The 144,179-nt window shown below is 43.6% G+C and overlaps 1 protein-coding gene and 1 pseudogene across 3 annotated transcripts; one reads left to right on the top strand and one right to left on the bottom strand.

The window, feature by feature from the left end:
• The first annotated feature begins 34,085 nt into the window (after positions 1-34,085).
• On the top strand, positions 34,086-135,190 carry LOC129763192 (uncharacterized). 3 transcript variants are annotated; one of them, XR_008740826.1, is made up of 6 exons: positions 34,086-34,695; positions 96,528-96,815; positions 134,378-134,569; positions 134,624-134,808; positions 134,869-135,011; positions 135,091-135,190. XR_008740826.1 is itself a non-coding variant. In XM_055762022.1 (6 exons), exons 2-6 carry the CDS (start codon positions 34,542-34,544, stop codon positions 134,923-134,925), a joined length of 876 nt encoding a protein of 291 aa, XP_055617997.1. In that variant the 5' UTR covers positions 34,086-34,239; positions 34,306-34,541; the 3' UTR covers positions 134,926-135,039. The 3 variants fall into 3 exon arrangements, 2 of the variants coding, with proteins under 2 accessions (XP_055617997.1, XP_055617998.1); XM_055762022.1 differs by lacking the exon at positions 135,091-135,190 and having other exon boundaries at positions 34,086-34,239; positions 34,306-34,695; positions 134,869-135,039; XM_055762023.1 differs by lacking the exon at positions 135,091-135,190 and having other exon boundaries at positions 34,100-34,146; positions 34,306-34,695; positions 134,869-135,039.
• LOC129763804 (5.8S ribosomal RNA) lies at positions 56,831-56,983 on the bottom strand (annotated as a pseudogene).
• Positions 135,191-144,179: the final 8,989 nt, after the last annotated feature.

The raw sequence follows: 144,179 nt of genomic DNA, 5'->3' as shown, positions 1-144,179 counted from the left end.
GACACCCGTTCTCGGAGCCAAGACCAGGTGTGTGTTTCCAGTTCACGCCCGATCTAAAAATGTCGTCATATGATCTTCGTGGAGCGTGAGATTTTTTTTTTTTGGCAGACTTATCTCACTTCTTAACTAGGCGAACCTAGCCAGAATTTTCACCTGCCCCCGGGCTTCTGAATGCCAAAGGGGGACTAGGCTCTGCGGAATGCACGTATCTGCATGCTCGTGCTGTTTCAGTCCTGACCGAGAAATTGTCGGACAATCGCGCAGGTGCTAAGGATGACCGACTTTTGGATGCCGGCCAATTCCTTCTCCATGTTCAACACCTTTAGCGCTTCCAGAAGTGTCTTCGGGACAATTCCAGTTCCAGAGAGAACGACTGGAACAATTCTTGGGACCTCCCTTAGCCCCCACAGTTCCTTGAGCTCCACGGCCAATGGTCGGTACTTGCAGATTTTGCGACCGTGGGTCTCCTCCAGATTCTGGTTCAGTGGAATAGCGACATCGATGATGGTGACTTTGCGGTCGCTCTTGTCGTAAACCATTATATCTGGACGGTTGTGGTGGATCGAGAGGTCGGTCAGAACAGTGCGATCCCAGTACAGCTTGAAACGGTCATTTTCCAGGACAGGTGCAGGCAGGTACCGGTAGTTTGGTACGTTGTCTTCCAGTAGAGCACATTGGAGCGCCAGTTGTCGATGAACAATACGGGCCACGTTGTTGTGGCGCTCGGTGTAGGCTGCGTTGGCCAAAACGGGACAGCCTCCCATAATGTGCTCTATGTTTTCACCTGGTTGATGGCACATCCGGCAAATGTCATCAACGTCTTGATGGCAGACGTACCGCCTGCAGTTTCTCGTCGGCATTATCCTATCCTGGATGGCTATCATGTCGGCTTCTACTACTGAAGAGAGTTCACCACGCGTTAGCCACAGATTAGATGCGGCCTTGTCGACGTGTGGCCGGTCCAGTTGATGGGGGTGGGCACCATGCACTGCCTTCTGCTTCCAAGCTGCAATCTTCTCCTCCACTGTCTGCAGATTGCAGTTGAGTTGGTACTCCGCTTGCGCCAAGTGCAGAGCGCTGTATCCTCTGTCGGCGGCGCAGACAGCCCGGTATAGCGCGTTTTGGTTGGCGCGTTCTGCGAAGTACTCGCGCAGTTGTCGTACCTGGGCAACACACAGTGCAGATATGTCGACTATTCCAAGTCCCCCTTCTTTGCGTGGCAGTGAAACTCTCTCCAGTGCCGATTGAGGATGGTGCATTCCGGCCTCTTTAAATGCTTTCCTCATCCTCCTCTCAAGGTCCTCAAGGTCAGTTTTGCTCCATTTGACTACACCAAAACTGAAGGTCAGCAGGGGAACCGCGAATGTGTTGATCGCGCGTACCTTGTTCCCCGCGTTGAGGAAAGTCCTCAGGACACAGTTCACTCGACTCAAGAACTTGTCTCGCAGCTCCGTCTTGATGTCGGAGTGGCGAATCCCGGTGAGCTGTCGGAATCCAAGATATTTATAGGATTCGCCACGAACCATGTCTCTTATGAACTCGCCGTCATAGACCTCGTAACCTCCGGATTCGGTAAGCTGCCCTTTCAGCAGATGGACACAGCGGCACTTGTCAAGGCCGAACTCCATGCAGATGTCCCTGCTTATGTCTTCGACAACCCGGATAGCTACACCTAGACGCTGACGTGAATCAGCGTAGACCTTGAGATCATCCATGTAGAAGGTATGGGTCACTTCTTCGTGAGCGCCGTCGCCATACCTTATTTTATAGCCATGACCGTTTCTATTGAGCGTCCTACTGAGGGGGTTCAGTGCCAGACAAAACCAAAGCGGGCTGAAAGAGTCGCCTTGGAATATCCCCCTCTTTATCTGCAGCGTTCTAGACTGCAACACATTTTCCCCATCACTGAGGTGCAGAGACGTACTCCACTGCCTCATCGCATGCTGCAGGAACCTAACGACGACGGGATCAATTTTGTAGAGCTCCAATACCCGGACGAGAAACGAGTGAGGTATGGAGTCATAAGCCTTCCTGTAATCGATGTAGGCCATACTTAGGTTCCGCTGGTTATATACCGCCTGGCCGACTATGGCTGCGTCGATGATGGCCTGGTCTTTGCAGCCATGCGTATTTTTCCTGCATCCTTTCTGCTCTTCTGCGATGATGTGATGCTGTTCGCAGTGAGCAGAAACTTTGGCGGTAATTATGCTGCTCAGTATTTTGTACAGACTCGATAGGCACGTTATCGGTCTATACTTTGATGGGTTCAATGTGTTGCTGTCTTTCGGGAGGAGGAAGGTGACGCCACGGGTGGCGAATTCAGGAAGGTTGTGTGGGTCACGTAGCACCTTGTTGAAGCACTCAGCTATCTTTGGATGTGCGACGGTCAGCTTCCTGTGCCAAAAGTTCTGGACACCATCGGGGCCCGGTGCTGCCCAGTTCCTCAGGTACCGCGAGGCTTCGCGGACATCGTTCTCTCCGACGATGATAGCTGGCATCTCTCCAATTTCACCACAACTCTCCTCCTCCCGTCTTAACCACATTTGCCCGTCGCGATGTTCTACTGGGGTCTCCCAAATACCAGCCCAGAAGTTCGTCACATCGCTAATATCTGGCAAACCTTCGCGGTAGTCGGGCTTCTCGTCGCTAATGTGGTCGTAGAACGCTTTTTCGTTATCTCTGAACATCCGATTTTGTTCCTGGCGCTTTGCAGAGTCAGAGTAACGTTTCAGCCGTTTAGTTAGGACGCTCAATTGCTGTACCAGTGTGTCGAGTTTTTCCGTCAGCTGGTGAGCTCCCAGCTGGCGAAGTTCAGTAGGCCGCACGATCACAGCAACTTGGCGACATAATTTCGCCGATCTGCTGCCTCTTTTGTACGCCATCAGTCTTCCAATTGCGGCGCGCTTGTTTAGGATCCGTTGCTCCAATCTCCTTCGCCATGGAGGCTCACGCCTTTCACGGAGATGTTGGAGCAGTCCGCCTCTTGGCCTAATACGGTATCCTAAACTTTTGGCGGTCGCCACAGCAGCACAGTAAACTTTCAGTTGCAGCTCCTCCATGTTCTCAGCATCAACCAAGTGCAGCGGTAGAACGTGCTCGTTCATGAGCTTTACTGCACTTGTCAGCCTGCGGGAATGCTGCAACTTCGGGATCCTGGGGCGCGACAATGGGTCTGTGTCGCGGAACTGTGAGATCGCCTCGTCGTAGTGGAAGACCAGATCGCGTAGTAGTTGTTGATCTGGCTGTGGGTCTTCCGGCTCAGGGGGTTGTTGTACTGTGGCCTCCACTGGTGCTGATTCGCGTGCCCCACTCGCGAATGAATTGCTCAGCCGTACTGAACTTCGTCTCGACACATCGCTTGCTCTGTTGTTCCTGGAGCTTATTTCTCTCTGCACCTGCTGCTTGATCTCGTCGATTTGCGTTTGGGAGAGCATGTTGTTGCGTACTATCGCTCTACGCCTCGCGTTCATCGCGTTCTGATCAAGCCTCCCGACGAACTCTGGATACGCTTCCTCGAACATTGTTAGTATTCGAGGGCGACCGCTCATGTCCGTCTCCAAAGCAGTGCAGATGTAATAGGCGCGGATCACGAATTCATTCATTTCGTGTGTCCACATGATCCGGCGCCTAGTGGTACCCACAAGTGTGGACGACTGTCGTCTGGCAGTCGCAACACGTCTCGTAGGCGCAGCGTTTCTTGGGTGATGTCGATGGCTGCTGTTTCCGTGTGGCGGTAGCTCTTCGGGTTGAACCCGGCTGGTGGCCCGCTCTTGCACATCGCCCTCCAGCCGCTGGCCGCTCGCTCTTACGCCCGTTCCAGGACCAGCTCCAGTTCGGGGACCCTCCTCGGGTGATCGCATTCTAATTATTCTTCGTGATCGTAGCTCCATTTTATTGGGTGTATCTCCTTTGCCCGGGAGACAGCGGGTTGGCAAGGCCTCCATGACCCGGGAGGCCTTCCCCGGGAGAGATATAGCGCTCTGACTCGCTCGCACCCCCTCACTTAGCCACTTTCGACACCCGTTCTCGGAGCCAAGACCAGGTGTGTGTTTCCAGTTCACGCCCGATCTAAAAATGTCGTCATATGATCTTCGTGGAGGCGTGAGATAGGAACATTTGAGACCAACAGGCAGGCTCCTACCCTATGTTGATCCCCATTTGAGAACCTTTTTTGGCAGACTTATCTCACTTCTTAACTAGGCGAACCTAGCCAGAATTTTCACCTGCCCCCGGGCTTCTGAATGCCAAAGGGGGACTAGGCTCTGCGGAATGCACGTATCTGCATGCTCGTGCTGTTTCAGTCCTGACCGAGAAATTGTCGGACAATCGCGCAGGTGCTAAGGATGACCGACTTTTGGATGCCGGCCAATTCCTTCTCCATATTCAACACCTTTAGCGCTTCCAGAAGTGTCTTCGGGACAATTCCAGTTCCAGAGAGAACGACTGGAACAATTCTTGGGACCTCCCTTAGCCCCCACAGTTCCTTGAGCTCCACGGCCAATGGTCGGTACTTGCAGATTTTGCGACCGTGGGTCTCCTCCAGATTCTGGTTCAGTGGAATAGCGACATCGATGATGGTGACTTTGCGGTCGCTCTTGTCGTAAACCATTATATCTGGCCGGTTGTGGTGGATCGAGAGGTCGGTCAGAACAGTGCGATCCCAGTACAGCTTGAAACGGTCATTTTCCAGGACAGGTGCAGGCAGGTACCGGTAGTTTGGTACGTTGTCTTCCAGTAGAGCACATTGGAGCGCCAGTTGTCGATGAACAATACGGGCCACGTTGTTGTGGCGCTCGGTGTAGGCTGCGTTGGCCAAAATGGGACAGCCTCCCATAATGTGCTCTATGTTTTCACCTGGTTGATGGCACATCCGGCAAATGTCATCAACGTCTTGATGGCAGACGTACCGCCTGCAGTTTCTCGTCGGCATTATCCTATCCTGGATGGCTATCATGTCGGCTTCTACTACTGAAGAGAGTTCACCACGCGCTAGCCACAGATTAGATGCGGCCTTGTCGACGTGTGGCCGGTCCAGTTGATGGGGGTGGGCACCATGCACTGCCTTCTGCTTCCAAGCTGCAATCTTCTCCTCCACTGTCTGCAGATTGCAGTTGAGTTGGTACTCCGCTTGCGCCAAGTGCAGAGCGCTGTATCCTCTGTCGGCGGCGCAGACAGCCCGGTATAGCGCGTTTTGGTTGGCGCGTTCTGCGAAGTACTCGCGCAGTTGTCGTACCTGGGCAACACACAGTGCAGATATGTCGACTATTCCAAGTCCCCCTTCTTTGCGTGGCAGTGAAACTCTCTCCAGTGCCGATTGAGGATGGTGCATTCCGGCCTCTTTAAATGCTTTCCTCATCCTCCTCTCAAGGTCCTCAAGGTCAGTTTTGCTCCATTTGACTACACCAAAACTGAAGGTCAGCAGGGGAACCGCGAATGTGTTGATCGCGCGTACCTTGTTCCCCGCGTTGAGGAAAGTCCTCAGGACACAGTTCACTCGACTCAAGAACTTGTCTCGCAGCTCCGTCTTGATGTCGGAGTGGCGAATCCCGGTGAGCTGTCGGAATCCAAGATATTTATAGGATTCGCCACGAACCATGTCTCTTATGAACTCGCCGTCATAGACCTCGTAACCTCCGGATTCGGTAAGCTGCCCTTTCAGCAGATGGACACAGCGGCACTTGTCAAGGCCGAACTCCATGCAGATGTCCCTGCTTATGTCTTCGACAACCCGGATAGCTACACCTAGACGCTGACGTGAATCAGCGTAGACCTTGAGATCATCCATGTAGAAGGTATGGGTCACTTCTTCGTGAGCGCCGTCGCCATACCTTATTTTATAGCCATGACCGTTTCTATTGAGCGTCCTACTGAGGGGGTTCAGTGCCAGACAAAACCAAAGCGGGCTGAAAGAGTCGCCTTGGAATATCCCCCTCTTTATCTGCAGCGTTCTAGACTGCAACACATTTTCCCCATCACTGAGGTGCAGAGACGTACTCCACTGCCTCATCGCATGCTGCAGGAACCTAACGACGACGGGATCAATTTTGTAGAGCTCCAATACCCGGACGAGAAACGAGTGAGGTATGGAGTCATAAGCCTTCCTGTAATCGATGTAGGCCATACTTAGGTTCCGCTGGTTGTATACCGCCTGGCCGACTATGGCTGCGTCGATGATGGCCTGGTCTTTGCAGCCATGCGTATTTTTCCTGCATCCTTTCTGCTCTTCTGCGATGATGTGATGCTGTTCGCAGTGAGCAGAAACTTTGGCGGTAATTATGCTGCTCAGTATTTTGTACAGACTCGATAGGCACGTTATCGGTCTGTACTTTGATGGGTTCAATGTGTTGCTGTCTTTCGGGAGGAGGAAGGTGACGCCACGGGTGGCGAATTGAGGAAGGTTGTGTGGGTCACGTAGCACCTTGTTGAAGCACTCAGCTATCTTTGGATGTGCGACGGTCAGCTTCTTGTGCCAAAAGTTCTGGACACCATCGGGGCCCGGTGCTGCCCAGTTCCTCAGGTACCGCGAGGCTTCGCGGACATCGTTCTCTCCGACGATGATAGCTGGCATCTCTCCAATTTCACCACAACTCTCCTCCTCCCGTCTTAACCACATTTGCCCGTCGCGATGTTCTACTGGGGTCTCCCAAATACCAGCCCAGAAGTTCGTCACATCGCTAATATCTGGCAAACCTTCGCGGTAGTCGGGCTTCTCGTCGCTAATGTGGTCGTAGAACGCTTTCTCGTTATCTCTGAACATCCGATTTTGTTCCTGGCGCTTTGCAGAGTCAGAGTAACGTTTCAGCCGTTTTGTAAGGACGCTCAATTGCTGTACCAGTGTGTCGAGTTTTTCCGTCAGCTGGTGAGCTCCCAGCTGGCGAAGTTCAGTAGGCCGCACGATCACAGCAACTTGGCGACATAATTTCACCGATCTGCTGCCTCTTTTGTACGCCATCAGTCTTCCAATTGCGGCGCGCTTGTTTAGGATCCGTTGCTCCAATCTCCTTCGCCATGGAGGCTCACGCCTTTCACGGAGATGTTGGAGCAGTCCGCCTCTTGGCCTAATACGGTATCCTAAACTTTTGGCGGTCGCCACAGCAGCACAGTAAACTTTCAGTTGCAGCTCCTCCATGTTCTCAGCATCAACCAAATGCAGCGGAAGAACGTGCTCGTTCATGAGCTTTACTGCACTTGTCAGCCTGCGGGAATGCTGCAACTTCGGGATCCTGGGGCGCGACAAAGGGTCCGTGTCGCGGAACTGTGAGATCGCCTCGTCATAATGGAAGACCAGATCGCGTAGTAGTTGTTGATCTGGCTGTGGATCTTCCGGCTCAGAGGGTTGTTGTACTGTGGCCTCCACTGGTGCTGATTCGCGTGCCCCACTCGCGAATGAATTGCTCAGCCGTACTGAACTTCGTCTCGACACATCGCTTGCTCTGCTTGTTCTGGAGCTTAGTTCTCTCTGCACCTGCTGCTTGATCTCGTCGACTTGCGTTTGGGAGAGCATATTGTTGCGTACAATCGCTCTACGCCTCGCGTTCATCGCGTTTTGGTCAAGCCTCCCGACGAACTCTGGATACGCTTCCTCGAACATTGCGAGTATTCGAGGGCGACCGCTCATGTCCGTCTCCAAAGCAGTGCAGATGTAATAGGCGCGGATCACGAATTCGTTCATTTCGTGTGTCCACATGATCCGTCGCCTAGTGGTACCCACAAGTGTGGACGACTGTCGTCTGACAGTCGCAACACGCCTCGTAGGCGCAGCGTTTCGTTGGTGATGTCGATGGCTGCTGTTTCCGTGTGGCGGTAGCTCTTCGGGTTGAACCCGGCTGGTGGCCCGCTCTTGCACATCGCCCTTCAGCCGCTGGCCGCTCGCTCTTACGCCCGTTCCAGGACCAGCTCCAGTTCGGGGACCCTCCTCGGGCGATCGCATTCTGAGTATTCTTCGTGAACGTAGCTCCATTGTCTGGGTGTATCTCCTTTGCCCGGGAGACAGCGGGTTGGCAAGGCCTCCATGACCCGGGAGGCCTTCCCCGGGAGAGATATAGCGCTCTGACTCGCTCGCACCCCCTCACTTAGCCACTTTCGACACCCGTTCTCGGAGCCAAGACCAGGTGTGTGTTTCCAGTTCACGCCCGATCTAAAAATGTCGTCATATGATCTTCGTGGAGGCGTGAGATAGGAACATTTGAGACCAACAGGTAGGCTCCTACCCTAGCGTTGATCCCCATTTGAGAACTTTTTTTTTTTTTTTTTTTTTTATAGAGGTGAGGAACGCTCTTCCAGCCTTATCTGGGAAGGGATAACCCAGACGTCGAGTGGGGATCGCACCCACAAAAACCAAGCCCTCTACTCGTAGCCTCATTCCCCCCGGGACCACATCTAGGCGACTACTTCAGGGGGCGGCTGTGCTCATGCACTTCACGAGTTTTCAACGCTAACTAGCGTTGATCCTTCCCTTTTTCTCTATACATCTCATTTACGTTTCCGTTGTACTCCGCCACGCACATCCGCAGCACAGGCTTCCTTTTACCCGTCGAGACGTGTACCGATTAGGAATTGCCCTCCAACTTGACGCGCAACCCGTCACAGTCACCCTCGCGGGGTTTCTCACCTGTCGAGACGTGAACCGATTAGGAAGCGCCCTCCATCTTGACGCGCGCCCCGTCACAGCCACCCTCGCAGGATTTCTCTTCCCAACGGAGCGCCGATTAGGCAGTGCCCTCCAACATAACGCGCACTCCGTCACAGCAACTCTCGTGGGGGTACCCACCGATTTGATGATGCTCTCCTAGGCTCTCGCTCCGCCGAAACGACCCTCGCAATGTTCCTCTCTCAATCCACCAACAGGCATTGCCAGCATTTTCTTGACCCTGCTCTCCAGATTCCGCGTATCCGTCGAGACGTGTACCGATTAGGAATTGCCCTCCAGCTTGACGCGCAACCCGTCACAGTCACACTCGCGGGGTTTCTCACCTGTCGAGACGTGAACCGATTAGGAAGCGCCCTCCAACTTGACGCGCGCCCCGTCACAGCCACCCTCGCAGGATTTCTCTCCCAACGGAGCGCCGATTAGGCAGTGCCCTCCAACATAACGCGCACTCCGTCACAACGACTCTCGTGGGGTACTACACTTTGCAACAGCCCTCGCATTTGTTCCTCTTCTATGGTCAGGGGTTATTACTACGCTGGTCGGCCCTCCACTTCCGCTGTAGCTCGGACATGATGTGTATGATTACACTGTTCACAGCGTTCCAGGTGCCCTCGTCGCGACACATTTTCTCTACTATGTTCCCGGCATGAAGGGCAGGCAGCCCCTCGCGTCTTGCGGTGAACCTGGGACACACAAATACCACGTGTTCTGGTGTTTCCTCCACATCTTCACACTCCGGACAGAGTGGCGACGTTGCGTGCCCGAACCGGTGCAAATATTGCCTGAAGCAGCCATGTCCAGACAGGAACTGTGTCAGATGAAAATTCACCTCCCCGTGCTTCCTGTTCAGCCAGGTCGATAGTACCGGTATGAGCCCATACGTCCACCTGCCTTTCTCCGCCGTGTCCCATTCCTGCTGCCACTTCAAGAGTGATTCTACTCTCGCTGTTTTCCGGATACCCCTGATTTCCTTTCGTCTGTAGCACTCTCTGTCTTCCGCCAGAGTGATGCCAATAGGGATCATGCCGGCGATAACGCAGACTGCCTCCAACGAGATCGTCCTATACGCGCTCGCAACTCTCATCGCCATGAGCCGAAACGTACGGTCCAGTTTTCTACGATTCCGGTGGGTTTCGAGAGCCGCCGACCAGGCTGGTGCTCCGTACCGCAGTATGGACGAGGATACAGCAGCCAGGAGACGCCTTTTGCTACTGCAAGGTCCTGCGTTATTCGGCATTATTCTCGCTATCGCGCTAATGGACTTCTCTGCTTTCTCGCAGACGTAGTCGACGTGGTTGTTGAAATTCAGCCGGTCGTCGATCATAACTCCCAAGTATTTCAACCTACGCTTAGAAGTTATCACGTGTTCCCCGACTGTGATTTCCGCTCGCTGCACGGCTTTGCAGTTACTCACCAACAATACTTCCGTTTTATTATGAGCAATCTGCAGTTTCGCTGCTTGCATCCAGTTCTCTACTGAGACGATGGACTCGATTGCAAGCATCTTCACCTCTTCGAGTGTCTCGCCTGCCACTGTGAGAGCGATATCATCCGCGAAGCCCACGATCTCCACGCCTTTGGGAAGCTTCAGATTCAGTACTCCGTTATACATTACGTTCCAGAGCGTTGGGCCCAGGATAGAGCCTTGTGGTACTCCGGCCGTTATATTCAACGTTGTCTGCCCCGTGCTCGTCTCGTAGACTAGGACGCGGTTCTGGAAGTAGCTTCCTAGAATTCTGCACAGGTACCCAGGAACCTTCATACGGTGTAGGGACTCGGCAATGGCTTCCCAGCTAGCGCTGTTGAAAGCATTCCTCACGTCGATCGTTACTATAGCACAATGTCGGTCGCCCCTCCGCTTTTGCTGTGACGCCTTCTCTGCCTTTTCAACCACTGTCCGGATAGCATCAACGGTGGACCTACCTTTCCGGAATCCAAACTGCATCTTTGACAGACCATGGTCACTCTCCGTACATTTCGTCAGTCTGTTGAGGATAATCCTTTCCAAGAGTTTCCCAAGAGTATCCAGCAGGCATATAGGCCTATAGGATGTTGGTACCCCCGGGGGCTTTCCTGGTTTTGGCAGCAACACTAACTTTTGGATCTTCCATTTCTTAGGAAAGTGACCATCATCCAAGCATTTCTGTAGCACTATCCTGAAAATGTCCGGGAACGCCTGAATCGCCGTTTTCAAGGCCGCGTTGGGGATTCCGTCGGGGCCGGGCGCTTTGTTTACCTGCAGTCTCTTCGCCACTGCTACCAGTTCTTCACTGGAAACTTGAGAACGTTCGGTAGCTATTTCGGCGTACGGTGTCGGTGGCCATATCGTAGGATCATGCATCGGAAATAAACCCTCCACAATGACCTTCAGCTTCTCGGGACACGATTCGACGGGCGTCACAGGTCCTCTGATCTTCGCCATCACGACTCGATACGCGTTGCCCCATGGGTTGGCATCTGCATCTCGGCACAGCTCCTTGAAACAGTTCGCTTTGCTCAGTGTAATTCCCCGTTTCAAGGCGGCTCTAGCTGCTCGGTACACCGTATTTCGTTCCTCTCTATCAGCGCTATTTCGTGCTCTCTGAACGCGTCTTCTGGCTTGAAGACAGCTAGCGCGAAGGTTGCGAAGAGAGTCGTTCCACCAGTAAGCTGGGCGTCTTCCATTTTTTGGTACAACTTTCCTCGGCATGGTAGTGTCGCATGCTCTCACCAGTAGATCTGTCAACTTTTCTGCGTTCCAATCTGAAGCTCCGCCAGCTAGACGAAGTGCTTCGACGAAAAGGTCATTGTCGAAAGCATTCGTCTTCCACTTCCGCTCACCGCTTGTTGTCCTCCGAACTAGCACGTGGTTTCGTTGACCGATTCTGTACCGGATCGCCTGGTGATCACTGTGCGTATACGACTCGCACACTTTCCACTCCGTACTCGCCAACAGCGACGGACTGCAAAAAGTAACGTCGATGATGGATTCGCGCCCATCTTTCCGGAAAGTGCTAGTGGTACCTTCGTTTAGTAACGTTACTTCCAGCTTTGCTAGAGCTTCCAGTAGACTGTACCCTCTGATGTTGGTGCATCTACTTCCCCACTCCACCGCCCACGCGTTGAAGTCGCCTCCAATGACGATCGGTGTTCTACCGATTAGTTCCTCGGTCATTGCGTCTAGCATCTGGTGGAATTGCTCAGTTGTCCATCTCGGGGGTGCGTAGCAACTACACATGAAGATTCCATTAATTTTGGCGATTACGAAACCTTCATGTGAACCTCCAACCACTTCCTGGATAGGATATCTGCCCATCACCTGTATTGCAGCAATCCCTAAGCTATCCGTCGCCCAGCTGCCATTATCACGGGGTACTCGGTACGGCTCCGCTATGATTGCAACATCGCATTTTGTCTCTGTTGTCGACTGCCACAACAGTTGCTGAGCTGTGTTGCAATGGTTCAGATTGATCTGAATTATCTCCGTTACTGCGATTCTGCTAACGCCTTCTTATACGAGGGACACTTGAAGCTTCCTGTCGCATGGTCGCTGCCGTTCTCTGGTTTGCAGAGCAAGCATTTCGGTTGCTTCGTGCAGTCTCTCGCAACATGCCCTTTCTCACCGCATCTCCTGCACAGTTCAGACCTGTCGGGGCCTGTGCAGCTTCTTGCCTGATGTCCAAAGCCCATGCACTGGAAGCATCTCTCCATCCGCTTGGCCACCCGGGGCACCATCTTCAGCGAGCAAACCGACCAGCCAACTTTTATTTTGGTCGTTTCTACCATCTTATTGGCTGCGACTGTTGAGAGCCGTATCGACGCCGTCTGCGTGCCACCATACGCCTTCCTCATACGGATCGTCATTGGTGTATTGTCCAGCTTACACTGTTCTATTAACTCGCGCCTTAACTCCTCGTCTGTCGTGATTTCGTCGAGATTTCTGCATTCGACCACTGATTCCTGGGATAGAGCCCTCACCTTCGCCTCCTCACCGAGCGACTTCGCAACCAGTTCCTTGAAGGCTGAACTTTTGACCGCCGGATCCCTCTTGAGCTCGAAGAGCATCTCTCCTTTCTGGGTGCGCCTGGTTTTCACCACATTCTCTCCCAGTTCTTTCAACTCCGGATCGTCTCTCACTTTCCGCAGGAGTGATGCGTAAGTCACTCCTTCCTTCACCTCGACGATCAGAGCATCTCCCTTACTTCGCTCTCGTCTGGGCCTGGTTTTTTTTGTCTCCTGCACACCTTTCTTCTTTTCTTCTTTCTTCTTCCGTTTCTCCGTCTGTTTTTCGACAGTTCGCCATCCACTGCCTTCACCTTCCTTTTTGTTTTCCAGGTTGTCATTTTTAACCTTCTTCAGGTCTTCTTCATCCCCTGGGGTATCCCTCTTCCTTTTGTCCGATCGTGGGTTTCGTGGCGTCTTAGGCGTCTCCTGTATCTCGACGGACATCTTCTCCCTTGCTTCAGCGAGTGCTTTTTCAACAACCTCTGCTCGCGTGATCATCTCCTTCTGTTCGCGGTCAGCAGCCGTAACGGCGGATTTGATGCTTGTGACTAAATGTTTGATATTAGTATGGACATTGTTTTTGTCCTTAATGAACTCGTAGAGCTCGTTCACTTTTTTCTTGACCTCCATCAAGCTTGACCTCCCGACCTGCAGCCCTTCTAAAGAAGTGGTGGTGTTGGCTTTATGCGTTAGCACTTGTATCAGGCTAGTCTCTCCTTGTTGTGGATGCTGTTGGTGTCCTATAGGATTCGCTATGGCTGTCTGGTTGCGAATTGGTGATCTCTGGAGCTTACCGCTCCTTGCGAACACGCTCGCCTCTCCCGTTGGTGTGTCTTCATTACCGTCGTTTCGTCTGTTGAATTGTTCGATGATATTCATGTCTGTTGGGTCCCAACTTCGGGCCGCTATCTCCGCTCGTTGTACATAGTCGCTATCAGTGATCCCATGGTTGTCTATGCAAGCAGTGAGGCCATGCAGGGGTTGACACGGTCCTTCATAGGGACCGTGTTCAGAGCCAGATCAGCGCAAGTCAGGAATATGACATCTGACGCCTAGTACCTAGTGCCTGAGCCTAGACGAGCATCGAACGTACCCGAAGACTTGCCAAGTTATTACCGGGACGGGGGCAATCGCACTATTAGCCTACACGCCGTTTCAGGAAGGTGTCACCCTTCCTTACTCAGGGAACAGGATAGCACGACTGTCAGCCTTATCGTGTCCGTTTTCTATGTCGTAACCAGTATGTCGTAATCAGGATCTTACTGGCGTCAATCCTGATGTGCTTGGCACTCCTTTCGTGGCTCCTGTACACGGTATTTCCCCCGTGCAATCTCCAATAGGCTTTACCGCGCCCTTACTCGCGTTGTCACCCGATTAGTCGCCTCATACGACAGGGACAGGGACCAAGACCCGAAGTGCTATTCTAGGCCGGCAACTCCACGGCTAAGCATAATTGGATCGTCTGCTGTGTATCAAACGACTCTATGTCTACAGAAGGGGACTGGGGTAGTTGCTCTAGCATCACTCTGGATGACGATGCTAGTGGTTCCCATGATACTGATAAGGGTGGCGTTGCTAAGGGGTGGTCAGACCATTGCTGTTCACTATTCGATTCCACGTGTAGTGGGTCTTGTGTCATTTCGGATGACGATGGCGATGCTAATGGGTGGTCAGACCATTGCTGCTCGCTCTTCGATTCTTCGTACAGTGGGTCTTGTGTCATTTCGGATGGCGATGACGGTGCTAATGGGTGGTCAGACCACTGCTGCTCGCTCTTCGATTCTTCATCCGGATTTATATCTATAACCGGAGAAGGGGATAGCGATGAGGACGAGGACGAGGACGAGGACGAGGACGATGATGATGAGGACGATGATGACGATGAGGACGACGATGCCACTGAGTTCACACAACAAGGACACTTCTTAGGGTGATGAATACGCTTCGATCTTCGCATTGGGTTGGTTTTGCTTTTCATGTGGTTCCCACGAGTCGCTAGGGAAAATATATGGTCGACTGTGGACTACCCTGCCATACCACAGCAAGGGCAACATTACTGTGAGGTTTGCCCCGGTACCCCACAGGGTCCGTTCGCGGCTTCATATTTGTACCGCCCCTTCCACCATTCATCTATCGGCACGGATCGTATACACACCTTAAGCTTTGGGGCCCGAGTGCCCCCTTCTCTGTCTGCATACGACCTAAGGTCCCACCGAGGTTGGTTACTCGATCTTTCCGAAGGTTGCTCGTATCCCAGTCGGTACCACGGGGAGGTAGAGATAGGAGTTGCTGAATCATAGGCTACCATCATAAATGGATCATCATAATGAGTTATATGTTCGCTGTATTCAGCCATTTACCGACCACTGTTTAATATATACATGTGGCCCCGAAAGCAGTGCATAAGTATTGATCCATCCTTTCCAAAACTTTTGCAACACACCAATACAAGGTTCAGAAGGCTCCTAACCGCGACGAAAGGCAAAACATGGTGGGGAAGACGCGAGCCCGGAAGCTGTACACCGAAATGCTGACGAAGCCGCATTGCCTGGTAATGGACGACAAAACCTACGTCAAAGCAGACTTTCGTCAGCTGCCGGGCCTGTTGTTCTTCTCCGCAGAGGACAAATTCAGCGTTCCGGAGGAGATTCGCAAGCAGAAACTATCCAAGTTTGCCAAAAAGTACATGGTGTGGCAAGCGATCTGCTCTTGCGGAAAGCGGAGCGCCCCCTTCGCGATGACCGGCAGGGTAAACGGGCAGGTTTACCTTAAGGAGTGCCTACAGAAGCGCTTACTACCACTATTGAAGCAGCACGAGGGCCCGACCATCTTCTGGCCGGATCTCGCTTCGTGCCACTATTCAAAGGACGCGTTGGAGTGGTACGAAGCCTATCGGGGTCACCTTCGTGCCAAAGGAAATGAACCCGCCCAACGCGCCGGAGCTTCGCCCAATAGAGAAATATTGGGCGATTATGAAGCAGGCCCTCCGGAAGAACCCAAAAGTTGTCAAATCGGAGGCGGACTTCAAGAGAAAATGGATTTCTGTTCAAAAAAAACTACAACCTGACGTTGTACAAAACCTTATGGACGGGGTAAAGAGGAAGGTGCGAGCATACGGGCTTGGACTCGAAGTATGAATAAAAAGAAAATGCCAAAAGTTGTTTAATAGTTTTTATTTTACTCTCTAAAATTTTCAAAAGGATCGGTCTACTGGGCGAATTTCTACAGCGTTTTTTTCCGTGATGCAATTTGATGTGACACACCCTTTATTTCGGTACGGCTCATAGTTTTTGAGATATACACCCTTATTCTCATTTACGGCCGTATCCGTATATTCATTCGTCGGATGCGATACGTCGTCATAGAAAAAGCTATCCTCATTTACGGCCGTATTTCTGTGTACTAGATTTACCTGAGCAAACTACATTATCGACATCGATGACAGATGTTTTTTTATTTTTGCACTTTTGTTTTCGATTAGGAGCATTGTGTACTAGAGATGGGCAAATCAGCTCATCATGGTGAGCGGCTCAGAGCCGTTCAGCTCATACAAGTGAGCTGCTCATTTGGAACAGCTCTTCAGCTCAATTGATTTTGCAGTTGTCCACACAATTGCATTACTACCATAGGACATTTTATAGTGTGCATTTTATGAATAGACGGAAAACAGAAAAATAAACGAATTTAATTTGTAATTGTACACAAACTAAAACTAATATTAATTCTAATAATATAATATACAACAAATATTGAATGCTGGAATCCAACATAGAAGATGCTTAGAATATGCTGAACTTAAAAAACAGAAGAGCCAGCAGTAGCCAAATAAAATGCCTTCAGAATAATTGGCCGAGACAACGTTTTTAGATAAAACTACCGAGATATTATTTTTGCATCCAAGGATATAAAAATAAATCCACTAATAGGTGCAATGAGAAATAATTCTTCGGGATGACAAAGGTAACAAAAGGACCATTATCAATCATCAGAATTTATGCCGGGTGGTTTTCTGATTTTTTTTTATTCAGCACGCGGAAATAAATTTATGTGTTTCCACAATCATGTTTAAATAACAATATAATATAGTAATTTCATTTGCAAGCATATAATAATTTTATTATTTTGTTCGGCGAGGCAAAAAAAAAATTAATGAAGTAACGAACGATTGAATATCTTCAAAACAAAAACCTTTTTCCTATCTGGCATCTCTGCTAAAGCTAAAGAACGAAGAGGGACACACGAAAACAAACTGACGTCATATCATAAAGCGCGAGAGACGAAAAATTCTTGCGCGTCTCACAATTCACACTCTCTGCAGCTTTTGCGCTCCACAGCTATGCAGCTCTTCAATTCAACAGCTCAGCAGCTCAGCAGCTCATCAGCTCAACAGCTCAGCAGCTCAGCAGCTCATCAGCTCAACAGCTCATCAGCTCAACAGCTCAGCAGTTCAGCAGCTCATCAGCTCAGCTGCTCATCAGCTCAACAGCTCAGCAGCTCAGCAGCTCATCAGCTCAACAGCTCAGCAGCTCATCAGCTCAACAGCTCAGCAGCACATCAGCTCAACAGCTCAGCAGCTCATCAGCTCAACAGCTCTCCAGCTCTGTAATGAGCTGATGAGCTGCGTTGTTTTGATTGTGAGCCGATCCGAATCCGCTCACTATGATGAAGCGATTCGAATGAACAGTTCATGAGCGGATGGCACATCTCTATTGTGTACAGTCTTTATGAGAGGAAGAAACAGAAATAAAACCGAAGTTTCCGATTTCCTACAGACATTTTGTTGTGCGAATGTCGATTATAGGCAAATTTGTCGTGTTACTCCAATGACAGCACGATTGATCTAATGTGATAACAAATCAATAGTATGTGAATGGAATCCGCCGGATGATAAGCGCATTGGCGTAGTCGCGTCAAATTCATGCCAGCTTGTGTGGAACTGCCTACGACATTACATCGCAATTAAAGCAGACAAGTTGGTGCAAAAGAGGCTAATTGCACATGTTCACAATAATAACGTTCTTTTCCATCAGCACTATCACACTCACCCATGAATGAAAGCTCCAGCCGTTCGAAACTGGTTGCAGTAGGTTTTTGGACCGATATCTATGTTTGCATCCTTCGCATACCTAATCTTGAATTTGTTCACACTGAGAAACTCGGAGGAGGTATGATTATGAGAAACATCTCGGAAAAAATGGATTTATTGTTGGTTTTTTATTTTAGAACCAATTCTTCGCTCTATTTTGATGGATTACTTTGAGGGTATCTCTTATTTATTGTGCGCACTCGAAGATGGTTCAATGTTCTACTTCGTCATGGAGAAAAATACCAACAGAGTAATAGACCAAAGAAAGTTACGCTTGGAATCCAGCTGACTTCTGAAAATTTTCCGGCCACTTTCGAAAACAAACGTGTTCGCCTGTTCTGATTGCCTAACCGATATTTACAGTTTTAACAACAAGTTGGTTTTCTCGAATGTCAACGTGAAAGAAGTAAATCATATGTGCTCACTAAATGCCGATCAGGCTCTTGCAATCAAAAATTCGGTTATTTTTGGTATAATTGATGAGGTTCAAAAGTTGCACATTCGAACGGTACCAATGGGTGAGTCGGTACGTCGTTTCGGTGTTATAACGGTGTGAATGGATCTTCAGGACTCGAGTGGACTGACTCCTTAGAGACAGAGCGCGCCAACTCTGACGACAAATGTAACTTCCTCAAACAACATGGGTCTGCTTAATCCAGGAGCCAGCAATGCCAAGTTCGGCTAAGAAGCTGAAATTCAAATCTACATATCAACGAGCAGAATACGCTCGAGGTGCTACATGCACCTCAATTCATGCAAACGGAGTAGACTATGTCACTGATTTCGGTGTAGTTGTGCAACGATTCGAATACTTTTACATTGTCGGCACAGCATTGGTCAATCCAGAGGAACTAGAACCCGAAGTAAGAAGGATTATCATCTATCACTAGCGAGAAGGACATCAAGGGTGCGTGCTATTCCCTCGTTGAGTTCAACGGCCGAGTATTGGCTAGCCTCAATTAAAAAGTACGATATGCATGAATGGACTGATGATAAGGATTTGCGACTTTTTTTTGACGTAGGACTACGTCTTTCATTTCTATACCGGGGTGTAAAATCAAAGTTTCGAAAACGAAAGCGTTACGCCGGAGACCGAGATTTTGAGCGTTAATAGCTCCTAAACAACTGAACGAAATGGTATGATAAACACTTCATTCGAAAGATAAAATGTCTACGCGTTATATACTTGTTACTTTTTGATCCAAAAACTTGTTTCAATAGTCTTAAAATTGCTTTCAAAACAGGCTATTGAAATCACCAATCGGTATATAAGCGAGCGGCGCTCGGAAATCCACTCAGTTCTAATTGAACAGCGATTGGAGCATGTTGTCGCTGTTGCGGTGAAGCTCTTTATTTATCATGAAAGCGCGGATGAACGGTGTCACCAAGAGCCTGTTTGTGCACCCTAGGCCAGAAGGGAATCTATCAGGAGGAGAGTGATGCCACAAACGGTTCCCTGGGAAGACATCGCTACACACACATACACGCGCAGCTATTAACAGGTGGTTATCGAGTTGGCATTAACCACTGGTGGGCTTCCAGTATCGAGGAAAATGTGGAAATATCTAATCGTTACTGAAAATAATTTGCCAGTTCCTTTGGGAATTTTCAAAATATATTCATGTGAAAGAGTTTAATTGAATGTTTTCTATCCATGTAACACTGTGACCAAATATGTTTCAATCAAGTGCTATTAACAGGTGGTTATCGAGTTGGCATTAACCACTGGTGGGCTTCCAGTATCGAGGAAAATATGGAAATATCTAATCGTTACTGAAAATAATCTGCCAGTTCCTTTGGGAATTTTCAAAATATATTCATGTGAAAGAGTTTAATTGAATGTTTTCTATCCATGTAACACTGTGACCAAATACATTTGGTTTTGTGGTTTTTCAATCAATCGCAATTAACAGGATAGCTTCAGAAGATTATTCTTCCCCATCAGTAGGATATTTCCGTATCCAATATTGTATGCGCCCGCAATCGATTATTGCTCAGTCGCCGAAAGTTCCAAGCTCAGAGAGTTCATTCCCCTCTAGTTTGCCTTCCAAATTGCCATCGTAAACCACACCTTCTCTCGATTCAATCACACACAAAAAGCATACTTAAGCGATATTCTGGTGGTGAGACACATTCATTTTTCGTGAGGACATCGACAAGACAACATCGTTGCATAACGTGCTGGAGGAGGTGGACGGCGAAGGATCGACACATACACGCGCAGAACTCTTTCCGTTAGGATGCCATTCAGCATCGAGAAAGTTCCGGAAAGATCTAATCATTGCTGGAAAATAATCTGGCAGTTCCTTTGGGAATTTTCAAAATATATTCATGTGAAAGAGTTTAATTGAAGTTTTCTATCCATGTTACACTGTGACCAAATATGTTTCAATCAAGTGCTATTAACAGGTGGTTATCGAGTTGGCATTAACCACTGGTGGGCTTCCAGTATCGAGGAAAATGTGGAAATATCTAATCGTTACTGAATATAATCTGCCAGTTCCTTTGGGAATTTTCAAAATATATTCATGTGAAAGAGTTTAATTGAATGTTTTCTATCCATGTTACACTGTGACCAAATATGTTTCAATCAAGTGCTATTAACAGGTGGTTATCGAGTTAGCATTAACCACTGGTGGGCTTCCAGTATCGAGGAAAATGTGGAAATAACTAATCGTTACTGAAAATAATCTGCCAGTTCCTTTGGGAATTTTCAAAATATATTCATGTGAAAGAGTTTAATTGAATGTTTTCTATCCATGTAACACTGTGACCAAATACATTTGGTTTTGTGGTTTTTCAATCAATCGCAATTAACAGGATAGCTTCAGAAGATTATTCTTCCCCATCAGTAGGATATTTCCGTATCCAATATTGTATGCGCCCGCAAGCGATTATTGCTCAGTCGCCGAAAGTTCCGAGCTCAGAGAGTTCATTCCCCTCTAGTTTGCCTTCCAAATTGCCATCGTAAACCACACCTTCTCTCGATTCAATCACACACAAAAAGCATACTTAAGCGATATTCTGGTGGTGAGACACATTCATTTTTCGTGAGGACATCGACAAGACAACATCGTTGCCTAACGTGCTGGAGGAGGTGGACGGCAAAGGATCGACACATACACGCGAAGAACTCTTTCCGTTAGGATGCCATTCAGCATCGGGAAAGTTCCGGAAAGATCTAATCATTGCTGGAAAATAATCTGCCAGTTCCTCTGGGAATTTTCAAAATATATTCATGTGAAAGAGTTTAGTTGAATGTTTTCTATCCATGTTACACTGTGACCAAATATGTTTCAATCAAGTGCTATTAACAGGTGGTTATCGAGTTGGCATTAACCACTGGTGGGCTTCCAGTATCGAGGAAAATGTGGAAATAACTAATCGTTACTGAAAATAATCTGCCAGTTCCTCTGGGAATTTTCAAAATATATTCATGTGAAAGAGTTTAATTGAATGTTTTCTATCCATGTAACACTGTGACCAAATATGTTTCAATCAAGTGCTATTAACAGATGGTTATCGAGTTAGCATTAACCACTGGTGGGCTTCCAGTATCGAGGAAAATGTGGAAATATCTAATCGTTACTGAAAATAATCTGCCAGTTCCTCTGGGAATTTAAAATTACATTCATGTGAAAGAGTTTATTTTAATGTTTTCTATCCAAGAAACACTGTGACCAAATACATTTGGTTTTGTGATTTTTCAATCAATCGCAATTAACAGGATAGCTTCTGAAGATTATTCTTTCCCATCAGTAGGATATTTCCGTATCCAATATTGGATGCATAAAACCTTGTGGCTCCAACGTAACGCTCTCGTTTTCGAAGTTCTCCAAATATTCATTCATTCAGAATGAATTCAGATTCAACTTCAAACAAATGATCTCTAAATCAACGATAGTCCTACGTCACTCTTGCGGTTATACCATAGATATAACCCACTTCCTGTTTTTTGACGTGGGACTACGTCTAACCGGAATATATGGAGGGTAAAATGAAAACCTAAACACAGAACATGCAGGAAAAAATGAAAGATTTCGAATGCTTATAGCTCGAACATTTCGTACTGAATAGGAGAGATGTTTGCATCACTTGATAGGGAATATTTATACGCATCTATCGCAACTAACAAAATGTTGTTTTTCATTAGATAAACAATTGAATAACTGTAAAATATTAGGCGTTATCTAAACGCCCTAACTGCATCGTTTTGATTGGCCCGATTTACGGTTTCCCTAACACAGCCATCAAAACCAAGCAGCCTTGGGGAAATCGGCATTGCAAATACTTGAAAGTAGGGGGACTTTGTTCTCATCGAAAAATGTTCCCTAACACAGACTTTAAAATCAAGCAGTGAAATCGGCATTGCAAACACACGAAAGAGCCTAGAGGCGAGTGAACTGAAAAGTTTAAACCCTCTTGAAGCCAAAAAGAAGAAAAAGAACACACGAAAGTAGGGGGAGCTTTTGTTCCTACCGAAATGTGTTCCCTAATAGAGATTTCTAAACCAAGGTGCCTAGAGAAATCGGTATTTCAAATTCATGCAAGTCGGGGGTATTTTTGTTCCGACTGGAATGTGTTTCCCTAACACAGACTTCAAATCCATGAAGCGTGGGGAAATCGGCATTGCGAATTCATACAAATCGGGGGTATTTTTGTTCCGATTGAAATGTGTTTCCCTAACACAGACTTCAAAACCGAGGTTTCTGGGGAAATCGGCTCTGCAAATAAATGCAAACTGCGAGTACTTTTGTCCTCGCTTGCCTTTGTGCAGAGTGGAATATGTCTGTCCTAACATGATCTTCTAAACTTAGGAACCTGGGAAAATCGTGCAGCCACTAGAAGCGAATGAACTTCCCAGTTTCAAGCAAATTCGAGATTCGAGAAGTATGTACACTTTTGGGATGTAAACTTCAGAGGGAAATGTAAAATAAAATAATCGTTTGATAATTTTTTTTGTCTTTATTGGAAAGATTTTCAGCCTTAGGCTGGTTCATCAAACGTTTGATAATTCTTCCGTACATATATTTTGTTCTAGTCATCATACCAAACGTAAAAGGTCCGTCATTAAATTTACTTGTAACGAAGAACAATCAATCGCAATAAATGAATTGACTTTACACGGCATTTGTTCATTTTTTTCACTCACAGAGCAAATATATTGAACTCAATTGAATTTGGAAACTGTTTCATTCAATCAAGAATTTAATCAATACAAACGAATGATTGCTAAGCTAAGGTAGTTCCACGTGAACCTTGCGGTTATATCATAGATATAACCCACTCATTTTTTTTACGTAGGACTACGTCTAACCGGAAGATATAGGGGGTGAAATGGAAATCTAGGCACTGAACAAGTAGGAAAAAATGCAAGATTTGGAACGCTTATAACTCGAGCATTTCTCAATAGATCGCAAAGGTTTTTGCATCAATTGATAGGAAATATATCTACGCATCTATCATAACGAATAACATTTCATTTTTCTTGAGATAAATAATTGAATAATTGTGAAATATCAAGCATTGTCAAAATGCACTATGTGCCCATTTTTGATTGGTCCATTTTGTGCTCTTCAAATCGAACCGACCAAAACGGGCAACCAGAGCAGCAGCGAAATAGAATGAACCACGATTGGAAAGGAAAAAGAAAAAAATTAACGAAACATTGGTGGCAGTCTCACACATGCGTAATTCTCGAGCCAGCCAGTCAGCTTAAAATCCCCGCTCCGCTGCCGTAACGATCATTCTCATTCAAACCGTACACCACATCGGTTCGCATCACAACACATCAACAAACCAACCCAAGCAGCCATGTCTGGACATGGTAAAGGAGGAAAAGTGAAGGGAAAGGCAAAATCCCGCTCGAACCGTGTTGATCTGGAGTTCCCCGCAAGGGTAGCTAGGTCGAGCGCGTTAGTACCAGTGCACCAGTCCACCTAGCCGGCGTTATATAGTTTCGGCCGCCGAAGTGATCGAGTTAGCTGGTAAAGCTGCTTGCGACGATAAGAAAACCCGCATTCGGAACAGAACACATTCGGTTCGGTGGACATCAAGACAACAGGCAGTTGCAGCGAGTGGCGAGTGGCAAACGCAATCGCAAAACGGCATTAGGTATAGAAGAAAAAAGTTTGTTCTTTATACACACTGCTTTGGTCAAATCCAGAACAAGGCGGCATCGAGGGCGTTCGAAATGATTTTTTTCAAAACCACGAGTACTAAGTTTTCTAAATTGGAACCATTCATATGGGCAGCCCTTATCCTCTCGACACAGTCGAGCCACATCATATCAGTTCCTGCTGCAGTCGTCCCGGCTCTGTGCTCGATGGTGGAGATAGGGCAGCCCAGCCTGCTCTGTCAGGCAAGTATTCTTCCGATAAAGAATCGTTGCTTTTTCATCAAAGTTCAGGTTTCAGCAATTCTTCACAAAACGTCTGCTATCAACAAGCTTCACTGCACATTGAGACCACCGGAGGTGTTAAGCAGTTACCGGGACGCACGTCAATAAGCACGATGGAAGCCTCTTCTATGCGCAGCACAGTCGTGACCGATCAATCAAGCAGTTCATCTCTGCAATCAAATCGACTCAGTTCCAGTCTACGCAGTCGTCCCGGTCCTGTGTCTGCTGCTACGGAAGAGGTCTTGCAGCCTGCTTTTCAAGGCAAGAACATATCCACTTCGAACAATACGCTTCCTGATTCATTCGTCGTTCACAGATTTCCAACAGTATCTGACCAGAATACACGAAACGCGCAACATAATGACGATTTCTACAACAGGAGAAGCATAACGGTTTTCTATCAGAATGTGAGAGGACTTCGTACCAAAATTGATGACCTGTTTCTGGCTGCATCGAATACGGAGTATGATGTTATTGTTCTCACCGAAACATGGTTGAATGATGATATCCACTCCGCCCAACTATTTGGTGACTACTATACGGTGTTTCGAAACGATCGTGACTCAATTATGACAGGGAAAAAAAGAGGAGGCGGCGTACTCATTGCGGTATTGAAGAAGTTTAGCTCCTCAAAAACAGTGGCGCAAGTTAGCGATTTAGTGGAGCATCTTTGGGTGAATATATATGGACCAGACAGTATTATTATTGTTGGAGCGGTATATTTGGCGCCAGAGCTTGCGGGTAATGCTGACATCCTCGAAAAACATCCTGAGTCCGTTTCCAGTATCACTGAATCTTTGAAACCGAGTGATTCTCATATTCTTCTTGGAGATTACAATCAACCTCACCTTGTCTGGTCGAGTTCCACTACTGGATTTCTGTATGCTGATCCTTTAGAGTCCAGATTTTCAACATCTAGCGCGTATCTCGTCGATGGAATGTCTACTATGAACCTGAAACAAATGAATGGCGTCAAAAATAACAGAGGCCGTACATTGGATCTGATATTCATAAACGCAGAGACTGTCTCCAAATGCACTGTGACAGAGGCTCCCGAACCTCTCATTGAAGATGACGTGTTTCATCCTGCTGTTGTCGCTAGAATGCATTTCCCAGAGCCTGTGAGTTACGATGATTCCATAGATGATGTGAGATTGGACTTTCACAAAGCCAATTTCGATGAAATTAGTCGAGCTATTGCTAGCTGCGATTGGATCCAGCTTCTTGATAACAATATTGACGTGGCTGTCTCCATATTCACCAACACGCTTGTACAATTATTTCGCCGCTTTGTGCCCCCTAGGCGTCACCGAAGTAAACCCCCATGGTCGAATCACCAGCTGCGCGAACTGAAACGCCAGAGAGCGGCTGCTCTGAGAAGATATACTATTCACCGGAATCCAATAGAAAAACAACAGTTTAATGCTGCCAGTCGAAGATACCGCACTCAAAACCGGCTACTCTACTCAAGGTACGTAAAACGCAAAGAGAATGATCTCAAACGTAACCCTAAAAGTTTTTGGGCTTTTATGAATGAAAAACGCAAAACGAGCGGTCTTCCAAAATCTATGTTTCTTGATGATAGAGTAGCTGAGTCTCGTATGGGAATTTGCGATCTGTTCGCTAAGCATTTCTCCAGCGTGTTTAAAGCGAATTTCATCACGGATCAAGCCATGGGCCTGGCACTAGAAAATGTACCCAGAAACGTAATTGAGATGGGAAATTTCACATTTACTGACCAAAGCGTTCTTGACGCGATTCGCAGATTGAAGTCTTCCTCGGCCGTTGGACCTGATGGAATTCCACCGATCGTTTTTAAAAAGTGTGCTGAGGCTATTGCTGCTCCGTTGTCAATCATCATCAACAAGTCACTATCAGAGGGGAAGTTTCCGGAGAAATGGAAAGCATCAGTGATGTTTCCTATCCATAAAAAAGGTGATAAACGTGACGTGTCTACGTATCGTGGCATAACCTCTCTATGCGCTGGGTCTAAGCTATTCGAGATACTTGTTGGTGACGTGCTTTTCAATGCCGTCAAATCATACATCTCGCCTGATCAACATGGTTTCTTCAAAGGAAGGTCGATTAACACGAATCTGGTGGATTTTTCATCGTATTGCGTCAGGGCAATTGAGAATGGTGCACAAATCGACACTGTTTACACTGACCTGAAGGCTGCCTTTGACCGTGTGGATCATCAATTGCTGATTGCTAAGCTGAAGCGATTAGGTGCTTGTTCACACTTCAGTGGATGGCTGAGTTCCTACTTAGTCAACAGGCCACTCACCGTGAAGCTCGGATCATCGCAGTCCTATACATTTACGAATTGTTCAGGAGTTCCACAAGGAAGCAACCTGGGACCGTTATTGTTTTCGATATTTTTCAATGATGTGTGCTTGCTCATCCCACCAGGTTGTCGAATTCTGTATGCGGATGATCTCAAGCTCTACTTAACAGTTAGATCCACCGAGGATTGTAAGGAACTGCAGCGACTTATTAATCAATTTGAAAGCTGGTGTTGTTGTAATCGTCCGACCATCAGCGTCCAGAAATGTTTTGTCATCACCTTCACACGAAAAAAATCTCCAATTCACTGGGTTTACGACATTGGTTAATGCCAGATCGAGAGAGCCAGCGTTGTAAAGGACCTTGGAGTTCATCTCGATTCACAGCTCACATTCAGAGATCATTACTCTAACATAATTAATAAGGCGAACAGGAACTTAGGTTTCAAAATGAGAGCTGCAAACAGCTTTCGAGATCCTTACTGTCTCCGATCGCTTTACTACGCCCTTGTTCGATCTGTCCTGGAGTCGGCTTCAGTGGTATGGAGTCCATATGCGCACGTGTGGATAAAAAGAATTGAAGCTGTTCAATCTCGATTCATTAAATTTGCATTGAGATTTCTACCATGGACTAACTCGGCTGACCTACCACCGTATAAGGACCGTTGCCGTCTGCTTGGGATAGAAACTCTGCATCAAAGACGTAGCTCGGCAAAAGCTTTATTTGTCGCCAAAGTACTACTGGGACATACGGACTCCTCCCACATTCTCGAACAGTTTAATTTAAACGCACCGACTGTGGTCCTACGATCAAGGGAATTTCTGCGACTAGAATTCAGACGAACCGAGTACGGAAGAAATGAACCGATTGTATCGATGTGTCGTGAATTTAATTATGTGTTTCATTTGTTTGATTTCTGTTGTTCCGTGGATGAATTTAAGTACCGTTTGAAACGTTTCAACTTGACAACTTGATGTTTTATGTTTTCGACTATTTATTTACATTTAATTATAATTTCATATTCATGTAGACTGTAAGTCAGATGGATCAAATAAAATAATAATAATAATAATAATAAGGTTAGTTAAGCCTGGTGCACGTGTCTCGTAGTTCCCATTGCGACCTTCAGCCTCTGCCCAGGAACTCCGATCCCTACCTTCACGAGGTACTAGCTGAGATGCGAGCAACCCTTGGAAAGATCGGGTAACCAACCCCGGTGGGGTTGAGCAAGAGCGGACCCCTAGTCATCGGGCTCAGCCCGTAAACCGAACGCTAAACAGAACCCGCAGCACAAGAAATCACAATGGCAATGCTGCACCTGCAAATGATGCTGCGATTGGACGACGTCAGTCGCTCACATTGACAGGCCGCCAACGGCAACGAATCATGTGGACGAGAGAGATGAATGAATTCGTGATTCGTTGCTATTATGTCTGCACAAGATTGGAGACGGACATGTCCGGCAGACCAAGAATGCTGGAAATGTTCAACGAGCAGTTCCCACGATTTGCCGGCCAACTAGATCGGAATAAGCTCTATACACGGAGACGAGCGATTTTGTCACACAACATGCTGTCCCCGGCTGAAATAGAGGCCATCAAGTTGGAAGTGCAACGAGAACTGCGTAGAGAGAGTGGAAGATCGAGCGATATGTCGAGAAGGAGCTCTGCTAGGCTGAGTGCATCGTTCGCTAGTGAAAGGCGCGAATCTATTGCACCACCACCGGATCCAGTGGATGAGCCTAGAGGACAAGAGCCGGCAGAGGATCAACAACGAGGTCAATTAAAGAACGAATTGGCTTTCCACATGGATGCAGCAGTGACCCAGTTTTACGGAACGGACCCCTTAACCCGACACAAGATTCCGAAGTTGCAGTATTCCCACCGACTAACGAGTGCCGTCCAAGTACTCGACCAGGAAGTACTACCTGTGTACCTGGAAGTGGTAGAGAATCTAGAGGAGCTGCAATTTATCGTTTATTGTGGAACTGTAGCTGTTGTACGGACGTTAGGAATGCGCACCTTTCACCAAGACGATAGACAGAACCGCGTACTCTCCAAAAAACCGAAACCTGCTTGGATGAGACGCCTGGAAGGTCGTATCCAAACGCTCCGAGTAAAAATCGGTCGACTAACGCAGTACAAGAGGGGAAGTCGATCGCGAAAGCTGATTCGTGGAGTTGTTGAAATTGTGAAGCCGGCAGAGCTCTCTGATCTTAATGAAAACCGCATCATTGAGATCCTCGACACCCATGTACAACGGTTGAGTGCTCTATCAAAAAGGTTAAGACGTTATACGGAATGTACGAAAAGGCATGCGGATAATCGTATGTTCAGTATGAACGAAAGGGAGTTCTACAGCCGCATCAAAAAGAAACGCAATAATTACGATGGTGGTCTTCCTGAGATTGACGAAGTTACCCAGTTTTGGTCAGGCTTATGGGAGAACCCTATTCAACACCGAAGTAACAGGATGTGGCTGGCAGAAGAAGAGGAATATGGAAACGGACTTGAAGCAATGCCTGCCGTTATGGTAACCGCCCATGATATCAACGAAGCCATTCGATATTCCAGGAATTGGGCTGCGCCAGGACCAGATTTCGTGCACAATTTCTGGTACAAAAAGTTTTCTTCAACTCATGGGCGAATGGCAGAGTGCTTCAATAAGGTATTAGAAAATCCCCAAACAACACCGGAGTTCGTGACCAGGGGAATTACTCATCTGATGCCAAAGGATCAAGACACAGCGAATGCGGCGAAGTACAGGCCAATAACATGTCTAACGAGCCTGTACAAGCTACTTACGTCGGTGATTAATAAAAAGATACAAAACCATTGCGAAGTTAACGAAATATTAACAGAAGAACAGAAAGGCTGTAAACAGAACACGCGGGGCTGCAAAGATCAAGTCGTTATCGATGCAGTCATCGTCGGACAAGCAAGCCGAAACAGAAGGAACCTGAGTATGGCGTACATTGACTATAAAAAAGCATACGACTCAGTACCGCATACGTACCTGATAAAGGTACTAAAAATGTACAAGATACATGATGGCGTCATCAGGTTTATGGAACACGCAATGGTAAACTGGAGCACCTCGCTTAGTATCACCGACGGAACAACTATGTTGAGATCCAGAACTCTCAATATTCGCAGGGGAATATTCCAAGGTGACACATTCAGTCCTTTGTGGTTTTGCCTTGCGAGAACCCCTTGAGCAGAGCACTCAACCGAAGCAGCCATGGCTACCATATCAACAGAACAACGACAATAAACCATACCTTCTATATGGACGACTTGAAACTGTTTGCGGAATCAACAGAAGCGCTACATAGTCTTCTACAGTGTGTTAGCGACTTTAGTTCCGATGTGCGGATGGAACTCGGAATCGAAAAGTGTAAGGCAGTACAGCTCCACCGTGGACGATTGGTGGAGACTGAAGGATTCCGCATTAACGAGAGTGAAGTGATTCAAGATTTGGTGGAAGGCGAATCCTATAAGTACCTGGGATTTCTGCAATTGAAAGGGATTTGTCACACAAAAATCAAGAAGGAACTCCAGGAACAATTCTTGATCAGAATCAACCAGGTTTTGAAAACAAACCTCTGCGGCGGCAAAAAAATCAAAGCCGTCAATACGTTTGCCGTTCCTTTACTCACGTACAGTTTCGGGGTGCTGAAGTGGACGAAAACCGATTTAGAAACAATAGAAAGAGCAATGAGAGTGACGTTCACAAAGCACCGTATGCACCATCCAAAGTCGTCCATAGAAAGATTCACCTTGCCACGTGTTGAAGGAGGAAGAGGTGTCACTGACATTAGAGCGCTTTGCAGTTCCCAGATCCAGCAGTTGCGGAGTTACTTCGTGGAAAGTCAGACCCGTCACGATATCTATCGCGCTGTCTGTGAAGCGGACCGTGGATTCAGTGCCCTGCATCTGGCGCAGGAGCAGTACGAACTTAGCTGCAATTTGCAGACCATAGAAGAAAAAACAACATTATGGAAGCAAAAGGAACTTCATGGGACACACCCCCATCGTTTAGAGCAAGCGCATATCGACAAAGTATTATCGAACACGTGGCTGGTGCGAGGTGAACTCTTTTCTGAAACAGAAGGGTTTATGGTAGCCATCCAGGACCGGATAATAGCGACCAAAAACTACCGGAAGTACATCTTGCACGAAAACGTTGTTGACTGTTGCAGAAAGTGCAATAAAGTAGGAGAGACGATAGAACACGTCATAGCCGGCTGTGGAGCGCTAGCCGAATCAGCTTATCTCAATCGTCACAACTCGGTTGCCAAGATTGTTCATCAACAGCTAGCATCAAAACGCAACTTGGTAAATCAGTTGGTACCCTACTACAAGTATATTCCGGATCCGGTTTTGGAAAATAGCTGCTACAAGTTGTACTGGGATCGCGAGATTATTACGGATGTCCGAATACCAGCTAATCGCCCTGATATTGTGGTCTACGATAAAAATAAGAAAGAAGTGCTGATAATAGACATTGCAGTACCGTTAGACCACAATCTACAATCTACGTTTGCTGCCAAGATAACCAAGTATCACGACTTGGCAGAAGAACTAAAACAAATGTGGCATTTGAAAGGCATCCGTATTATACCAGTAGTGATCTCTGCTACTGGTTTAGTTCCACACTCTCTCACGCAGTCATTGGAGGAGCTGCAAGTAACAGAGCAGCTTGCGGTTATGCAGAAAGCGGTGATTCTTGGAACGTGTAACATAGTGCGACGGTTCCTGAATCACCATAATTAGAACACGATGATTGTGCAGACACTATTATAAAGAGAAAAAAAGAAAAAAAAAAAGATACCACAGAGCCTAATCCCCCTTTGGCATTTAAGAAGCCCGGGGGTAGGTGAATATTCCAGCTCAATGCTGATAAGTGCCATAACTCTATATAATAATAATAAAACAAGGCGCTTTTCAGGGCCATTAAACCTTCCAAAAAAGAGTTCAGGAAATACAGTTCAATGCTTTCTAAAACAATATCCAAAATAATAATAAAACACAAATTGATTTTTTCATAATTTGTTTGCCAGGATATGATGAGTATGTGAATTTGGCAGTTGTTCTGGCTTATTGATTTTCACCAATTCTTAAATTGCTTCTAGATTGAAAGTACATTAATTTACACTTATCTCGACATTTAGCTAATTGGACGGACCAGTAAAGCGACATATTTAGTTGCACATTTTTGTAAACATAGAGTTCGGGGTCCAAATTATGACCCCACATTGAAGGTCGACACTGTACCACTGTCATCGCAAATGTTCAATTACAGGTTAAAATTACCTCCAATCCGATACTGAGTAGTGGTAATGCGACGTGCCATTGAATGTAATATACTGTAAAATATGTTACAAGCTGGATGGGAAGAAATTTTCCAACTGTGAAAGCTGTGGCGAGTGGCAAATGCAATCGCTAAACAGGAAGGTTTAGCTGAACAAGATGGGGATATCGAGTGATAACAAAACAATAAACTCTTTACATTGAAGATAATTTTGTGATCCTGAAAAGGACCCTTTTTAGCCTGCATGTGAATCCAACGAGCGAACAAATCGTAATGAATGTATTTTTTGCCATTGCTCCCTTTTAACGCTCATTCGTTCGTCTCGTTGGACTCGCCCCTCTGGCTGAGTCTGCCGATTTGTCTCTATCCTGTGAGTGTGTACCGCTAGAGTATAAAACACGCGGACCCCAAAAAAATATCTTATTTTCTTTCAAACCGTAAACCCGTGTGGTTGTACGGCATCGGCATCGTGGACGTAACAAAGGAGGACAAGTTAAGGGAAAGGCAAAGTCTCACTCGAACCGTGCAAGTCTCCAGTTCCCTGTTGGTCGCATTCACTGATTGCTCCGCAAGGGTAACTAGGCCGAACGGATTGGTGCCGGAGCACCAGTATACCTAACAGCGATTATAGAGTTTCGGCCGTCGGAGTGCTCGAGTTGGCTTGCAAAGCTGCTCACGACAATCAGAAAACCCGCATCAAGAACAGAGCAGCTTCGGTTCGGCGCTCATCAAGGCAACAATTAGTTTCAGTGAGTGGCAAAGTGTTTCTCCGGCACGTCGCATCAAATGTAATTTACTGAACAACATGTCACAAGCTGGATGGGAAGAAATTTTCCAACTGTGAAAGCTGTGGCGAGTGGCAAACGCAATAGCAAAACAGGAAGGTTTAACCGAACAAGATGGGAATATCGAGTGATAACAAAAACACAACACCAAAGGTTCTTTTCAGAACCATCAACATATTCATGAAGAGTAAACAGTAAACTAATCCATTTTTAAGGTAGATAGGTAGGTATTCACGTAGGAGAAGAAAATAAAACAATATATTTAAAATATATATTTAACAAAAGCTGTCCCCTTTGTATAGTCCTACGTCACTCCGGTTATGTCCCCGACATTACCCACCCGTCTTTTTTTTCCCAAAATATATTTTTTATTAAGGCACATGTGGCGTTAGCCTGACGGGGCCGGGAGTCCAATATTTTGACAATTTTTGTCTTACAACTATGTTAGTAATATGTAACCGATTACTCGCGGTTGGCTCGAGGTTAGTATTACAAGTGTTCTCATAATTGGTATGTTGCAGTCTTCGATGCTCTGTACGTGTGCCCGACACGGGATACTTCCTATTGGGATGCAGCTGACCATTAATCAGCAACGCCCCCCTAGTCTGTACCTCATATCTAGCATGGTGCGTCTTTCTCGACTTGAGGAATCCAGGATAGAATGGTCACTAGCCGGCGCAATCATCAGTTCGTGTAGAGTTGTCATGAGCGGTACAACCTTTGGCTCTTGTTGAATGATCAGTGGACTGCACAACCTTTGGCCCGTGTATCTGTAAAGAGTGTGTGTATGTATAAGTAAAATATGACTAAGTAAAAGTTTATAGATCGGATAGGAGGGATATGAAACGGGGACACAATGATGGAAACATCATTAAACGTTGACATCGGCGTTTCTGAGGAACAGGTCTAGATGAAGCAGAAGATCAGGATCACGGCTACCTAAGATATCCCGGACGGGGATATGCGATTGTCTGCCTTGTGCTCTCAGTGCTCTAGAGAGCTGAGAGCGAGCAGCATGGAACCGGATACACGACCAGACAACATTCTCGATGTCGTGTTAAAAAAATCTGATTTTTTCTAGGCTAGAATACTGCCTTGATATAATCTGTAAGATACTAAAAGATAAGGTTTTGCGCCCATTTGTGTGGGCTTTTCCCTTCAAATAATAATAATAATAAACGAGACCTAGGGTGAGATATCATGTCCTTCAACAAGATCGAAATGTATCGAAAACATCATTTGAGGTTGATCGAATAGTTCAAATAAGAAGAACAAATTATAACTATAAATAAGCCTTCTTCCTGTTTTCAGCAATTAATTGCAGCTGCATCTGAACGAAACAGCTCGGTATACTCTAGCTCTAGCAAATTGCTGGACCATGAAAGCACAGAAAATAATGAAATATCGCCATATGGAGGTCAATGAATTAGCTTTGAAGAACTAATTTCACGCTCTTTCCTTTAGCACGCTTATATTTCTAGCACATATGTTCCGATCACGGAGAGGCCAAACCCATGTGCTGCACCATAATAGTGCAATGCAGAAGAATTAGCATTCAATCTGCCCTCGTCATTCGTCGTAACAAGTACATTGTATCATTCCGCCTAAATAATTCTTACAGAAGTTTTCGCCAACCGACAGTGTAAATTTGTAATAGTGTATACTAAACCAGTTTGGTAACAGATTCGTCAGCAGGAACTCTCGCGAGATGCAAAAAACGGCATAAAAATTACACGTGCGTTAGTTTGTGATGTAGTTATATACCATTCTCTTAACATCACTTCGTCTTTATACATCTCAGCTACCGGAGAGAGAACTACTCTGTATTGAGGTTCAGTGCTAACAGCTTTCGTGAAACAGATCAAGGATATTGTGCTTAAGTGAACGGTTGAAAATCGATATAAACATAGTCAATCAAAAGATGATTTTTAGTGACATTAGAAGAACTTAACTAAGCAACAATTGTTGTTTCTGTTTCTGACAAACATTGAGGATTTATCAGCTAAAAACCCAAACAAAAATTGGAATTATTTAGCAATGAAAATTGGATATACAGTGGTAACGATATTTCTTCTGTTGGTTATGCATGTTGTGTGGTGTACCAACGGTTTAAACGAAACCAAAAGCGAGAAACTTCGCAACTCAAATAAACCAAGAAAATCTGGTGCTTCGGTCATAGAAAGGAACATAAGTAAGTGATTACCTAATTGAAAATAATCATTTCATTGTTTTGGCTCAAGTTGACAATCATTTTTTATGAATTTGTGCATATAATGCTAGAAGACGTGATATTCTTGCTTCAAAAAGAAAAGGTTTTTTATCTTCATCAGTATCGTTTCTTTGTGATGGGTTTATTTACAAATGGCCCAGCAATGCTAAGGATTATTGAGCCGTCTTTCGGGACAGTGTGTAGAGTGCTAATATTCTTCAATTGTAGTAAAGTAGTTATGAATAAAGGAATTCTCAGTTATGAAAATCTACTATAACGAGTTGGCAGCATTTCAAAGCTTCAGGTTTGATTTCCGTTCTAGCCAATAGACATTTCGATTGAAATTCTTATAACTTGCACTGGTGCACGTGTATCTTCAAATTTGCCACTCAGAACATAAATAAGGCGTGTTATTTGGCATAGAGATAGAAAACAAGTGAAAGAGATATTTACCGATATTTTTTATAATAAATAAAAAAAATTACAATTACTTTATAAGAAAGTGAACGCAGAATTCGAATGTACAACATACTACCCAATCAAGAAAAACAATGACAAGCCGGCGAATATTCCGTATTTTGAAAGAGTGTTTGGAACGAGCTTAAACATTTTTGGATCGAAATATAATCAATGGGGATGAGAATGACGAAGTTATAACGGATAGAGTATGCTGTTATTTGTTTTTATTTTTTTAAGCTGTAGATTTAAACTTTTAACCGTGCATGCAAAATCTACAAAAGCATGAGAACTGCGCGATTGTAGGAATATCGAAGAGTTTGAACATTGGTATTTTTAATGAAATAAATGCATTCCAATGGGTTTAATGTGGAACCTGGGATGAACCAGAATACAGTAGGACCTTTATATTTCAAATTTTCAATGCAAACTGTCTTCAGAGCACTTTTAGAGCTTACTAAGACAAACATTTTGCGATGCAGAACTTGCCAATATCGCAATTCTACTCAGTCGTTGAAATACAATTTTGATGTAGGATATAATCGTAGGATATAAAAGTTAGAGAAAAAAACCGTTTTTTAATGAAACTTAGAATAAAAAGCGCTTTATTGGATATTTCAAGAGATAGAATAAAACTTTGTTCTACAAAGTTGATTGGAATAACCGACGCTTCAACATTATCAAACTTTATTTACCTCCAACTATAAAGATAAGAAAACTTTCTTCCAGTTTTTTATTTCATCGAAAATTTTGGTCACCCTTTTTTATGACATGAAAATAAGCATCCTATCATATGTAACAACTTTGTCGAAAACAGTTTTTGTCCAGAGAATGAAGCTCTTCCATAAAGTTGATTTCAGCGCTTTGTAATTATCTAAGTTGCGTTAGGGTCACTATGAAAAAACGGGTTTTGACGTAGGACTACGTCTTTCATTTCTATACTGGGGTGTAAAATCAAAGTTTCGAAAACGAAAGCGTTACGCCGAAGACCGAGATTTTGAGTGTTAATAGCTCCTAAACAACTGAACGAAATGGTATGATAAACACTTCATTCGAAAGATAAAATGTCTACGCGTTCTATACTTGTTACTTTCTGATCCAAAAACTTGTTTCAATAGTCTTAGATTTGCTTTCAAAATAGGCTATTGAAATCACCAATCGGTATATAAGCGAGCGCCGCTCGGAAATCCACTCAGTTCTAATTGAACAGCGATTGGAGCATGTTGTCGCTGTTGTGGTGAAGCTCTTCATTTATCATGAAAGCGCGGATGAACGGTGTCACCAAGAGCCTGTTTGTGCACCTTAGGCCAGAAGGGAATCCATCAGGAGGAGAGTGATGCTACAAACGGTTCCCCGGGAAGATCTCGAAGCAGCCGCTACACACACACACATACACGCACGGAATTCTTTCCGTTTGGATCGAGAAAGATCCGGAAAATAATCTGCCAGTTCCTCTAGGAATTTAGAAATACATTCATGTGAAAGAGTTTATTTGAATGTTTTCTATCCATGTAACACTGTGACCAAATACATTAGGTTTTGTGATTTTTCAATCAATCGCAATCAACAGGATAGCTTCTGAAGATTATTCTTCCCCATCAGTAGGATATTTCCGTATCCAATATTGGATGCATAAAACCTTGTGCCTCCAACGTAACGCTCTCGTTTTCGAAGTTCTCCAAATATTCATTCATTCAGAATGAATTCAGATTCAACTTCATACAAATGATCTCTAAATCAACGATAGTCCTACGTCACCCTTGCGGTTATACCATAGATATAACCCACTTCCTGTTTTTTGCTCACTTTTATATTTATAATTTTAAATGCAAACAGTCGTCAGAACACTTTCAGAGCTTACTAAGACAAATATGGTTGCGATGCAGAACTTGTCAATATCTGCAGGACGTTCTGCAGAATGGAGTAGGGATTGTCCTGAGTCGTTGGAACGGGACTCTTAAGCATTTCTGCATAAGTCCGCTTGGAACGTTCTTTTAAGGAACGCTTGATTTTTTCCCCTCGTTGTATGTACACCGGGCATTGAGTAAGATCATGAGGAGTCCCGCCGCAATGAAGACACTTGCGCTCTTTCGGGCAAGGATTCTCATCATGGCTCTCTCCACAATCTGCGCAACGTTTTTTATTGCAACAATAGGCGGCCGTGTGACCGAGTTGCATACATTTGTTGCATTTCATTACCCGGGGTACAAACAACCGAACAGGTAAACGAAGTGCACCTATTGCAACGTAGTTAGGAAGGGCGGAACCCTCAAATGTCACACGAAAAGAGTTTGTCCGATTGAGGACTCTTTTGTCATTTTTAAGTGACACAGATTTCAGTTGATCGCATGCAAGAATCTTCACACTTTTAAGTGAAGAGTTCTTGAAGCGACCGACACCATCGAGTATCTCTTTTCGAGTCAAACCCTTTTCGTTTATTACACCGTCTATTTCAACGTTGCCACAGGGTACGTATACGCGATACTCGATCGCAAAGAGATCACAGCGCGTTATTTCATTCGCTTGGGTTCTGCTGGAGACGACAACTCGTAATTTGTCTGGCCCCATCCGAGTAATCTCGGTAACTTCGGAAAATTTCTGTGTCAACTCTTTTGAGATGCGAATGACGTTAAGAGGTTTGGATTTTCGTCTAAAGTGTACGATAAATGGGCCTTTGGCGCCATCAGGGTATTCTTTTAGACGAAAATCCTGCTTCTCGTCTTTTTCCTCATCTTCAGAGCTTTCTATCTCGTAAACAGAATTTTCCTCCTCATCTTCTGTTTCATCCTCCTGCTCTTCAGGAGGAGGTTCATTATCTGATATATTCTTTGGCGTGGATGGGGGATCCTCCCCGCCCTCTGCCATATTAATAAAAACGAAAAAGTAGACAACTGTTCCATATGAACAGAATATAATAATTTGGAAAATATAAATTAGTAAAAGAAATTATATTTCTATATTAGTTATTGTTGAAAATTTTATTTATTTAAATTTTTGTTATTATGTGTAATTTGAAAATGAAAAAAGTTCCAATAATAGTTCAACGGTGATGTATCAAAATGGACACCCCTGATGCCAACGCTTGCCGATTTGGTAAACACAAAGATTAAACAATGGTGTAAATTGTGCACAGAAGCTATACAGAATGATGGAAGAAGAAAGAGGAAAATAAACTTCTACTTGCCGCCGCTGTGTAGCGTGTGTGATGATGTGTCTTGCTGCCGGATTGTCTCGATAGCGCACCACTTTTTAAGAGCTTTACTTCGCTCGCAGCGCACCAGATGAAAAAATACACACTAGAAACGGATGTAAAAAAAGACGGGTGGGTAATGTCGGGGACATAACCGGAGTGACGTAGGACTATACAAAGGGGACAGCTTTTGTTAAAGATATATTTTAAATATGTTGTTTTATTTTCTTCTCCTACGTGAATACCTACCTATCTACCTGAAAAATGGATTAGTTTACTGTTTACTCTTTATGAATATCTTGATGGTTCTGAAAAGAACCTTTGGTGTTGTGTTTTTGTTATCACTCGATATTCCCATCTTGTTCGGTTAAACCTTCCTGTTTTGCTATTGCGTTTGCCACTCGCCACAGCTTTCACAGTTGGAAAATTTCTTCCCATCCAGCTTGTGACATGTTGTTCAGTAAATTACATTTAATGCGACGTGCCGGAGAAACACTTTGCCACTCACTGAAACTAATTGTTGCCTTGATGAGCGCCGAACCGAAGCTGCTCTGTTCTTGATGCGGGTTTTCTGATTGTCGTGAGCAGCTTTGCAAGCCAACTCGAACACTCCGACGGCCGAAACTCTATAATCGCTGTTAGGTATACTGGTGCTCCGGCACCAATCCGTTCGGCCTAGTTACCCTTGCGGAGCAATCAGTGAATGCGACCAACAGGGAACTGGAGACCTGCACGGTTCGAGTGAGACTTTGCCTTTCCCTTAACTTGTCCTCCTTTGTTACGTCCACGATGCCGATGCCGTACAACCACACGGGTTTACGGTTCGAAAGAAAATAAGATATTTTTTTGGGGTCCGCGTGTTTTATACTATAGCGGTACATACTCACAGGATAGAGACAAATCAACAGACTCAGCCAGAGGGGCGAGTCCAACGAGACGAACGAATGAGCGTTAAAAGGGAGCGATGGCAAAAAAATACATTCATTACGATTTGTTCGCTCGTTGGATTCACATGCAGGCTAAAAAGGGTCCTTTTCAGGTTCCAAAAATTATCTTCAATCTAAAGAGTTTATTGTTTTGTTATCACTCGATATCCCCATCTTGTTCGGCTAAACCTTTTTGTTTAGCGATTGCATTTGCCACTCGCCACAGCTTTCACAGTTGGAAAATTTATTTCCATCCAGCTTTGTGACATGTTGTACTATAAATTACATTCAATGCGACGTGCCGAAGCACCACTCAGTGTCGCATTGGCGGCGATTTTAACCTGTAATTGAACATTTGCGATGACAGTGGTACAGTGTCGACTTTCAATGTGGGGTCATAATTTGGACCCCGAACTTACAAAAATGTCCAACTAAATATGTCGCATTACATGTCCGTCCAATTAGCTAAATGTCGAGATAAGTGTAAATTAATGTAATTTCAATCTAGAAGCAATTTAAGAATTGGTGAAAATCAATAAGCTCAGAACAACTGCCAAATTCACATACTCATCATATCCTGGTAAACAAATTATGAAAAAATCAATTTGTGTTTTATTATTATTTTGGATATTGTTTTAGAAAGCATTGAACTGTATTTCCTAAACTCTTTTTTGGAAGTTTTAATGGCCCTGAAAAGCGCCTTGTTTTATGGAATGGTTCCAATTTAGAAAACTTGGTACTCGTGGTTTTGAAAAAAACCCATTTCGAACGCCCTAGATGCCGCCTTGTTCTGGATTTGCCACTAAAGCAGATTGTAAAAAGAACAAACTTTTTTCTTCTGCTACCTGATGCCGCTTTGCGATTGCGTTTGCCACTCGCCACTCGCTGCAACTGCCTATTGTCTTGATGTCCACCGAACCGAATGTGTTCTGTTCCGAATGCGGGTTTTCTTATCGTCACGAGCAGCTTTGCTAACTCGATCACTTCGGCGGCCGAAACTATATAACGCCGGCTAGGTGGACCGGTGCACTGGTACTAACACGCTCGGCCTAGCTACCCTTGCGGGGAACTCCAGATCAACACGGTTCGAGCGGGATTTTGCCTTTCCCTTCACTTTTCCTCCTTTACCATGTCCAGACATGGCTGCTTAGGTTGGTTAGCTGATGTGTTGTGATGCAAACCGATGTGGTGTACGGTTTGGATGAGAATGATCGTTACGGCAGCGGAGCGGGGATTTTTAAGCTGACTGGCTGGCTCGAGAATTACGCATGTGTGAGACTGCGACCAATGTTTCGTTCATTTTTTTTCTTTTTCCTTTCCAATCGTGCTTCATTCTATTTCGCTGCTGCCGCTGGTTGCCCGTTTTGGTCGGTACGATTTGTGCTTGATATTTCACAATTATTCAATTATTTATCTCAAGAAAAATGAAATGTTATTTGTTATGATAGATGCGTAGATATATTTCCTATCAATTGATGCAAAAACCTTTGCGATCTATTGAGAAATGCTCGAGTTATAAGCGTTCCAAATCTTGCATTTTTTCCTACTTGTTCAGTGCCTAGATTTCCATTTCACCCCCTATATCTTCCGGTTAGACGTAGTCCTACGTCAAAAAAAAAACAACAGTTACGATGACAGATTTTAATATTTTTATTTCTCAACATTTATCTATACAGTAAAACCAGTTTTTGTGCGGTTTTTTATGCGATTTTTTTTGTGTGGTATGTGAAAAAAAAGAAGTCATCGGTAATTTTTGACGTAGGACTACGTCTTTCATTTCTATACCGGGGTGTAAAATCAAAGTTTCGAAAACGAAAGCGTTACGCCGGAGACCGAGATTTTGAGCGTTAATAGCTCCTAAACAACTGAACGAAATGGTATGATAAACACTTCATTCGAAAGATAAAATGTCTACGCGTTATATACTTATTACTTTTTGATCCAAAAACTTGTTTCAATAGTCTTAAAATTGCTTTCAAAACAGGCTATTGAAATCACCAATCGGTATATAAGCGAGCGGCGCTCGGAAATCCACTCAGTTCTAATTGAACAGCGATTGGAGCATGTTGTCGCTGTTGCGGTGAAGCTCTTTATTTATCATGAAAGCGCGGATGAACGGTGTCACCAAGAGCCTGTTTGTGCACCCTAGGCCAGAAGGGAATCTATCAGGAGGAGAGTGATGCCACAAACGGTTCCCTGGGAAGACATCGCTACACACACATACACGCGCGGCTATTAACAGGTGGTTATCGAGTTGGCATTAACCACTGGTGGGCTTCCAGTATCGAGGAAAATGTGGAAATATCTAATCGTTACTGAAAATAATCTGCCAGTTCCTTTGGGAATTTTCAAAATATATTCATGTGAAAGAGTTTAATTGAATGTTTTCTATCCATGTTACACTGTGACCAAATATGTTTCAATCAAGTGCTATTAACAGGTGGTTATCGAGTTGGCATTAACCACTGGTGGGCTTCCAGTATCGAGGAAAATGTGGAAATATCTAATCGTTACTGAAAATAATCTGCCAGTTCCTTTGGGAATTTTCAAAATATATTCATGTGAAAGAGTTTAATTGAATGTTTTCTATCCATGTAACACTGTGACCAAATACATTTGGTTTTGTGGTTTTTCAATCAATCGCAATTAACAGGATAGCTTCAGAAGATTATTCTTCCCCATCAGTAGGATATTTCCGTATCCAATATTGTATGCGCCCGCAATCGATTATTGCTCAGTCGCCGAAAGTTCCGAGCTCAGAGAGTTCATTCCCCTCTAGTTTGCCTTCCAAATTGCCATCGTAAACCACACCTTCTCTCGATTCAATCACACACAAAAAGCATACCTCAGCGATATTCTGGTGGTGAGACACATTCATTTTTCGTGAGGACATCGACAAGACAACATCGTTGCCTAACGTGCTGGAGGAGGTGGACGGCGAAGGATCGACACATACACGCGCAGAACTCTTTCCGTTAGGATGCCATTCAGCATCGAGAAAGTTCCGGAAAGATCTAATCATTGCTGGAAAATAATCTGCCAGTTCCTCTGGGAATTTTCAAAATATATTCATGTGAAAGAGTTTAATTGAATGTTTTCTATCCATGTTACACTGTGACCAAATATGTTTCAATCAAGTGCTATTAACAGGTGGTTATCGAGTTGGCATTAACCACTGGTGGGCTTCCAGTATCGAGGAAAATGTGGAAATATCTAATCGTTACTGAAAATAATCTGCCAGTTCCTTTGGGAATTTTCAAAATATATTCATGTGAAAGAGTTTAATTGAATGTTTTCTATCCATGTAACACTGTGACCAAATACATTTGGTTTTGTGGTTTTTCAATCAATCGCAATTAACAGGATAGCTTCAGAAGATTATTCTTCTCCATCAGTAGGATATTTCCGTATCCAATATTGTATGCGCCCGCAATCGATTATTGCTCAGTCGCCGAAAGTTCCGAGCTCAGAGAGTTCATTCCCCTCTAGTTTGCCTTCCAAATTGCCATCGTAAACCACACCTTCTCTCGATTCAATCACACACAAAAAGCATACTTAAGCGATATTCTGGTGGTGAGACACATTCATCACTTTCAAAACAAACACCAGGTCTACACAGACGGTTCTGTTAACTCCGATGGAGTTGGGTGTGGAATTTTCGAGAACAGATACACCGGTAGCTTTTCTCTTCCACCGCAATGCTCCATCTTCAGTGCGGAAGCTTTTGCTCTATTAATAGCTACACAAGAGTGTACCCATGATCACCTTCCTACGGTAATTTTCTCCGATTCAGCCAGCTGTCTTCAAGACCTGCTCAGTGGAAACAGTAAACACCCATGGATAATACAGACAGAAGAGGCTGCTTCAGAAAAAAACATCTCCTACTGTTGGGTTCCTGGTCATTCCGGAATCCTCGGAAACACAGCCGCAGACAAACTGGCCGGTAAGGGTAGCAAAATGGAACCACCAGTTATACCCTGTCCTCGAACTGATATAGTTCGCTGGGTCAAACAGCAAATTCGCGAAAGCTGGAACATAGGCTGGCTAAATAGCCCTCCCACCCATCTCCATCAAATCAAAAATACCACACTTCCTTGGTTTGATCAAAACAACAGCAAAGAAAGACGGGTGCTAACCCGTCTTCGAATTGGACACACTTTTTTCACACACTCACACCTAATGAAGAAAACCGAAAGACCACTTTGCGCATGTAACTCAGCCCAAGTTTCAGTTAGGCATCTTCTACTAGAATGCCAACACACCAAAGATGCTCGTGTCCGACACAATATAGGTCAGAGTCTCCGAGACATTCTCAGTAGAGACGAGACACAGGAAACCAATTTGATTGCGTTTCTGAAAGAAACCGGCTTCTTTGGTAAAATCTAAAATACACTCTTATTTCAGTTAGTCACTTCACCGCCGCGTATGCATATACATGTAGATATAAGTAAATAAAATGTATATATATGTATGCATGTACATGCGCATGCATGCACAGGTTTATGTACAAAATTACAAATCTAACAAAAATGGCGTATGTATGTGTATGCATCTATAAACATATAACATACAAAAATATTAAAACAAATAAAAATATATAAACACAAACATCTTCCATATATAACTCACAAATTAACTTTTTCCAGCATATGCAGCAGTACTATATAATCAAACAGCATACCTTTTAAACATATTATTATTTTATTTACTCAATTCTAACCACACTAATTCATACTTATCCAGCATTTTACTAACACCATTAAACTAACTACATTTATAAATCACCCAACATCACATCATTCCTTCCCACTCCATCCCACCCCTTCTCCTTACCTTTCCTTTCCTTTTCACCCACCCCCCACCCCATTCCCTCCCTTTCCCTTTGTTCTAGAGCTTGGTTCTACGATGCTTCGTCGCCGCTTTGGTACTAATTAATAACAATACAATTACGTTACAGCTCATATTAAACATCTTATATGGCATAGGATCCTTTCCTGCCTTCGCCCGGTTTTACATCTGAGCAGACAGGTCCGCTGAATATGGTTTTTTCTTCTTTTTCACCAGCCTCCTCAAGACTGGTGCTCAATGGCTCTTCTCAGAGCTAGAGGCGAATGAACTGAAAAGTTTAAACCCTCTTAAAGCCAAAAATAAGAAGAAGAAGAAGAGACACATTCATTTTTCGTGAGGACATCGACAAGACAACATCGTTGCCTAACGTGCTGGAGGAGGTGGACGGCGAAGGATCGACACATACACGCGCAGAACTCTTTCCGTTAGGATGCCACTCAGCATCGGGAAAGTTCCGGAAAGATCTAATCATTGCTGGAAAATAATCTGCCAATTCCTCTGGGAATTTTCAAAATATATTCATGTGAAAGAGTTTAATTGAATGTTTTCTATCCATGTTACACTGCGACCAAATATGTTTCAATCAAGTGCTATTAACAGGTGGTTATCGAGTTGGCATTAACCACTGGTGGGTTTCCAGTATCGAGGAAAATGTGGAAATATCTAATCGTTACTGAAAATAATCTGCCAGTTCCTTTGGGAATTTTCAAAATATATTCATGTGAAAGAGTTTAATTGAATGTTTTCTATCCATGTAACACTGTGACCAAATACATTTGGTTTTGTGGTTTTTTAATCAATCGCAATTAACAGGATAGCTTCAGAAGATTATTCTTCCCCATCAGTAGGATATTTCCGTATCCAATATTGTATGCGCCCGCAATGGATTATTGCTCAGTCGCCGAAAGTTCCGAGCTCAGAGAGTTCATTCCCCTCTAGTTTGCCTTCCAAATTGCCATCGTAAACCACACCTTCTCTCGATTCAATCACACACAAAAAGCATACTTAAGCGATATTCTGGTGGTGAGACACATTCATTTTTCGTGAGGACATCGACAAGACAACATCGTTGCCTAACGTGCTGGAGGAGGTGGACGGCGAAGGATCGACACATACACGCGCAGAACTCTTTCCGTTAGGATGCCATTTAGCATCGGGAAAGTTCCGGAAAGATCTAATCATTGCTGGAAAATAATCTGCCAGTTCCTCTGGGAATTTTCAAAATATATTCATGTGAAAGAGTTTAATTGAATGTTTTCTATCCATGTAACACTGTGACCAAATATGTTTCAATCAAGTGCTATTAACAGATGGTTATCGAGTTAGCATTAACCACTGGTGGGCTTCCAGTATCGAGGAAAATGTGGAAATATCTAATCGTTACTGAAAATAATCTGCCAGTTCCTCTGGGAATTTAAAATTACATTCATGTGAAAGAGTTTATTTTAATGTTTTCTATCCATGAAACACTGTGACCAAATACATTTGGTTTTGTGATTTTTCAATCAATCGCAATCAACAGGATAGCTTCTGAAGATTATTCTTCCCCATCAGTAGGATATTTCCGTATCCAATATTGGATGCATAAAACCTTGTGGCTCCAACGTAACGCTCTCGTTTTCGAAGTTCTCCAAATATTCATTCATTCAGAATGAATTCAGATTCAACTTCAAACAAATGATCTCTAAATCAACGATAGTCCTACGTCACCCTTGCGGTTATACCATAGATATAACCCACTTCCTGTTTTTTTCTATCTTTGATATGTATTTTATATATGTATCTTTTTCAGACAGTCTCAGCTCAATAGAGGCAATCCGCTCAATGAAGGTTGATAAACGCTCATCTTATTTCCTAACTAGAATAAGACAACTATTGAGTGTTTTGGTCGAAAAATTATTCCAGATTACCTTAGTATGGGTTCCCTCTCATTGCTCGATTCCGGGGAATGAGAAAGCGGACTCGCTAGCTAAGGTGGGCGCTTTAGAAGGCACACTTTTTGAAAGGCAAATTGCTTATAATGAATTTTTCCACATTCCTCGTCAGTATACGCTCGTAAGTTGGCAGCGCATGTGGAGTGGTGATGAGTTCGGTCGTTGGTTACACACGATTATCCCTAAGGTCTCGACGAGTGCATGGTTCAAGGGATTGAATGTAGGTCGTGATTTCATTCGCGTGATATCTCGGCTTATGTGCAATCACTACAACCTAAACGCGCATCTCTATCGCATTGGGCTCGCAGCAAACAATCTTTGTGATTGTGGCGATGGCTACCACGACATCGAGAATGTTGTCTGGTCGTGTATCCGGTTCCATGCTGCTCGCTCTCAGCTCTCTAGAGCACTGAGAGCACAAGGCAGACAATCGGATATCCCCGTCCGGGATATCTTAGGTAGCCGGGATCCTGATCTTCTGCTTCATCTATACCTGTTCCTCAGAAACGCCGATGTCAACGTATAATGATGTTTCCTTCGTTGTGTCCCCGTTTCATATCCCTCCTATCCGATCGATAAACTTTTACTTAGTCGCGGCAATACATACACACACTCTTTACAGATGCAAGGGCCGGAGGTTGTGCAGTCCACTGATTATTCAACAAGAGCCAAAGGTTGTACCGCTCATGACAACTCTACACGAGCTGACGATTGCGCCGCCATTCTATCCTGGATTCCTCGAGTCGAGAAAGACGCACCACGCTAGATATGGGGTACAGACTAGGGGGGCGTTGCTGATTAATGGTCAGCTGCATCCCAATAGGAAGTATCCCGTGTCGGGCACACGTACAGAGCATCGAAGACTGCGACATACCAATTATGAGAACACTTGTAATACTAACCTCGAGTCAACCGCGAGTAATCGGTTACATATTACTAACATAGTCTAAGCAAACATTGTCAAAATATTGAACTCCCGGCCCCGTTAGGCTGACGCCATATGAGCCTTAATAAAATATATATTTTGGATAAAAAAAAATGTATTTTATCGCTCTACATAGGGACTGTGTCAGCTAATTCCCATTCTCATATTTTGTTTTGTTTGTTTTAAGGTGTCAATAGGAGCTTATTGAAAGGATCAAAGAGTTGATTTTATGATCTGCGCAAGTGAGTAGGCCGCTTATGAAAGTGAAAAAAGGAAATCGAATGTTGATCACGAATGGAATCATTAGGATTTGGGTTAATTCCTTAAGGAAACTTTTTTATGCGGTCCCTATCACCCGCAAAAAAACAGTTTTGCCTGTATAACATTGATAGGTGCATAATTTAAATCAACTATTTTTGCAAACATTTGGAATTTTGGTCTCAATAAATTGCTTCAATGTCTCGCTACATTTTGACGACTGCGAGAAAAATGCCGCAAGAGTTGATATCTTATTGAAAAACCTCGACATTTTCTTGTTGTTTATGCACGAGTGAAGCAAAACCATGTTCAATATGTGTGCGCGACAGTAAATATATCCAGTGAATAACCGTTGTTTCACCAATGTTTGCACATTAGATTTATCACCGGACATTACAGCAGCGCCATCATAGCTCTGGGCCACAATTTTGTCAGCATTAAGACCAAAGTACGCGGCTATTTCATCCACTTGTCCGGCCAATGCAGCGAAGGTTTTGAAACGTAAGCAGACAAACGTGTACTATATGTACCGGGTTCAAGTTGTCGAATGAACAAAATCGATAAAAACGCTCGAATTAAAACCACACATCGACATACCATCCATCCACAGAAACCATGAATGAATTTGTTCGTTTTTTGTTTATTTGCATCACGCTCGCTCGTGGTGTTTGATACTGTGTATCTCGTGCCATCTCTCAAATTTTAATGACGTCAGGAGTAGGAAGAGAAACAGAAAAGGAAACGATGACAACCATGAACAAACACTGATGAGTGGTGGTGTGTATTTTCCATCGTTTTCATCAGTTTCGTTCAGCAGAAATATTGAACCTAAAACGTAATTTTTACGCAGAGCGGCGCATTAGTAGTAGTAATCGTTTCATACGTAGTTGACTGTGTTTGCCCTGTGTTTGGATGACGGCGAGTTCAGATGAATGGTTTGAACCCGGTAGTCATTACTGCTTATTTCGTAGCGTTGAGGCTGTGTTGCGTGCAGATTGGGGTGTAATCAAATGTAACTATCATATTATATTCTTCACGGTGGGTTTGAGTTCCACCAAAATAGAAAATAAAATAAGGATATTCGGGATAATATGGAAATCACAAAAAATTACCTTCGATAATTCTTCATCCATGTTACAAATATGAAATAATATACATTTTATTCTGAGATTGAAATGGAAGTCAGCTAACTGAAACCCGGCCGGGATTGGCCAAGACGAATGATCAATTTGAGCAGATGGTACAATGCCAGTTATCTTCGGTACTACCAAACAATCGACATCTGTGGTAAAATCGGAGTATCTCGATAAAATTGTTACATTCAATTTTTCTCTCACATAAACTTTTGCTCCGCCAATCCCAGTAATAGGCACATGAACTGACTTACGAGGGATCGACAAACGATTGGCAAGCATCTCAGATACGAAGCTCACTTGAGAGCCACTATCAAGCATTGCACGACAAGGAACCAACTGACCATTTGCATTCTCAACATTTATCACGGCAGTCAATAGCATCACAGTTTTAGCGGTTTGCAAATGATTGCAAGAACAAGTGGAATGGCGCTTGTTGACGGAAGTGGTTCGAGAACTGCATTAACATCAGTTGCACTCCTTGACTCTCTCATGGCGGGAATTCCAGTTTCAGATGAATACTCTGGTCACTCTTTATGGAGTAGGGTATGGGTATTTTTGAACTTTCTTTCACTTTCTATCACGATTATTAGTTCTTTCACTATTACGCTTTTTCAAATGTCACTAAGTCTCCACGGTTCGCACAATTGTCTCGGTTTCAAAATTCACTTCATTTACTTTCTTTCACTTTCTATCACGATTATTAGTTCTTTCACTATTACGCTTTTTCAAATGTCACTAAGTCTTTCACGGTTCGCACAATTGTCTCGGTTCCAAAATTCACTTCACTAGTCTTCTTTCAGCAAACACATCAAACTGCGCTAGTATTTTTCCTTCTATCCGGCTCGAAGGACCAATGTTAAGCACCGCTTAAGCACTTGTGGAAGGACACTAGCACACTTTTATGTCCTTTGAAAGAACGGATTGGTTCCACAAGCACGTTAACAGAACCACCTCGATCACAAGTGGACTTTATCACTTTTTGGCACTTCCTTCTGGATGGTTGCTGGTTCTCCGGTGGAATCAGGATGATGATTAAAAACTAGCTAATGGTTTTGGCTTTTCACAACTTTTATTTAACACGACTAAATTACACGGATTTGGATCTTTACTCAATGGTGGTTGCAAGAATGGAATTAAACTTAAGGCTAATATGTACTCACTTTCTCTATATACAAGGAGTTTTCTTCTCTTTATATCCCGTTGCATTGGCTGGTGGTGATGTCGAGCGGGCGGGGCATACTTGTGTGAAGAAAAATATCTCAACAGAGAGAGCAATCCAGTTTCAAGCGCGCAGTATGTGTGCACAAGGAGTGGGAGCTCAACTGGGTACAAAAATCTTGTTGCGCATCAGCACCGAGTTGCATTCTGAAGATTGGTCATGCCCTTCTGAATACCGTACCTTTTGACTACGTCTTTCATTAAGGGTGCCAAATCAGAAAAAAGGTCACGTTTTTATGAAATAAAGTTAACGTTAATAACTATTTTTGCCGCAAACGGATTTTAGCGATTTACATACTAAACGAATCAGAAATTCCCTCAGATTTGTTTAATATGCTATATATTAGAATCCCCTGGTTTGTAAATGGTTGAAATTCATGAAAACTTTAGGCGTTTCCATTTTCCTATACATTTGTTTTGTCCATTTGTGTGCTTTCCCGAACAGAGTTGTCAATAACGAGCAACTCATTGACGACCAACGAAGGGGAAATCGTAGGATTTTAAGTCTCCGTGAACAAAGGAAAAGTAGAAGAATGAAGGGGAATACTTGCCTAGAGTATAAACAGTGGATCTCGCTGAGGCAAACTCTCATTCGACATCGGACTGTTGAGCAATCCAGTTCACTTTGCTTTCGCTGCGCTTCGATCTAAGATTGGACCCCACCAGTGGTAATCCAACTTGAATATCGTCGTTTGTTTTTTCTGTTCGTTATTCGTTATTCATATCGTGTGTTTTTCTTCCCGCGTCATAAATTGAACGCTTCGCGTAGTGTGTGATGAGCAAGAAGAGGGAGGCAGGCTCTAGCCCTGCAAAAAACGAACGCATTGCCAGGGGAAATTTCGAGGCAAGCGTCATCTAATGATGCACGCGATGTTGGTGCAGTGAAAAGCGCTCACACTGAACCGAGCCCTCGCGAATGGGACACCGCATCGCATAACAGCGAAGTAGGCGATTTCGGCGCGTCGATCGAAAATGTGAACGCCGTTACCCAGGCAGCAACCAAAATCAAGTTTCCCCCGTTGGTGGTGAAGAGGCGGTCGCTCTTGACAAACTCATCAGCGAATTCGCATCGATGGGTGTTACAGCAGAGTACAAGCTGTATGGCATAATTCAGCCTTTTTCCAAGTAGTTAACATTGTTTGTTTTCCGTCATCATAAGGGCTTCTTTGGTGCCTTTGAGAATGCATCAATGCATTAAACTGACGTTATGGCGAAGCAGGCGTTAAGGTTGTGCTCCAAAAAATATTTGGGGAATACCAAGCATCTTGAATGTCTTACTGGAATGTTATAAGTTATTTAGGTAAGCGTGCCAGTCGCAAATCTGCCTTCAACTAGGATTGTATTTGCGCTAATATTGATCATGATGAAGCATTGCTACTGTTTTCGACGTTGTTGATATTAACAAGAAGAGTTTATTTCGCTTGTTTAGTCACCAAGAAAGTAAATGTCGTTCTGGAATTTTGTATGTGATTAGGTTTCGCTCACCAGTAGCAAAAATTCCTCCACTAAGGGTGACAGCTGCGCTTCTCTCGAGCATGAGAAAGTAATGCAACTTTTTTTGAGGCCAGTAATATTAACAGAAGCGTTTCTTTTGAGAGTAGCGCAAAATGATGAGAAGTGTTTATATTCAAGCCACCAAAGTATGGCTCTGTATGCATGCTATGGCGAACGCTTGTTTGGCCGGAATAGCGTTCGTGGTAAATTTTCAATGCATTGACATGAAATAGATTGCGACATACGATCAGTTAGTGTATTGTTTTGCGAGGGCAAGAATGAAACATCAATCACTTATCGTCAACTGATTCTACAATGAAAAAATCATTTCAGAGATTATTCTACTAAGCAGTTGTTTCGAAAATTTCACAGCATTATAGAATAATATCAATATAATATCAATAAGTATAAACAAGCGACTTATATAAAATAACACCGTAGTTCTACGTCAACATTTCGGTCGTATCTTGGACACAACCTCCTATAATTTTTTGTTATTTTTTTACGTAGGACTATGTCTTTCATTTCTTTACCGGGGTGTAAAATCAAAGTTTCGAAAACGAAAGCGTTACGCCGGAGACCGAGATTTGGAGCGTTAATAGCTCTTAAACGACTGAACGAAATGGTATGATAAACACTTCATTCGAAAGATAAAATGTCTACGCGTTATATACTTGTTACTTTTTCATCCAAAAACTTGTTTCAATAGCTTTAAAATTGCTTTCAAAATAGGCTATGGAAATCACCAATCGGTATATAAGCGAGCGCCGCTCGTAAACCCACTCAGTTATAATTGAACAGCGATTGGAGCATGTTGTCGCTGTTGTGGTGAAGCTAATTTCGTTTATCATAGAAAGCGCTGATGAACGGTGTCACCAAGAGCCTGTTTGTGCACCTAAGGCCAGAAGGGAATCCATCAAGAGGAGGCTGATGCCACGGTTCCGCTTGAAACATCGGAGCAGCCGCCACACACACGTACACGCGCGTTGCTGAGAAATAATCTGGGAATTGAAAAATAAATTCATGCGAAATAGTTTATTTTAATGTTTTCGATTCATATAACACTGCACCAAATACATTTGGTTTTGTGATTTTTCAATCAATCGCAATTAACAAGAAAGCTTCTGAATATTATTTTCCCCATCAGTAGAAAATTTCCGTATCCAATATTGAGTGCATAACATGAAAAACGGAAAATGTTTCACATCGCGAAAATCAAGTCATTTTCGAGCGATTATTTGCTTTCTACTCATAGAATTCTGCGACCAAATACATTTCGTTTTGGATTTTTCAATCAAGTGCGATCAACGTAAGACCACGCCTTTCGGCAATTTATTAGAGGTACAATGAATCTTCAGGAATTCCCGCTCTACGCGCACTGGCAAACGATGTTTACTCAACATTTTCTCGTGGAATTGCTCAGGACTCCAAAACCGACTTGCGCTTCCAAAGTTCCGCGGTTATGACGCTGCAGGAGGCCTATTCGACGATATCAATTTGTGTGCTATCTATGCAAAACGCGTCACATCATGCCCGAGAACATCCAGCTGGCTCATCGTATCCGAGGAGAGCGTGCTATATTAGCTTAGCATATAATCAACGGCCCTTTTCAGGGCTCCAATGTGATGGATTAGAGTTCAGAAAAGTTTTTTACAGGCCGAACTGAAAGGAGCATTTAGCGAAAATCGAGGTGCCGATGATAATTCGATACCGATAGGTGCCATGGAGCCAACCCACTGATCATTCAGGTGCCATGGATATGGATCTCATAATGAAGAATATGAAATATATGATTCGTCGTTATCAGAAGTCGACCGAATTGCTGATCCGCAAGCTACCTTTGCAGCATTTGGTTCGTGGAATTACTCAGGACTTCAAAATCGACTTGCGCTTCAAAGATACCAATTTGTGTGCTATCCACGCAAAACGCGTCACATCATGCCCAAGGACATTCAGCTAGCCTGTCGAATCCAAGAAGAGCGTGCTATATTAGCTTAGCATATAATCAACGGCGCTTTTCAGGGCTCCATTAGAGTTCAGAAAAGTTTTTTACAGGCCAAACTGAAAGGAGTATTTTCGTTTGGATGCCATACAGCATCGAGAAAATTTCGGAAAGATCTAGTCGTTGCTGAAAAATAATCTACCAGTTCCCTGGGGATCGAAAAATACATTCATGCGAAAGTGTTTATTTTAATGTTTTCTAACCATATAACACAGCGACCAAATATGTTTCAATCAAGTGCTATTAACAGGTGGTTATCGAGTTAGCATTAACCACTGAAGGGCTTCGAGTATCGAGGAAAATCCGGAAAAATCTAATCGTTGCTGAAAATTAATCTGCCATTTCCCTGGGAATTGAAAAATACATTCATGCGAAAGAGTTTATTTTAATGTTTTCTAACCATATAACACAGCGACCAAATACATTTGATTTTGTAATTTTTCAATCAAGTGTAACACAGCGACCAAATACATTTGATTTTGTAATTTTTCAATCAAGTGTAATTAGCTGGAAAGCTTCTGAAGATTATTCTTCCCCATCAGTAGGATACTTTCGTATCCAATATTGTATGCGCGCGCAACAGAAAATGTTTCATATCGCGAAAATTATATAATTTTCAATCGATTATTGCTCAGTTGTCGAAATTTTCATACTCAGAAAGTCCATTCCCCTCTAGTTTGCCTTTCAAATTGCCATCGTAAACCACACCTTCTCGCGATTCAATCACGCACGACGCATACTTAAGCGATATTCTGGTGATGAAACCCATTCACTCAGGGACGAATGACCTTTGGGTTAAAGTCCCTTCAAAAACAAGAACGAACGATGAAACCCATTCATTTTTCGTGAGGACATCGACAAGACAACATCGTTACTGAACGAGCTGGACGAGCTGGACGGCGAGGGATGGAGGTATTCATTATCTGGCCTGACCTGCCCTGAAATGCAATCAGTTTGTTTCAACTGTGAGGGAGCGTAGAAAAGCCGATCGATCAGAAGGAGAAGAGAAGGTGACTAAGAGAGTATCAACATCGAAAAACGGTTCCCCGGGAAGATATCGAAGCAGCCGCCACACACACACATACACGCGCGCAACTTTTTCGTTTGCTGGTTATCGAGAAGAACCCTGGAAAGAAGTGATCGTTGCTGGAAAATAATCTGCCAGTTCCCCTTGGAATTGAAAATTACATTCAAGCGAGTTTTTTTTTATGTTTTCTATCCATATAATACTGCGACCACATACATTTGATTTTGTGATTTGTCAATCAAGTGCAGTTAGCAGGAAAGCTTCTGAAGATTATTCTTCAGAACAAGTTTTTTTGTATCCAATATTAGATGCATAAAACCTTGAGCCTCAACGTAACGCTCTCGTTTTCGAAGTTCCCCAAATATTCATTTATTCATTTATTCAGAATGGATTTATATTCAAATTCAAACAAATGATCTCTAATTCAACGATAGTCCTACGTCACCCTTGCGGTTATACCATAGATATAACCCACTTCCTGTTTTTCGTATTTTACACGTCGGGCGTTAGCTTACATGGTAGGGTTTCTTTTTCTGATGACTGACTGATGATATTCGTTCGAAAACTATAATAAGGGAGTATATCTCGTCGACCTCGGAAATGACTATCGGTTCCCAGTCGTACACGTCATCTCCAGTATCCTCGATGTCATCATGGAACAATCTATGTCACCCTTCTAATCTCGAGTCGACCGCGAGTAATCGGTTTCCTATTGGGCTGTTTCAAAAGTTTATGATTTGCTCAGCATCTACTATCCTACACGCGAATGATATGTCCACCCATACCTATCATCGCTCACGCACCGTGTTACAGTCGAATACGACCCATCCACATGCCTATCTTATGTCTAGCATAAGGCATCTCAAGTGTTGAGAAAGTTCGTGCACCTCGAGGAAGGTTCTTTTGAAACAAATCAATAGAAGCCATCCTATGCGCGATCAGTGTGACTACCCGCACATATCATCGCTCACGCACCGTGTTACAGTCGAATACGACCCATCCACATGCCTATCTTATGTCTAGCATAAGGCATCTCAAGTGTTGAGAAAGTTCGTGCACCTCGAGGAAGGTTCTTTTGAAACAAATCAATAGAAGCCATCCTATGCGCGATCAGTGTGACTACCCGCACATATCATCGCTCACGCACCGTGTTACAGTCGAATACGACCCATCCACATGCCTATCTTATGTCTAGCATAAGGCATCTCAAGTGTTGAGAAAGTTCGTGAACCTCGAGGAAGGTTCTTTTGAAAGAAATCAATAGAAGCCATCCTATGCGCGATCAGTGTGACTACCCGCACATATCATCGCTCACGCACCGTGTTACAGTCGAATACGACCCATCCACATGCCTATCTTATGTCTAGCATAAGGCATCTCAAGTGTTGAGAAAGTTCGTGCACCTCGAGGAAGGTTCTTTTGAAACAAATCAATAGAAGCCATCCTATGCGCGATCAGTGTGACTACCCGCACATATCATCGCTCACGCACCGTGTTACAGTCGAATACGACCCATCCACATGCCTATCTTATGTCTAGCATAAGGCATCTCAAGTGTTGAGAAAGTTCGTGCACCTCGAGGAAGGTTCTTTTGAAACAAATCAATAGAAGCCATCCTATGCGCGATCAGTGTGACTACCCGCACATATCATCGCTCACGCACCACGTTGCAGTCGAATGTGACCCATCCACATGCCTATCTTATGTCTAGCATAAGGCATCTCAAGTGTTGAGAAAGTTCGTGCACCTCGAGGAAGGTTCTTTTGAAACAAATCAATAGAAGCCATCCTATGCGCGATCAGTGTGACTACCCGCACATATCATCGCTCACGCACCACGTTGCAGTCGAATGTGACCCATCCACATGCCTATCTTATGTCTAGCATAAGGTATCTCAAGTGTTGAGAAAGTTCGTGCACCTCGAGGAAGGTTCTTTTGAAACAAATCAATAGAAGCCATCCTATGCGCGATCAGTGTGACTACCCGCACATATCATCGCTCACGCACCACGTTGCAGTCGAATGTGACCCATCCACATGCCTTCAGGCATCCGAAAATTTTTTAATAAAAAAAAGAGAAGTCACCACATGCAGCACTAAGCTGCAGTAGGACTTCTCTTCTAACCACAACAACCGTACACGTACCCCATCCACATGCCTATCTCCGACACTCGGCATGGACCTTCAAGTGCCCGAAAATGTTTAAATAAAAAAAAGAGAAGTCACCACATGCAGCACTAAGCTACAGTAGGACTTCTCTTTTAAACACAACAACCGTACACGTACAAGGCCAACCTCCAAGCATGGGTAGTCTGAGAGGATCGAAGTGTACACCTCTCTGCAACTCGCAACTCCCAGCCTGTAAACCTATCGTTTGTAGGAGGTCTCAGGTGTCCAGATGCCACGCAACACGGTGGACACGCAAACGCGCACCACCTCTACGTGCTGGGCTCATCCCTTTTCGCTCGCAGCTACTCAGGGAATCCAGTCACACATCATTTGAGGCCTATAAGAACTATCTCATGTATGGAGAAGATGGAACACACAAAGACTTTCATCTTGGGACGTGTGTTCATCAAGCCGTGCGCCGGGGCCTTCGCACGTTTGACTATCTTCAATGTTTTTCCACCACCGAAGGCCGAAAAACACCATTACGCATATGCGCTACCTAAGCAGCGCATATAGTTAAATTGGTAAATATAGGCGGCACTCAAAAATGTGTACATCGCACAATGATTGTACGATGTGCAATATGCGTTCAACTTGTCGGTGTTCATGTGTCCTGCAGTTCACATTCTGACGCGCAATTTGCTGCGGTCTTCATCGATCCACGAGCCGAGTGTAGTCACACATCATTTGAGGCCTATAAGAACAATCTCATGTATGGAGAAGATGGAACACACAAAGACTTTCATCTTGGGACGTGTGTTCATCAAGCCGTGCGCCGGGGCCTTCGCACGTTTGACTATCTTCAATGTTTTTCCACCACTGAAGGTCGAAAAACACCATTACGCATATGCGCTACCTAAGCAGCGCATATAGTTAAATTGGTATATATAGGCACTCAAAAATGTGTACATCGCACAATGATTGTACGATGTGCAATATGCGTTCAACTTGTCGGTGTTCATGTGTCCTGCAGTTCACATTCTGAAATTGAAACACGGGTTGAAATTTGAAACACACACTTGGAGAGTACGTTCGCATGTAAACATACGATGTACAGGCCACTCCTGGGTTCTTAGAACCCATCGCACTTGCAGAATGAACATCACGCCGGTTTCATCACTTGGGACGTATTTTTGTCATCATTCGTCCAAAGACCGTGTGATCGGCTTAACCTTTAGCTCACTAGTATGGGGACTCGCCAGGGGGCATCTGTACGTTCATATGCGCACATGCGAAGTACGAGACACCGCACCTAGTCCAACAGATGAGATCTATAACGCCGGGTCTAGTAGTTTCGAGCCGCGCACACACTGCAAGGTATGGCCCCTACAATAGGATGAAAGTTCGAAGGCCCCGGCCCTTCATCCAAGTAGTAATACCTTTAGTGCAGTAAGGAATGGGAATCCCATCATCGATCCAAAGACCGAGACGATCAACCCTTTCCTTCCATTTCCACCTCACTAGTATGGGGACTCGCCAGGGGGCATCTGTACGTTCATATGCGCACATGCGAAGTACGAGACACCGCACCTAGTCCAACAGATGAGATCTATAACGCCAGGTCTAGTAGTTTCGAGCCGCGCACACACTGCAAGGTATGGCCCCTACAATAGGATGAAAGTTCGAAGGCCCCGGCCCTTCATCCAAGTAGTAATACCTTTAGTGCAGTAAGGAATGGGAATCCCATCATCGATCCAAAGACCGAGACGATCAACCCTTTCCTTCCATTTCCACCTCACTAGTATGGGGACTCGCCAGGGGGCATCTGTACGTTCATATGCGCACATGCGAAGTACGAGACACCGCACCTAGTCCAACAGATGAGATCTATAACGCCGGGTCTAGTAGTTTCGAGCCGCGCACACACTGCAAGGTATGGCCCCTACAATAGGATGAAAGTTCGAAGGCCCCGGCCCTTCATCCAAGCAGTAATACCTTTAGTGCAGTAAGGGAGTGTAAATCCTTTTATCGATCTGAAGACCGAGATGAAAGGGTTTGTTGTATGAATTGAAACATAACGGACTCGCCAGGAGAGCATATTAAACGTACGTTCGTACAACACCACACACACAGATGGGGGTACGAGTACGGCGCAACTCCTAGTCCTCGCAAAACAACCACTGGGTAACGCATGTTTATTTTTGTTCAGCAAGACCCCAATGCGTTCGGTCTCCTCCAAATCAGATCACCATGGGGATACGATAATGATCCTTCCGCAGGTTCACCTACGGAAACCTTGTTACGACTTTTACTTCCTCTAAATCATCAAGTTCGGTCAACTTCAGCGAGTCAAATGTAGCCCCAGCGAGGGGGCCAGCAAATGTTCACCTTCAAAGACCTCACTAAATAATCCATCGGTAGTAGCGACGGGCGGTGTGTACAAAGGGCAGGGACGTAATCAACGCTGGCTAGTGACCAGCACTTACTGGGAATTCCAAGTTCATATGGACCGTTTCAGTCCATAATCCCGACTACGTGGGCATTTCAGTGATTTCCCGTTCCTCTCGGAATAGGGTACACGCTGCTGCCCACATTGTAGCGCGCGTGCAGTCCAGAACATCTTAGGGCATCACGGACCTGTTATCGCTCAATCTCACCTTGCTTAACACAAGTTGTTCCATTAAGCAGAAGTCAACCTCGATGAGTTGACGTGTCATCAGGTCATACTAGACTGCGCCAGCAAGCGCGCGCGGAAGCCGACCCGAAAGCCAACCCCACACGCACACATCACAACCGGACGACAGCTTCTACGTCTGACTGCTGATAGCGTTCTAGTTAATTTGATTGAGTCACGTTCGTTATCGGAATTAACCAGACAAATCAATCCACGAACTAAGAACGGCCATGCACCACTACCCTTAGTTTTGAGAAAGAGCTATTAATCTGTCTTACCTCAATAAGTTCGGACCTGGTAAGTTTTCCCGTGTTGAGTCAAATTAAGCCGCAGGCTCCACTCCTGGTGGTGCCCTTCCGTCAATTCCTTTAAGTTTCAACTTTGCAACCATACTTCCCCCGGAACCTGATTTTGGTTTCCCGGAAGCCACTGAGAGCACCATACAGTAGCGTCTCCCAATTGCTAATTGGCATAGTTTACGGTTAGAACTAGGGCGGTATCTAATCGCCTTCGATCCTCTAACTTTCGTTCTTGATTAATGTAAGCATCCATGGCAAATGCTTTCGCTTTAGTTAGTCTTACGACGGTCTACGAATTTCACCTCTCGCGCCGTAATACTAATGCCCCCAACTACTTCTGTTAATCATTACCTCCGGATCCGGTTACAAACCAATGAATATTAGGACCGAGGTGTGTGTGTATATCTTGTTTATTAGGCTTTAACATTTGTTCTACAGTAACTAGCTGCTCTGTCATTCGCCTAAGTTTATCTCTTTTACATTATTCCCTATATTCCCTATACTCCTGTTCACCATCACTTTGAGCGGGCGTTTTTTGCTCTGTTCACTCTTTTTCATTTTTTGAGTATTCGTGATATGGTGGGCCTATCTCTAGTCCCTAACTTAGATCATATTAGTCAAATTACAGTCTCTTATGAAATCACACGTTCTTTTTATGTTCTCAGTGCTATTTTTCAGAATTATTTGGATGTTGTCTCCTAGTCCATGTTTCCGTCTTTCAGTGTCGTACTTTCTACACTCCACAAGGATATGTTCTACTGTTAAAGCTGTTCCACAAGTTTCGCACGTGGGTCCATCTTGGTGTCTCTGGCTCATGATTGAGCTGTGCGTCATCCAGGTGTGGCCTATCCTGAGCCTAGTAAGCAACTTCTGGTCCCTAGGGTTGTCTGCTTCGGTCCATTTTTCTACGCTGCATTTAATTTTCCTGAGTTTCTGTTCTCTGCAGTGGAACCAGGTTTTGTTCCATTCGTCCTTTATTGCTTCTTTGATCCACCTGATGGCATCTTCCTTAGGTATGGTTCTGTCTTCAAGTGGCTTGGATCGACCTTCGTTGGCCAAAACGTCAGCTTTCTCGTTGCCTTCAATCCCAGTATGGCCGGGAATCCATGTAAACCTTATACCTTTTTCCCAAGCTGTTGCTTTGGCCTGCTTCAGCCATGGGTGGTCGCAGTTTCCGCTTTCTAGCCCAGCCAGACAGCTTGCCGAGTCCGTGAATATTATTGAACCTTCTCTGGCAGCCTGGGTTGCCTTATGGAGAGCATATGCCTCAGCGGAGAATATGCTACACTGTTTTGGTAGTCTACCGTTTATGCACACGTTTGTGTTGGGGATCGTTATACCATACCCCACATCATTTTTTGTTTTCGAACCATCAGTGTATATTAGGCTTCTTCCTGGGTAATTGTATGTGTACATTCTGAAATTCGTTTTTGCGACGTTATTTGGGCATCCTGCCTTAGTATTGGCTTTTATTATCCAATCAATAATTGGACATTGGTGTACCCATGTTCTTTGTTTGGTTGGTACACTTGTTACGGTTTGAGGCAGATCTTGATTTGTAAGCTGTTTAAAGCTGAAGTTTGCTCTTTCCAATAGAGGGAGGGTTTCCCATTGGTCTGATGTAAGCCTGTCTTTCAGTTGATATGCTTTTGTACAAATGTTTCTAGTGATTTGGTATTTGAGAGGGAGCTCTCCACATTCGGCATAAATTGATAGTACTGGGCTGGTGCAAAAAGCACCTGATGCTATTCTGATTCCTTCGTTGTATACAGATTCTAGAGCTTTAGTAGCTTTATCGCCTACTCTTGAGTACAGCTCAGCTCCATGTAATATTTTGGCTAATATTGTAGCGTTTACTACCTTTATTAGGGTACATCTGTTGCTAGGTTTGAACCTTCCTGCTATTATTTTCATTACTCTTATATAACCTTGTGTTGTTCTCTTAACGTCTTCGAAGTGTTGTCTGAAGGTTAATTTTGAATCTATTGTTACTCCCAGTACTTTCATTTTTCTATCTTGGGAGATTATGCATTCTCCCAGATGGAGCGAGGGGGCCTTTCTATGGTGTCGTCTTCTGCATATATGTACTAGTTTTGATTTCTGGGGATTAATCTTGAATCCCCTTTCATCGGCCCAACATTGTATGTGGTTGATCGCTCTTTGAGTTTTCCTTCTATTCCAGCCTGGCGTTTCATCGTAGTTAATAAGTGTAATGTCATCTGCGTATACCACCAGAGACACGTTATTTGGTACCCTTTCGAAGAGGGACTCCATAGCTATTAAAAATAGCGTGGTTGACATGACTGAACCTTGCGGTATGCCGTTTTGTAGGGTTCTAGATGAGCTCAATGCTCCTTTGCAAAACACTTTAATTTTCCTATCGGTCAGGAAGTCTTTAACGAAGCTCAGAATGCGACCGTCAAAACCCCATACTTTCATTTGCTTTAAGATTGGTAGTCTCCACGTCCTATCGAAAGCTTTGGACAGGTCCAGCGAGACCATGTCTAGGTGGGCATTTTGCCTTGTGGCTGTATTAATTTTACTCTCGACGTGTGCTAGGTAGGTGGTTGTACTTTTGCCTCTTCTAAAAGCATGTTGTCTTTCGTTTAACAGGTTTCTGTACTCTAGCTCATCAATGAGTCTTCTGTTGACCATTCTTTCTAATGTTTTGCCCACACAACTAAGGAGGGTTATAGGTCTATATCCATCTGGGTTCATGGTGTTGCTGCCTACTTTGGGAATGGGTATGATAATACCTTCTTTCCATTTTCTTGGTATTTTGCCGGTATGCCATACTTCGTTAAGTGTTTCTAGTAGTATAGCTTTACCCTTAATTGGAAGATTTTGTAGTAGTGGATAGGTTATATTATCTTCACCTGGGGATTTTCCTGTGGCACTGTTCAGTGCCCATAGGAGTTCTTTCATGTCGAAGCTTCTGTTGTAAATTTCATTATTTTCACTTATTTTTATATCCACTGTTTTCTCCTCGTTCTCTTTGAAGTTTCTGAAGGAGGTCTCGTAGACCTCATCTGACGATACTTTAGTGAAGTGCTTGGCAAGTTCTTCTGTTATGATGTTATTGTCATCTGTTATTTTTTGGTCAATATTCATTATTATTCTCTCACATTTGTATTCTCCTTTACATGCTCTAACTTTAGCCCACATGCTGGAGCTGCTTGTGTTTGGGGAGATCCCTGCTAGGTATTCCTCCCAGCTCTTTTTTCTTGCCGCCTTTATTATGGTTCTTGCTTTTGCTCTCTCTATTCTGAACTTTTTCGCGTTTTCCTGGTATTCAGGTGAGGAAGGGTTGGAGTTCTTCAACTTCCTGAGTGCCTTTTTACGGCTTTTTATGGCTTGGTGTACTTCGCTGGTCCACCATGGGACCTCTCTCTTTGGCTTGTAGCCAGTTGTTTTCCTCATGCTTTTGCTAGCCGCAGTTGTTATGATATCTGTTAGTCCCATGGGGTCTATACTTTCTATACCTGTTAAGGCACGTTCGATTTCACTCTCATATTTGTTCCAGTTAGCTGCTTCTGTTACCCACCTTTTCCTTCTTGTGGGAAGTACTGTTGTTTGGCCATGTTTTTGTAGTAAAATAGGGAAGTGGTCGCTTCCTCTTGTGTCTTCGTCAGTTCTCCATAAATAGCTGTTGGGCAAATTATGCGAGGCTATCATCAGGTCTATTGCCGATGGTTTACCAGAGGTTGGGTGTATCCTAGTCGGATTACCTTCGTTTAGTATTTTCCATCGATGTTTATCTGTCTCCTCAAGGAGGAGATTGCCTCTTGTATCGTTTTTGTATGATCCCCAATTTTCGTTGTGGGCATTGAAATCGCCCACTAGTATGTACGGTTGTGGGAGTTGTCTCGCAATGTGTGTTATTTCTGCAATTATGGCCCTTTCATATTCGATGTTTGTATAGTGTGGCGATATGTATATGTTTGCGATCGTAAGTTTTAGTGGGAGGTGTATAGTTACTGCTACGACTTGCACCTTATCGATCCCACTTACATCTATCCACTTATGAGGTGCGTCGTGGAGTACTCCCAATGCAACCCCGTTTTTGTTTGGGTGACTGTGATCATTGTATATTTTCCAGTCATATTGACCACCTAGTACCATATTGACCACCTAGTACCGCAAAATGGTATTTTGGGTACCATTGTTTCTTGAAGTGCAATGATGGATGGATAGTGTTCGTTTACTAGTAGCTGTAGCTCGTGTAGTCTGCCTCGGAAGCCAAAGATGTTCCATTGTAGTATTAGTGTTTCGTTTGTGAATTTGTGATAGCTCATTATGGAATATTAAAAGTTTCACTATAGCTCCGTTGTGTCACTTTGTGACATTTCGGAATCGGAAAAGTTTCCGCTTTTCTTGTTTTTCCTTGACGGAGGCGAGGAGTCAGAGGATCTTTTCTCTTTCCTCTTTTTTTGTTTTTTGTTCACTTTGTTATTAGGTTCGCTCGTTCTCATGCCCTCAGGAGCGCTATGGCTGGTTGAAGGTTTTATCAGATCGGCTTCGTTTTGAACAATTTTGTTTATCATGTTGTTCTTCTGCATCTCTGTAATGATTGATTTCAATTCTTCTATCTGTTGCTTCAGTTCTTGGATCTGGGCCTTAAGAGCGTTATTCTCGTTTATGACCTCATTGTTTACCACCAATCTTTGCTGAACTTGGCTTTTGGCTACATCAGCGTAACTTTTTGTTTGTCTTTGTGTGTTTACGTACGTTCTTTTTGCTTCCCCATATGGTATGTTTCTTGATACTTTAATTTTTAGTATATCGTTCTCTCGTTTGTAAAATGGGCAGTTTCTGTCGCCAGGCCCATGATTCCCTTTACAATTGATACAATATGTTGGTTCTTCACAAGATGCGTTTATATGGTCTTTCGAGCATTTTTTGCACCTTGCTTCTTCTCTTTGGCATTTCTTCTGTGTATGCCCATATTTGTAGCATTTAAAGCATTGCATTGGTTTCGGGAAATAGTGTCTAGTTTTAAGTCTTAGTAGACCACATTTCAGATGCTCCGGAGGCTCTGATCTATTGATCGTAATGATAAGAAGAGGCGTGTTAACCGTTTCTCTCTTTTCGTTTTTCCTAGTGATTCTGTGTACGTTTAGCACACCTTGGTCTGCTAGCTCAACTTGTATCTCTTTCGTTTCCATTTCCATCATTTCTTCGCTGTAGACCACACATTTTGAAATGTTCAGGTTCTTGTGGTATTCTACTTTTATCTTTTCTCCGTTTACTAAGTTTTTAAGCATTAGTAGCTTTTCCGCGTTTCTGTTGTTCTCTAGAACAATCAGAAAGCTTGTGTCTCTTTTTATGTACTTTATTTCTATGATGTCTTTCGTTAGTTTGGATAGCGTTTTTGATATCAAGAAGGGGTTTCTTGTTATCTTTCCAGCCCCTTCCTTGTCTGCGTACGACCAAAGGTCCCACCGGGGTTGGTTACCCGATCTTTCCTAAGGTTGCTCATACCCCAGCCGGTACCTCGGGGAGGTAAGGATAGGAGTTCCAGGGCGGAAGCTGAAGGGCCAATAATTGGCACTGGATTGCGCTGTACCCTGGCTTTACCAGCCCCTAGGACCGAGGTGTGTGTATATCTTGTTTATTAGGCTTTAACATTTGTTCTACAGTAACTAGCTGCTCTGTCATTCGCCTAAGTTTATCTCTTTTACATTATTCCCTATATTCCCTATACTCCTGTTCACCATCACTTTGAGCGGGCGTTTTTTGCTCTGTTCACTCTTTTTCATTTTTTGAGTATTCGTGATATGGTGGGCCTATCTCTAGTCCCTAACTTAGATCATATTAGTCAAATTACAGTCTCTTATGAAATCACACGTTCTTTTTATGTTCTCAGTGCTATTTTTCAGAATTATTTGGATGTTGTCTCCTAGTCCATGTTTCCGTCTTTCAGTGTCGTACTTTCTACACTCCACAAGGATATGTTCTACTGTTAAAGCTGTTCCACAAGTTTCGCACGTGGGTCCATCTTGGTGTCTCTGGCTCATGATTGAGCTGTGCGTCATCCAGGTGTGGCCTATCCTGAGCCTAGTAAGCAACTTCTGGTCCCTAGGGTTGTCTGCTTCGGTCCATTTTTCTACGCTGCATTTAATTTTCCTGAGTTTCTGTTCTCTGCAGTGGAACCAGGTTTTGTTCCATTCGTCCTTTATTGCTTCTTTGATCCACCTGATGGCATCTTCCTTAGGTATGGTTCTGTCTTCAAGTGGCTTGGATCGACCTTCGTTGGCCAAAACGTCAGCTTTCTCGTTGCCTTCAATCCCAGTATGGCCGGGAATCCATGTAAACCTTATACCTTTTTCCCAAGCTGTTGCTTTGGCCTGCTTCAGCCATGGGTGGTCGCAGTTTCCGCTTTCTAGCCCAGCCAGACAGCTTGCCGAGTCCGTGAATATTATTGAACCTTCTCTGGCAGCCTGGGTTGCCTTATGGAGAGCATATGCCTCAGCGGAGAATATGCTACACTGTTTTGGTAGTCTACCGTTTATGCACACGTTTGTGTTGGGAATCGTTATACCATACCCCACATCATTTTTTGTTTTCGAACCATCAGTGTATATTAGGCTTCTTCCTGGGTAATTGTATGTGTACATTCTGAAATTTGTTTTTGCGACGTTATTTGGGCATCCTGCCTTAGTATTGGCTTTTATTGTCCAATCAATAATTGGACATTGGTGTACCCATGTTCTTTGTTTGGTTGGTACACTTGTTACGGTTTGAGGTAGATCTTGATTTGTAAGCTGTTTAAAGCTGAAGTTTGCTCTTTCCAATAGAGGGAGGGTTTCCCATTGGTCTGATGTAAGCCTGTCTTTCAGTTGATATGCTTTTGTACAAATGTTTCTAGTGATTTGGTATTTGAGAGGGAGCTCTCCACATTCGGCATAAATTGATAGTACTGGGCTGGTGCAAAAAGCACCTGATGCTATTCTGATTCCTTCGTTGTATACAGATTCTAGAGCTTTAGTAGCTTTATCGCCTACTCTTGAGTACAGCTCAGCTCCATGTAATATTTTGGCTAATATTGTAGCGTTTACTACCTTTATTAGGGTACATCTGTTGCTAGGTTTGAACCTTCCTGCTATTATTTTCATTACTCTTATATAACCTTGTGTTGTTCTCTTAACGTCTTCGAAGTGTTGTCTGAAGGTTAATTTTGAATCTATTGTTACTCCCAGTACTTTCATTTTTCTATCTTGGGGGATTATGCATTCTCCCAGATGGAGCGAGGGGGCCTTTCTATGGTGTCGTCTTCTGCATATATGTACTAGTTTTGATTTCTGGGGATTAATCTTGAATCCCCTTTCATCGGCCCAACATTGTATGTGGTTGATCGCTCTTTGAGTTTTCCTTCTATTCCAGCCTGGCGTTTCACCGTAGTTAATAAGTGTAATGTCATCTGCGTATACCACCAGAGACACGTTATTTGGTACCCTTTCGAAGAGGGACTCCATAGCTATTAAAAATAGCGTTGTTGACATGACTGAACCTTGCGGTATGCCGTTTTGTAGGGTTCTAGATGAGCTCAATGCTCCTTTGCAAAACACTTTAATTTTCCTATCGGTCAGGAAGTCTTTAACGAAGCTCAGAATGCGACCGTCAAAACCCCATACTTTCATTTGCTTTAAGATTGGTAGTCTCCACGTCCTATCGAAAGCTTTGGACAGGTCCAGCGAGACCATGTCTAGGTGGGCATTTTGCCTTGTGGCTGTATTAATTATACTCTCGACGTGTGCTAGGTAGGTGGTTGTACTTTTGCCTCTTCTAAAAGCATGTTGTCTTTCGTCTAACAGGTTTCTGTACTCTAGCTCATCAATGAGTCTTCTGTTGACCATTCTTTCTAATGTTTTTCCCACACAACTAAGGAGGGTTATAGGTCTATATCCATCTGGGTTCATGGTGTTGCTACCTACTTTGGGAATGGGTATGATAATACCTTCTTTCCATTTTCTTGGTATTTTGCCGGTATGCCATACTTCGTTAAGTGTTTTTAGTAGTATAGCTTTACCCTTAATTGGAAGATTTTGTAGTAGTGGATAGGTTATATTATCTTCACCTGGAGATTTTCCTGTGGCACTGTTCAGTGCCCATAGGAGTTCTTTCATGTCGAAGCTTCTGTTGTAAATTTCATTATTTTCACTTATTTTTATATCCACTGTTTTCTCCTCGTTCTCTTTGAAGTTTCTGAAGGAGGTCTCGTAGACCTCATCTGACGATACTTTAGTGAAGTGCTTGGCAAGTTCTTCTGTTATGATGTTATTGTCATCTGTTATTTTTTGGTCAATATTCATTATTATTCTCTCACATTTGTATTCTCCTTTACATGCTCTAACTTTAGCCCACATGCTGGAGCTGCTTGTGTTTGGGGAGATCCCTGCTAGGTATTCCTCCCAGCTCTTTTTTCTTGCCGCCTTTATTATGGTTCTTGCTTTTGCTCTCTCTATTCTGAACTTTTTCGCGTTTTCCTGGTATTCAGGTGAGGAAGGGTTGGAGTTCTTCAACTTCCTGAGTGCCTTTTTACGGCTTTTTATGGCTTGGTGTACTTCGCTGGTCCACCATGGGACCTCTCTCTTTGGCTTGTAGCCGGTTGTTTTCCTCATGCTTTTGCTAGCCGCAGTTGTTATGATATCTGTTAGTCCCATGGGGTCTATACTTTCTATACCTGTTAAGGCACGTTCGATTTCACTCTCATATTTGTTCCAGTTAGCTGCTTCTGTTACCCATCTTTTCCTTCTTGTAGGAAGTACTATTGTTTGGCCATGTTTTTGTAGTAAAATAGGGAAGTGGTCGCTTCCTCTTGTGTCTTCATCAGTTCTCCATAAATAGCTGTTGGGCAAATTATGCGAGGCTATCATCAGGTCTATTGCCGATGGTTTACCAGAGGTTGGGTGCATCCTAGTCGGATTACCTTCGTTTAGTATTTTCCATCGATGTTTATCTGTCTCCTCAAGGAGGAGATTGCCTCTTGTATCGTTTTTGTATGATCCCCAATTTTCGTTGTGGGCATTGAAATCGCCCACTAGTATGTACGGTTGTGGGAGTTGTCTCGCAATGTGTGTTATTTCTGCAATTATGGCCCTTTCATATTCGATGTTTGTATAGTGTGGCGATATGTATATGTTTGCGATCGTAAGTTTTAGTGGGAGGTGTATAGTTACTGCTACGACTTGCACCTTATCGATCCCACTTACATCTATCCACTTATGGGGTGCGTCGTGGAGTACTCCCAATGCAACCCCGTTTTTGTTTGGGTGACTGTGATCGTTGTATATTTTCCAGTCATATTGACCACCTAGTACATTTTGCGGTATTTTGGGTACCATTGTTTCTTGAAGTGCAATGATGGATGGATAGTGTTCGTTTACTAGTAGCTGTAGCTCGTGTAGTCTGCCTCGGAAGCCAAAGATGTTCCATTGTAGTATTAGTGTTTCGTTTGTGAATTTGTGATAGCTCATTATGGAATATTAAAAGTTTCACTATAGCTCCGTTGTGTCACTTTGTGACATTTCGGAATCGGAAAAGTTTCCGCTTTTCTTGTTTTTCCTTGACGGAGGCGAAGAGTCAGAGGATCTTTTCTCTTTCCTCTTTTTTTGTTTTTTGTTTGCTTTGTTATTAGGTTCGCTCGTTCTCATGCCCTCATGAGCGCTATGGCTGGTTGAAGGTTTTATCAGATCGGCTTCGTTTTGAACAATTTTGTTTATCATGTTGTTCTTCTGCATCTCTGTAATGATTGATTTCAATTCTTCTATCTGTTGCTTCAGTTCTTGGATCTGGGCCTTAAGAGCGTTATTCTCGTTTATGACCTCATTGTTTACCACCAATCTTTGCTGAACTTGGCTTTTGACTACATCAGCGTAACTTTTTGTTTGTCTTTGTGTGTTTACGTACGTTCTTTTTGCTTCCCCATATGGTATGTTTCTTGATACTTTAATTTTTAGTATATCGTTCTCTCGTTTGTAAAATGGGCAGTTTCTGTCGCCAGGCCCATGATTCCCTTTGCAATTGATGCAATATGGTGGTTCTTCACAAGATGCGTTGATATGGTCTTTCGAGCATTTTTTGCACCTTGCTTCTTCTCTTTGGCATTTCTTCTGTGTATGCCCATATTTGTAGCATTTAAAGCATTGCATTGGTTTCGGGAAATAGTGTCTAGTTTTAAGTCTTAGTAGACCACATTTCAGATGCTCCGGAGGCTCTGATCTATTGATCGTAATGATAAGAAGAGGCGTGTTAACCGTTTCTCTCTTTTCGTTTTTCCTAGTGATTCTGTGTACGTTTAGCACACCTTGGTCTGCTAGCTCAACTTGTATCTCTTTCGTTTCCATTTCCATCATTTCTTCGCTGTAGACCACACATTTTGAGATGTTCAGGTTCTTGTGGTATTCTACTTTTATCTTTTCTCCGTTTACTAAGCTTTTAAGCATTAGTAGCTTTTCCGCGTTTCTGTTGTTCTCTAGAACAATCAGAAAGCTTGTGTCTCTTTTTATGTACTTTATTTCTAATATGTCTTTCGTTAGTTTGGATAGCGTTTTTGATATCAAGAAGGGGTTTCTTGTTATCTTTCCATCGGTTTTTTCTGCCGTAAGGCTGAGGTAAGTTTTACCTCCTACTCCGCTCATCGTCGATACAGTTTTTTGTTTTGGTTGGTTTTGTTTATTGTTCTCCATGTGATTCCCACGAGTCGCTAGGGAAAGGTGGGGTCCTCCGCGTCAGTGCCCTGCTGTAACACGGTAAGGGCTGCATACTGTGGGGTGCGCCCCGGTGCCCCACAGGCTCCGTTAACGGCTTCTCATTTCTATCGCCCCTTCCACCACTCAGCTCTCGGCACGGGTCGCATCACACCTTAACTTTTGGGGCCCGTTTTCCCCCTTCCTTGTCTGCGTACGACCAAAGGTCCCACCGGGGTTGGTTACCCGATCTTTCCTAAGGTTGCTCATACCCCAGCCGGTACCTCGGGGAGGTAAGGATAGGAGTTCCAGGGCGGAAGCTGAAGGGCCAATAATTGGCACTGGATTGCGCTGTACCCTGGCTTTACCAGCCCCTAGGACCGAGGTGTGTGTATATCTTGTTTATTAGGCTTTAACATTTGTTCTACAGTAACTAGCTGCTCTGTCATTCGCCTAAGTTTATCTCTTTTACATTATTCCCTATATTCCCTATACTCCTGTTCACCATCACTTTGAGCGGGCGTTTTTTGCTCTGTTCACTCTTTTTCATTTTTTGAGTATTCGTGATATGGTGGGCCTATCTCTAGTCCCTAACTTAGATCATATTAGTCAAATTACAGTCTCTTATGAAATCACACGTTCTTTTTATGTTCTCAGTGCTATTTTTCAGAATTATTTGGATGTTGTCTCCTAGTCCATGTTTCCGTCTTTCAGTGTCGTACTTTCTACACTCCACAAGGATATGTTCTACTGTTAAAGCTGTTCCACAAGTTTCGCACGTGGGTCCATCTTGGTGTCTCTGGCTCATGATTGAGCTGTGCGTCATCCAGGTGTGGCCTATCCTGAGCCTAGTAAGCAACTTCTGGTCCCTAGGGTTGTCTGCTTCGGTCCATTTTTCTACGCTGCATTTAATTTTCCTGAGTTTCTGTTCTCTGCAGTGGAACCAGGTTTTGTTCCATTCGTCCTTTATTGCTTCTTTGATCCACCTGATGGCATCTTCCTTAGGTATGGTTCTGTCTTCAAGTGGCTTGGATCGACCTTCGTTGGCTAAAAAGTCCGCTTTCTCGTTGCCTTCAATCCCAGTATGGCCGGGAATCCATGTAAATCTTATACCTTTTTCCCAAGCTGTTGCTTTGGCCTGCTTCAGCCATGGGTGGTCGCAGTTTCCGCTTTCCAGCCCAGCCAGACAGCTTGCAGAGTCCGTGAATATTATTGAACCTTCTCTGGCAGCCTGGGTTGCCTTATGGAGAGCATATGCCTCAGCAGAGAATATGCTACACTGTTTTGGTAGTCTACCGTTTATGCACACGTTTGTGTTGGGGATCGTTATACCATACCCCACATCATTTTTTGTTTTCGAACCATCAGTGTATATTAGGCTTCTTCCTGGGTATTTGTATGTGTACATTCTGAAATTCGTTTTTGCGACGTTATTTGGGCATCCTGCCTTAGTTTTGGCTTTTATTGTCCAATCAATAATTGGACATTGGTGTACCCATGTTCTTTGTTTGGTTGGTACACTTGTTACGGTTTGAGGTAGATCTTGATTTGTAAGCTGTTTAAAGCTGAAGTTTGCTCTTTCCAATAGAGGGAGGGTTTCCCATTGGTCTGATGTAAGCCTGTCTTTCAGTTGATATGCTTTTGTACAAATGTTTCTAGTGATTTGGTATTTGAGAGGGAGCTCTCCACATTCGGCATAAATTGATAGTACTGGGCTGGTGCAAAAAGCACCTGATGCTATTCTGATTCCTTCGTTGTATACAGATTCTAGAGCTTTAGTAGCTTTATCGCCTGCTCTTGAGTACAGCTCAGCTCCATGTAATATTTTGGCTAATATTGTAGCGTTTACTACCTTTATTAGGGTACATCTGTTGCTAGGTTTGAACCTTCCTGCTATTATTTTCATTACTCTTATATAACCTTGTGTTGTTCTCTTAACGTCTTCGAAGTGTTGTCTGAAGGTTAATTTTGAATCTATTGTTACTCCCAGTACTTTCATTTTTCTATCTTGGGGGATTATGCATTCTCCCAGATGGAGCGAGGGGGCCTTTCTATGGTGTCGTCTTCTGCATATATGTACTAGTTTTGATTTCTGGGGATTAATCTTGAATCCCCTTTCATCGGCCCAACATTGTATGTGGTTGATCGCTCTTTGAGTTTTCCTTCTATTCCAGCCTGGCGTTTCACCGTAGTTAATAAGTGTAATGTCATCTGCGTATACCACCAGAGACACGTTATTTGGTACCCTTTCGAAGAGGGACTCCATAGCTATTAAAAATAGCGTTGTTGACATGACTGAACCTTGCGGTATGCCGTTTTGTAGGGTTCTAGATGAGCTCAATGCTCCTTTGCAAAACACTTTAATTTTCCTATCGGTCAGGAAGTCTTTAACGAAGCTCAGAATGCGACCGTCAAAACCCCATACTTTCATTTGCTTTAAGATTGGTAGTCTCCACGTCCTATCGAAAGCTTTGGACAGGTCCAGCGAGACCATGTCTAGGTGGGCATTTTGCCTTGTGGCTGTATTAATTATACTCTCGACGTGTGCTAGGTAGGTGGTTGTACTTTTGCCTCTTCTAAAAGCATGTTGTCTTTCGTTTAACAGGTTTCTGTACTCTAGCTCATCAATGAGTCTTCTGTTGACCATTCTTTCTAATGTTTTGCCCACACAACTAAGGAGGGTTATAGGTCTATATCCATCTGGGTTCATGGTGTTGCTGCCTACTTTGGGAATGGGTATGATAATACCTTCTTTCCATTTTCTTGGTATTTTGCCGGTATGCCATACTTCGTTAAGTGTTTTTAGTAGTATAGCTTTACCCTTAATTGGAAGATTTTGTAGTAGTGGATAGGTTATATTATCTTCACCTGGGGATTTTCCTGTGGCACTGTTCAGTGCCCATAGGAGTTCTTTCATGTCGAAGCTTCTGTTGTAAATTTCATTATTTTCACTTATTTTTATATCCACTGTTTTCTCCTCGTTCTCTTTGAAGTTTCTGAAGGAGGTCTCGTAGACCTCATCTGACGATACTTTAGTGAAGTGCTTGGCAAGTTCTTCTGTTATGATGTTATTGTCATCTGTTATTTTTTGGTCAATATTCATTATTATTCTCTCACATTTGTATTCTCCTTTACATGCTCTAACTTTAGCCCACATGCTGGAGCTGCTTGTGTTTGGGGAGATCCCTGCTAGGTATTCCTCCCAGCTCTTTTTTCTTGCCGCCTTTATTATGGTTCTTGCTTTTGCTCTCTCTATTCTGAACTTTTTCGCGTTTTCCTGGTATTCAGGTGAGGAAGGGTTGGAGTTCTTCAACTTCCTGAGTGCCTTTTTACGGCTTTTTATGGCTTGGTGTACTTCGCTGGTCCACCATGGGACCTCTCTCTTTGGCTTGTAGCCAGTTGTTTTCCTCATGCTTTTGCTAGCCGCAGTTGTTATGATATCTGTTAGTCCCAGGGGGTCTATACTTTCTATACCTGTTAAGGCACGTTCGATTTCACTCTCATATTTGTTCCAGTTAGCTGCTTCTGTTACCCATCTTTTCCTTCTTGTGGGAAGTACTGTTGTTTGGCCATGTTTTTGTAGTAAAATAGGGAAGTGGTCGCTTCCTCTTGTGTCTTCGTCAGTTCTCCATAAATAGCTGTTGGGCAAATTATGCGAGGCTATCATCAGGTCTATTGCCGATGGTTTACCAGAGGTTGGGTGCATCCTAGTCGGATTACCTTCGTTTAGTATTTTCCATCGATGTTTATCTGTCTCCTCAAGGAGGAGATTGCCTCTTGTATCGTTTTTGTATGATCCCCAATTTTCGTTGTGGGCATTGAAATCGCCCACTAGTATGTACGGTTGTGGGAGTTGTCTCGCAATGTGTGTTATTTCTGCAATTATGGCCCTTTCATATTCGATGTTTGTATAGTGTGGCGATATATATATGTTTGCGATCGTAAGTTTTAGTGGGAGGTGTATAGTTACTGCTACGACTTGCACCTTATCGATCCCACTTACATCTATCCACTTATGGGGTGCGTCGTGGAGTACTCCCAATGCAACCCCGTTTTTGTTTGGGTGACTGTGATCGTTGTATATTTTCCAGTCATATTGACCACCTAGTACATTTTGCGGTATTTTGGGTACCATTGTTTCTTGAAGTGCAATGATGGATGGATAGTGTTCGTTTACTAGTAGCTGTAGCTCGTGTAGTCTGCCTCGGAAGCCAAAGATGTTCCATTGTAGTATTAGTGTTTCGTTTGTGAATTTGTGATAGCTCATTATGGAATATTAAAGGTTTCACTATAGCTCCGTTGTGTCACTTTGTGACATTTCGGAATCGGAAAAGTTTCCGCTTTTCTTGTTTTTCCTTGACGGAGGCGAGGAGTCAGAGGATCTTTTCTCTTTCCTCTTTTTTTGTTTTTTGTTTGCTTTGTTATTAGGTTCGCTCGTTCTCATGCCCTCATGAGCGCTATGGCTGGTTGAAGGTTTTATCAGATCGGCTTCGTTTTGAACAATTTTGTTTATCATGTTGTTCTTCTGCATCTCTGTAATGATTGATTTCAATTCTTCTATCTGTTGCTTCAGTTCTTGGATCTGGGCCTTAAGAGCGTTATTCTCGTTTATGACCTCATTGTTTACCACCAATCTTTGCTGAACTTGGCTTTTGGCTACATCAGCGTAACTTTTTGTTTGTCTTTGTGTGTTTACGTACGTTCTTTTTGCTTCCCCATATGGTATGTTTCTTGATACTTTAATTTTTAGTATATCGTTCTCTCGTTTGTAAAATGGGCAGTTTCTGTCGCCAGGCCCATGATTCCCTTTGCAATTGATGCAATATGGTGGTTCTTCACAAGATGCGTTGATATGGTCTTTCGAGCATTTTTTGCACCTTGCTTCTTCTCTTTGGCATTTCTTCTGTGTATGCCCATATTTGTAGCATTTAAAGCATTGCATTGGTTTCGGGAAATAGTGTCTAGTTTTAAGTCTTAGTAGACCACATTTCAGATGCTCCGGAGGCTCTGATCTATTGATCGTAATGATAAGAAGAGGCGTGTTAACCGTTTCTCTCTTTTCGTTTTTCCTAGTGATTCTGTGTACGTTTAGCACACCTTGGTCTGCTAGCTCAACTTGTATCTCTTTCGTTTCCATTTCCATCATTTCTTCGCTGTAGACCACACATTTTGAGATGTTCAGGTTCTTGTGGTATTCTACTTTTATCTTTTCTCCGTTTACTAAGCTTTTAAGCATTAGTAGCTTTTCCGCGTTTCTGTTGTTCTCTAGAACAATCAGAAAGCTTGTGTCTCTTTTTATGTACTTTATTTCTAATATGTCTTTCGTTAGTTTGGATAGCGTTTTTGATATCAAGAAAGGGTTTCTTGTTATCTTTCCATCGGTTTTTTCTGCCGTAAGGCTGAGGTAAGTTTTACCTCCTACTCCGCTCATCGTCGATACAGTTTTTTGTTTTGGTTGGTTTTGTTTATTGTTCTCCATGTGATTCCCACGAGTCGCTAGGGAAAGGTGGGGTCCTCCGCGTCAGTGCCCTGCTGTAACACGGTAAGGGCTGCATACTGTGGGGTGCGCCCCGGTGCCCCACAGGCTCCGTTAACGGCTTCTCATTTATATCGCCCCTTCCACCACTCAGCTCTCGGCACGGGTCGCATCACACCTTAACTTTTGGGGCCCGTTTTCCCCCTTCCTTGTCTGCGTACGACCAAAGGTCCCACCGGGGTTGGTTACCCGATCTTTCCTAAGGTTGCTCATACCCCAGCCGGTACCTCGGGGAGGTAAGGATAGGAGTTCCAGGGCGGAAGCTGAAGGGCCAATAATTGGCACTGGATTGCGCTGTACCCTGGCTTTACCAGCCCCTAGGACCGAGGTCATATTCCATTATTCCATGCAAGATTATTCTCGGCCGTTGTGTGGCCTGCTTAGAGCACTCTAATTTGTTCAAGGTAATCGCAGCTGGGCAGGTGGAAACACCGCACCCGATAAAGGGCACAAAGTGCCACCGTGTATGTGCACCCAGTCTTATAGTCGCAGCAATACCAGTGACCTACTGTCAACATTAGGAGTAGCACCCGTGCTGGACAAGAATGAACTTCGAACGTTTTAACCGCAACAATTTTAATATACGCTAGTGGAGCTGGAATTACCGCGGCTGCTGGCACCAGACTTGCCCTCCACTGGATCCTTGTTGAAGGATTTATGCTCAACTCATTCCAATTATGAGACATCATTCAAGAGTCTCATATTGTTATTTCTCGTCACTACCTCCCCGTGCCGGGATTGGGTAATTTACGCGCCTGCTGCCTTCCTTGGATGTGGTAGCCATTTCTCAGGCTCCCTCTCCGGAATCGAACCCTGATTCCCCGTTACCCGTTGCAACCATGGTAGTCCTCTATACTACCATCAATAGTTGATAGGGCAGATATTTGAAAGATCCGTCGTCGGTGCGAGACCGTCCGATCAGCGGAATTATCCAGATTTCAACTCAAGCGTCACGGCCCTGTGAAGGGGGACGATTGGTTTGCCTAATAATTGCACAGGTTCCGCGAGGTCCCTGCATTTTGCATGTATTAGCTCTAGATTTTCCACAGTTATCCAAGTAACTAGTTGTATGATCTTGTAAATTATAGCTGTTATACTGAGCCTTATGCGGTTTCACATTAAATCTGTTCGTACTTAGACATGCATGGCTTAACCTTTGAGACAAGCGTATATTACTGGTAGGATCAACCAGAATTCACTATCACTATCTACTGATGGATGCGCGGCACGCCGGCCCGCAAACAATTCGATAGGGGTGTATATTAACTTCGCACAACATCACCACAACGTTCATCCTCGGTAAATTCGTTCCTCGTTCGCATACACGATAGCCATACACTAGCCAAAAGATTCCCATACACAATTACTAGCACGCATAAAAGCGTGAGAGGGGGTATTGTTCACATGTCCACGCTCGCTTATCACGAGGTAGCTGCACCACATTGATGTAAACGACCCAACACACACAGACGAGCGAGCGAGCGCACGCTTTTTTTTCCCCTACTGCATACCTACAGCATACGCTGAGGAGGCATAACAAGGGAGAAAAAGACGGGTGGGTAATGTCGGGGACATAACCGGAGTGACGTAGGACTATACAAAGGGGACAGCTTTTGTTAAATATATATTTTAAATATATTGTTTTATTTTTTTCTCCTACGTGAATACCTACCTATCTACTTGAAAAATGGATTAGTTTACTGTTTACTCTTTATGAATATGTTGATGGTTCTGAAAAGAACCCTTGGTGTTTTTGTGTTTTTGTTATCACTCGATATTCCCATCTTGTTCGGTTAAACCTTCCTGTTTAGCTATTGCGTTTGCCACTCGCCACAGCTTTCACAGTTGGAAAATTTCTTCCCATCCAGCTTGTGACATGTTGTTCAGTAAATTATATTTAATGCGACGTGCCGGAGAAACACTTTGCCACTCACTGAAACTAATTGTTGCCTTGATGAGCGCCGAACCGAAGCTGCTCTGTTCTTGATGCGGGTTTTCTGATTGTCGTGAGCAGCTTTGCAAGTCAACTCGAGCACTCCGACGGCCGAAACTCTATAATCGCTGTTAGGTATACTGGTGCTCCGGCACCAATCCGTTCGGCCTAGTTACCCTTGCGGAGCAATCAGTGAATGCGACCAACAGGGAACTGGAGACCTGCACGGTTCGAGTGAGATTTTGCCTTTCCCTTAACTTGTCCTCCTTTGTTACGTCCACGATGCCGATGCCGTACAACCACACGGGTTTACGGTTTGAAAGAAAATAAGATATTTTTTTAGGGTCCGCGTGTTTTATACTCTTATACTCTAGCGGTACACACTCACAGGATAGAGACAAATCGGCAGACTCAGCCAGAGGGTCGAGTCCAACGTGACGAACGAATGAGCGTTAAAAGGGAGCGATGGCAAAAAATACATTCATTACGATTTGTTCGCTCGTTGGATTCACATGCAGACTAAAAAGGGTCCTTTTCAGGATCACAAAATTATCTTTAATCTAAAGAGTTTATTGTTTTGCTATCACTCGATATCCCCATCTTGTTCGACAAAACCTTCCTGTTTAGCGATTTGTTGCCACTCGCCACAGCTTTCACAGTTGGAAAATTTCTTCCCATCCAGCTTTGTGACATGTTGTACAGTAAATTACATTCAATGCGACGTGCCGAAGCGCCACTCAGTGTCGCATTGGAGGCGATTTTAACCTGTAATTGAACATTTGCGATGACAGTGGTACAGTGTCGACTTTCAATGTGGGGTCATAATTTGGATCACTATGTTTACAAAAATGTCCAACTAAATAAGTCGCATCACATGTCCGTCCAATTAGCTAAATGTCGAACTAATTGTAAATTACTGTACTTTCAATCTGGAAACAATTTAAGAATTGGTGAAAATTGAATAATCAGGAAAGTCCCCAACTATCAATAAGCTCAGAACAACTGCCAAATTCACATACTCATCAGATCGTGGCAAACAAATGATGAAAAAATCAATTTGTGTTTTATTATTATTTTGGATAATGTTTTAGAAAGCATTGAACTGTATTTCCTAAACTCTTTTTTGGAAGGTTTAATGGCCCTGAAAAGCGCCCTGTTTTATGGAATGTTTCCAATTTAGAAAACTTAGTACTCGTGGTTTTGAAAAAAACCATTTCGAACGCCCTTGAAGTCGCCTTGTTCTGGATTTGCCACCAAAGCAGTTTGTATAAAGAACAAACTTTTTTTTTCTGCTACCTGATGCCGTTTTGCGATTGCTTTTGCCACTCGCCACTCGCTGCAACTGCCTGTTGTCTTGATGTCCACCGAACCGAATGTGTTCTGTTCCGAATGCGGGTTTTCTTATCGTCGCGAGCAGCTTTGCCAGCTAACTCGATCACTTCGGCGGCAGAAACTATATAACGCCGGTTATGTAGACTGGTGCACTGGTACTAACGTGCTCGGCCTAGCTACCCTTGCGGGGAACTCCAGATCAACACGGTTCGAGCGGGATTTTGCCTTTCCCTTCATTTTCCTCCTTTACCATGTCCAGACATGGCTGCTTGGGTTCGTTTGTTGATGTGTTCTGATGCGACGATGTGGTGTACGGCTTGAATGAGAATGATCGTTACGGAAGGAAGGAAGGTATTGTATTATAGAGACTTTAAACTTTTGCAGTTCATTCGTCTCTAGCCTTGAGAAAGGCCCTTCGAAAACTCTACTCTATTCTACTCCAGCGCTACCACCTCCGCCCTCTTGCCTTGAGAAAGGCACTCGATCCCTCGCCGTCCAGCTCGTCCAGCAACGATGTTGTCCAGTCGGTGTCCACACAAAGAATGATCGTTACGGCAGCGGAGCGGGGATTTTTAAGCTGACTGGCTGGCTCGAGAATTACGCATGTGTGAGACTGCGACCAATGTTTCGTTCATTTTTTTCTTTTTCCTTTCCAATCGTGCTTCATTCTATTTCGCTGCTGCTTTGGTTGCCCGTTTTGGTCGGTACGATTTGAGGAGCACAAAATGGACCAATCAAAAATGGGCACATAGTGCATTTTGACAATGCTTGATATTTCACAATTATTCAATTATTTATCTCAAGAAAAATGAAATGTTATTCGTTATGATAGTTGCGTAGATATATTTCCTATCAATTGATGAAAAAGCCTTTGCGATCTATTGAGAAATGCTCGAGTTATAAGCGTTCCAAATCTTGCATTTTTTCCTACTTGTTCAGTGCCTAGATTTCCATTTCACCCCCTATATCTTCCGGTTAGACGTAGTCCTACGTCAAAAAAACTCGGAGCGAGAGAGCGGTAACTACCCGTGTGGTGCTACTAGCTGCACTGATGCGATGCGTCTTACATGGGAGGTATTTCAATGTTCGACACACCGTACTGCACAGGGTTCGCATGGCACACGAGAAAGCCACAATCGCCTTATGCCCCTTCGACGTTCAACGCACGACACGACACCACACACTGGAGTACGTACGTCTCACCACGTAGTGAGGGTAGGGGTTCGACACACGAAACTCACTGAATTCGATACAAGCTCAAAAGGTTTACCCTCCCGGGTGCCGACCAGACTCACTGGATTCGATACAAGCTCAAAAGGTTTACCCTCCCGGGTGCCGACCAGACTCACTGGATTCGATAGACGTTCGACCCTACCGACAGTAACTTGACCCCACCCGTACGGCATCGTACTACCGAACATCCATACAAGCTTCGCAAGTTATGCCTCAAACTTTTCACTCACCAACTTTCCCCACAATAGTGTAAACATGGTCATACCAACGTTGCCTCGGTATGGGTATATACCACACTGGGGGCATCGTTATAGGAGTGCTTTGGATAGACTTGTACCGCTAGCCGAGACACCATGCTGGGTCGGGAAATGTTCACGCACCGCAATCGGTACCAGTGCCGGGTGTCGGTCATATTCCGATGGGGGGTAACCCTACTATTGAACTCGTACTTGTACTTGGGCCGTGCCTAAGGTGTTGGTTGTTTCAATAGTTGGTTACTTGTTTCAATAGTTGACATTTTTTCAATAGTTGAACTTTTTTCCAACAGTTTCAGTTTTCCCGTAGGTAAAGATGATGATGTGTGACCAATGTGTGAATGTGTTGTTTTTTTTTCAATAGTCATGTACGCGCCGTTGTCGATGTAATACTGCGGGTGAGAAATAAAACAAACTGTTGTGCTGTGCTGTGCTTGATGTTGGCTTGGTGTTATTGTATTATCGAATTGGACTTAATACCAGTGCCGGGCCGATGCACACACTGCGTACTGCGAGTGCTGGCTCGCGCAGTGAGAAATTAAACAAACTGTTGCGCTGTTGTGTTGTGTGCGCTGTGTGGGGGAGACTTTTCATCACACTTGACACGCGCATTCTTACCCTCGATGTTGCCTTGGTGTTATTGTGTTATCGAATTGGGCTTAATACCAGTGCCGGACCGATGCACATACTGCGTACTGCGAGTGCTGGCTTGCGCAGTGACAAATTAAACAAACTGTTGCGCTGTTGTGTTGTGTGCGCTGTGCGGGGGACTTTTCCAACACTTGACACTTTGCATTCCGGGACGTGGACGCTTTCTGGGACTTAGTGTTATTGTCGGCGGGGCAGTGTTTTACACATTGCGTACTGCGGGGGTTGGCTCGCGCAGCGCTGTTGTGTGCTGTATGCTGGGGGGACTTGGACGCTTTCTGGGACTTAGTGTTATTGTCGGCGGGGCAGTGTTTTACACATTGCGTACTGCGGGGGTTGGCTCGCGCAGCGCTGTTGTGTGCTGTATGCTGGGGGGACTTGGACGCTTTCTGGGACTTAGTGTTATTGTCGGCGGGGCAGTGTTTTACACATTGCGTACTGCGGGGGTTGGCTCGCGCAGCGCTGTTGTGTGCTGTATGCTGGGGGGACTTGGACGCTTTCTGGGACTTAGTGTTATTGTCGGCGGGGCAGTGTTTTACACATTGCGTACTGCGGGGGTTGGCTCGCGCAGCGCTGTTGTGTGCTGTATGCTGGGGGGACTTGGACGCTTTCTGGGACTTAGTGTTATTGTCGGCGGGGCAGTGTTTTACACATTGCGTACTGCGGGGGTTGGCTCGCGCAGCGCTGTTGTGTGCTGTATGCTGGGGGGACTTGGACGCTTTCTGGGACTTAGTGTTATTGTCGGTGGGGCAGTGTTTTACACATTGCGTACTGCGGGTGCTGGTGTGCGGGTGTTGTGCACTTGAGACTTGTCATTCCAGGACATGGAATGGTTTCACACACACACGCGGTTGCATACTACCAGGCGCAGGATGAAATAAAAAAAAAGTAAAGTAATATCCAGCGAGGGGAATGGCTTCACACACGCACTTGGTGCTATAGCATTATCGTACTTATCGCCGATGCTGCGTACTGCGGGCGTTGGCTCGCGCAGACTGTTGTGTGCTGTGTTGTGCTGGGGGACAACACTTGACAGTTGTTATTCCCGGCCATGGGATGATTTCACACACACGCACGATTGCATACTACCAGGCGCAATGCGATTTAATGAAAAAAGAGAGAAGCCGCCAGCGCGGGCAGCACTAAGCTACCACGGTGGGACTTCTCTCTTACGGGACACGACGCACCCGCCCATCACATAGCGCATCGCAAGGGCAATACTGCACAAGCTACTGTGCCGCGCCGATGCTGATGGGGCATTGTTACACGTACTGCGTGCTGGGTCGCGCAGTGAGAAATTGAACAAACTGTTGTGCTGTGCTGTGCTGGGGGGGGGGGACTTTTCCAAAACATGCTACTTTGCATTCCAGGACATGGTGCACAGCTTATACCGCTAGCAGAGACACCTCGTTCGATCGGGGCAACTTGGGACACCGTAATCAGTACCAGTGCCGGGTGTGGGTCGGATTCCGATGGGGGGTGATCCGGGAACATATTTCTTGGACTTAGAATATTGTTCGGACTTAGAATTTTTTCGACTTATGACCTCGTTTCTGGGACTTAGTCGTAGAACCAGATGTAATGCGTGTTGCATAGATTAAGGCGCAGGGGAATTTAATAAAAAAGAGAGAAGCCCCACACATTTAGGGGGGCTTCTCTCTTTTTTATTGGACGATACACAACACATAACATACATGACATACTGACCTAGAAGCAGTATTTACCACCGTATTTTATGACCCGCTTCCACCTCGCAGGTAGGGAATCTATGCCTCTGGCATAGAACGTAGGAGGCTTGCTATCGAAGAACTCTTTTAGGAATGCGCTCATCTCATCCTTAGTCCTGAAGAGTTTATTCCTAAGCTTATTACTCAATGACCTGAATAAATGGTAGTCCGATGGACTGATGTCTGGTGAGTAAGGAGGATGGTTCAATATGTTAAATCCCAGGCTCCTCGCCTTATCTATCGTTTCATGTGCCCTATGGCACGGAGCGTTATCGTGTAGTAGGGGTACCGGCCTATGTTTACTCACTCCCAGTATACCAGCCACCTTTTCCAGCTGCTTCTGATATCGTTTACGGTTAACAGATACACCCTTGTCTAGCAATTCCCAGTGTATAATGCCTCGTCGATCCCAAAACACACAGAGCATGTTCCACTTGCGATTCATCCTGTCTTTGGCGATTGTCTTCGGCATGGCGCCTTTTACGATCCAATGTATGCCTCTGTGAGGCGCAAACATGGGTATCTTAGATTCATCACAAGTGACCAAATTATCGAGCATACCCTGGTCTCGTTCACTTTGTCTGAGTAGTCGTTGGGCTAGTTTCACCCGCTTTGCAAGGTTGACTGGGTCTAGCTTGTGTGGGTGGTATCCCATTCTTTTTGGCACATAGTTTAGTTTATGCAACGTTCGCATAACAGTCGCTGCCGAACAGTTGTATTTCTGGGCCATAGACCTCGTAGATTGCTGGCTGTTTTGTTTCACATCAGCAAGCAGTGTTGCTGTGTTATCGATTGCCTTCGGACGGCCTTTGCGTGGACGATCCGCGCAGTTCCTGTCGGTATCGAACCTTTTGTACCACATCGTAACCGTTCTACGAGTAACAGTTTGTCCATATGTGGAATTCAATGCCAATAGGGTGTCCGACACTGAATCACCCATGTCGTAGTGGTGCAAGATGAACATTCTTGTTTCAGTTCTAGATAGTCTTATGGTTTGTATATCATATTGACTAGCATCTATCGGCTCTAGGACAACTCTGAGTTCTTTCAGAGAGTCTAATTGGATCGTCTTTTTTTTTTTTTTTTTTTTTTTTTTTTTATAGAGGTGAGGAACGCTCTTCCAGCCTTATCTGGGAAGGGATAACCCAGACGTCGAGTGGGGATCGCACCCACAAAAACCAAGCCCTCTACTCGTAGCCTCATTCCCCCCGGGACCACATCTAGGCGACTACTTCAGGGGGCGGCTGTGCTCATGCACTTCACGAGTTTTCAACGCTAACTAGCGTTGATCCTTCCCTTTTTCTCTATACATCTCATTTACGTTTCCGTTGTACTCCGCCACGCACATCCGCAGCACAGGCTTCCTTTTACCCGTCGAGACGTGTACCGATTAGGAATTGCCCTCCAACTTGACGCGCAACCCGTCACAGTCACCCTCGCGGGGTTTCTCACCTGTCGAGACGTGAACCGATTAGGAAGCGCCCTCCATCTTGACGCGCGCCCCGTCACAGCCACCCTCGCAGGATTTCTCTTCCCAACGGAGCGCCGATTAGGCAGTGCCCTCCAACATAACGCGCACTCCGTCACAGCAACTCTCGTGGGGGTACCCACCGATTTGATGATGCTCTCCTAGGCTCTCGCTCCGCCGAAACGACCCTCGCAATGTTCCTCTCTCAATCCACCAACAGGCATTGCCAGCATTTTCTTGACCCTGCTCTCCAGATTCCGCTTATCCGTCGAGACGTGTACCGATTAGGAATTGCCCTCCAGCTTGACGCGCAACCCGTCACAGTCACCCTCGCGGGGTTTCTCACCTGTCGAGACGTGAACCGATTAGGAAGCGCCCTCCAACTTGACGCGCGCCCCGTCACAGCCACCCTCGCAGGATTTCTCTCCCAACGGAGCGCCGATTAGGCAGTGCCCTCCAACATAACGCGCACTCCGTCACAACGACTCTCGTGGGGTACTACACTTTGCAACAGCCCTCGCATTTGTTCCTCTTCTATGGTCAGGGGTTATTACTACGCTGGTCGGCCCTCCACTTCCGCTGTAGCTCGGACATGATGTGTATGATTACACTGTTCACAGCGTTCCAGGTGCCCTCGTCGCGACACATTTTCTCTACTATGTTCCCGGCATGAAGGGCAGGCAGCCCCTCGCGTCTTGCGGTGAACCTGGGACACACAAATACCACGTGTTCTGGTGTTTCCTCCACATCTTCACACTCCGGACAGAGTGGCGACGTTGCGTGCCCGAACCGGTGCAAATATTGCCTGAAGCAGCCATGTCCAGACAGGAACTGTGTCAGATGAAAATTCACCTCCCCGTGCTTCCTGTTCAGCCAGGTCGATAGTACCGGTATGAGCCCATACGTCCACCTGCCTTTCTCCGCCGTGTCCCATTCCTGCTGCCACTTCAAGAGTGATTCTACTCTCGCTGTTTTCCGGATACCCCTGATTTCCTTTCGTCTGTAGCACTCTCTGTCTTCCGCCAGAGTGATGCCAATAGGGATCATGCCGGCGATAACGCAGACTGCCTCCAACGAGATCGTCCTATACGCGCTCGCAACTCTCATCGCCATGAGCCGAAACGTACGGTCCAGTTTTCTACGATTCCGGTGGGTTTCGAGAGCCGCCGACCAGGCTGGTGCTCCGTACCGCAGTATGGACGAGGATACAGCAGCCAGGAGACGCCTTTTGCTACTGCAAGGTCCTGCGTTATTCGGCATTATTCTCGCTATCGCGCTAATGGACTTCTCTGCTTTCTCGCAGACGTAGTCGACCTGGTTGTTGAAATTCAGCCGGTCGTCGATCATAACTCCCAAGTATTTCAACCTACGCTTAGAAGTTATCACGTGTTCCCCGACTGTGATTTCCGCTCGCTGCACGGCTTTGCAGTTACTCACCAACAATACTTCCGTTTTATTATGAGCAATCTGCAGTTTCGCTGCTTGCATCCAGTTCTCTACTGAGACGATGGACTCGATTGCAAGCATCTTCACCTCTTCGAGTGTCTCGCCTGCCACTGTGAGAGCGATATCATCCGCGAAGCCCACGATCTCCACGCCTTTGGGAAGCTTCAGATTCAGTACTCCGTTATACATTACGTTCCAGAGCGTTGGGCCCAGGATAGAGCCTTGTGGTACTCCGGCCGTTATATTCAACGTTGTCTGCCCCGTGCTCGTCTCGTAGACTAGGACGCGGTTCTGGAAGTAGCTTCCTAGAATTCTGCACAGGTACCCAGGAACCTTCATACGGTGTAGGGACTCGGCAATGGCTTCCCAGCTAGCGCTGTTGAAAGCATTCCTCACGTCGATCGTTACTATAGCACAATGTCGGTCGCCCCTCCGCTTTTGCTGTGACGCCTTCTCTGCCTTTTCAACCACTGTCCGGATAGCATCAACGGTGGACCTACCTTTCCGGAATCCAAACTGCATCTTTGACAGACCATGGTCCCTCTCCGTACATTTCGTCAGTCTGTTGAGGATAATCCTTTCCAAGAGTTTCCCAAGAGTATCCAGCAGGCATATAGGCCTATAGGATGTTGGTACCCCCGGGGGCTTTCCTGGTTTTGGCAGCAACACTAACTTTTGGATCTTCCATTTCTTAGGAAAGTGACCATCATCCAAGCATTTCTGTAGCACTATCCTGAAAATGTCCGGGAACGCCTGAATCGCCGTTTTCAAGGCCGCGTTGGGGATTCCGTCGGGGCCGGGCGCTTTGTTTACCTGCAGTCTCTTCGCCACTGCTACCAGTTCTTCACTGGAAACTTGAGAACGTTCGGTAGCTATTTCGGCGTACGGTGTCGGTGGCCATATCGTAGGATCATGCATCGGAAATAAACCCTCCACAATGACCTTCAGCTTCTCGGGACACGATTCGACGGGCGTCACAGGTCCTCTGATCTTCGCCATCACGACTCGATACGCGTTGCCCCATGGGTTGGCATCTGCATCTCGGCACAGCTCCTTGAAACAGTTCGCTTTGCTCAGTGTAATTCCCCGTTTCAAGGCGGCTCTAGCTGCTCGGTACACCGTATTTCGTTCCTCTCTATCAGCGCTATTTCGTGCTCTCTGAACGCGTCTTCTGGCTTGAAGACAGCTAGCGCGAAGGTTGCGAAGAGAGTCGTTCCACCAGTAAGCTGGGCGTCTTCCATTTTTTGGTACAACTTTCCTCGGCATGGTAGTGTCGCATGCTCTCACCAGTAGATCTGTCAACTTTTCTGCGTTCCAATCTGAAGCTCCGCCAGCTAGACGAAGTGCTTCGACGAAAAGGTCATTGTCGAAAGCATTCGTCTTCCACTTCCGCTCACCGCTTGTTGTCCTCCGAACTAGCACGTGGTTTCGTTGACCGATTCTGTACCGGATCGCCTGGTGATCACTGTGCGTATACGACTCGCACACTTTCCACTCCGTACTCGCCAACAGCGACGGACTGCAAAAAGTAACGTCGATGATGGATTCGCGCCCATCTTTCCGGAAAGTGCTAGTGGTACCTTCGTTTAGTAACGTTACTTCCAGCTTTGCTAGAGCTTCCAGTAGACTGTACCCTCTGATGTTGGTGCATCTACTTCCCCACTCCACCGCCCACGCGTTGAAGTCGCCTCCAATGACGATCGGTGTTCTACCGATTAGTTCCTCGGTCATTGCGTCTAGCATCTGGTGGAATTGCTCAGTTGTCCATCTCGGGGGTGCGTAGCAACTACACATGAAGATTCCATTAATTTTGGCGATTACGAAACCTTCATGTGAACCTCCAACCACTTCCTGGATAGGATATCTGCCCATCACCTGTATTGCAGCAATCCCTAAGCTATCCGTCGCCCAGCTGCCATTATCACGGGGTACTCGGTACGGCTCCGCTATGATTGCAACATCGCATTTTGTCTCTGTTGTCGACTGCCACAACAGTTGCTGAGCTGTGTTGCAATGGTTCAGATTGATCTGAATTATCTCCGTTACTGCGATTCTGCTAACGCCTTCTTATACGAGGGACACTTGAAGCTTCCTGTCGCATGGTCGCTGCCGTTCTCTGGTTTGCAGAGCAAGCATTTCGGTTGCTTCGTGCAGTCTCTCGCAACATGCCCTTTCTCACCGCATCTCCTGCACAGTTCAGACCTGTCGGGGCCTGTGCAGCTTCTTGCCTGATGTCCAAAGCCCATGCACTGGAAGCATCTCTCCATCCGCTTGGCCACCCGGGGCACCATCTTCAGCGAGCAAACCGACCAGCCAACTTTTATTTTGGTCGTTTCTACCATCTTATTGGCTGCGACTGTTGAGAGCCGTATCGACGCCGTCTGCGTGCCACCATACGCCTTCCTCATACGGATCGTCATTGGTGTATTGTCCAGCTTACACTGTTCTATTAACTCGCGCCTTAACTCCTCGTCTGTCGTGATTTCGTCGAGATTTCTGCATTCGACCACTGATTCCTGGGATAGAGCCCTCACCTTCGCCTCCTCACCGAGCGACTTCGCAACCAGTTCCTTGAAGGCTGAACTTTTGACCGCCGGATCCCTCTTGAGCTCGAAGAGCATCTCTCCTTTCTGGGTGCGCCTGGTTTTCACCACATTCTCTCCCAGTTCTTTCAACTCCGGATCGTCTCTCACTTTCCGCAGGAGTGATGCGTAAGTCACTCCTTCCTTCACCTCGACGATCAGAGCATCTCCCTTACTTCGCTCTCGTCTGGGCCTGGTTTTTTTTGTCTCCTGCACACCTTTCTTCTTTTCTTCTTTCTTCTTCCGTTTCTCCGTCTGTTTTTCGACAGTTCGCCATCCACTGCCTTCACCTTCCTTTTTGTTTTCCAGGTTGTCATTTTTAACCTTCTTCAGGTCTTCTTCATCCCCTGGGGTATCCCTCTGCCTTTTGTCCGATCGTGGGTTTCGTGGCGTCTTAGGCGTCTCCTGTATCTCGACGGACATCTTCTCCCTTGCTTCAGCGAGTGCTTTTTCAACAACCTCTGCTCGCGTGATCATCTCCTTCTGTTCGCGGTCAGCAGCCGTAACGGCGGATTTGATGCTTGTGACTAAATGTTTGATCTTAGTATGGACATTGTTTTTGTCCTTAATGAACTCGTAGAGCTCGTTCACTTTTTTCTTGACCTCCATCAAGCTTGACCTCCCGACCTGCAGCCCTTCTAAAGAAGTGGTGGTGTTGGCTTTATGCGTTAGCACTTGTATCAGGCTAGTCTCTCCTTGTTGTGGATGCTGTTGGTGTCCTATAGGATTCGCTATGGCTGTCTGGTTGCGAATTGGTGATCTCTGGAGCTTACCGCTCCTTGCGAACACGCTCGCCTCTCCCGTTGGTGTGTCTTCATTACCGTCGTTTCGTCTGTTGAATTGTTCGATGATATTCATGTCTGTTGGGTCCCAACTTCGGGCCGCTATCTCCGCTCGTTGTACATAGTCGCTATCAGTGATCCCATGGTTGTCTATGCAAGCAGTGAGGCCATGCAGGGGTTGACACGGTCCTTCATAGGGACCGTGTTCAGAGCCAGATCAGCGCAAGTCAGGAATGTGACATCTGACGCCTAGTACCTAGTGCCTGAGCCTAGACGAGCATCGAACGTACCCGAAGACTTGCCAAGTTATTACCGGGACGGGGGCAATCGCACTATTAGCCTACACGCCGTTTCAGGAAGGTGTCACCCTTCCTTACTCAGGGAACAGGATAGCACGACTGTCAGCCTTTAGCGTCGTGTTGAAATCGTTTCCGTATCGTGTCCGTTTTCTATGTCGTAACCAGTATGTCGTAATCAGGATCTTACTGGCGTCAATCCTGATGTGCTTGGCACTCCTATCGTGGCTCCTGTACACGGTATTTCCCCCGTGCAATCTCCAATAGGCTTTACCGCGCCCTTACTCGCGTTGTCACCCGATTAGTCGCCTCATACGACAGGGACAGGGACCAAGACCCGAAGTGCTATTCTAGGCCGGCAACTCCACGGCTAATTGGATCGTCTGCTGTGTATCAAACGACTCTATGTCTACAGAAGGGGACTGGGGTAGTTGCATCACTCTGGATGACGATGCTAGTGGTTCCCATGATACTGATAAGGGTGGCGTTGCTAAGGGGTGGTCAGACCATTGCTGCTCACTATTCGATTCCACGTGTAGTGGGTCTTGTGTCATTTCGGATGACGATGGCGATGCTAAGGGGTGGTCAGACCAATGCTGCTCGCTCTTCGATTCTTCGTACAGTGGGTCTTGTGTCATTTCGGATGGCGATGACGGTGCTAATGGGTGGTCAGACCACTGCTGCTCGCTCTTCGATTCTTCATCCGGATTTATATCTATAACCGGAGAAGGGGATAGCGATGAGGACGAGGACGAGGACGAGGACGATGATGATGAGGACGATGATGACGATGAGGACGACGATGCCACTGAGTTCACACAACAAGGACACTTCTTAGGGTGATGAATACGCTTCGATCTTCGCATTGGGTTGGTTTTGCTTTTCATGTGGTTCCCACGAGTCGCTAGGGAAAATATATGGTCGACTGTGGACTACCCTGCCATACCACAGCAAGGGCAACATTACTGTGAGGTTTGCCCCGGTACCCCACAGGGTCCGTTCGCGGCTTCATATTTGTATCGCCCCTTCCACCATTCAGCTATCGGCACGGATCGTATACACACCTTAAGCTTTGGGGCCCGAGTGCCCCCTTCTCTGTCTGCATACGACCTAAGGTCCCACCGAGGTTGGTTACTCGATCTTTCCGAAGGTTGCTCGTATCCCAGTCGGTACCACGGGGAGGTAGAGATAGGAGTTGCTGAATCATAGGCTACCATCATAAATGGATCATCATAATGAGTTATATGTTCGCTGTATTCAGCCATTTACCGACCACTGTTTAATATATACATGTGGCCCCGAAAGCAGTGCATAAGTATTGATCCATCCTTTCCAAAACTTTTGCAACACACCAATACTTTATTAACCCTAGATTTAAGGAAACATGTTGATATATACTAATAAAAGTATAGCTAAGAGTTCGGCTCCTTTAAACCTATGTAACTGAGCCTGTAAAAATAAATGACTTAAATAAAAAAAAAATCATGGAACAGCGGCGGAAAATCTTCGTCCTCGATCATGTTTTCTACAGGATATATCTCGTTCGCGGTTGGAATTGTCTGTAAGAAAATAAGATTTCATTAGCGCTGCTACGCACTCTAACACGATTTTACTCACCTTGCTTGGAAAACGAACTTTCCCTCCCGATTCCGCTCTACCTCCATTTGCGTGCATGGCCCGATAGCCTCTCGGAACCCTCAAGCCAGTCGGAACCCGGGATGTAACGTTCGTTCGGTTCATCTTGGTGCTGAGTGAAATTTCTTCTTGCTTTCTATAGTCATGAATAGAACAACAGTGATGAATGAGAAATTAGAAATTTATAAAATTAAATATTGGGCCCTATTATGTAATACTAGTTGAACAGATTTTTGCTCGTTAGCACTATTTTGTTGCTATAGATACAGTCGGGAGAAAGCTGTGGGCATTATTTTTCGAGCTGTTTGGTTTGTTGCATCCTAATGTTTTCCTTTGAGAAACATTTCTGCAGCGTTTCAAAATATGCAGTTCGCCGACGTTTGAGAAAGAACTCGATTTATTAAGATTCTATCCATTTACAGAATACAAAAATTGACTCAGTGTGATAATTATAGGGATCGAACCGACCGTTTGATTCACTTTACACAATAGTGATAAATATTTCCGACAGATAGTTATTATACAGTAATCATTCGGTAACTGCACCAGAAAGGAAGCCCAGTTATCGAAATCCGTTGTCTAACTGGACCGACATGCAAAACTTGAAATAAAATCGGGGGGAACTTCAATGAATTGTTTGATTCGCGATGATCGTGAAATTGTATAAACAAAAGGTTTCCACTGGATGTTTTGTATTGAGTGCGACAATAGATATGGTATATACAAGGAGCATTCAGAAACAATTCTCAGTGATTTTTTTTGAAGAGGCTACACTGGTTACACTTGAAATGACCTCGGGAGCGTGTAGAGCGTGGTTTTTTGTTTCCAGAACAACTGTCAGTATTTTCCCTACACTCATTTATGGCGGATGAGCATGAGTGTTTTGAAATTGTGTTGGTTTTCGCTTTCAAAGTTTTTGCTATGTGTGACGCGACGTTTAAAAATGAACAACGTTGTGCGATAAAATGTTGCTATCGCTTGGGCAAGTCCGCGCCAGACACGGTCGATATGATGAAGGGGGCTTATGGTGAACTTTGAATGAGCCAAAGAATAATTTTTCAATGGTACTGAAGTTTTAAAAATGGTCGAGAATCGGGTGAACTGATTCCTCAAGGAGGAAGACCCAGGACCTCCTGTACTGAGGTCAATATCAACACGATATGGACTATTGTGCAAGAATATAGGTCTATTAGTGTAGAACGAATAGCGGAAATCATGAATATATCCGTTAGATCGACACACAACATTTTGGCGAACGAATTGAAGCTGAGACATGTGTGCGCTAAATGGTACCGCATCTCCTCACTACCGTATAAACGGAGAGACGTGTCAACGCTTGCAAATTATGGAAAAAAATGCTGAAAGCGGGTCCAATTTTTTTAGATAGAGTCATCACTGTTGACGATACTTGGGATCCCAAATCGAAAAGCGAAACATCCGTATGGGAACACGTTGATTCTCCGCGTACTCAGAAAGTTCGTCAATCAATGTCAGCCGGAAGGTAATGCTTTTTTTTATTGCCGTGGCGTGATATATCAACACGTGGTCCCTCAGAAGGTCACTGTAAATTCGCAATATCATTTGAAGGTGTTGAAAACCCTTCGATCACACATTTCGAAGAAGCGCCCCGAGACTGCGAACACCTGGACACCGATAACGCGACGCCGCATACCGCTCGAATTGTAACCGAATACCTGGAGAAAAATTACATTCAAGTTATGCCACACCCTCCTTTCTCCTCAGATTCGGCTCCATGTGATTTTTCGTTGTTTCCTGGGCTGAAAAAACACCTTAGAGGCCGTCGATTCACCGAGAATATATCAGTATTAGAAGCATCGGAGGCGATTTTCAAGAAGCTCGGAGAAAACTTCTTTTATCAGACTTTCCAAAAGTGGAAAACTCGCTGGGAATCGTGTATTTTATCGGAAGGGAAGTACTTTGAAAGCCTGTAATTGAATTTTTTGAATAAATGAATTTTTCGATGTTTGGCTATTTTACTGACAGTCTTTAAATTGAATATGATGTCAATTCTTTACGGAATTCTACTTTTAAAATAAGCCAAAGCCCAGTTAACGTTCTCCCAGCTAAAAAGCAGTTTAGTTAAACCAGGTTCAATTATTAAATAATTAATGTACTTCTATATTAGCCAGGAATATAATAATCATCTTGGGTGTATTTTTATGGAATAGAAAGGCTTGCAGGAGGTTTAAAACATTGTTTTATTGTCTGGTACTATATTCATTTTCTAATGACTTTTTTAAAACAATCAACGTTGGTATACCGCAGGCTAAAATTTGAACAATTAGCCACCGGTAATGCGCAAAAGTTTGGCCACCCCTGCTCTGGACAACGATCAGCCAACACTCGGTATTGAGGCCGCTCGGTGGAAGCATTCTGAGCAATGAAATATGTGTTTGTTGTTTCTCTGTTCTGATCAATGTTGGATGGTTGGATCGAGTTAGAGGTATACATTTCCCGCTCTGTGGTTTCAATTTTTAGCAGCAGTTAACAAGGAAGTTTAAAAAGAAAACCCTTTCCGCAAAAGCTTTCAGCGGACGGAAAAGAATTCCAGTGGGTTAAAGCATCGTACCTGTATGCTGGACCTAACATACTACCAGTATCGGGCTAGACGGTAAAACTTCGTGAACCCGTTTAAGCACTACGAGATCTGTTCAAAAAGTATCGCGACTTTCGAATTTACGCGGGTTACGTATATTCGATTCTAGATTTTTTTGTGGCATTATGTTGGTATTCATGTTTCTTACTTATGCTGACAAGTACGGCTATTTTGAATGTTCAGTTAATTTTTGACCACTGCTTTTCTTACACGTGTTTTGGTTCATCTTCGATTTTTTCCCATTGCAAAAATGGATCAAAGAATCAAAGATTGTTACGGTTGAAAACAACCGGAACAAAATAGAGCCATTGATTCAATAATAAGAATTGAATGACAGTTTAAATCGCGCAACCTAAAATAAATCCCACTCATACTTACCCAATCCACTTTGATACCTACCTGAAAGGCAATGCATGCTGTCAAAACAAAACGGAAACAATTGTGAAACTACTAACACAATATGTACAATGAGACCTTGCGTGAGTGCGTGAGTAGAAAATCCGCCAAAATCTTTCTCTCTCTATTCTTCGTACTTACCTGGTTTCCATCTGTTCCTGTTCGGCCGCATCAAAATACTATCCTTTAAACCTGAAAAGAAATAAATATAGATATATAAAGATACTTACCTTTCTCTTCTTATTGAATAACGAATCCTCATGATATAGTGGTTCTACTTTATTCCGTAATCTTCCGTTGAAAAGTGAGTCCACTGCGCGTTATCGGTGAAGAGCCGACCCTGAGGCCATAATAATCTCTGAGCTAGCCGATACTTACAAGATCAAAGAAATTTTGTGTTAAAAAGACGGGTGGGTAATGTCGGGGACATAACCGGAGTGACGTAGGACTATACAAAGGGGACAGCTTTTGTTAAATATATATTTAAAATATATTGTTTTATTTTCTTCTCCTACGTGAATACCTACCTATCTACCTGAAAAATGGATTAGTTTACTGTTTACTCTTTATGAATATGTTGATGGTTCTGAAAAGAACCTTTGGTGTTGTGTTTTTGTTATCACTCGATATTCCCATCTTGTTCGGCCTTCCTGTTTAGCGATTGCGATGACAGTGGTACAGTGTCGACTTTCAATGTGGGGTCATAATTTGGACCCCGAACTCTATGTTTACAAAAATGGCCAACTAAATATGTCGCATTACAGGTCCGTCCAATTAGCTAAATGTCGAGATAAGTGTAAATTACTGTACTTTCAATCTAGAAGCAATTTAAGAATTGGTGAAAATCAATAAGCTCAGAACAACTGCCAAATTCACATACTCATCATATCCTGGCAAACAAATTATGAAAAAATCAATTTGTGTTTTAGAAAGCATTGAACTGTATTTCCTAAACTCTTTTTTGGAAGGTTTAATGGCCCTGTTTTATGGAATGGTTCCAATTTAGAAAACTTAGTACTCGTGGTTTTGAAAAAACCTGCTGCCGTTTTGCAATTGCGTTTGCCATTCGCCACTCGCTGCAACTGCCTGTTGTTGTCTTGATGTCCACCGAACTGAATGTGTTCTGTTCTGAATGCGATTTTTCTCATCGTCGCGAGCAGCTTTACCAGCTAACTCGATCACTTCGGCGGCCGAAACTATATAACGCCGGCTAGGTGGACTGGTACTAACGCGCTCGGCCTAGCTACCCTTGCGGGGAACTCCAGATCAACACGGTTCGAGCGGGATTTTGCCTTTCCCTTCACTTTTCCTCCTTTACCATGTCCAGACATGGCTGCTTGGGTTGGTTTGTTGATGTGTTGTGATGCGAACCGATGTGGTGTACGGTTTGAATGAGAATGATCGTTACTAGAGATGTGCCATCCGCTCATGAGCTGTTGTTTGCAGGCGGTGCAAAAATCTCATAAGATTTTTTTTTTTTGAAGAAAACTTTCTATTGTAATGTAAAGCCTCAGTAAAAATGTCGGAAATGTTGTACTCGCCGAGTCTGTTGTAAATAATAGTCTGGAATACGTGTTTCAAGTAATTAATAATATGGTGTGAAAAATTTCATTTGAATTTTAACATTTTCAAACTGGCTTCGTGGCTATCGAGTTTGGGACCCAAATTGAAAGTCGGCACTGACAACTGAGCTGAAGAGCTGTTCATAAAGAACAGCTCATTTAGATGAGCTGATATGATCAGAGCTGTTCATCATGATGAGCTGATTTGCACACCTCTAATCGTTACGGCAGCGGAGCGGGGATTTTTAAGCTGACTGGCTGGCTCAAGAATTACGCATGTGTGAGACTGCGACCAATGTTTCGTTCATTTTTTTCTTTTTCCTTTCCAATCGTGTTTCATTCTATTTCGCTGCTGCTCTGGTTGCCCGTTTTGGTCGGTACGATTTGAGGAGCACAAAATGGACAAATCAAAAATGGGCACACAGTGCATTTTGACAATGCTTGATAATTCACAATTATTCAATTATTTATCTCAAGAAAAATGAAATGTTATTCGTTATGATAGATGCGTAGATATATTTCCTATCAATTGATGCAAAAACCTTTGAGATCTATTGAGAAATGCTCGAGTTATAAGCGTTCCAAATCTTGCATTTTTTCCTACTTGTTCAGTGCCTAGATTTCCCCCTATATCTTCCGGTTAGACGTAGTCCTACGTCAAAACAAAATTAAGTACGCGAACACATTCCGAATGTTAATGTGACATCTGGTGATCCTACCTTGGAGCGAAACAACGTTTAATGGAGTTCGAAAAAATGTTCTCGGAAGGTCGAAAAGATGTAAACGACACTCTATTCCATTCCATTAAGCATTTCTATAGCCACAGCCGATTTTCCTTCAGCAATATGAAGGGATTTCGCTAAAGATAGGCAATAGCCAAAAATCGAAGATGAACCAAAACACGTGTAAAAAAGCAGTTGTCAAAAATTAACTGAACATTCAAAATAGCCGTGAGAGACATAAGTACCAACATAATGACACAAAAAAAATCTAGAATCGAATATACGTAACCTGCGTAAATTCGAAAGACACGATAATTTTTGAACAGACCACGTATACGCACTTTACTACTAGCTACTAGCATTTTATTGGGTTGTATTAAAATATCAGTTTTTTTTCACTGTATTTTATTCCAGAAAACAAAAATTGTTATAACTTCTATCAATACCATGTTTTACTTGTAGGTTTTCATAATCGCACAGATGCAACAAATAACACCACTGCCGCTCCGAAAAATATTGTTCAAATAAATACATTCGATACCAGAGCAAGCAAGAACAAACGACGAAAAGGAAAGTTATCGCTAATATGTCCACAAGAGAGACAAGCCCCTTTTCAACTTTTCACAACAACATGTAGGCGTAATCGAGAGTGCACGAAAACAAACAGCAGGATGAAGTGTTGTAACTTATTCGGAAGTAAAAGATGCGTAGAAGGAGTTAGAAAACCGATTCCAGAACCACCCCATGGTCGTAAGTATACAGATATATAAAAAGATCTGTGAAATATCACAGATTTTTTTTCATAATGTATAGCACCCTGAGCTCGCAACACTTTTTAATGTGCGCCATTTTAACAGTTGTCATTTTTTTTGTGTTGAATTGTATTTTCCGTTTCATCACGAATAGACTGATAGTGCCTTAAAATTGTATAGTTTTTTTACGCCTTCAACACACTCCACGTGGATTATGTTAAAGGCGGGATACAAATAGATATAATCAACAAACACGAGAAACCTAAAGGGTGTGTCACATCAAATTGCATCACGGAAAAAAGACGGGTGGGTAATGTCGGGGACATAACCGGAGTGACGTAGGACTATACAAAGGGGACAGCTTTTGTTAAATATATATTTTAAATATATTGTTTTATTTTCTTCTCCTACCTACCTATCTACCTGAAAAATGGATTAGTTTACTGTTTACTCTTTATGAATATGTTGATGCTTCTGAAAAGAACCTTTGGTGTTGTGTTTTTGTTATCGCTCGATATTCCCATCTTGTTCGGTTAAACCTTCCTGTTTAGCTATTGCGTTTGCCACTCGCCACAGCTTTCACAGTTGGGAAATTTCTTCCCATCCTGTTTGTGACATATTGTTCAGTAAATTACATTTAATGCGACGTGCCGGAGAAACACTTTGCCAGTCACTGAAACTAATTGTTGCCTTGATGAGCGCCGAACCGAAGCTGCTCTGTTCTTGATGCGGGTTTTCTGATTGTCGTGAGCAGCTTTGCAAGCCAACTTGAGTACTCCGACGGCCGAAACTCTATAATCGCTGTTAGGTATACTGGTGCTCCGGCACCAATCCGTTCGGCCTAGTTACCCTTGCGGAGCAATCAGTGAATGCGACCAACAGGGAACTGGAGACTTGCACGGTTCGAGTGAGACTTTGCCTTTCCCTTAACTTGTCCTCCTTTGTTACGTCCACGATGCCGATGCCGTACAACCACACGGGTTTACGGTTTGAAAGAAAATAAGATATTTTTTTGGGGTCCGCGTGTTTTATACTCTAGCGGTACACACTCACAGGATAGAGACAAATCGGCAGACTCAGCCAGAGGGGCGAGTCCAACGAGACGAACGAATGAGCGTTAAAAGGGAGCGATGGAGAAAAAATACATCAAGGTGCTACTGACATTCAACCGATTCGGACGTGTTTTTAGCGCCCTTGTGAAAGAGTACGGAAGAATAGGAGTTTTCTCGCACAACTAATCAAATGCTTAAAGCAGCCTTTCTGAAGGCTTGATTAGTCCTAAATACAAATTGATTTTCAGCATCGCAACCCGAGGATAGCAGAAGAGGATATCAGCAAACGTTCACTGCGGTGGCGGTGCTCACCGGTTCGCCGGAAAAAGCGCGCGCTTTTTCGGCATCACGCCCCTTTCTGGATCGGCGGAAGCCGTTCGAAAGGCATAAGCTGTGTGATAGTGACTAGTTTTTGGTAGTGATAATTATTAATAATATTTTAAAATATATCCGCATACTGACGGTGAAGTGAAGAAAAATTCTAAAACGAAAATTTTATAGTGAATCGCTCGCATTCTTTCGAGCACATGGGTGGTTCTTATAAGTGCTTTCAAAAACATAGTGCGAATTTCTTGGTACATATCCGCAAGTGATTAGCCCAATATTCAATTATTCATAAAGTGCTCTGCAAAAGAAAAATCTTTTCTCCGGCTATACCTAAGGTATAGCCGACAATCAACATGGCTTCCAGTAGCTCAGGGCCTCCGAGAGGCCGGGCTACAAACTTCTATGAAGGTAAGCCAACCGAAGCCACCGCTCCACTTTGGGCAGACCCATCGAATGGCAACCTGCAGATACTGCTCTTGAGGGCTACAGGAGACAAGGCTCTCCCATCCAACCCCTTCGTAGTCAGCAAGACTATAACGTCGGCAATCAAAAACTTCAAAAACTTCAACAGTGCCAAACCACAGAGAGACGAAAAAAGAACCTTCAATATATACTTACCACCAGGGACAAGGAATCAGTAGGTAAGCTTCTCCAAATTAACAAACTTATTGACAACACACCTGTATTATTTTCCACCCCACCCTAAACCAACGCAAATGCGTGGTTACATGCAGAGACGTGATTAATATCACCGAAACCGAATTGCTGAAAGAGCTTTCCGATCAGAAAGTGATCGATGTCAAGCGATTCACCAGAAAGGAAGGAGAAGAAATTATCCCCACAGCTACACTAATCATAACGCTTCGTGGAACCGTTGTTCCCGAATTCATTTATTTCGGTTTCATTCGCGCTGGGACTCGGAATTACTATCCGAATCCAATGCAGTGCTTCAAATGTTTCAACTTCGGACACACCAGCAAAAGATGCAAGCGTGAGAATCCGCTTTGCAGAAATTGCAGCAAAGAGCACCCCAAAGATTTTGATTTTAAATTGTGTAATACACCAGCACTATGCATTAATTGCCAAGGGAACCACTCCTCTTCCAGCAGGAAGTGCCCCGTATGGCTAAAAGAAAATGAAATCACAAAAATAAGAATCGATCGTGGTATCTCTTACAAAGAAGCAAAAATCATTTCCAACACCCAAAATGGTCCAACTTATTCGAGCGTCTTGCAAGACAGGCTCAACATTCGGGAACCAGTAGCTGGCTGCAAGTGCAAATGCAGCTGTGCCTCGGCCGTTTCGGCCGCTTCTAGTCGCGAAAGCACCCCCTCAATCATAGACACAACCATGACAGAATCGTCTACCGAAAGTTCAACAACCGAATCCGATAGTGAATCGGTAATTTCTACGGATACCTCTGAAGGCCCGAAAAAAAACAAAAGAAAAATTTCGAAAGGTTCATCCTCAGATTCAGATCTAAAATCCGAAGATGAAACCCAAACTAACAAAGACAAGAAAAGAACTAAGAATGAACAGAGACAGACACCATCAACAAATAACAATACAAGCCCAACAAAAAACAACAACAACACACACACAACAAACACTCCAAAAATTTCTACACCAAACAAGAACGACACCAACACCCCGAAGAAAGCTTCTCTTCCCAAGGGTAAAAGATCATCGAACTAATCCTCTTTCGATAGTTCAAGCATACACACAATTAAGACTTAGCTATTAGAGTTAAAAACACCAACACATTCACTCCAATACAGAAATTCGGGATACAATGGAATATCAGAAGCATCCGACAAAATATTTTAGAACTAAAAATTCTTATTTCGAGCTCTAATCCCACAGTCATAGCCCTTCAAGAAACTATGACACCAAACAATTTCAACAAACACTTCATCCCAAAGTACATCACATACTTCAAAGAGGGTCCCAACCCCTCAAAACACGGAGTTGCAATCGCAATCAAGGATGGCACTCCACATGATCTTCTTGCAATTACCACCGACCTTCAGGCAGTGGTAGTACGCATTAAACACCCCTTTCCAATCACCGTCGTCAGCATCTACATCACTAATAATTCTAATCCGGCCACTCTACGAGGCCAACTGGACCATCTGTTCTCCCAACTTCCAGCCCCAATCATACTTATGGGTGATTTCAACGCCCACTCATACGCCTGGGGAGGCGCATACCTCGATCAAAAAGGATCTATAATCGAAGATTTTATCTCCGACCATTCCCTACTCCTTCTAAACAACGGCCAACACACCAGAATTCATCATACTGGTACTACTTCGGCCATCGATCTTACTATGGTATCACACAAACTCTCTTCAAAACTTTCTTGGAACATTCACGATGATACCTGCGGCAGCGATCATTTTCCAATTCTCATCTCCTTCGGCCAATCTTCTCCAGAGTTTCCAACAAGGCCAAGATGGAAATTTGAATATGCTGACTGGGCTGGCTATCAATTTGATATTGAAAACCGCCTTTCCGCTAAACAAGACTGGACAGCCGAGGAATTCTCCAAAGTTGTCCTTGAGGTTGCAATGTTGCACATCCCTAGAACCAGTGGCATCCCTGGCAGGAAATGCGTCCCATGGTGGTCGCCTGAGGTGAAGGCAGCGATCAAAGGTCGACGTAAGGCCTTGCGCAAACTAAGAGGCCCATCCGGATAACCCCCATAAGCCCACTCTGCTCACAGAGTTCCAAAGGGCTCGCAACGAAGCTCGAACTGCCATTAATTCAGCCAAACATAATCGTTGGGCTAAATTCGTGAGCGAAATTAACCCTAACACGTCGACAAAGGAGTTATGGAGTAAGATTGGTAGGCCTCATGGCAAGAAAAGAAGCAAAGAGTATAATCTTCTTATTAACGGTCAATACACCAATGACCGGAAAATCATCGCCGAGGCGTTCGGAGATTTCTTTGCATCTGCCTCCTCCAATCAAAATTACGACCAAACCTTTCAAACCCACAAAACGGAATGCGAAAAAATTCCTATCGATTTTCATACCGATGTGGAATTTGACTTCAACAAAAACCTCTCCCTCAAAGAGCTCGATTGGGTACTGAACAAAGTCAAACAAGGATCCACCAGCTACCCGATGCTAAAGAAACTACCCCATCTCGGGAAAAAAGCACTTCTGAAGCTCCTCAACAAAGTCTGGGACATTGGAACCCTCCCCAGTTGCTGGAAAGAGGGTTTAATGATCTGTATCCCGAAACCAGACATGAACAATCATCTTCTCGACAATTTCCGCCCCATCACTCTTCTAAGTTGTGTTGGGAAAGTCATGGAAAAAATAATAAATCGACGCTTAACGACCATTCTCGAGTCAAATAAGCTGATTGATTCCAGACAATTCGCATTCCGCCCGGGAAAAGGTACAGAAGATTGCCTCGTAGCAATCTAAAAAATCCTAGACGACGCAACTGAAAAATTACAGAACATAGATATCGTTTCACTTGACCTATCCAAGACCTTCGATCGGGCATGGAGATACCCAGTGCTGAAAAGCCTTTTCAACTGGGGGATTCGTGGGAGGTTAGGCCTCTTCATAAAAAAGTTTCCTTGAAAACCGGTCTTTCAAAACCATCATCAACAACCATAGGCCTTCTTTAAAAATCCCTGAAAACGGTTTCCCCCAAGGCTCAGCACTTTCACCTACCCTTTTCAACATTGCTATGCAATCCATCTTCGAACTAATTCCCGACCACATTAAAATTGTAGTCTATGCAGATGACATCACTCTTATCTCTACGAGCTGCTTCGGCTTAAATCAGAGAAAGAGGCTTCAAAAACCCTTAGACTCCATCAAAAACTGGGCTCTAAAAACAGGTTTAAAAATTTCCCCGGAGAAATCCAAGCACATGTACATTGGAAAACATCTCAGTAGGAGAACCTATCTTCAACTTAACAAAATCCCGATCCCCACAACGAGGACATTGAAAATACTAGGAGTTACTTTTGATAAGAAACTCAACTTCTTACCACATTCCCAAAAGACAAAAATAGCCACCAGAATGAAGCCTTCTAAACAACGGCCAACACACCAGAATTCATCATACTGGTACTACTTCGGCCATCGATCTTACTATGGTATCACACAAACTCTCTTCAAAACTTTCTTGGAACATTCACGATGATACCTGCGGCAGCGATCATTTTCCAATTCTCATCTCCTTCGGCCAATCTTCTCCAGAGTTTCCAACAAGGCCAAGATGGAAATTTGAATATGCTGACTGGGCTGGCTATCAATTTGATATTGAAAACCGCCTTTCCGCTAAACAAGACTGGACAGCCGAGGAATTCTCCAAAGTTGTCCTTGAGGTTGCAATGTTGCACATCCCTAGAACCAGTGGCATCCCTGGCAGGAAATGCGTCCCATGGTGGTCGCCTGAGGTGAAGGCAGCGATCAAAGGTCGACGTAAGGCCTTGCGCAAACTAAGAAAGGCCCATCCGGATAACCCCCATAAGCCCACTCTGCTCACAGAGTTCCAAAGGGCTCGCAACGAAGCTCGAACTGCCATTAATTCAGCCAAACATAATAGTTGGGCTAAATTCGTGAGCGAAATTAACCCTAACACGTCGACAAAAGAGTTATGGAGTAAGATTGGTAGGCTTCATGGCAAGAAAAGAAGCAAAGAGTATAATCTTCTTATTAACGGTCAATACACCAATGACCGGAAAATCATCGCCGAGGCGTTCGGAGATTTCTTTGCATCTGCCTCCTCCAATCAAAATTACGACCAAACCTTTCAAACCCACAAAACGGAATGCGAAAAAATTCCTATCGATTTTCATACCGATGTGGAATTTGACTTCAACAAAAACCTCTCCCTCAAAGAGCTCGATTGGGTACTGAACAAAGTCAAACAAGGATCCACCGGACCCGATGACATCAGCTACCCGATGCTAAAGAAACTACCCCATCTCGGGAAAAAAGCACTTCTGAAGCTCCTCAACAAAGTCTGGGACATTGGAACCCTCCCCAGTTGCTGGAAAGAGGGTTTAATGATCTGTATCCCGAAACCAGACATGAACAATCATCTTCTCGACAATTTCCGCCCCATCACTCTTCTAAGTTGTGTTGGGAAAGTCATGGAAAAAATAATAAATCGACGCTTAACGACCTTTCTCGAGTCAAATAAGCTGATTGATTCCAGACAATTCGCATTCCGCCCGGGAAAAGGTACAGAAGATTGCCTCGTAGCAATCGAAAAAATCCTAGACGACGCAACTGAAAAATTACAGAACATAGATATCGTTTCACTTGACCTATCCAAGGCCTTCGATCGGGCATGGAGATACCCAGTGCTGAAAAGCCTTTTCAACTGGGGGATTCGTGGGAGGTTAGGCCTCTTCATAAAAAGTTTCCTTGAAAACCGGTCTTTCAAAACCATCATCAACAACCATAGGTCTTCTTTAAAAATCCCTGAAAACGGTTTCCCCCAAGGCTCAGCACTTTCACCTACCCTTTTCAACATTGCTATGCAATCCATCTTCGAACTAATTCCCGACCACATTAAAATTGTAGTCTATGCAGATGACATCACTCTTATCTCTACGAGCTGCTTCGGCTTAAATCAGAGAAAGAGGCTTCAAAAACCCTTAGACTCCATCAAAAACTGGGCTCTAAAAACAGGTTTAAAAATTTCCCCGGAGAAATCCAAGCACATGTACATTGGAAAACATCTCAGTAGGAGAACCTATCTTCAACTTAACAAAATCCCGATCCCCACAACGAGGACATTGAAAATACTAGGAGTTACTTTTGATAAGAAACTCAACTTCTTACCACATTCCCAAAAGACAAAAATAGCCACCAGAATGAAGCTGAACATCATCAAGGCTATTGCAGGCAACCTAGCCTCTGGTCACAGAAAAACACTGCTGAATATTGTAAACGTTTGGTTGGTCCCAAAAATCCTATACGGAATAGGCACCTTCAGCCGCGGAGGGGACGGTGTGTTAAACACCATTCAACCAGTTTACAATAAAGCAGTCAGGATTGCAATCGGAGCTTTTCCCACTAGCCCCACTCTTGCCGTAATGGCTGAAAGTGGTCAACTTCCCCTCAAACACCTGGCGACAAAAGCCATCACAAATAAAGCCATCCGTCACTTGTCACTTCCCGACAGTGACCACAATGTCCCACTAATACGCAGGGCCAAAACATTATTCAACAACCTCACAAACAAAGACCTCCCCAATATTTGTGAACGGCCATCTGCTACGGGAAGAAATTGGAACGTCAAACCGCCGAACATTAACCTTGATCTTCTTAAGGCTGTCCGAGCGGGAGACCCTTCTCCAAAAATCAAAGCTTGCTTCAATAACCTCATTGCATCCAATTTTCAAATTAATCACCAGGTACATACAGATGGTTCAGTCAATGCCGATGGAGTTGGATGTGGAATTTTTGAGAGTAGATACATAGGTAGCTTTTCTCTTCCACCGCAATGCTCCATCTTCAGTGCGGAAGCTTTCGCTCTTTTAATAGCTACCCAAGAATGCACCCATGATTTCCTTCCTACCACAATATTTTCCGACTCAGCTAGCTGTCTCCATGACCTTCTAAGTGGAAACAGCAAACACCCATGGATAATACAAACAGAAGAGGCTGCTTCAGATAAAAACATCTCCTTCTGCTGGGTTCCTGGTCACTCAGGAATCCGCGGAAACACAGCCGCCGACATACTGGCCGGCAAGGGCAGCAAAATGGAACCCCCAGACATGCCCTGTCCTCCATCTGACATTGTCCGCTGGGTAAAACAGCAAGTCCGCGAAAGTTGGGACATAGACTGGATAAACAGCCGTCCCACTCATCTTCATAAAATCAAAAATTCCACTCTCCCTTGGGAGGAACGTCTCAATAGTAGGGAAAGGCGAGTCCTTACCCGTCTTCGAATTGGGCACACTAACTTCACCCACTCACACTTGTTCTACAGAGCCGAAAAACCCCAATGTGCTTGCAACGTAGCACCCGTTTCCGTTAGCCATCTTCAATTAGAATGCCAACATACCAAAGATGCTCGAGCCCGACACAATATAGGTCAGAGTCTCCGAGATATCCTCAGTAGAGACGAGACCCAAGAAACCAATCTTATTGCGTTTCTGAAAGAAACCGACTTCTTTGGTAAAATCTAAATCGAAACATTAAATACTTTTGAAATTGTTCATTTATTACAGTTCGCCACTTCACGGTCATGTATGCGTGTTCATGTGTGTATATACATGTATGTACCTACATACATATATATACATGCATCTATTAATACATATTCTCACATATATATTCCATTTATTACATTACTTAACTGATTTCCTAACTTTACAGACACACTCACCAAGGAGGATAAATTCATTAAATAAACCTCTCCATTTTTCAGCTCTACTATATACCATTAAATTCAAAACCACTATATTTTATTCAAACTGTATTTCATTTCATTTCACAACCACCCCACACCCTACTCCTCCCCTCTTTCCTTCCCATACCACTCCCACCCCCTTCCACTCCTCTAATCCCACCCAAATCCTTTCCACTCCTTTCCTTCCCATCCTCCTGAGAAGAGCCTTTTTGTTTTTTTGTTTTTGGAACACGCCTTTCGCTGGGTCACTTGTGCTTCGTTACTGCTTTGGTCCTCGGATCAGTAAATATTTACTTTTCTTTACAGCATATATTAAATATCTTATGAAGCATAGGATCCCTTCCTACCTTCTTCTTTAACCGAGAGTCGAGCGGACAGATCTGATGAGTGATTTTTTTGGTTTCCCTTTCGCCAGTCCCCTCTGGGCTGGTTTTATTGTGGCTCTTCACTGGGCTAGAGGCGAATGAACTGCAAAGTTTAAAGCCTCTTAAAAACAAAGAAAGAAAGAAAGAAAAATACATTCATTACGATTTGTTCGCTCGTGGGATTCACATGCAGGCTAAAAAGGGTCCTTTTCAGGATCACAAAATTATCTTCAATCTAAAGAGTTTATTGTTTTGTTGTCACTCGATATCCCCATCTTGTTCGGCTAAACCTTCCTGTTTAGCGATTCACAGTTGGAAAATTTCTTCCCATCCAGCTTTGTGACATGTTGTACAGTAAATTACATTCAATGCGACGTGCCGAAGCGCCACTCAGTGTCGCATTGGAGGCTATTTTAACCTGTAATTGAACATTTGCGATGACAGTGGTACAGTGTCGACTTTTAATGTGGGGTCATAATTTGGATCTCTATGTTTACAAAAATGTCCAACTAAATAAGTCGCATTACATGTCCGTCCAATTAGCTAAATGTCGAACTAATTGTAGATTACTGTACTTTCAATCTGGAAACAATTTAAGAATTTTTTTTTTTTTTATTAATCCGTTTATTTTTATAGGCTCAGTTACATAAGTTTAATGGAGCCAAACTCTTAACTATATTTCCACTAGCATATATCAACATGTTGTTTCCTTAATTCTATGGTTAATGAAATAGGAAACCGATTACTCGCGGTCGACTCGAGTTTAGAAGGGTGACACATTTTCATTAGGAAAAGGATGGGATGTAAGGAGATGTGTGTTTACACTCGCACTCACATTCACATTCACATTCTCATTCACACTGACACTTCACACTCAATTCTTAAAACTATCCTTACATCTAATATGTATTTACAATTTAACTTATTCTAATGTTAGTAGGAAGGGAACCGATAGCTCGCGAAGGACGAAAAGGAGGGGAAAAGGATGTATAAACAATCACACTCGAAGATCGATAGCTTTAAGGAAAACATATATTTGGGACATGTAATCAAGGTCTAACCGAGCCAACACATCTCTCACCGGCACATTGGACTGCTTTCCTCCAGCCCGAAGGGAGTTTTCTAAATTCGATCTGGCGACAAGATACAACTCGCACGACCAAACAACGTGTTCGATATCGTGGTAACCATGGCCACAACCGCAGAGATTGCTGTCGGCAAGATTAAAACGAAAAAGCAGCGCGTCTAACGAACAGTGATTGGACATGAGTCGGGAGAAGGTGCGAATAAAGTCCCGACTCAATTCCAGACTTTTGAACCACGGATTGAGGCTAACCTTAGGGATAATTGAGTGGAGCCACCGGCCCAATTCATCTTCGTTCCATTTGCGTTGCCAGTTAACGATGGTATTTTTACGAACTAAAGAATAAAATTCATTGAAGGCGATTTGACGCTGATAAATTTCGCCTTCAATTGCACCTACCTTTGCTAATGAGTCAGCCCTCTCATTACCCGGAATTGAGCAATGTGAAGGGACCCAGACAAAGGTAATGACATAACAGCGTCTGGATAAAGCACTCAAAATTTCTCGTATTCTCTCAAGGAAGTACGGCGAGTGCTTTTCCGGCCTCACTGAACGGATAGCTTCGACAGAGCTAAGACTATCCGTTACAATGTGATAGTGTTCAACAGGTCGTGAGGCGACGCTGTCCAGCGCCCAGTGTATTGCTGCCAATTCAGCAATATACACTGAGCAAGGATACTGAAGACTGTGTGAGGTGCTAAAAAATTTGTTGAACACTCCAAATCCTGTGGACTCATTCATAGAGGACCCATCAGTAAAGTACATATTATCACAATTGACACGCCCATACTTTGCTTCGAAAATCGTAGGAACGATCCCCGATCGATGATAATCTGGAATTCCATGGATATCCTGCATCATGGACAGATCAAAATGCACAGAGGAATTGATGTAGTCAGGAAAACAAACACGGTTGGGAATATACGAAGAAGGATCAACCTGCATGGAGACGAATTCATGATATGAGCTCATGAATCCAGAATGAAAATTTAGCTCGATCAGCTGCTCAAAATTTCCGATCACCAATGGGTTCATAACCTTACACCGAATGAAGAACCGAAGAGATAATAAATTGAAGCGATCTTTTAGTGGGAGTACGCCTGCCAAAACCTCGAGACTCATGGTATGCGTTGAGGGCATACATCCCAACGCAATACGGAGACAAAGATACTGAATTCGCTCGAGTTTAATGAGGTGTGTTTTGGCAGCTGATTTAAAACAGAAACTGCCATACTCCATCACTGAGGGAATAGTTGTTCGATACAACATTATAAGATCTTCTGGGTGGGCTCCCCACCAGGTGCCGGTAATTGTACGGAGAAAGTTTATTCTTTGTTGGCATTTTTTACTCAGATACCTAATATGGGCCCCCCAAGTACATTTGGAGTCGAACCAGACCCCAAGATACTTGAAAGACATAGCATGAGTGATCGGTTTACCCAAAAGTTGAAGCTTTGGTTTTGCTGGTCTATGCTTCCTAGAAAAAACCACCATCTCTGTTTTCTCCGTGGAGAATTCGATCCCTAGCCCAATGGCCCAGGTTGAAAAATTGTTCAAAGTATCTTGTAAGGGTCCTTGCAGTTCGGATTCGTTTGATCCTACGACAGACACCACTCCATCATCTGCAAGTTGTCTTAGGTTGCAATTTTGTGTAAGGCAATTGTCGATGTCGCTTACATAGAAGTTGTACAAAAGGGGGCTTAAACATGAGCCCTGGGGGAGTCCCATGTAGGAGACCCGACTTACTGTCGAATCCCCGTGAGAAAAATTCAAATGTTTCTCACAAAGCAAGTTATATAACATATTATTCAATAGAGGCGGCAGACCCCGAGAGTGTAATTTGTCTGACAGGACCTCTATTGAAACAGAATCAAAGGCCCCCTTTATGTCCAAGAATACTGAAGCCATTTGTTTTTTTTCGGCGTAAGCCAATTGAATTTCTGAAGAAAGCAACGCAAGACAATCATTCGTCCCCTTGCCCCTGCGGACCCCATATTGTGTATCTGAGAGTAGGCCATTCGTTTCAACCCATCGATCAAGGCGAAACAAGATCATTTTCTCCAACAATTTCCGTATACAAGACAGCATTGCTATTGGGCGGTACGAATTGAAGTCGGACGCGGGTTTTCCGGGTTTTTGAATAGCTATAACTCGTACTTGTCTCCAATCATCTGGAACAATATTATGCTCCAGAAACCGATTGAATAAGTTCAACAAGCGATGTTTCGCCACATCAGGGAGATTTTTCAGCAAGTTGAACTTAATTCTATCCGATCCCGGAGCAGAATTGTTACATGAAAGGAGAGCAAGAGAGACTTCTACCATCGAAAACTCGGAATCAAGATCGCACCTATCTTGTGGTATATCTCGAACAAATTTTTGCACAGGAGCTGAATCAGGACAAACCTTTCGTGCAAAATTAAAGATCCATCGATGTGAATATTCCTCGCTTTCATTGGATGAAGAGCGATTTCTCATGTTTCGAGCCACTTTCCATAATTTTTTCATTGACGTTTCTCGTGACAAACCTCCCACGAAATTTCGCCAATAAGCACGTTTTTTCCCTTTGATCAAATTTTTGAACTGATTCTCAAGGGCTAAATACGTTTGAAAATTTTCAGGAGTACCACGTTTCCGAAAAGCTTTAAATGCATTCGATTTTTCTACATAAAGCTTGGAACATTGGCTATCCCACCATAGATTGGGAGGCCTTCGGAAAATGGTGGAACCTGGATTGGGTTTCGTTTGAGCGCGAACTGCGCTGTCATAGATCAAACGAGAAAGGAAGTTATACTCCTCCAATGGAGGTAAACCATCTCTGGAATTGATGGCTAGAGTAATCGCGTCCGCATATTTTTTCCAGTCAATGTGTCTTGTGAGGTCATATGCCATGTTTATAGATTCAGAAGAATTCGACCCAATGGTGATGGAAATTTTGATTGGCAAGTGATCACTACCGTTGGGGTCCTGGATTACATCCCACTTGCAATCTAACGATAGTGAATTCGAGCAAAGCGAGAGGTCAAGAGCACTTGGGTTAGCAGGAGGTTTAGGTACACGTGTTGTTTCCCCAGTGTTCAAAACGGTCATATTGAAGCTGTTACAAAGGTCATATATCAACAATGAACGATTGTCGTCGTACTGTTCCCCCCAGGCAGTTCCGTGAGAGTTGAAGTCTCCCAAGATCAATCGTGGCTCAGGAAGGAGTGAGCACATGTCAACAAGTTGCTTGCGGCTAACCGCAGCTCTCGGAGGCCAATACAAGCTGACAATACAGAGGTCTTTGCCTCTGATGTTTGCATGACAAGCAACAGCTTCAATCCCTCCAATAGGTGGAAGGTCAATTCGAAAAAATGAGTGGCACTTATTGATCCCCAATAGCACCCCTCCGTATCTGTCATCACGGTCCAAGCGTACAATATTGAAATCATGGAAAGAGAGATCATCTCGCGAAGAAAGCCAAGTTTCGGACAGAGCAAAAACATCACAATTGAACTTATGAATTAAAAATTTGAATGTATCCAATTTAGGGATAAGACTACGACAATTCCACTGTAAAACAGTGATATCTCCGACTTCTCTATTTGAATTAGACATCAAGAGAGATAATCATTGCAAGGAGGGGCCATGTTTGCATCAATTGTTGCAAAATTGTCTTTAATACTGGAAGCATTGAAATGACAATGGTTCTGATGGAGTCGGAAACGTTAAAACACTTGAAGATTTGATCCAAAAGGTCAGACAACTTTATAAATCCCGATTGGGAAGTTGAGCTGGACGGAAAAATAGGGACAGTTGGGGTTTTTGATGTCCCCTCGAGTGCTGGGTCGTTCGAAGGTGAACTATTCCCACGGAAGCCAGGAGGAACCTGATTTTGCTTGTCCGCTGCACTCGTTTTTTTAGGCAAGCTAACAGGGGATATCACCGGAGGGACTTGTGATTGAATTTTGGGAGTGGTCACATTTTTGCGCCGGGGATTCCCTTGGGAAATAAACGGTGTACCCCCGTGAGCTGTGTCCGCTTCCATTTCGTCAACTGGCAACGTGGAAAAGATATTGTGTGAGGAGATTGGATGTTGTTGTTGTTGGGCCTGTGGAGAAGCGCCCTTTAAAATTTCCGCAAAAGTGCGTTTCGAGCGTTCCTTTAAAGAGCGCTTCTGTTTCTCCCAGCGACTCTTGTAATTTTCACAAGCTGAGAGCTCATGTGGGGTCCCCCCGCAATATGGACACTTATGCTCAGTCGCACTGCAGGATTTGCCCACATGTTGCTCTCCGCAAGTGGCACAGCGCTCCTTGTTGGCGCAGTAGTCTGCTGTGTGACCAACTGACTTGCATTTGTTGCAAGTCATGGGCTTTGGCACGAAGAGACGCAGCGGAAGCCTCAATTTGTCCACCATAACGTAGTCAGGGAGGGCGGAACCAGCAAAAGTTACTCGAAACGAGTCGGACGGGGTGAATTTTGTTTTTCCCTCTTCCTGGGACACTTTTCCTAATTGATGGCAGTCCAAAATTTTAACTTTCGTCAAAGGGAGCTTTTTAAATCTGCCATCTCCCTCTTTTATTAATGCGCTCGTCAGACCCGTTTCTGTGATCACCCCCGAAATTTCTACGTTATGGCAGGGCACATAGACGCGATATTCTAGTACGAACCTATTGTCGACAACAATCTCGTTAGCTTGCTTCCGATCAGCCACGACAACACGCAGTTTGTTCGGTCGAACCTTTCTAATTTCGACCACGGAGGAATAATTTTTTGTCAGATCTTTCATGATCTGAATGACGTTGAGCGATTTCCCGTTGGGTTTTGGCCGGAAGAAAACAACCCATGGGCCAGATCCAGATGCATCTTCTGGATAGACCTTGACACGCGGAGAGGGGACAACTGCGGGGGAGGACGAGGTCGATTGTTGAGCGGGAGCGGGAACAGTTGGGCTGGGAGGCAAGTTCGGGAGATAATCGGAAGCGGGAGCGGGAGATTGAGGGGGCGAAGTGGAAAAGTTTGCCAATTTTCTTGAAGGGGGCTTGTTGAGGTTGATTAACTCTTCCTCTGAAAAGACATCGTCTGAGGGGGGAACGCGTTTAAGCGACTTCCCAGTAGTTAGTGAGGAGGAAACATCAGATTCAATGTCCATATCAAGAGGATCGCACTCTGCCATTATGGCAGATATACAATTATACTTTTTCTTTTTTTTTTTTAAATCCTTAACCTAATATATATATAAACTAAAATACTTGAAGCGCACGGTAACGGTGCTCCAATCGAACCACGTGATGATCGCTTGGCACAACAGCAATGGTGTATCGCACCACAATACGATGACGAGGAACGGCACACGCTCACAGCGCCCGCAGTGGAGGACTTCTCCCTCCCGCTGGTTGTGATTACTTATCACTTCACTCTCGCAATAAAGAAAACACCGTTAGAGCGACACAATCACTTCAGCGAAACCGATAACGGTATTGTTCCAACACAATAACGGACACGAACAACTTTGCGTCCGGCGGCTTCGGACTGCGCGAGCTGACTGAATTTAAGAATTGGTGAAAATTGAATAATCTGGAAAGTCCCCAACTATCAATAAGCTCAGAACAACTGCCAAATTCACATACTCATCAGATCCTGGCAAACAAATTATGAAAAAATCAATTCGTGTTTTATTATTATTTTGGATAATGTTTTAGAAAGCATTGAACTGTATTTCCTAAACTCTTTTTTGGAAGGTTTAATGGCCCTGAAAAGCGCCTTGTTTTATGGAATGGTTCCAATTTAGAAAACTTTGTACTCGTGGTTTTGAAAAAAAACCATTTCGAACGCCCTCGATGCCGCATTGTTCTGGATTTGCCACCAAAGCAGTTTGTATAAAGAACAAACTTTTTTCTTCTGCTACCTGATGCCGTTTTGCGATTGCGTTTGCCACTCGCCACTCGCTGCAACTGCCCACAACGAGGACATTGAAAATACTAGGAGTTACTTTTGATAAGAAACTCAACTTCTTACCACATTCCCAAAAGACAAAAATAGCCACCAGAATGAAGCTGAACATCATCAAGGCTATTGCAGGCAACCTAGCCTCTGGTCACAGAAAAACACTGCTGAATATTGTAAACGTTTGGTTGGTCCCAAAAATCCTATACGGAATAGGCACCTTCAGCCGCGGAGGGGACGGTGTGTTAAACACCATTCAACCAGTTTACAATAAAGCAGTCAGGATTGCAATCGGAGCTTTTCCCACTAGCCCCACTCTTGCCGTAATGGCTGAAAGTGGTCAACTTCCCCTCAAACACCTGGCGACAAAAGCCATCACAAATAAAGCCATCCGTCACTTGTCACTTCCCGACAGTGACCACAATGTCCCACTAATACGCAGGGCCAAAACATTATTCAACAACCTCACAAACAAAGACCTCCCCAATATTTGTGAACGGCCATCTGCTACGGGAAGAAATTGGAACGTCAAACCGCCGAACATTAACCTTGATCTTCTTAAGGCTGTCCGAGCGGGAGACCCTTCTCCAAAAATCAAAGCTTGCTTCAATAACCTCATTGCATCCAATTTTCAAATTAATCACCAGGTACATACAGATGGTTCAGTCAATGCCGATGGAGTTGGATGTGGAATTTTTGAGAGTAGATACATAGGTAGCTTTTCTCTTCCACCGCAATGCTCCATCTTCAGTGCGGAAGCTTTCGCTCTTTTAATAGCTACCCAAGAATGCACCCATGATTTCCTTCCTACCACAATATTTTCCGACTCAGCTAGCTGTCTCCATGACCTTCTAAGTGGAAACAGCAAACACCCATGGATAATACAAACAGAAGAGGCTGCTTCAGATAAAAACATCTCCTTCTGCTGGGTTCCTGGTCACTCAGGAATCCGCGGAAACACAGCCGCCGACATACTGGCCGGCAAGGGCAGCAAAATGGAACCCCCAGACATGCCCTGTCCTCCATCTGACATTGTCCGCTGGGTAAAACAGCAAGTCCGCGAAAGTTGGGACATAGACTGGATAAACAGCCGTCCCACTCATCTTCATAAAATCAAAAATTCCACTCTCCCTTGGGAGGACCGTCTCAATAGTAGGGAAAGGCGAGTCCTTACCCGTCTTCGAATTGGGCACACTAACTTCACCCACTCACACTTGTTCTACAGAGCCGAAAAACCCCAATGTGCTTGCAACGTAGCACCCGTTTCCGTTAGCCATCTTCTATTAGAATGCCAACATACCAAAGATGCTCGAGCCCGACACAATATAGGTCAGAGTCTCCGAGATATCCTCAGTAGAGACGAGACCCAAGAAACCAATCTTATTGCGTTTCTGAAAGAAACCGACTTCTTTGGTAAAATCTAAATCGAAACATTAAATACTTTTGAAATTGTTCATTTATTACAGTTCGCCACTTCACGGTCATGTATGCGTGTTCATGTGTGTATATACATGTATGTACCTACATACATATATATACATGCATCTATTAATACATATTCTCACATATATATTCCATTTATTACATTACTTAACTGATTTCCTAACTTTACAGACACACTCACCAAGGAGGATAAATTCATTAAATAAACCTCTCCATTTTTCAGCTCTACTATATACCATTAAATTCAAAACCACTATATTTTATTCAAACTGTATTTCATTTCATTTCACAACCACCCCACACCCTACTCCTCCCCTCTTTCCTTCCCATACCACTCCCACCCCCTTCCACTCCTCTAATCCCACCCAAATCCTTTCCACTCCTTTCCTTCCCATCCTCCTGAGAAGGGCCTTTTTGTTTTTTTGTTTTTGGAACACGCCTTTCGCTGGGTCACTTGTGCTTCGTTACTGCTTTGGTCCTCGGATCAGTAAATATTTACTTTTCTTTACAGCATATATTAAATATCTTATGAAGCATAGGATCCCTTCCTACCTTCTTCTTTAACCGAGAGTCGAGCGGACAGATCTGATGAGTGATTTTTTTGGTTTCCCTTTCGCCAGTCCCCTCTGGGCTGGTTTTATTATGGCTCTTCACTGGGCTAGAGGCGAATGAACTGCAAAGTTTAAAGCCTCTTAAAAAAAGACGGGTGGGTAATGTCGGGGACATAACCGGAGTGACGTAGGACTGCGTTTGCCACTCGCCACAGCTTTCACAGTTGGAAAATTTCTTCCCATCCAGCTTGTGACATGTTGTTCAGTAAATTACATTCAATGGCACGTCGCATTATCACCACTCAGTGTCGGTTCTGTATGCGGTTTTTCTTATCGTCGCGAGCAGCTTTACCAGCCAACTCGAACACTTCGGCGGCCGAAACTATATAACGCCGGCTAGGAAGACTGGTGCACTGGTACTAACGCGCTCGGCCTAGCTACCCTTGCGGAGCAATTGGCGGATACACCTACGAAGAACTGCACACCTGCACGGTTCGAGTGGGTCTTTGCCTTTCCCTTAACTTGTCCTCCTTTGTTACGTCCACGATGCCGATGCCGTACAACCACACGGGTTTACGGTTTGAAAGAAATTAAGATATTTTTTTGGGGTCCGCGCGTTTTATTCTCTAGCGGTACACACTCACAGGATAGAGACAAATCGGCAAACTCAGCCAGAGGGGCGAGTCCAACGAGACGAACGAATGAGCGTTAAAAGGGAGCGATGGCAAAAAAATGCATTCATTACGATTTGTTCGCTCGTTGGATTCACATGCAGGCAAAAAAGGGTCCTTTTCAGGATCACAAAATTATCTTCAATCCAAAGAGTTCATTGTTTTGTTATCACTTGATATCCCCATCTTGTTCGGCTAAACCTTTCTGTTTAGCGATTCCGTTTGCCACTCGCCACAGCTTTCACAGATGGAAAATTTCTTCCCATCCAGCTTTGTGACATGTTGTACAGTAAATTACATTCAATGCGACGTGCCGAAGTGCAACTCAGTGTCGCATTGGAGGCGATTTTAACCTGTAATTGAACATTTGCGATGACAGTGGTACAGTGTCGACTTTCAATGTGGGGTCACAATTTGGATCTCTATGTTTACAAAAATGTCCAACTAAATAAGTCGCATTACATGTCCGTCCGATTAGCTAAATGTCGAACTAATAGTAAATTACTGTATTTTCAATCTGGAAACAATTTAAGAATTGGTGGAAATTGAATAATCAGGAAAGTCCCCAACAATCAATAAGCTCTGAACAACTGCCAAATTCACATACTCATCAGATCCTGGCAAACAAATTATAAAAAAATCAATTTGTGTTTTATTATTATTTTGGATAATGTTTTAGAAAGCATTGAACTGTATTTCCTAAACTCTTTTTTGGAAAGTTTAATGGCCCTGAAAAGCGCCTTGTTTTATGGAATGGTTCCAATTTAGAGAACTTAGTACTCGTGGTTTTGAAAAAAACCATTTCGAACGCCCTCGATGCCGCATTGTTCTGGATTTGTCACCAAAGCAGTTTGTATAAAGAACAAACTTTTTTCTTCTGCTACCTGCTGCCGTTTTGCGATTGCGTTTGCGTCTGCCTGTTGTTGTCTTGATGTCCACCGAACCAAAGCGCGAGCAGTTTTGCCAGCCAACTCGATCACTTCGGCAGCCGAAACTCTATAACGGCTGCTAGGTGGACTGGTGCACTGTTACTAACGCGCTCGGCCTAGCTACCCTTGCGGAGCAATTGGCGGATACACCTACGGGAAACTGCAGTCCAACAAGGTTCGAGCGGGATTTTGCCTTTCCCTTAACTTGTCCTCTTTTGTCACGTCCACACGTCCACGTTGCTGCTTGTGTTGCTGTGTTGATGTGATGCGATGCGATGTGAAACGATGCCATACAACCACACTGGTTCACGGTTTGAAAGAAAATGAGAAATTTTTTGGGGTCCGCGTGTTATATACTCTAGCGGTACATACTCACAGGATAGAGACAAATCGGCAGACTCAGCCAAAGGGGCGAGTCCAACGAGACGAACGAATGAGCGTTAAAAGGCAGCGATGGCAAAAAAATACATTCATTACGATTTGTTCGCTCGTTGGATTCACATGAAGGCTAAAAAGGGTCCTTTTCAGGATCACAAAATTATCTTTAATCTAAAGAGTTTAATGTTTTGTTATCACTCGATATCCCCATCTTGTTCGGCTAAACCTTCCTGTTTAGCGATTGCGTTTACCGCTCGCCACAGCTTTCACAGTTGGAAAATTTCTTCCCATCCAGCTTGTGACATGTTGTACAGTAAATCACATTTATCACCACCACTCAGTGTCGGATTGGAGGCAATTTTAACCTGTAATTGAACATTTGCGATGATAGTGGTACAGTTTCGACTTTCAATGTGGGGTCATAATTTGGAACCTGCACTCTATGTTTACAAAAATGTCCAACTAAATATGTCGCATTACATGACCGTCCAATTAGCTAAATGTCGAACGAACTAATTGTAAATTACTGTACTTTCAATCTGGAAACAATGTAAGAATTGGTGAAAATTGAATAATCGGGAAAGTCCCCTCTATAATAAGCTCAAAACAACTGCCAAATTCTCATACTCATCATATCCTGGAAAACAAATTATGAAAAAATCAATTTGTGTTTTATTATAATTTTGGATATTGTTTTAGAAAGCATTGAACTGTATTTCGTAAACTCTTTTTTGACAGGTTTAATGGCCCTGATAAGCGCCGTGTTTCATGGGATGGTTCCAATTTAGAAAACTTAGTACTCGTGGTATTGAAAAAAAAAACCATTTCGAACGCCCTCGATGCCGCCTTGTTCTGGATTTGTCACCAAAGCAGTTTGTATAAAGAACAAACTTTTTTCTTCTGCTACCTGCTGCCGTTTTGTGATTGCGTTTGAGTCTGCCTGTTGTTGTCTTGATGTCCACCGAACCAAAGAGCGAGCAGTTTTGCCAGCCAACTCGCTCACTTCAGCAGCCGAAACTCTATAACGGCTGCTAGGTGGACTGGTGCACTGGTAATAACGCGCTCGGCCTCGCTACCCTTGCGGAGCAATTGGCAAATACACCTACGGGAAACTGCAGTTTAACACGCTTCGAGCGGGATTTTGCCTTTCCCTTCACTTTTCCTCCTTTGCCATGTCCAGACATGGCTGCTTGTGTTAGTTTGTTGATGTGATGTGATGCGAAACGATGTGGTGTACGGTTTGGATGAGAATGATCGTCTGGCTCGCTCGAGAATTACGCATGTGTGAGACTGCGACCAATGTTTCGTTCATTTTTTTCTTTTTCCTTTCCAATCGTGCTTCATTCTATTTCGCTGCTGCTCTGGTTGTCCGTTTTGGTCGGTACGATTTGAGGAGCACAAAATGGACCAATCAAAAATGGGCACATAGTGCATTTTGACGATGCTTGATATTTCACAATTATTCAATTATTTATCTCAAGAAAAATGAAATGTTATTCGTAATGATAGATACGTAGATATATTTCCTATCAATTGATGCAAAAACCTTTGCGATCTTTTGAGAAATGCTCGAGTTATAAGCGTTCCAAATCTTGCATTTTTTCCTACTTGTTCAGTGCCTAGATTTCCATTTCACCCCCTATATCTTCCGGTTAGACGTAGTCCTACGTCAAAAAGAAAGAAAGAAAGAAAAATACATTCATTACGATTTGTTCGCTCGTGGGATTCACATGCAGGCTAAAAAGGGGCCTTTTCAGGATCACAAAATTATCTTCAATCTAAAGAGTTTATTGTTTTGTTGTCACTCGATATCCCCATCTTGTTCGGCTAAACCTTCCTGTTTAGCGATTCACAGTTGGAAAATTTCTTCCCATCCAGCTTTGTGACATGTTGTACAGTAAATTACATTCAATGCGACGTGCCGAAGCGCCACTCAGTGTCGCATTGGAGGCTATTTTAACCTGTAATTGAACATTTGCGATGACAGTGGTACAGTGTCGACTTTTAATGTGGGGTCATAATTTGGATCTCTATGTTTACAAAAATGTCCAACTAAATAAGTCGCATTACATGTCCGTCCAATTAGCTAAATGTCGAATTGTAGATTACTGTACTTTCAATCTGGAAACAATTTAAGAATTGGTGAAAATTGAATAATCTGGAAAGTCCCCAACTATCAATAAGCTCAGAACAACTGCCAAATTCACATACTCATCAGATCCTGGCAAACAAATTATGAAAAAATCAATTCGTGTTTTATTATTATTTTGGATAATGTTTTAGAAAGCATTGAACTGTATTTCCTAAACTCTTTTTTGGAAGGTTTAATGGCCCTGAAAAGCGCCTTGTTTTATGGAATGGTTCCAATTTAGAAAACTTTGTACTCGTGGTTTTGAAAAAAAACCATTTCGAACGCCCTCGATGCCGCATTGTTCTGGATTTGCCACCAAAGCAGTTTGTATAAAGAACAAACTTTTTTCTTCTGCTACCTGATGCCGTTTTGCGATTGCGTTTGCCACTCGCCACTCGCTGCAACTGCCTGTTGTTGTCTTGATGTGTTCTGTTCTGAATGCGGGTTTTCTTATCGTCGCGAGCAGCTTTGCCAGCTAACTCGATCACTTCGGCGGCCGAAACTATATAACGCCGGCTAGGTGGACTGTTGCACTGGTACTAACGCGCTCGGCCTAGCTACCCTTGCGGGGAACTCCAGATCAACACGGTTCGAGCGGGATTTTGCCTTTCCCTTCACTTTTCCTCCTTTACCATGTCCAGACATGGCTGCTTGGGTTGGTTTGTTGATGTGTTGTGATGCGAACTGATGTGGTGTACGGTTTGAATGAGAATGATCGTTACGGTAAGGTAAGTTAAGGTATTGTATTATAGAGACTTTAAACTTTTGCAGTTCATTCGTCTCTAGCCTTGAGAAAGGCCCTTTGAAAACTCTACTCTATTCTACTCCAGCGCTACCACCTCCACCCTCTTGCCTTGAGAAAGGCACTCGATCCCTCGCCTTCCAGCTCGTCCAGCAACGATGTTGTCCAGTCGGTGTCCACATAAAGAATGATCGTTACGGCAGCTGAGCGGGGATTTTTAAGCTGACTGGCTGGCTCGAGAATTACGCATGTGTGAGACTGCGACCAATGTTTCGTTCATTTTTTTCTTTTTCCTTTCCAATCGTGCTTCATTCTATTTCGCTGCTGCTCTGGTTGCCCGTTTTGGTCGGTACGATTTGAGGAGCACAAAATGGACCAATCAAAAATGGGCACATAGTGCATTTTGACAATGCTTGATATTTCACAATCTTTTTATCTCTCGTTTTATTTTTCATCTCAATTTATCTCAAGAAAAATTAAATGTTATTCGTAATGATAGATGCGTAGATACATTTCCTATCAATTGATGCAAAAACCTTTGCTATCTATTGAGAAATGCTCGAGTTATAAGCGTTCCAAATCTTGCATTTTTTCCTACTTGTTCAGTGCCTAGATTTTCATTTCACCCCCTATATCTTCCGGTTAGACCTAGTCCTACGTCAAAACGCTGTAGAAATTTAATTTTTAGGAATTATATCTTCAGCTTCCGCTTATAATCAGATAAGAGTGTATAGATCACGTAGGCCATGCTTCACTGTCAATTTTTCGTAAATGTGGAAAAATGTCGTCGAACGAAAAAGAGCGCCGTGAATTAATCCTGTGCACTCATTTCGAGAATCCGTAGTTGTCACATCGGGACATCGGTAAGATGCTGGGAATCGTCCAATCCACGGTCAGCAGAGTACTAAAACGATACTTCGAGAACCTAACCATTGACCGGAAGGTGAAGAACGGCAAAAATGGATGCTCCGTCAGTGAAAAAGATCACAAGCGCGTAGTTAAGCAGTTTAGACGTGATCCGAGAAGTTCGGTCCGGGATGTCGCCAATAAGCTGAATTTGTCAAGTTCATTCGTCCAGCGGACCAAGCAGCGGGAGGGCCTGCGTACATACAAGGTTCAGAAGGCTCCTAACCGCGACGAAAGGCAAAACATGGTGGGGAAGACGCGAACCCGGAAGCTGTACACCAAAATGCTGACGAAGCCGCATTGCCTGGTAATGGACGACGAAACCTTCGTCAAAGCGGACTTTCGTCAGCTGCCGGGCCTGTTGTTCTTCTCCGCAGAGGACAATTTCAGCGTTCCGGAGGAGATTCGCAAGCAGAAACTATCCAAGTTTGCCAAAAAGTACATGGTGTGGCAAGCGATCTGCTCTTGCGGAAAGCGGAGCGCCCCCTTTGTGATGACCGGCACGGTAAACGGGCAGATTTACCTTAAGGAGTGCCTACAGAAGCGCTTACTACCACTATTGAAGCAGCACGAGGGCCCGACCATCTTCAGGCCGGATCTCGCTTCGTGCCACTATTCAAAGGACGTGTTGGAGTGGTACGAAGCCAACGGGGTCACCTTCGTGCCAAAGGAAATGAACCCGCCCAACGCGCCGGAGCTTCGCCCAATAGAGAAATATTGGGCGATTAGGAAGCAGGCCCTCCGGAAGAACCCAAAAGTTGTCAAATCAGAGGCGGACTTCAAGAGAAAATGGATTTCTGTTCAAAAAAAACTACAACCTGACGTTGTACAGAACCTTATGGACGGGGTAAAGAGGAAGGTGCGAGCATACGGGCTTGGGCTCGAAGTATGAATAAAAAAAATGCCAAAAGTTGTTTAATAGTTTTTATTTTACTGTCTAAAATTTTCAAAAGGATCGGTCTACTGGGCGAATTTCTACAGCGTTTTTTTCCGTGATGCAATTTGATTTGACACACCCTTTATTAATGTATTACCAATTACCGTATTATTCCCGATCACCGGAATTAAGACCTTCCTTGGGAGTTTTACAAATTGGTGACGAAGGATAGTTTTGTAGATCGTAATCGATACAGAAATCAAGGATTTTATATATAAATATATTTTTTTTCCAAAATATATATTTTTATTAAGGCTCATATGGCGTCAGCCTAACGGGGCCGGGAGTTCAATATTTCGACAATGTTTGCTTACAACTATGTTAGTAATATGTAACCGATTACTCGCGGTTGGCTCGAGGTTAGTATTACAAGTGTTCTCATAATTAGTATGTTGCCGTCGTACAGATGCCCGACACGGGATACTTCCTATTGGGATGCAGCTGACCATTAATCAGCAACGCCACCCTAGTCTGTACCCCATATCTAGCGTGGTGCGTCTTTCTCGACTCGAGGAATCCAGGATAGAATGGTCACTAGCCGGCGTAATCATCAGCTCGTGTAGAGTTGTCACGAGCGGTACAACCTTTGGCTCTTGTTGAATGATCAGTGGACTGCACAACCTTTGGCCCGTGTATCTGTAAAGAGTGTGTGTATGTATTGCCGCGACTAAGTAAAAGTTTATCGTTTGGATAGGAGGGATATGAAACGGGGACACAACGAAGGAAACATCATTAAACGTTGACATCGGCGTTTCTGAGGAACAGGTATAGATGAAGCAGAAGATCAGGATCACGGCTACCTAAGATATCCCGGACGGGGATATCCGATTGTCTGCCTTGTGCTCTCAGTGCTCTAGAGAGCTGAGAGCGAGCAGCATGGAACCGGATACACGACCAGACAACATGCTCGATGTCGTGGTAGCCATCGCCACAATCACAAAGATTGTTTGCTGCGAGCCCAATGCGATAGAGATGCGCGTTTAGGTTGTAGTGATTGGACATAAGCCGAGACATAAGCGAATGAAATCACGACCGACATTCAATCCCTTGAATCATGCACTCGTCGAGACCTTAGGGATAATCGTGTGTAACCAACGACCGAACTCATCACCACTCCACATGCGCTGCCAACTTACGAGCGTATACTGACGAGGAATGTGGAAAAATTCATTATATGCAATTTGCCTTTCAAAACGTGTGCCTTTTAAAGCGCCCATAGGGAACCCAGGCTAAGGTAATCTTGAATAATTTTTCGACCAAAACACTCAATAGTTGTCTTATTCTTGTTAGGAAATAAGATTATCAACTTTCATTGAGCGGATTGCCTCTATTGAGCTGAGACTGTCTGAAAAAATAAAATAGTGGTCGATGGGCAATGTTTCAATGATCCCTAATGCGTAATATATCGCACCCAGTTCAGCGACATACACGGAACAAGGATCTTTGAGTTTGAAAGAGGCACTGGAATTTTCATTGAAGATGCCGAAGCCAGTGGACCCGTTTATGAATGTTTATGAATGAATGAACGTTTATGAAAGTCAGTAAAGAACATTTTATCAGATCTAACTTTCCCATATTCTGCCGAAAATATCGGCGGAATAGAATCGGAGCGTAGGTGATCTGGGATTCCATGGATTTTTTGTCGCATGGACAGATCAAAAGTGACAGAGGAATTGCAGAAGTATGGGAAGCAAACTTGGTTGGAGATGCCTGGTGAAGGGTGCACGTCGTGGGTAAGGTACTCATGGTATAAAGACATAAAACTTGACTGAGGAGTCAGTTGGAGTAGATTTTCGATGTTATCAATCACCAATGGATTCATGATCTTGCAACGGATGAGAAATCTGTAGGATAATTCTGTGAACCGAAGAGTAAGCGGAGGTACTCCTGCCAAAACTTCGAGACTCATCGTATGTGTCGAATGCAAACACCCCATGGCTCTACGCAAGCAACGATATTGTATTCTCTCCAGCTTGAGAATATGAATCCTGGCAGCTGATCGGAATCAAAAACTGCCATATTCTAACACTGATAAAATCGTTGTTTTGTACAACTGAATGAGGTCTCCTGGATGGGCACCCCACTATGTTCCGGTAATTGTTTGGAGAAAATTGATTCTTTGCTGGCATTTCTGTTTCAAATACGCAATGTGTCTCCCCCAGGTACACTTAGAATCAAAATATACACCCAGGTATTTGAAAAACATAGAGTGTTGGATCGTTTTGCCGGATAGGTGAAGCTGGAATTGGGCGGGTTCGTGCTTCCTAGAAAAAACGACCATTTCAGTTTTCTCCGTAGAGAATTCAATACCCAGCTTGAGGGCCCACGTGAACAGATTGTTCAGGGTATCTTGCAACGACTTTTGCAGAACGACGGGGTTAGTACCCGTGATAGAAATAACTCCATCGTCTGCAAGTTGTCTCAGCGTGCAGTCTCTAGTTAGACAATCATCTATATCATTGACGTAAAAACTGTACAAGAGGGGGCTTAGGCAGGAGCCTTGTGGTAGACCCATAAAACTGTAACGAGAAGATTTCGGTTAATGCCATGCTGCCATGAGAGAAAATCATGTGCTTTTCTGACAGTAAATTGTACAGGAAATTATTGAGAATTGGTGAAAGTCCACGATTATGAAGCTTCTCTGAGAGAATTTCCATGGAAGCTGAATCAAATGCCCCTTTGATATCGAGATAAACGGAAGCCATTTGTTCTTTGCGAGCAAATGCGATTTGGATTTCAGAAGATAGCAGTGCGAGACAATCATTTGTCCCTTTACCTCGGCGGAAGCCAAACTGCGTATTTGACAGCAAATTGTTCGTTTCGACCCACTTGTCCAAACGAAGTAGAATCATTTTCTCTAACAATTTACGAATACAGGATAACATTGCAATCGGCCTATACGAGTTGTGATCGCAATCCGGCTTGTTGGGTTTCCGTATGGCTATCACTCTCACTTGTCTCCAGTCATGCGGGACAATATTCAGCTCCAGAAACTTGTTGAACAAGTTCAGCAAACGCTGTTTTGCCAAGTCGGGAAGATTCTTCAACAAGTTGAATTTAATCTTGTCCGACCCCGGAGCTGAATTGTTACACGAGAGAAGTGCAATTGAGAATTCCACCATCGAAAAATTCTCATAATCGCTTTGAAGTGGAATGTCGCGTACGACGTTTTGTGCAGGAACGGTGTCGGGGCAAACCTTCCTTGCAAAGTTAAAAATCCAACGGTCAGAGTATTCCTCACTTGTATGGGTCCAGCCACGCATTTTCCTAGCCGTATTCCAAAGAGTGCTCATAGCGGTCTCCCTTGACAAACCATTGACGAACTTCCGCCAATATCCACGCTTTTTTGCTTTAATCAAACCTTTTAGTTTGGCTTCTAGAGCTTGGTACTTTAAAAGCCATTCCACTAAACGAGTTTTCCTGAATTTTTTGAAAGCGGATGATTTTTCAAGGTAGACCTTTGAACATTCCTTGTCCCACCAAAGTGATGGAGGACGACGTCGGAAAGTGGTAGCCGGTACACGTTTCTTTTGAGCTTGAAGTGCGCTTTCGTAAATCAAACTCGATATAAAGTTATACTCTTCGAGTGGAGGAAGTTCATGCATTGGAACAATTACTTCAGATATTATTTCCGCAAATGTTCTCCAGTCAATATTCTTCGTGAGGTCATACGAAATATTGACTGACTCACGAGAGCTTGATTCATTAGCGATCGATAAAATTATTGGTAGGTGATCACTACCGTGGGGATCTTGGATTACCTTCCACATGCAATCCAGGGATAACGAAGAAGAGCATAGAGATATGTCTAGCATGCTTGCCTGTGCAGGAGGGTTGGCTATTCTAGTTGCTTCCCCAGTATTCAAAACTGTCAATTTGAAGTTGTCGCACAGATCATAAATCAAAGTGGCACGGTTGTCATCGTAGAGTGATCCCCATGCTGTTCCATGGGAGTTGAAATCACCTAAGATTAACCGCGGCTCCGGCATTGCCTCGATAGTATCAAAAAACTGATGGCGGCCTACCGTAGTTCTGGGAGGGATATATATCGAAGCAATGCAGAGGTTTTTGTCATTAATTTGTGTCTGGCAAGCAACAACTTCAATGCCTGTCATCGATGGGAGAGTGACTCTATAGAAGGAGTGACATTTTTTAATCCCCAATAGTACGCCACCAAACGAGTCATTTCGATCGAGGCGAATAATGTTGAAATCGTGGAAATTCAGCTCATCGGCTGAAGAAAGCCACGTTTCACAGAGAGAAAATACATCACAGTTAGAGCTGTGAACTAAAAATTTAAACTGATCTAGTTTAGGAATGATGCTTCTGCAATTCCACTGTATTACAGTGGCCAAATTTTTGACCTCTTGCACTGAATCAGGCATCGAGGGAAATGAACGCTGCCAAAAAACCACATTTTTCTTTCAAAAATGTTCTCACAATTGGAAGCAAACATAATACTATGCTTTTAAGAGGGTCATTTATATTTAAAGCATTTAAAATGTTGTCCACCAGGTCAGAAAGCGCAGGCAAGCGAGGCTGTTGCCTCGACCGCGAAATAGGAGCAGACGTGTTGGGTGCTGCTCCGGGAAGTGCTGACCCCTGGTGCGTAGAAGCTTAAAGGTTTCGGTTTTCTTTCCGGGGAGTGATGGAAAAGAAGTAATTTTTCTTTTCCTGATGGCACCCTGCGATGTACCGGAACTTCCTGCATTGGGAGCGTCAGCAACAGGCTCGTCGTTCTGCAGAATGGAGTAGGGATTGTCCTGAGTCGTTGGAACGGGACTCTTAAGCATTTCTGCATAAGTCCGCTTGGAACGTTCTTTTAAGGAACGCTTGATTTTTTCCCCTCGTTGTATGTATACCGGGCATTGAGTAAGATCATGAGGAGTCCCGCCGCAATGAAGACACTTGCGCTCTTTCGGGCAAGGATTCTCATCATGGTTCTCTCCACAATCTGCGCAACGTTTTTTGTTGCAACAATAGGCGGCCGTGTGACCGAGTTGCATACATTTGTTGCATTTCATTACCCGGGGTACAAACAACCGAACAGGTAAACGAAGTGCACCTATTGCAACGTAGTTTGGAAGGGCGGAACCCTCAAATGTCATACGAAAAGAGTTCGTCCGATTGAGAACTCTTTTGTCATTTTTAAGTGACACAGATTTCAATCGATCGCATTCAAGAATCTTCACACTTTTAAGTGAGGAGTTCTTGAAGCGACCGACACCATCGAGTATCTCTTTTGGAGTCAAACCCTTTTCGTTTATTACACCGTCTATTTCAACGTTGCAACAGGGTACGTATACGCGATACTCGATCGCAAAGAGATCACAGCGCGTTATTTCATTCGCTTGGGTTCTGCTGGAGACGACAACTCGTAATTTGTCTGGCCCCATCCGAGTAATCTCGGTAACTTCGGAAAATTTCTGTGTCAACTCTTTTGAGATGCGAATGACGTTAAGAGGTTTGGATTTTCGTCTAAAATATACGATAAATGGGCCTTTGGCGCCATCCGGGTATTCTTTTAGACGACAATCCTGCTTCTCGTCTTTTTCCTCATCTTCAGAGCTTTCTATCTCGTATACAGAATTTTCCTCCTCATCTTCTGTTTCATCCTCCTGCTCTTCAGGAGGAGGTTCATTATCTGATATATTCTTTGGCGTGGATGGGGGATCCTCCCCGCTCTCTGCCATATTAATAAAAACGAAGAAGTAGACAACTGTTCGATATGAACAGAATATGATAATTTGGAACATATAAATTAGTAAAAGAAATTATATTTCTATATTAGTTATTGTTGAAAATTTTATTTATTTAAATTTTTGTTATTATGTGTAATTTGAAAATGAAAAAAGTTCCAATAAAAGTTCAACGGTGATGTAAGAAATGAACACCCCTAATGCCAACGCTTGCCGATATGATAAACACAAAGTTAAACAATGGTATAAATCGAGCACAGAAGCTATACAGAATGATGGAAGAGGTAAGAGGAAAATAAACTTCTACTTGCCCCGCTGCTGTGTAGCATGTGTGATGATGTGACTTGCTGCCGGATTGTCTCGATAGCGCACCACTTTTTATGAGCTTTACTCGCTTGCAGCGCACCAGATGAAAAATTCAAATATATATGTACGAAGTAATCGGTGAGATTTTTTTAAACAAAACTAGAATCTTAAACCACTCCTTGAAATGAAGAGCAAACAATGCTGGAATGTACATGAAACAAAGAAATAACCAATATCAACAAGTTTGATCGTTTAGAAACGAGGAAGAACGTAATGACTCGTAACACGCTTTGGCGTGTTTGATGAATATCACCAAGGAATTGAAAATAGGTCACGGACGTACCACCGATGCAGCTACTGGGGCCCCGAAGAATGAGGCCCCCACCCAAACCAATGCCCCAACAGCGAATCGTCTACTCCAGAGCAACTTGTACTCGGTGCTGCCGGAAGACTCTACAGTTATGAAAAAGGAGTGGATACCCCCAATTTTTTCCGTTTTTAAAACTTCGCCATCTCATTTACCCATAAAAACAGTACCACCTAGTGGCGGGTATCCGGGCTTTCGGTGAGAAGATGGGGAGTGTAACGTCGTCTCGTCGTAATGAGTGTGGCATGAAGCAGTGAAAAATCACGATCATCCACGCTCAGGTATATCCCAAATTTCCAATTAATTGAATACGGAACAAGACGCGTTAGTTTTGCGTATCTCACCCATGCACTTACACCAACAGTTACAGATGACAACAGCAGAGAAGGTTAATAAGATAGTACAGCACTTCGTCAACTCCCACAAACTTGGGCTAAACATCAAGAATCCCTTCAAGATTTCCGTTGCAGAAGCAAATCGCATTGATTTATCAAAGTCAACTGGCAGTTCCAATCGACCGAGATATCATAGCTGACGAACTACTGACCTCTCTGAAAACTTCGAAGAACATAAACGCCCCAGGTTTCGACAATATCTAGAATCCTTCCCTTGAGCTGGAAGATAGCTAAGGTCATACCATTTTTCAAACCTTCTACCTATCCCATTAGTCTTCTCTCATGTGTTTCTAAGCTCTTTGAAAAAGGCTATTCTTCCTATACAATATTGCTGAGAAGAACAATGTTTTTTCTTGAGAAACTTGAGTCTTTCTCAAATAACATGAATTCAAAATCATTTCACATCAATGCTGAAGTACCCAAAGGAAGTATTCTTGGGCCAATTCTCTTCAACATCTACACATCGAACCTTCCTCCCCATACGGATGATGACGTTATGTCACTGTTCGCAGATGACACCGAAATTATTTACAACGGTATAGTGACTTGAATTTTCGCAGCCAATCTTCAGAGAGGCTTTGATGTCCCTGCAGAATATTTCAACAAATGGAAACTTTGTATCAATACCGCGAATACCCAGACCATGTTCTGTACTCCAAGTCTCTTCGAATTATACCGGCTGATGATGACTCAGCGGTACTGCGGTGGAGTAGTCTGGTGATGTCACTTACCTTGGCCTCATTATGGACAACAAGCTACTTTTTGGGACGCATGTTGATAGAATCAACACCAAATGCAATGCACTGATATGGCCACTGTACAGATTGACTGTGTCACTGAAGAACAACAAACTACAAACTGCAAACGGCCTGACAAACAGTGGAATGATCCAGTAATTGTATATAGAATGTTAATCTGGAAGAGCTGTGTAAATAGGCATAAATTAAGAGTACAGAGAATTCAATAAGATCCTTCGTATGATCTTAAAGGGTCCACCTAGTATACCGAATTACACGAGTTAGCTAATATCTCATCGTTGGATGAAAAAAAGACGGGTGGGTAATGTCGGGGACATAACCGGAGTGACGTAGGACCATACAAAGGGGACAGCTTTTGCTAAATATATATTTTAAATATATTGTTTTATTTTCTTCTCCTACGTGAATACCTACTTATCTACCTGAAAAATGGATTAGTTTACTGTTTACTCTTTATGAACATGTTGGGGGTTCAGAAAAGAACCTTTGGTGTTGTGTTTTTGCGTTTTTTTTTTACAAACTTCTTTTGGCGTATTTGGCACATATCGTACAATCAAAATGATGGCTGTGATAGGGAATGCATAGGTGGTCATCAGCTCATTTACTATCATATATTTCTCTATTGAGCACATTACCGTACCTTAAACTGTGGTTTCGGAGACGAATGAATTGTAAGATTTGTAGTCTCCGCAAACAAAGTAAATAAAAAAGAAAAAGAACTGAGGTTTTGGAGACGAACTCTACGATCTGTCGAGAAATAAACGAGCTATAAGCGTTCTGAAAAACCAACAGTAAATACAGGGACGGATGACATTCGGATTAAAGTTCTTTAAAATAAGAACAGAGCAGCAGGAACTACATAGCTCATCATGTTGCTCCTTAGTTATTTTTCTATACAATGCAGATGTAACGTCAGTCAATTTTCAACATCAGTTATCATCCAAAGAAAGCAGTTCATGCTACCGAGAAAATTCGTTAATGCCATCCTGCATACAATGTATTGTAATTTGAAGCCACTTTTAATTCGGAAACCATGTATGGGTTTGTGAAAACTGAATGATCAATTTAAAAGACCCCAACCATCAATAAGTTCAAAAACACGCATAAACAAAATAATTCAGTTCATATTATATGTCATATTATGTCACTTTAGAATGCATTGGTATTGTAAATAACTTTTAATAACTCTTCTTTGAATGGTTTAATGGCCCTGAAAAGCGCCGTGTTTTACGGAGGCTAGTTTTGCCACCAAAGCAGGTTGTATAAACAAACTTTTTCCTTCTTCTACCTGCTGCCGTTTTGCGATTGCGTTTGCCACTCGCTGAAACTAGTTGTTGCCACCGAACCGAATGTGCACCGCAACGAGCACTCCAGCGGCAGAAATTCTATAACCGCTATTAGGTATACTGGTGCTACGGCACCAATCCGTTGATGCGGTGAGATGTGAAATGATGCCATACAACCACACTGATTTACGGTTTGAAAGAGAATGATATATTTTTCAGCGGATCCGCGCGTTTTGTACTTTAGCGGTACACGCTCACAGGATAGAGACAAATCGGCAGACTCAGCCAAAGGGGCGAGTCCAACGAGACGAACGAATGAGCGTTAAAAGGCAGCGATGGCAAAAAAAATACATTCATAGAGGCGAATGAACTGAAAAGTTTAAACCCTTCTTCTTCTTCTTCTTCTTTAATGGCACTAACGTTCCTAGAGGAACTTCGCCGTCTCAACGTTACTTGCGTCATTTTTATTAGTACTTAGTTGAGATTTCTATGCCAAATGACACGCCTTGCAATGCATTCTGAGTGGCAAGCTCTAGAATACGCGTGATCACAGTGCAAGTCGGAGGAAATTTCTTTGACGAAAAATTCCCCCAACCAGAACGGGAATCGAACCTGAACACCCGGCATGTTAGTTATGACGCTAACCACTCGGCCACGGGAGCACAAGAGTTTAAACCCTCTTAAAGCCAAAAAGAAGAAGAAGAAAATACATTCATTACGATTTATTCGCTCGTTGGATTCAGATGCAGGCTAAAAAAGGTCCTTTTCAGGATCACAAAATTATCTTTAATCTAAAGAGTTTATTGTTTTGTTATCACTCGATATCCCCATCTTGTTCGGCTAAACCTTCCTGTTTAGCGATTGCGTTTGCCACTCGCCACAGCTTTCACAGTTAGAAAATTTCTTCCCATCCAGCTTGTGACTGTGACTGTGAGTTACTGTACAACATAAATTATATTTAATGCGACGTGCCGAAACACCACTCAGTGTCGCATTGGAGGCGATTTTAAACTGTAATTGAACATTTGCTATGACAGTGGTACAGTGTCCACTTTTAATGTGGGGTCAAAATTTGGACCCCGAACTCTATATTTACAAAAATGTCCAAATAAATACGTCGCATTACAGGTCCGTCCAATTAGCTAAATGTCGAGCTAAATGTAAATGACTGTACTTTCAATCTAAAATCAATTTAAGAATTGGTGAAAATTGAATAATCGGGAAAGTCCCCAACCTCAGAACAACTGCCAAATTCTCATACTCAAACAAATTATCTCCTGGCAAACAAATCATGAAAAAATAAATTTGTGTTTTATTATTATTTGGGATATTGTTTTAGAAAGCATTGAACTGTATTTCGTAAACACTTTTTTGGAAGGTTTAATGGCCCTGAAAAGCGCCATGTTTTATGGAATGGTTCCAATTTAGAAAACTTAGTACTCGTGGTTTTGAAAAAAACCATTTCGAACGCCCTCGATGCCGCCTTGTTCTGGATTTGCCACCACAGCAGTTTGTATAAAGAACAAACTTTTTTCTTCTGCTACCTGCTGCCGTTTTGCGATTGCGTTTGCCACTCGCCACTCGCTGCAACTGCCTGTTTTTGTCTTGATGTCCACCGAACCGAATGTGTTCTGTTCTGAATGCGAGTTTTCTTATCGTCGCGAGCAGCTTTGCCAGCCAACTCGATCACTTCGGCGGCCGGAACTATATAACGGCGGCTAGGTGGACTGGTACTAACGCGCTCGGCCTAGCTACCCTTGTGGAGCAATTGGTGAATACACCTACGGGGAAATGCAAACCAACACGGTTCGAGCGGGATTTTGCCTTTCTCTTCACTTTTCCTCATTTGTCATGTCCAGACATGGCTGCTTGTGTTGGTTTGTTGATGTGATGTGATGCGAAACGATGTGGTGTACGGTTTCGATGAGAATGATCGTTACGGCAGCGGAGCGGGGATTTTTAAGCTGACTGGCTGGCTCGAGAATTATGCATGTGTGAGACTGCGACCAATGTTTCGTTCATTTTTTTTCTTTTTCCTTTCCAATCGTGCTTCATTGTATTTTGCTGCTGCTCTGGTTGCCCGTTTTGGACGGTACGATTTGAGGAGCACAAAATGGACCAATCAAAAATGGGCACATAGTGCATTTGGACAATGCTTGATATTTCACAATTATTTAATTATTTATCTCAAGAAAAATGAAATGTTATTCGTTATGATAGATGCGTAGATATATTTCCTATCAATTGATGCAAAAACCTTTGCGATCTATTGAGAAATGCTCGAGTTATAAGCGTTCCAAATCTTGCATTTTTTCCTACTTGTTCAGTGCCTAGATTTTCATTTCACCCCCTATATCTTCCGGTTAGACGTAGTCCTACGTCAAAATGTGATGTTGTTCAGGGGTCTTTTCTGGCGGGGGGTGGGGTGCAAATTGACTCTTCCGTCCCGGGTGCGGCACCGACTCTTCCGCTCTGGGTGCTAATGTTTCTACTTTTCTGGCGGCGGGGGGTGAAAATTAACTCTTTCGTTCCGGGTGCGAAAGCTACACTCGACGCCACTGGATCGTTACCAAACCTCCAACTATCACATCTTACGAAATTTGTACAGCTGGTTTAAGGTTTAGGGTCAATTAGTTTAAGTAGTATGCCAAGGTAGTAACGGGTGAGTCATAAGTAGCTGATCTAAATGAAATCACGTTTGGTAAAAAAGGTTTTTTTCTAAATTCAATTCTTTTTTTTTATCCCATTTATTTATTTTAAGGCTCATTGGCATTTTTAGCTGTAACAGAGCCGAATTTTAATCGTGTACATGTTACATAGTTATTATATATCTATAATTAGCACATTACACAGTTGCCATTCGCCAGTATTCCTTCTTTACCATTACATATGGTACATTCACACAGTAGCCATTTAGGCGTAAGAGTATTCTTTCTGTTCTTCCATTATCCAGTGGGACCACCGGACAGCGGAGACAGTTTTGATTGATCATTGTTGAGTTATTTATAGAACAGCAGCCCGATGTGTCTTGCAGAGCAGAGCAGTTGTATGGATAAATCGATCTTATTTCGACCGTGGATCGATCTCCATCGCTGATGATTGTTGCGTGGACGCAGCTATTCTGTAACAACACAAAGATGGTCAATGAGGGTCCTGAGTTTTGAACTCACGATCGATCGCTTACTAAGCGAACGCACAACCAATGTGGCTACGGAGACCCCCTCAGGAATTCAATTCTTTATTGTAAGTCCATACAATGTGCGTTTGAGGTGTGAAATAATTAGACAGATAGTGGTTCTTCATCTTCAATCTCAAGATTTCCGGAAACCTCGCCATCATGGTTTGGACCACCCCGAGGTCCAATTTTTTGACACATCTCATGAAACAGGATTTGAGTTGTTGAGCAGTGGTGGACTGCTGTGTGCACCGACTGGGACAGTATGGCCCAATACAACTCGATTGACCGCGCCTGTCATCATCCTTATGGCGCTTTTTTATAAAACAGTTCTTCGTGTAACCACCTCCGGATGTTGTCCAAACATCCGAAAGACGGACTCACGGAGAAAACTCTGTTCCACGACCTTCATCGTAAACAAACGTAAACACATGAATGAATTTAGTCCCGCTTCTATGACTCACCTGTTAATAATGATTATTACATTTTACGATTAAAAAAAATGTTCATGGTAATTAGTTATCTATACCGTTCAGAATATAACAAGTATATTTGATTGAGTTCAGGGTTGATTATACTCCTAGTTGAACACAAGAACGTATCAGCAGTAACTACATGGTGAAAATCGTTCCATTCACTAGAATGATATATAACTGGAATGGATTTTCCGTGTTAAGACTTTCTTTTTAAAATCGACATTCATTTATTTGATGATAACCTAAATTACTCAACAGCAATATTCGGCGTTCCAAGACGTTGTCCAGAACAACCATTGACAGAAACATTCTGGGATATCAAAACATGTGAAGATGACAATGATTGCTGGCCTCGAATTTGTTGCCCTGATGGCGATAACAAATATTGCCGTACTTCACAGCCGTTATTTGAAAAATCTCCGAATCCAGCAGCTAGACAATTAGCTTACCGTGAGTTTGTTATCAAATTGTTGAGAAGTTTACTTCTATTGATTTAGTTGTCAGCCATTGAAGCATTCTCTCAATACCTGCAATGCACTCCGGCACCGCCAGTAATTTTTGACATCCATCCTAAGGCGTGTAACAGTACCTTGGATTGCTTTCCGAACCTATGTTGTTTAGAAGCTGGGAAGCGCCATTGTAGACCCCCAAGGAAATCGCTGCTTTCGCTAGTTACAGGCCTTACATCGGTGAGCATATATAATAGTTATTCTATGAAATCACAATTTTCATTCTGTTCTTTTTTACAGCGCATAAACATAGGTGTTCTGAAGGATTTCACTGAAAATCTTGTCATAAGACGATGATCGATGATCGAATTTAATTTCAAATCTGCCATAACTGATAGGAACAGATAAACACCAAATATCCCATTCAAAATGAGAAAAATTATGTAAGTTTTCGGAGGATCAATAAAATTGAACGTAATTTAAAACACTCTCAAGTATTCTCTATTTATTATATCCCCACAGAAGCTAGAGAACTAGTGTTTATGAAAATAACGAAAAAACACAGAAATCCGTCGTAGAATCGTACATCCGCTGCACCGACCCTTCCCCAGTGGATTGAGATACAATCTTATTGAGTTTGCTTTGACGTGGCGTATTCGTAGCGCTGCAGGAGCTTTTTCGATCGCAAGGATCATATTATATCAATACGGTGGCCCAACAGCATTGTTTCTGTCGATATATCAGCCGTGTTTTAATTGATGATTCAATCAGAAACATTCTTTCCCAAAAGGCACGCCACTTCTACCTAAAATAGGTCCTCATCAACTAATGACGCAGTGTCTTTTCAAAACGCTTGCCCAAATAAAAGCATCTCAAACTCTGGGCCTGGTGGAATTCCATCCATAATCTTGAAACACTACTCTGCTATTCTTGCTCTGACATTATCAACATGATACGACAGCTCTATTCAATCCGAAAATTTCCCCAAAGCATGAGAACCAGTCTTCCGAAAAACACTTACACATGTCCACGCGATGTGAAAATTCAATGTTTTTATTTGAACTCGAACATGATATTCGCTAGTGTTGGATGTCTATCTCAACACGATCAATGATACACAAACATAAACATTTGTAAACAAACACGATGTTTATAATTCAAGAACATCATGTACACCCGATGTCGCAGTATTCGTTGCGTTTCTTTTCATGCACGGAAGAAAATTATTCATCTTATAACATCTCTTCGTAGAATACTTTTTCACAGAAACAAACTTGAAATTTAGTTCGCATTACAAAAATTGCATGAACTAAGAGGCTACGAGTTCATGAACATTTTGTAAGTCTGATTAAATAATCCTTGGTTTCGTGCAAAGAAAACATTCTCTTTTTTTGCGTGCATGTTGCCTATTGAAGTCTGGGGAACCGACTGCACAGCGGACGACGTCGTATAAATGCTGGCCAAATTAATAAATAAATATACAAAAATTTGTTTTAGACGCATGTTTTCAGGAAAGTTTACAGATATTCTTGATATTTTTATGAAAGTTTGTTTAGGACGGTCCAATTTAGGACATTCAAAAAACCAATTCCGAAAAAATCATTTTGCAGGGTAATGTTTCTGAAAAAAATCTGCATCAAACGCATAAAATCAGTTGAGCTAAAACCGATTTTTACCTGCAAAATTATTATGGAAAAATCTGTACCATATTCATGATTAGCTTTTGCGATGACGATTTGGGAAAGAATTACAATCAACCCTCCTTGATTCTATGTTCTGTTTCTCATTTTTAGATCAGAAAACCGGATTTGCATCATTATTGTCCAACATATCAACTTTACACGGTCATTGTTATTGTCATTCTGATGAAGTAATGTCACTATTATTTATCGTGTAAGGGACCCTTTAACATGAGTGAATACGAGCAGCAGGCATATTACGGATTCCACATCAATATAATCAAACACTTGTTTCCATTTATTTTTTTACAATTTAAACCACATTTAGCCGTTCCAAGCCGTCTGAACTTTCCGAGCGCAGCCAAAACAGCCATTCCATGCCAAACCGATATAGTGGTTCTCAGATTTTCGTCAAAAGTGGTAGTTTTGTTCTTTATCGCTAATTATGAGACCCGAATTTTTTAATTTTTTTTGTTTGAGTTACCATTTCCATTTTAGGGTGGTCCAAACAACAATTTTTTCGTTTTTTTGCCAAAAATGACTTTTTTCAAAAATTCATAACTTTTGAACTACTAGACCGATTCGATCATATCCAATTAAAGCCAACCACCTGGTTCTTTTTTTAAATAACTCACTAGCCAATTAATTCAATTATAGCCACATTTGAAATCCACAGCAAGTAAGGAATCAACCAGCACACTCGATAAACACGTCTTACCTCGTCGAAGTGCGTTATTTGAAAGAGGACCGATGATGGCGGAACTCTCTGTGCTCGGCGAAACTGGTTGTCGCTGACGCAGTCGACTATCACTTGTCGATTGAAGCCAGTATGACATATGCTTTGACCATTCAGTTGCTGTAACATTAGTTGAGGGGCTTAGAATGAAAGGGGTGTAAGTGATTTGATCGATTTCTCTACATCGACTCTCTCTCTCTCTTTTGGTCATAACTTAGCTGCAAATACATTCCCATCTGTATTTGACAATGTGGAAATAGATCAGAACCTCAACTATCGGATAAAAAAGCAAACTTAAATTGTTAAATTGTTGCTTTTGTTAAATATATATTTTTTACACACTTTCTCAATTTTTTCTCACTATCTTTTAGTTCATTTTTGATTTTTTTTTTTGAAGACTTTGTACTTATTAAATGTTCAACGCCGGGCATCTTTTAGCGTATGCACATATCGTACAATCAAAATGATGGCTGTGATAGAGAATACATAGGAGGTCATCAGCGCGCGTTTTGTACTTTAGCGGTACACGCTCACATGATAGAGACAAAACGGCAGACTCAGCCAAAGGGGGCGATTCCAACGAGACGAACGAGTTTCTTTCTGGTGGCTATTTTGGTCTTTTGGGAATGTGATAGGAAGTTGAGTTTCTTGTCGAAAGTAACCCCTAGTATTTTCAATGTCCTCATTGTAGGGATCGGGATTTTGTTGAGCTGAAGATAGGTTCTCCTTCTGAGAGCTTTTCCGATATGTATGTGTTTGGATTTTTTTTTATCCAAAATATATATTTTATTAAGGCTCATATGGTGCCAGCCTAACGGGGCCGGAAGTTCAATATTTTGACAATGTTTGCTTACAACTATGTTAGTAATATGTAACCGATTACTCGCGGTTGGCTCGAGGTTAGTATTACAAGTGTTCTCATAATTGGTATGTCGCAGTCTTCGATGCTCTGTACGTGTGCCCGACACGGGATACTTCCTATTGGGATGCAGCTGACCATTAATCAGCAACGCCCCCCTAGTCTGTACCCCATATCTAGCGTGGTGCGTCTTTCTCGACTCGAGGAATCCAGGATAGAATGGTCACTAGCCGGCGCAATCATCAGTTCGTGTAGAGTTGTCATGAGCGGTACAACCTTTGGCTCTTGTTGAATGATCAGTGGACTGCACAACCTTCGGCCCGTGCATCTGTAAAGAGTGTGTGTATGTATTGCCGCGACTAAGTAAAAGTTTATCGATCGGATAGGAGGGATATGAAACGGGGACACAACGAAGGAAACATCATTAACGTTGTCATCGGCGTTTCTGAGGAACAGGTATAGATGAATCAGAAGATCAGGATCCCGGCTACCTAAGATATCCCGGACGGGGATATCCGATTGTCTGCCTTGTGCTCTCAGTGCTCTAGAGAGCTGAGAGCGAGCAGTATGGAGCCGGATACACGACTAGACAACATGCTCGATGTCGTGGTAGCCATCGCCACAATCACAAAGATTGTTTGCTGCGAGCCCAATGCGATAGAGATGCGCGTTTATGTTGTAGTGATTGGACATAAGCCGAGATATCACGCGAATGAAATCACGACCTACATTCAATCCCTTGAACCATGCACTCGTCGAGACCTTAGGAATAATCGTGTGTAACCAATGACCGAACTCATCACCACTCCATATGCGCTGCCAACTTACGAGCGTATACTGACGAGGAATGTGGAAAAATTCATTATAAGCAATTTGCCTTTCAAAGAGTGTGCCTTCTAAAGCGCCCACCTTAGCTAGCGAGTCCGCTTTCTCATTCACCGGAATCGAGCAATGAGAGGGAACTCATGCTAAGGTAATCTTGAATAATTTTTCGACCAAAACACTCAATAGTTGTCTTATTCTTGTTAGGAAATAAGATGAGCGTTTATCAACTTTCATTGAGCGGATTGCCTCTATTGAGCTGAGACTGTCTGAAAAAATAAAATAGTGGTCGATGGGCAATGTTTCAATGATCCCTAATGCGTAATATATCGCACCCAGTTCAGCGGGATACACGGAACAAGGATCTTTGAGTTTGAAAGAGGCACTGGAAGTACATTAAACAAATCTTACAGAATTTCCGATTCGATTGGTATGTAAACCGCCAAAATCCGTTCACGGCAAAAATAGTTATTAACGTTAACTTTATTTCATAAAAACGTGACCTGTTTTCTGATTTGGCACCCGTAATGAAAGACGTAGTTCTACGTCAAAACCAAATGACGATATCCAAGTTGGATTACCACTGGTGGGGTCCAATCTTAGATCGAAGTGCAGCGAAAGCAAAGTGAACTGGATTGCTCAACAGACCGATGCCGAATGAAAGTTTGCCTCAGCGTGATCCACTGTTTATACTCTAGGCAAGTATTCCCCTTCATTCTTCTACTTTTCCTTTGTTCACGGAGACTTTACACCTTACGCTTTCCCCTTCGTTGCTCGTCGATAAGTTGCTCGTTCGGGAAAGCACACAAATGGACAGAACAAATGTATGATAAAATGGAAACGCTTGAAGTTTCCATGAATTTCAACCATTTACAAACCAGAGGATTCTAATGTATAGCGTATTAAACAAATCTTAGGAATTTCCGATTCGTTTAGTATGTAAATCGCCAAAATCCGTTCGCGGCAAAAATAGTTATTAACGTTAACTTTATCTCATAAAAACGTGACCTGTTTTCTGATTTGACACCCTTAATGAAAGACGTAGTTCTACGTCAAAAAGATTTTACAATCAGTCGTTCGAGAACTCGCGAGCTGATTGGACAAATTTGATTATCGATCCGATAACGGTGTTTTTTTGACGTAGGACTACGTCTAACCGGAAGATATAGGGGGTGAAATGGAAATCTAGGCATTGAACAAGTAGGAAAAAATGCAAGATTTGGAACGCTTATAACTCGAGCATTTCTCAATAGATCGCAAAGGTTTTTGCATCAATTGATAGGAAATATATCTACGCATCTATCTTAACGAATAACATTTAATTTTTCTTGAGATAAATAAATGAATAATTGTGAAATATCAAGCATTGTCAAAATGCACTATGGGTCCATTTTTGATTGGTCCATTTTGTGCTCCTCAAATCTTACCGATCAAAACGGGCAACCAGAGCAGCAGCGAAATAGAATGAAGCACGATTGGAAAGGAAAAAGAAAAAAATGAACGAAACATTGGTCGCAGTCTCACACATGCGTAATTCTCGAGCCAGCCAGTCAGCTTAAAAATCCCCGCTCCGCTGCCGTAACGATCATTCTCATTCAAACCGTACACCACATCGGTTCGCATCACAACACATCAACAAACCAACCCAAGCAGCCATGTCTGGATATGGTAAAGGAGGAAAAGTGAAGGGAAAGGCAAAATCCCGCTCGAACCGTGTTGATCTGAAGTTCCCTGCAAGAGTAGCTAGGCCGAGCGCCTTGATACCAGTGCACCAGTCCACCTAGCCGGCGTTATATAGTTTCGGCCGTCGAAATGATCGAGTTAGCTGGCAAAGCTGCTCGCGACGATAAGAAAACCCGCATTCGGAACAGAACACATTCGGTTCGGTGGACATCAAGACAACAGGCAGTTGCAGCGAGTGGCGAGTGGCAAACGCAATCGCAAAACGGCATCAGGTAGCAGAAGAAAAAAGTTTATTCTTTATACAAACTGCTTTGGTGGCAAATCCAGAACAAGGCGGCATCAAGGGCGTTCGAAATGGTTTTTTTCAAAACCACGAGTACTAAGTTTTCTAAATTGGAACCATTCCATAAAACAAGGCGCTTTTCAGGGCCATTAAACCTTCCAAAAAAGAGTTCAGGAAATACAGTTCAATGCTTTCTAAAACATTATCCAAAATAATAATAAAACACAAATTGATTTTTTCATAATTTGTTTGCCAGGATCTGATGAGTATGGCAGTTTTGGCAGTTGTTCTGAGCTTATTGATAGTTGGGGACTTTCCTGATTATTCGATTTTCACCAATTCTTAAATTGTTTCCAGATTGAAAGTACAGTAATTTACTATTAGTTCGACATTTAGCTAATTGGACGGACATGTAATGCGACATATTTAGTGGGACATTTTTGTAAACATAGAGATCCAAATTATGACCCCACATTGAAAGTCGACACTGTACCACTGTCATCACAAATGTTCAATTACAGGTTAAAATTACCTCCAATCCGACACTGAGTGGTGGTAATGCGACGTGCCATTGAATGTAATTTACTGTAAAATATGTCACAAGCTGGATGGGAAGAAATTTTCCAACTGTGAAAGCTGTGGCGAGTGGCAAATGCAATCGCTAAACAGAAAGGTTTAGCCGAACAAGATGGGGATATCGAGTGATAACAAAACAATAAACTCTTTAGATTGAAGATAATTTTGTGATCCTGAAAAGGATCCTTTTTAGCCTGCATGTGAATCCAACGAGCGAACAAATCGTAATGAATGTATTTTTTTTGCCATCGCTCCCTTTTAACGCTCATTCGTTCGTCTCGTTGGACTCGCCCCTCTGGCTGAGTCTGCCGTTTTGGTTCTATCCTGTGAGTGTGTACCGCTAGAGTATAAAACACGCGGACCCCAAAAAAATATCTTATTTTCTTTCAAACCGTAAACCCGTGTGGTTGTACGGCATCGGCATCGTGGACGTAACAAAGGAGGACAAGTTGAAGGAAAGGCAAAGTCTCACTCGAACCGTGCAGGTCTCCAGTTCCCTGTTGGTCGCATTCACTGATTGCTCCGCAAGGGTAACTAGGCCGAACGGATTGGTGCCGGAGCACCAGTATACCTAACAGCGATTATAGAGTTTCGGCCGTCGGAGTACTCAAGTTGGCTTGCAAAGCTGCTCACGACAATCAGAAAACCCGCATCAAGAACAGATCAGCTTCGGTTCGGCGCTCATCAAGGCAACAATTAGTTTCAGTGACTGGCAAAGTGTTTCTCCGGCACGTCGCATTAAATGTAATTTACTGAACAACATGTCACCAGGGATGGGAAGAAATTTTCCAACTGTGAAAGCTGTGGCGAGTGGCAAACGCAATAGCTAAACAGAAGGTTTAACCGAACAAGATAGGAATATCGAGTGATAACAAAAACACAACACCAATGGTTTTTTTCGGAACCATCAACATGTTCATAAAGAGTAAACAGTAAACTAATCCATTTTTCAGGTAGATAGGTAGGTATTCACGTAGGAGAAGAAAATAAAACAATATATTTAAAATATATATTTAACAAAAGCTGTCTCCTTTGTATAGTCCTACGTCACTCCGGTTATGTCCCCGACATTACCCACCCGTCTTTTTTTCACGCAGATTTATATTGTGCTTTTTTTCATCAGCGCTTGCGAGTGAAGCGAGCTCAATAAAAAAACAAGAAGTGGGTTATATCTGTGATATAACCGCCAGGTAGACGTAGGACTACCGTTGACTCGGCTATCATTTATTTAAATTTGGATCTGAATCAATTCTTAATGCATGAATGAATGAATATTTTGAAAAAATGCTGAAAGTTTTTCTTGTTAGTGTGCGAATGGATGAGTATAAGTATGGAATTGTTATTAACATAAAATTCAACTCTTTCGAACTTGTTGGTGGTCCCGAAACGAACCGATGGAATTTGAGTGGCCTTGTAAAAGCAACTGAACATGTTTGATACATGATTCATTTTTGTTTTCGTGAGAATGACACGGGATTTTTCATGATCACTCCATACGCTGAGGGCGCCATTTCACGGTGAAAACGAAATAACGGGCCTGATCACGAACGTCACTTCACGGTGAAAACGAAGTGAATTGTATACAACCTTATTACGGCTGTCACCGTGTGTGTAGAATCCAGAAGAGTTCATCCGTAGTGACAACTTTGATGAACTAGGTGTTATTATGAATACCACGATACTGTCATGTCACGGAGAAAAACAGGTATATTTGTCACTTGTGTTTTCGATGGTGAAAGCTAGTCACGCGGAATGGAGTAAGTTTAATTTCGTATTTATTTAGCTTTTTTGCTAACATTTGGATCTTGTCTTGTCTTGTTTAAGAAACAAAAGATAAACAAACAGCAATTTACCCGCCTGGTGGCCCTTTTAGAACGAAATTCTGACGTATCCAAAGGACGTAAATTTGTTTATTTGGATTCGGTAAATGCGCTATGGGATGTAATTAAGGATTAAAAATGTAGTTCCCGTAAGCCCATTGAAACATGGCGGAGGTCTACTTCCGATTGTCTTGAATGAACAGAAATTTTTTGTTTCTATTTTTAGGATTAGACTAAGAGAGAGTTGCAACACCATAAAATGGCTATCGAGGCCACAGGCCCAAATACGATCATGATTGATTATGTATAATGTTGATTTGTTGATATTTTGAATATAAAAAAATAACTGTAAAGTTTTTCCAACATTGCAGAGCTAGTTTTTTTGTAATTCAAACATTCACAATTGGCGGCCAAGACCAGAATGAGGACGATATTTATAACTTTTTACGTTATAGATATTTTCAACGGTATTGTTTTGAAGACATACTTTGCATGAAAGAATATTAACAAAATGATAATAAGTTTCAAACAAGGAAAAAAATGAGTCAAAGCATTCACAAGATACTGTTTTTAAATTCTTCCCTAGTTCTTTTTCCATAATTCTGATATCCGTCTAAAGAAAATCTGATTCACTTTCCGTTTTTTTCAAATTCCTCGAAACCCATCAGATGTTTTCTATAAGGATTATGCTTCTGACCAGTTTCTGTTTAAATAATTAAATCAAACCTTATGTCCCGTATGTCAAATTACACGAGAATGGGAAGGATAAGATGAATAAACTTCAGAATCCCATATGGAAGTAGCTTAGAAAATACTGATCGTGAGGTGGATAAATTCGGGTTTGTTCTGAGATATAGAAGATATTATTATTCATCTAAATTGTAGAAACGGTTCATAAAAATGATTCTAAATATTTCTCACTGTTAAAACGAGTAAGACAGAGCTAACTCTGGCAACTAAAAGCTGCCAGGGGAAATGAGAATGCTTCAAATTTTCATCAATTTAAATCATATACCGATATACCGATCCGATAACGGTGTTTTTTTGACGTAGGACTACGTCTAACCGGAAGATATAGGGGGTGAAATGGAAATCTAGGCATTGAACAAGTAGGAAAAAATGCAAGATTTGGAACGCTTATAACTCGAGCATT

This window comes from Toxorhynchites rutilus, chromosome 1 (genome assembly GCF_029784135.1).
Source record: "Toxorhynchites rutilus septentrionalis strain SRP chromosome 1, ASM2978413v1, whole genome shotgun sequence".
Taxonomy (NCBI): Eukaryota; Metazoa; Arthropoda; class Insecta; order Diptera; family Culicidae; genus Toxorhynchites; species Toxorhynchites rutilus.
This window is presented reverse-complemented; position numbering and strand designations above follow the sequence as displayed.

What these genes read in the sequence shown, in the direction of transcription:
- LOC129763192 (XM_055762022.1), top strand. Translation starts at nt 34,542, where the DNA reads ATGAAAATTGGATATACAGTGGTAACGATATTTCTTCTGTTGGTTATG. An exon ending in GGTCATAGAAAGGAACATAA is followed by an intron (nt 34,696 to 96,527) that starts GTAAGTGATTAC and finishes TTTTACTTGTAG; the next exon opens with GTTTTCATAATCGCACAGAT. An exon ending in TCCAGAACCACCCCATGGTC is followed by an intron (nt 96,816 to 134,377) that starts GTAAGTATACAG and finishes ATTACTCAACAG; the next exon opens with CAATATTCGGCGTTCCAAGA.